The sequence below is a fragment of the Anarhichas minor genome, unplaced genomic scaffold (genome assembly GCF_050575085.1).
Source record: "Anarhichas minor isolate MPS153535 unplaced genomic scaffold, ASM5057508v1 ptg000027l, whole genome shotgun sequence".
NCBI classification, from domain to species: Eukaryota; Metazoa; Chordata; class Actinopteri; order Perciformes; family Anarhichadidae; genus Anarhichas; species Anarhichas minor.
The window spans coordinates 19,629,383-19,773,561 of NW_027466473.1; the positions used below are offsets into that span (position 1 = coordinate 19,629,383).

At 40.8% G+C, this 144,179-nt stretch overlaps 5 protein-coding genes across 18 annotated transcripts; 1 reads left to right on the forward strand and 4 right to left on the reverse strand.

Moving 5' to 3' along the window:
* Positions 1-5,261: 5,261 nt before the first annotated feature.
* On the reverse strand, positions 5,262-37,137 carry LOC142960391 (uncharacterized). Its single transcript, XM_076102205.1, has 12 exons — positions 37,021-37,137; positions 25,362-25,514; positions 22,343-22,450; positions 18,374-18,641; positions 17,689-17,916; positions 17,077-17,183; positions 16,113-16,260; positions 14,698-14,750; positions 13,686-13,783; positions 13,377-13,569; positions 12,297-12,500; positions 5,262-12,117 (listed from the first exon to the last, which is right to left on the reverse strand). Exons 1-12 carry the CDS (start codon positions 37,039-37,041, stop codon positions 10,879-10,881), a joined length of 2,820 nt encoding a protein of 939 aa, XP_075958320.1. The 5' UTR covers positions 37,042-37,137; the 3' UTR covers positions 5,262-10,878.
* Positions 37,138-41,739: 4,602 nt separating this feature from the next.
* LOC142959967 (hexokinase-4-like) lies at positions 41,740-60,613 on the reverse strand. 2 transcript variants are annotated; one of them, XM_076101504.1, is made up of 12 exons: positions 60,065-60,613; positions 58,456-58,527; positions 55,902-56,003; positions 49,583-49,745; positions 49,325-49,473; positions 48,745-48,864; positions 48,447-48,542; positions 47,065-47,164; positions 44,993-45,176; positions 44,489-44,644; positions 43,960-44,193; positions 41,740-43,499 (listed from the first exon to the last, which is right to left on the reverse strand). In XM_076101504.1, the coding sequence occupies exons 3-12, from the start codon at positions 56,001-56,003 to the stop codon at positions 43,304-43,306; spliced, it is 1,500 nt and encodes a 499-aa protein (XP_075957619.1). In that variant the 5' UTR covers positions 58,456-58,527; positions 60,065-60,613; the 3' UTR covers positions 41,740-43,303. The 2 variants fall into 2 exon arrangements, with proteins under 2 accessions (XP_075957619.1, XP_075957618.1); XM_076101503.1 differs by lacking the exon at positions 60,065-60,613 and adding an exon at positions 59,083-59,380.
* Positions 60,614-60,756: 143 nt separating this feature from the next.
* uimc1 (ubiquitin interaction motif containing 1) lies at positions 60,757-72,717 on the reverse strand. 10 transcript variants are annotated; one of them, XM_076101495.1, is made up of 23 exons: positions 72,674-72,717; positions 72,315-72,405; positions 71,496-71,626; positions 71,313-71,388; positions 70,861-70,979; positions 70,532-70,703; positions 70,195-70,361; positions 69,263-69,988; positions 68,914-68,968; positions 68,685-68,785; positions 68,400-68,512; positions 68,076-68,256; positions 67,336-67,440; positions 66,262-66,317; positions 65,867-66,054; positions 65,479-65,549; positions 65,096-65,216; positions 64,529-64,843; positions 64,296-64,377; positions 64,095-64,197; positions 63,914-63,962; positions 63,519-63,552; positions 60,757-63,265 (listed from the first exon to the last, which is right to left on the reverse strand). In XM_076101495.1, exons 2-23 carry the CDS (start codon positions 72,346-72,348, stop codon positions 63,088-63,090), a joined length of 3,177 nt encoding a protein of 1,058 aa, XP_075957610.1. In that variant the 5' UTR covers positions 72,349-72,405; positions 72,674-72,717; the 3' UTR covers positions 60,757-63,087. The 10 variants fall into 10 exon arrangements, 8 of the variants coding, with proteins under 8 accessions (XP_075957610.1, XP_075957613.1, XP_075957612.1 ...); XM_076101498.1 differs by lacking the exon at positions 63,519-63,552 and adding an exon at positions 71,761-71,819 and having other exon boundaries at positions 72,674-72,716; XR_012956263.1 differs by having other exon boundaries at positions 63,151-63,265; positions 63,519-63,786.
* Positions 72,718-75,797: 3,080 nt separating this feature from the next.
* On the forward strand, positions 75,798-82,122 carry znf346 (zinc finger protein 346). Of its 4 annotated transcripts, XM_076102030.1 has the most exons (8): positions 75,798-75,907; positions 77,396-77,499; positions 77,632-77,727; positions 78,157-78,304; positions 78,469-78,705; positions 78,808-78,907; positions 79,331-79,423; positions 80,947-82,122. In XM_076102030.1, exons 1-8 carry the CDS (start codon positions 75,850-75,852, stop codon positions 81,098-81,100), a joined length of 990 nt encoding a protein of 329 aa, XP_075958145.1. In that variant the 5' UTR covers positions 75,798-75,849; the 3' UTR covers positions 81,101-82,122. The 4 variants fall into 4 exon arrangements, with proteins under 4 accessions (XP_075958145.1, XP_075958146.1, XP_075958142.1 ...); XM_076102031.1 differs by lacking the exon at positions 79,331-79,423; XM_076102027.1 differs by having other exon boundaries at positions 79,331-81,146.
* Positions 82,123-128,732: 46,610 nt separating this feature from the next.
* Positions 128,733-142,263, reverse strand: fgfr4 (fibroblast growth factor receptor 4). The gene is made up of 20 exons (XM_076101598.1): positions 142,167-142,263; positions 139,100-139,272; positions 138,796-138,946; positions 138,579-138,629; positions 137,302-137,571; positions 136,907-136,996; positions 136,634-136,800; positions 136,351-136,474; positions 135,285-135,475; positions 134,880-135,018; positions 134,442-134,635; positions 134,104-134,249; positions 133,705-133,826; positions 133,505-133,615; positions 133,140-133,330; positions 131,141-131,263; positions 130,498-130,568; positions 130,075-130,212; positions 129,391-129,496; positions 128,733-128,909 (listed from the first exon to the last, which is right to left on the reverse strand). The coding sequence occupies exons 1-20, from the start codon at positions 142,261-142,263 to the stop codon at positions 128,733-128,735; spliced, it is 2,832 nt and encodes a 943-aa protein (XP_075957713.1).
* Positions 142,264-144,179: the final 1,916 nt, after the last annotated feature.

The following is a 144,179-nucleotide window of genomic DNA, read 5'->3' on the forward strand; positions in this document are numbered from 1 at the left end:
TCATTCTGAAAGTGATGTGGTTGACATTTGTACTTTTTAATTAAAGTGTTATAATGACAAAAGTTAAAATAGTGAAAGAACAACATTTCAGTGACCTGACGGTTCAAGAATTCCTCTCAAAGCTCCTTTGTAGTGTTTTTTTTAAAAAGTCCTCGTGGACGATGGACTGAAAATGAGTTTCTTTTCTTCCCGTTTCCTGGAAAAGTTGACATTTCGGAGGTTTTCACCCCCCCCTGTCTGGTGGCCGGTTGCTGGGGTAACCTGCCTTGCCTCAGAGCGTTGAACCCCACACACGGGCAGCCTCAGTGTTTTTCTCCCAGGCTCCTCTGGCACTGAGCCCACATACCTTCCCCTCTGCTCTCACAGCTCCAACACTGAGGCCGGAGGATAATAGAGGAGGGGGGGGCAGTGACGCTGGTGGGCGCTTTAATTGGCATAAACAGCGACGTAGTGCAAGGTGGACCTGCTGAAACTCAATCAGTTTGCATATAATTTATCTGAGCGTATCCACCATCATGTATTCACTGCTAGTATCCATCTTCAGTTTGATTTATTTACATGTGAGGTCACTCCTGACCCTTTTTGTTTTTACAAGATATCCTTAATGTTGATCTTTTTTTCTGATAAATAAACAAATAACCAGATGAGGAACTTAAACATTAATAAAAATGACTGGACTTCACTGTGTAATAAAGTGTATTAAAACTATACAACGAAATACCTCAAACAGATCAGACTAAAGTTAAACTTTGGTGTGCTCAAGCAAGGTCTGAATGATGGAGTACTATTTGAACTCTGTTTTGTCTCCATGAACACACACACACACACACACACACACACACACACACACACACACACACACACACACACACTCTAACAAACAGAACAAGCAGCGTCTGCAAGAAACAACGAGGACCTGTAGGGTGAAGAGAATTAATTAATACTAACCCACTTAACAGGAGAGGGAGGGGCTGGTGTGCGCGTGTGTGTGTGTGTGTGTGTGTGTGTGTGTGTGCGCGCATGCGGTGGCCTGCAGTTACCATAACCGTTTCACTGATTATTCTTGTTGAAGACAACCTGGAAAGTTGCTCAGAACTAATATTGATGTCTCCTGTCAGATGGCAGTGAGTAGAAGTGAGTGGAGCTGCGTCGTACCGCGCAGTGGAAGTGCTTCATTAACGAGCTCCAGCGCTGCCTCTTAATGGACCCTCTGACTGGGCAAATTAGGCTGTCAAGGCTGAAGGCTGGAGATTACACCGACTCTGCTACCAGCTTCAGGGAGGAATAAATAACACTTGGAAAATCTGTGACTTCTTAATCCGCCAAACGGCCACGAAGAGGAGCCATAAATCCTTCAGAATTAGGTCAGAGTGTGGGCTGAATGTGAAAAATAAATGACTTTTAATTTGAGGCTTTTCAAAGACACTTTTCTGCCGACGTGTGCGCTGAGAAAAAGGAAGAACTCAATTTAAATGTAATGACTTATAATTACACACCTGAAGACATCTGTAGGCCTACTAACTTTTGTGTTTTTCTCTTATTACTCATAAAAACTACAGGGAACACTTTGTGGAAGCTAAAAGGGATCCAAAGGAAAGATAATGTATATGTATAGTGGCCTAGAGAGCTCAACACTTCCTTCTATCTTGTCAAAACATGACGCCTACATTACCCACAATGCAACTCCACGACAGTTCGGTCTTGAGAGATGAGCAAACTCACATCTTTCTAACTCCACAAATCCAGATTCTTTACGTTCACTTTCAAACTAATAATATCTTTTGACTAACCTTTAATAATAATAATAATAATAATAATAATAATAATAATGAGACGTTAATGTCTGTCTTTACGTTCCTCCTCCACATGAAGGTTAGAGGTTGCTGAAGTACATCAGAAGCTTAACTGTTGAGGAATTAAACATCTGTGCTTTAAGCTTTTATTTTATATTTACATCTTAACTTGTTAATTTGGTAGACTGTCTTTCAGCATCTGTTAACCTTCCACTGATGAAGTCCTCTAGTGGCTGCAGTTGGCTGCAGTATTTGTATTGGGAGCAGATTTGGAGTTATTTGTAGTCAACGTTGGGAAGCAGACAAAGGGCTTTAAACTGGTGTTGGTTTCGTTGCCTGTTACTGCTCGCTCTTTGTTTTACAGATTCATTCTGCTCCTCAGTGGCAGAGGGGTATTGATTGATTTTATTGATCAGCTTCTATACTGGGATGTTTCTAAATGAGGAGGCAGACAGGTGGACAGATGGACAACAAACAAAGGAAAAAGAAAAGGCTCATTTCCCATCTGCCATCTTCCTTTGTCTTATGGCAATCACAGCCCCTTTATTTCAGACTGATTTCACTTCTTGATGCATTCTCAGCAATAAATCGATGGACGGCAGATCAAATAAAAGCTCCAGACATTTAAATTCTCTCTTTCTAAGCTCACCTCCTCAGAGTTAAGCTCGGTTTAACAGCAGAGTCAGATCCACACACACACCGTGGGTCTGATTCTGTCTGAGTGAAAGGAAAAAACAATAACTCGATACGGAAAGTCAAAATTGTATGCAGAGCGGTGGGAGTTGTGGGGGATGTGGTGAGGACACAGAAATAAAAACTCTGTGGGGGTGAAACAAACTGAGGATTAATTCTAAACGCCGTGGATGTCGAGCTGTAAATCTCTCTCAGAGACATCAGTGAATGGTGGAACAGAGCGGCTCTGGTTCGGTTACTGAAGATCTCTGTGGTCCTAAAACCTGCAGCACTGCTGGACCGGAGGCTGCTTTTATATCCTCAATACAGTAAAAAAGTGATGATAATATTTTTGCATTGAGACAAACAGGTTACAAAACCAACAACAATAAAAGCTAATATTTGTATAGTATATTTTACAGTCAGCCGATCGTCTCTCAGACAAAGAGGTGCTCGGCTTCAAAGGAAAATATTTTATTAGTCTCGAAGGGTTAAAAGTCTGTCAGGCTGTGCAGGAAAAACACAACTCACATACCAAAGCAGTGAGACGGCACCCCGTGGTGATTCTGTAATCCACAAAACAGAAACCGGACCAGAGACAGAGAGGGACACTGAATGACATGAAATACTGAACCCAACTAAGACGAACAAGATTAGAAGTCTGTAGTCTCATTAGTGTCCTTCATCTCACTCCAGGAAACTAAACTATTCGACCTTTGAATCTGTTTTTAGACAAGCGTCTTTGTCCTGAGAGAGTGTGTTATTAGTATGCAATAATAAACGATAATAAATCATGACGCCATAATTGATTTTGCAGCAGAACCAAGTAGTGAACACAACATCTACATATCATCACCTGGTGAATGTAAGTCCAATATTATCTCTCTTTGAGCTCCATGTTTGGTCTCCACCCACTCCTGAGGAAAATAACTGTCTCTTTAGCAGCTAAATGCTCCACTGTGTTCACCTGCTGGTCTCTGACTGTGTCTGTCTGCTGTTTGTTGCTGAGCAGATGTATAGTTTCTTTGAAAATGAGGCTGTGAGAGTGAACCAGAACAGTAAAGTCGTAGGCCCGACAGATAAACAACAAAACTCACAATGAAGCTCTGTAAAGCCGAGAGGAGCTGCAGATTCAGCTGATCATTCTCTAGAGGCGCAGACGCACAACATGTTGTCATTTCATGGTGTTAGTAGTAAAAATATATATAGCTACAGCCGCTTGAACTATTTGTTATCTTTGTATTTTATTTGACTCTTGTTAAAAACATATTGACGTTTCCTTTATATCTGGTCCTAATGCATTTCTGTCTTATGTAAGGCAGTGTTGAATGGCCTTATTGGACACTTGGACGGACACACACACACACACACACACACACACACACACACACACACACACACACACACACACACACACACACACACACACACACACACACACACACACACACACACACACACACACACACACAGAGAGAGAGAGAGCAGGTAACAATGTGTTCCTGCTGCTGACTGAGGAATGTGTTCATTTCCTCTTTGGTGTGAATGTTTACACACTGGACATTTTTTTAAAACACACTGAGAATAAAAGACCTGGAGGGAAGGAATGTGTGTGTGTGAAAACATAAAAGCTTGATGCTGATTTTTTTTTTTTTACATTTCTGAGAAGTCTATATCTGCTGATGGAGTTTTTTTTCAATTATTATTATTAGGACTATTTAATTATTCTGTTATAAAAACGGAGCCCCATTAATTAACTTTATTTCAATTCATACATTTTGGAGACTACGAGTGTCTGTTTTCGTTGTTTTAGTTTAAAGTACTTCATTAACTTTATACAATTAGCATTTAATCCAAACCAACCACAGTACTGTAACTGTGTTCCCCCAAAACATAAAAACAAAATGAAACCTCAGAAGCAACCAGAGAAATGAAAGCGTCCAAATCACCTGAAAAGTGCCGATTCAAGACAAAACTTCATGTTTCTTTCTTTCCTGAAACCAATAAGAGTTCAGTATCAAAAAAGTCAATAAAACAGTAAAATTGTAGATTTAAACAAATGAACAGGAAAGTAATTAATCTTTAGGTATAACCGATCAAGAAAAAAGTACACATCACAAGACTAACTGGATTTTTATATCACCTCTTGAAAAAAAAAAATTGAATTTCTTTTATAATCACAACTTTTATTCTCTTAATATTTGGGTTTCCTGCTGTGATAAACGCCCCAAATAAAAGGTCAAAGGTGAGAGGAGTGCATCCATATCTCTTCATTATGAACAGGGCTCTGCCTCCACCTTGTGTTCATTTTAAGGAATCACAGCTTTAGTCCAACAGATCATTTCAGGTATTAATACTAACTATCTAATAATGAACTATGGCTTATTTATATTACAACTTAATTATTGTAATATTACTTTTCACATAATATAACAATTTCTCATAATATTCTGACTTAAAAAAAACTTCAACAGCTATTCATAATATCAGGACTTTTGTCAGAATTACAACAATTTGCATAAAATTATGGCTTTATTATCAGAATATTATAATTTACCATTTATAATTGCACCTCCGAATTACAACTTTAATCTTGCAACAATACAACTTCTTTCAGAAAGAATTTTTTATTTTTGTTTATTTTAAAATCCCAACTTTAATCTCATATTATGATTTATTTACAAATTCAAGGCAAAACTTATTTCTAAAATCAATACTTTATTCTCTTATTACATTATTGTCAAAAAACCTCTAATGAAATTTTGAAAAAATGCGAAAAATACTTATTTCTCATCATTTCGATTTTTTATTTTTTTTATTTTTTTTTACACAATTTAAAATTTTCTATGTGATCCTCAAAATCCCACATGAGAACACACCATGAACATGACAGTAAATGGTCATTCATCATAGAAGAGCAGAAATGAACTCAACTTTGTTCAGAAAGAAACAAAACAAAACCCCACTCAGGCTTTATTAACGGATTACTTTTATTATAAATATACAGTGTTAAAATGGAATGGTACCTGACACTGCCAGCCGTTAACCGCTTATAGAAACTAAAATATGGAACTGGAGTTTGTGCTGCAGATCTGCAATCATCAAATCACACAAATGCAAGAACCTGGATCGAGTGAAACTCCTCGCAGACTGATTATACCAGAAAGAGTCCGCTCTCTTCAAAAGTTCAACACAGTTTATAAAGGAAAAAACAAAAACGTGTGACCGACTTTTTAAAGTTCATCTTTTGTTGAGGAGGAAAAAAATAACCAAAAAATTTGAGGAAATGGTGTCAAGTGCTCAAAATGAGATCACAAGAAGATGTGACTGAAACATTCATTGGTACTTAACATCCAATAGTTTAGGAAAAAGGTGCAACATGCAGCATTTATAACATCGTCGTCTCACTTTTACAGGATGGAAAAGCACTTTTAGTGCCGATAGTTTTCCAAATTCAGACTACATTTCCCATGAACCCTTCCGCTCAATTTAACCGTTGGCTGGACAAAACAAGACATCAATTTGATCTGTGTGAAGGACATCTTCCCTATTTTATCATGTTTTATAGATTAAAGAATTAATGGATAATGCAAATTTGTATTCCCTTTTAAGTCTTTTTTTTTTACGTATAAATGTCAAATTCACTGGTTTGGAGTGTAGAAATCTGCCGGACGTCTAAACTTTTCATAGACTGAATGATTAATTGTTCAATAATGAAAATAATTGTTTGTGCCTCAGTCATTTCACAGCTTGGTTTCATGACAAAGTTCTTCTTCTCTTGTCTGTAATAATTCCCAGATGTTAAAATGTCACATGTAGCACCTTTCATTTGATCATTTATCTTCATGAATGTTGCTCACCGGATGAATCACATCACTAGGTGTCGAGTCCTGTAGGTCCAGTTTGCTCCGGGAGACGCCGCGGAGTCGAGCAAGCGTCCTGCGAGATAATCTCCCCTCTCGCTTTGAAACAAGGGATTGAGAAAACACCACACGACAACAGGAGCCGTTGTTCAAGTCAATGGTATGAAGGCTAACGAGCAAACGGAACTTTCAGTTTCTTACAAATATCAACGCTCAATGTTCACTTTTAAGTATCAGGCACTTCATTTTTAAGTACTTTACATAAATGAGCAGTGCCGTTCAAGACCGATGCCGAAGTAGTGTGCAAAACACTGGATATAACAAATCAGTTTGAACATGCATAACAAAATGTAAACATTTAAATCTTTATCAAAAAGGAAAGGAAAAAAAAAAGAAATTATACCTAAAGAAACCTTTACAAACTTAAATAACCAAAGAAGAAGAAAAACTATTTGACTGTCATACTGGTTTTAGTCCAAACTAGAAGATCTCCACATGTTGTCATTAACATAAAAAATGATCATGCAGGGGGGGGGGGGGTTAACTAAGTAAGGCAACAAAATGTTCAGGAGAGTCAGACTGACATCAAACTGGTCCTGTGGAGCTGTGGTTTGACTGGGAAGCTCCCAGCGTGTAGAATGTTAAACATGAAAGCAAAGGAAAATGTGTAAACGCCACACTCGAGGGGTGAACAGCCTGCCACTACGTAGCGGAGCTGAAGATGCAATAACTCACTTAAGTCAGTTAGTTTAAGGTGTTTCACTCGGTTTTTCACACAAATAAAGTGGCAGAAGTATTTGTATGGAGAACTCGTTTAAAAAGAGAGCTTGAAAGATTAGTTCACGCCAGTTTTTCAGAAAGTTACACATATTGTCGGCGACGGCCCTGTGGTTGTATGAAGGTAGCTGGACACCTCGAAAAAGAATTATCTTAAACTTTTGACAGGACTTAAGTTTTTATATTTGTGAACCTTATCTAATGAAGCTAATACATCTTTATTTTCGCAAAGCGTTAAAAGTTTAAAGCGTTTCCAAAACCAAAATTGCAAGAGCAACTACGTCAGGAATGCAATAAACAGGGTGCTTATCGTAAGCTACAAACGTTAGCATGTCTGGTTAACTAGCGTACTGCTGAACCTACAGAAGTAAGCTAGCCCAGCGTCACTTCCAAGGCCAAGAAGAATTTTATCAGCCAACTAGAATATTTTTGCAGGGTTGAATAAAATAAAAAAGCCCTTTTCACGATTACATCCACTGTGAAGGAGAGTTATAAATTGACAGGCGTAGCAACAGTTTATCAGGGAGTTTGTGAACACTTTCGATGGTGTAAACGTGTCTCACACCTCTCTTTACAGCTGAGGAGGAGTTTGTACGGAGGTGTGAAAGTAGCTGGAGTTTGATCTCAAGCGTCCTTTTTCTAACGTACAACCGAGTGCAGTAAAAGTGTGAGCCGTCCTCCCCATTTTAACGAATTCAGCGCCAAGACACACAAAAGACATTTCTAAAAAAAGGGAAACAAACATGCTGCTGTTCTTCTTCTTCGCTGGTGGTACATTACCGCCACCGAGCGGCTTCTCACCCAACAATCAAGTGCGAAAGCTCAGATACAAACATTTTTATCTTTAGCCGCAAGGTGTACGAACTCTTTTCTTTAAAGCACACGGAGGCCTTTACTGCAGGGCAGCACTGCACAGACTGAGCGCGCTCAGAAACACGTCACCTTAATAAATAAAGGCTTACAGACAGGATGAAGCAGAGCGAGACCCAAAATATACATTAATCCAGCTGTAAGAATATCAGACTTATTGTGAGATATATCCACTCTCACTGCATTGATGATTGTTGTCAAGAAATAACCACAAACGAGAAGTATTTTGTCTTCCTCTCGTTAAAAATAATGACCAATAATATCCTAAAATATGAACCGTCACTGGTGAGGTCTGGTGGAGTTGCATGTGCTTTGGTGCTTCTGCGCAGCTATGATCTACCGAGGATACATTTCTCCACTCATGCATTCATTCACAAACAGTTCCGTCTCACACAGAGCCAACCGCCCGATAAATCAGAATAAAACTGCAAATATTTTCATTACAAGTCATGTTATCTTTTAATTTAGTTCTTTAAAATATTTTCTTAAAACTCTCTGGACAAATAAATCTGCTGTGAGAAATGTTAAACTCGTTTCAAAAGCAGGAAGAAGCTGTTTGAGACTAATGACTTTCTGAGATGAAAAGAATTTGCAGCTTTAACCATTAAAAACAACAACAATATGGCTACATAAAGAATAAACAGCACCAGTTAATTTCGGTGTCGTAGCTGATTCCACTATTAAAATAACAAAAGAAATTGGCAGTAAGATGAAATGAAACATGGCAAATATAAATATGGAAAAACAAATGAAGCACGTGGGTACAGTAGGTGTGCAAATCTGAAACCAACCGAGACGAGTGGAAGGAGAAGGCTGCGGTTAAAGGGATACCTTGACATTTTGATTTTCTTTTCTTAGAGCTACATCGGGTTTTTGTCACAATATGGTGTCGGTGTGTTTGTGTTGGCACTTTAGATGAAGAGGAGGATTGGTTTAAAGTGGGAAACGGCAACACGTTCTTTGGTGAATGCTTAAGGTTCGATTTTCTCATTTTCACTGAGAATGAGAATGTCGGCCGCTCTCTTAAAGCAACGGCTTTTTTGCTTTCTTGCCCGGATTTAGATGAGAAGATCGATACTACTCAAATATAATATAATATATATAATACTACTAAATGTATGATTAGCCTAGCTTAGCACAAAGAATGCAAAGAGGGGGAACGGCTAGCCAGGCTCTGTCCAACAGTCACAAAATACACCGCTGACGCTCACTGATTAAAATGTTTAAATCTTAATCTTAAAGGGGTTATGTGTCAGACTACTTCTTGACTGGTGCTCCTAGCAAACAAATATGGTGGTATACAACCTCCCACAAGGACCACAACGTGTCATTTTTACATTTACTTTTTTGTACAGATTAAACAAAAGTATAAAGTATTAAAGAGTAAGCTTTTAGAGATGTTGGTAACACTCGGCCAGGAAGCAAGTAAGTCTACTTCCCAAGAATGTCAAACTATTCACATAACAAAAAATAAACACCCTGACAAGTTGAAAGGTCAACTACCTCCACCTCTCCTTGATATCAGTTGATTGAACTGAGCGCTCCGTAATATCAGGGGTAAAGCACAACCGTGAAGTATCCAGATTGCAGGTTGAAGGATAATTCTGGTGATATTATATATTTTTCTTATTGTCAACAAATTTAAAGAAAGACACAAACCAATATTTTTCTGGAATTTAAGAAAAAATGTAAATTGTTGGAAAAACAACTGAGGTAGTCTGAATGTTCGGGCTACATGTTTGATCTCTACACACGATTCTTCTGCCTGTGCTGATTCGTTATCGGCTGAACGAGTGGTAGCGATGAAGGCGGGACGACGGCGCCAACGAGTGGCCACAGTGGTGTTAACCAGGAAAACAGCTGGGCTGGGTATCGAAACGTTTACTTTATTTATTAGTGCCGTGTGAAACGTGTCAGCATTTTTAAACCTCTTGATTTAAACCTACATTTTTACCAGTTTTAAGTACAGCTGCTAATATTAAGACATGTAAAATTTGATGACTTTGGCTTCTTTTGTTAAAAGTTGTTTCATTTCTCAACGTAACAGAATCTCAGGCATCGTCTCCACACTAGTAGTTCAGAGACACCCAGCCCTGCTGAGGAGTGAAGGGAAACCTAACAGGTCCAACATCAAGGTATCTCTTTAACTGAATGTATTTGAAGCCAGCGATGAAACAGATCGCCGGCCATTTAAGGCACATATGTGTAAGTTTATATAATTTCTTCTAACGAGCAGGACTACAGAAAGGCTTCACTTAACGAGCTATAACGTGAAGACTGAGGAGCTCCAGATAACATCTAGACACTTTATCAGAAAATAACTATCTCTCTACAGAAGTAGAGTACAATTTAAAAATGAAACTATCAAACTACAGTACACTCTAGATGCTAATTTATGAAGTCTTGATGCATAGCATCACGCATAGATAGAATGATTTATATTTTAAGTAATATGGATCTTTTTCAACATTCCACCGAAACATTGAATAGTAGAGTTAATAGTGTTATGGAGGGTTATGGCAGTGTTTAAGAGTCACAGTCTCACTCCTCTGTTTCTTTGTGTTTTACCTTAAAGAGACAGAAGCGAACAGAGAAAGAAAGAGAAACTGATTTGTGATTGTCATGAGTCTCAGTGTCGTCATTCCTCTGCAAAGTTCAGTCAACGACGTGATCTAAAAAAACGGAAAAAAACAACAAGGAGACAAAAATGGGAAAGAAAGAGAAGTTGTGAGTTCAATTGTTCTTAAATGTGAAGCAAAGAAAACGTCCCTGCTCCAGATGTTCAGGCGTTAACCTGAGCCGGATCAACCGCTGAAACATCCGGCATCCAAAACCAAGCCCCACGGTGGAAACAAATCCCCAATTTATCAGACAAAATGCTAATATCAACAGAGGGAATAATGCTAAAAACAGTGCGTGTCAGTGTTTGAGGGCCCGGCTCTCTTCAGCTCTGCTGGACCAGGACCAGAGAGGTGGGGGGGATCTTTCTCCTCCTGCTCTGACTTCTGTAGTTTGTTGTTTCTCTCAGCTTCACGTCGCTCTATTTCAACCACCACCTCCTCCTTCACTTCCACTCCTCCCTCTCCTGTCTCTGTCTCGGTCCTCGGGGTGTCGGCCATGGATACCGGTGGAAGAAATTTCCCAAACCTCGTCCCGTTCAGATCGTCCTCAAATTTCACCTGGAAGGGTGGCAGCCCGAGCAGGAAGGCCCTGATCCTGCTAGGGGAGCTCAGGTCCGCGGGTTCCTCCTGGTTCTCCATCTCAACATCCTGTTCTCCTCCTCCGTCACTTCCTCCAGAGCTGGACCGGCCTCCCAGGCTGAAGCCCTCAGCTTGCTCCGTGCAGCCAAGTCTGGGTCTCTTGGATGACGGTTGATCCGTGATCCCGTTGATCGTTGCCAGACTCGGCTCCGGTCCCTCCGTGCTGGGTCTCTTAGCCGTTAACCGTTTGCTGAGGTTGAGAGGCAGCGCCTGCTCGGGGGGAGGGGTGATGGGAGAGCAGGGGGGCTTGGTGCTCAGGTCCTGGGACAGAGCCTCCGACAGTCGGCGGGTGAAGGTCTGGAATTGAGATGAGCCCAGACGAGTCCTCATCAGCTGGCACACCTGAACGCTGCAGTCCAGGTTCAAAGGCAGGACCCGGAGAGGGGGCAGAGGAGGCCGGTTCCTGGCGTCCCGGCTGCCTCCTCTCTGGGCTGCCTCGTCCACGTTACACCCCGAGCAGTGGTTGTGCTGCTGCTGCTGGTGCTGGTGGAGCGGGTGGGGCTGAGGCTGGAGCTGGTCCACGCTGGGATGAGGCGTATTCAGGCTTCCACTTTTGGGCTGGAGTGTGTAGATGGTCGGGTGGTGCTGGGTCGGGTCCTGAGGAGTCAGGGCCGGGCTCTCCGGGACTCTCTGGAGGCTGATGCGGTTCCTGAAGACATCCAGAGGACAGACGCCTTTGATGGGACTGAAGCCGCCCAGAGATCCTCCAACAAAGTGGCGAGGCAGAGTGGAGAGGAGCACACCTGGAGCAGGAGCCACGGACTCCCCTCGGTCCGGCATCGGTTCCTTTGGTTTGGGCAGGAAGGGGAGGAAGGGGGCTGACATGGGGGAGAGGTCGGGGGTGAGGGGCATGTTGACAGGGAGGATAGCCGGATAGACGGGCTGCAGGGAGGGAGGAGAGAAGAAGAACAAGGCGGTCATGGATAGGGTTTATTCATATTTATTAATCTGTTATCAGCTTTTGTTGCAGCTCTGTATAGTTTAAATACATATTACGTTAAGGTCCTATCAAGCCTACAGGTGGTGATCATTTCACAGGACAGCAGTGTTGGAGGCGTTACCCTGTGCGTGCTGCTGGGGGCCGGTCCACCGTCCCCTCGGACTGGAAGCAGAGGACTCTGCTGCTGAGACTCAGCTGCTGCTTTGGCTTTGGCCTGCTGCTGAGCCACCAGCTTGGCCTGAGCGATCAGCGTGGCCTTGTTGCGCGTGCCCGGCGGCCGGCCTCTGCCTCTCTTCACCACCAAGGTGCCGCTCGGGTTCACGATCTACTCGGAGAGACGAAGATCAGCGCTCGTGTCTAGTGTCTTTTAAGCCTTCGCTGGGTTTGTTCATGTCTTTAGGATGTTGTTGTTTTTTGTGTGTATTTTTCTCTTGTACTGTAGTTGCACATTCTTGTATTCTGTACATGTTGCTTATTGCTGTGTACATATAATGCGCAGCTCATTGAGTTTACCAGCAATGAAATGTGCAATATCAATGCATTTCCCTTGCCTTGCTTTCTTTATCTGGGCCGTATTCACAAAGGACTTTGGCTTTCCACAAAATAAAACACTCACTTGTTTTTAGCTGGAAATCCAGCGATGGCCATGGAACCAGCTTTATTTATTTAATTGTGCTAACCATCATCTCCACTGTGGATTGTTGTGACTTGTGGGTAAGCCGATTGGATCTTTATTAACTCACCACCATCAAAATATACTTTTAAAAGTTATTAATATGTCATTATTCCAAAAGATTAGACCAAAAACTTAATAAATGGCTAAAGATGGGGCTGACACACCCTACATTTTAAAAATGTCTCATAACTTTTAGTCCTAGGATGTTTTGTGAATACGACCCCTGACCTGTTAGGATGTTTGCAGGTTTTATCAAGACAAACTTATTTAAAAAGGTACATTCCGATATTGCTTCCAAACTTATCAAGAGTCAATGACGTCACAGTGTTTCTTTAAGATGAAGAGCCCACGCTGGCAAAAACACATCTCTGACTGAAAAACGTGTACGGTGCAAATTGGCAGCAGAAGTAAACAGAACAGGAGGCAAATTGAGTTTGAAGGAGTAGCAAAGTCATCCAAGTCATTACATGATTAAAACAAATGATAATAAAATGAACTATTGTGTACATTTGCTTTGTCACTTACAGCATGAGAAGCAGCAGCAGGGGTTGTCATCTTCTTGTCCTTGGATTTGGGTCCTGGTTTTCTGCCTCTCTGAAGTGGTTTCCTTCCTCTTATCCCTCTGGGTTTCAGAGGCATGGGGGATTCTGGGATTTTGAATTCTGCTGCTTCTCTTCCTGCTGCTGCTCCGAGGTGCTCTTCATAAGGAAGCATCAGCCTGAGATAAACACACACACACACAGTTACAGGATGCTAAGTGCATGTACTTTTAGATTTGGACCTTTTGTTTGAGCCTGAAGGATTTCGTAGGAGGGGTTCATGTTCATGTCTGACCTCTCGTAGTGTCTCCTGGTGCAGGTAGCAGCACTGGTGCTGCCGGCACATCCTCCCAGCTCGTTATAGACTATTTTCCAGAGACGGTCCAATGTCACCTGTGACACACACACACACACACACACACACACACACACACACACACACACACAAGCATGAACATGATCAGCTTTGAAATTCTGAAATCCTGCTGAAAAGGAACGCGTGTTTGCTGGGTTCACTTTGAATTGGAAAATTGAACTACCATTCAGAAATAAGACACGTTCAATGGGTAATCATCATGAAAATGGACGAGGAGCTGAATTAAGTGTGACTGCAGCTGGGACGTATTTTAGGATGAGTCTGTGTGGGTTGAATGCAACGTGTTGGTTGGAAATTCATTAATTATAATGATGAATAATTTTTTGTTTTTTGTTTGGCGTGCGAGTTGTTGGGTGTGTGTTGCAACAATTACATACATTATACAGTGTGTCATTAGGGGTGTAACACCATGTTGTATAATGCAGTATTGTTCAGTACAAGGCTCAGCTCAGTACAGAGGGAGAAATGAACGATTGAACAGGCCTTTTGTTGTCAACAGAGCTGCACTGAGCTGAAACTATACCGCCCGTTTCTGTACCTTCTGCCTGTTTACATCGATTGTAAAGCTGGGTTTTCTGTGTGTTTATTTACTGAAAACTGCTTAGAAATGACTGATTGTCACTGAATGCACATACCTATTTTCGAGGTGGCAATCTGAATTACAAAGGCCCGTTTACCACCCAAAACAACACATTGTTGTAGGGCCTGCTCTCTCTATTTGTTTAGGGTGTGGAGTTGGATGTGTCTTTATGCTAAGCTAACTGGCTGCTGATGCTAAGTAAATATTTAGCGTTCAGACATAAGAGTGGTTTCAATCTTCTCATGCAACTCTCCACGAAGAAACAAATAAGAATTTCACAAAATATCAAACTATTCCCCAAGATAAAGGTTAAAAAGGCTAAATAAACTGAAATAACTTGAAGCGACTCACCCTTTTGTGGCCTCCGAGCCGCTTGACCACAGAGTACATGAGGAAGAGGTCAACTAAGGAGAGAGGAGGCGGACATGTTTAAACTCGGCAGCATGGCAAGTGGAAACAGATGAGACATGCAAATATGAAACACGGCAGACAAAAGTTGTACCTCTGAAATAAAAGTACTCAATTTGACTAAACAAATGTGTTCTGATAAAAACCTGTAAAGGACTTCAAATGAGCACAGTTTTATTCTCTCCTGCTTATAAAGATCCAGATAAACAAACCCTCCTGTTTGTATATGATTAGGGTTTGACTGCAGCCTTAATATGATGAAACAGATCAGATGAAATGTTAACGATCCTCAGGGGAAGACAGAGAGCAGAAGCACCGCTTCAGATCAGGACTTCCGCTGCCACATATTTACATAATCAAACACACAAAAGCTTCAGGCAGCTCCACGAGTAAAAACTTTTGTATTCAGTTTATCTCAGATCAAAATGATAGTTAAGATCCCAAAGTTTCCCTAGATATTAAATATAGTATTTTATCAGTATGAATATTTAATTGAACTTGATATAAGTATAAAGTAAATAAAGATATGATAGAAACATTACATTTGTATTTCTAATGAAGAAGTTCACATTTTGAGTTGTGGTATTATTCTGCATGATGTATATTTGTATTGTTATATGTAATAGTTGATGGTGAAGGCAGAAAAAAAGGCTGAACTTGAAATATGATTTTCATTTTATGATTATCATTTTAAAGAAGATGTTCTGCTGCTGGTAAACTGTGAACAGCAGAGATACGATATGAAGCCTGAACACAAACAAGTGTGATCGTTAAACCAGTCGAGCAGGAGTGTTGAGCTGCAGCCGTCCACAGTGCTGTTTTAATCAGCTGTTGTTTCTAAGATGTGATCTTTTATAAGACTTTATTGTTGATATGACTTTATTAATCTGCTATCTTGTGGGATATTTTTAGCGTTTGTGATTTAGGTTGTCGGTCTGTAACTTTTGGCCTCTTGAAAAAGATTTGTAATCTCAACGGGGCAGTTCTGGTTAAATGAAAAGGTGGAACAGAAATGTTTTCTGACAGATTTAGCCAGAAGCATGATGAACTGAACCCGTCAACTTCTCCTTTAATTTCTCTAAGGTCAAGAGCACCTTTCAAAGAGAGAAAGAACAAAATACAGAAGGAGGGGAAAGGATGGAAATATAAAAGAACAGAAACCAAAGAAACCAAAATATAAGTAAGACAGAAAGGAAAGAAATACATGAGAAACAGAAAGACTATCAGAAAGAAAATAATAAAAAACAGAAAGAGAAGAAAGACAAAAAGGCCAGAAAAAAAGAGATAAAAAAAAGAGCGTATAGATAAGAGAGAAAGAAAGAACAGATAGACAAAAAGAAGAAATAGATGAGACTCACTCTTCTTGAAGCCAAGGTTGGGGACTTTGTGGATGGGCGAGCCGAGGCGTTCCATGTAGGCAAAGAGCTGATCCAGGAACAGCTGCTCCTCAGGGTCGGGGAGCCAGCTGCCCTCACAGCCGACCTCCACGCTGCCCATCACGTTCTCCTGAGAGGAGACGAGTGTTACAACACAGACAGGGACAGACTAAACCAGTTTACACAGTAACACATATAATGAAACTAGAAATTGTCGGTCGTTTTGCTTCACGTTTTAGAAGTCTGTAGTCGTGTTGTTTAGTGATCAATCAAGTCTCAGTGTCAGTGAAGAAATGTACTGAACACTGTTCCTCTTTGTTAATACAGCAATTATGAGTTTCCTTTATCATCTTAAATACACGTCCACCTTTTATATCTAAATGAACAAGAATAACAATCTACGACAGCGGCTGTACTTTGACACAGCAGTGCTTTGAGCTACTTGCAAACATCAGCATGCTAACAGCAGTGTCAACACAGTGTCATGTTCACACCGACACTGTGAACATGCTGCATTCAGCAGGTATAATGTTTACCATGTTTAGTTTCATTTTTAGCATGCCAACATTTGCTAATCAGCACTAAACAAAGTACAGCTGTGGCTGACTTTATTGTGTATTATGCATTTCTTTGCTTCTTGTTGAAAGGTGCTTTCCTCACCTTTATTGGTATTTATGTTTTGTTGCAATTTTTTAAACTTTATAACACTGGCTCTAGGACATGTAATTAGCAGATTTAGGGTTGTTGTATCTGGAGTGTTTGTTTTCCCCCCTCACATTATGGCTTGGTGGACAAACCCTGCTGGGCCTCCAAGAAGAGATTCTACAGAGAGGCTTCAAACAAACCTGGTAGTTGGTGCATTTAACTTAATAATAATTAAAGATACTGCTGTGATTGAAAAAACGTAAGCCCCACAGACTTAAAAAATTACATATTAGGAACAAACCTTCATCCTCTCAATCCAGGACTCTGATTGGCTGGAGTTCGGGGAGTCTTTGTCGTCTTGGCCTCTCCTCTTGCGAGGTCGCCCTCGAAGACTGACAGACGGACATCCTGCAGAAAAAACACACAACAGAAACGGCTCGTAATTCTAAGTACTTTCCAATTATTTCAGAGAGCTAGATATATATATATATATATATATATATATATATATATATATATATATATATATATATATATATATATATATATATATATATATATATATATATATATATATATATATATATATATATATATATATATATATATATATATATATATATATATATATATATATATATATAATTAATAAGGGAGTTTGGAGGGACCAACAGAGGCAACATCTAAAGCTTTTTGTTTTATATTCCTAAATAAAGTTGTGTGAAAGCAAACCACAAACTAAATGACACAGAAAACCTAGAAACAGTTTGATCCAGTATCAGAGTATTGCCGGCAAATAACCTTTTTTGTCGCCTGTTATAAAATATATTGTCAAGTATCGGCCTCAGTGATCCAGTATGGGTCCTGCTCTGGTATCGCCCCTCAGTGGACTGGTTTCCCTTAAAACACTCACTGAACTGCCAGGAGAAGCTGGCGCTCTCCAGCGTCGGGTGGTTGAAGGTGTCCCTGCAGTACATCAGCCGCGTGTTGGGCAGCACCTTGACGCCTCCCAGGGCCAGCAGGTGGAGGTCCTGCAGCACCGGCCCCCTCGCTCCGTCCTGGATGCGTCTCTGCAGAGAGCGGAAGCGGCAGTACTGCGGGTAGCTGAGCACTTTGATGCCCTGATGCTCCACCAGGTCATCTGAGAGGAGAAGACATGGGACGCATGAACCAAACGTACTTCTGTTGTTACGTTCAGCATGGTGTCCATCTTCAGCGCACTAATTCCATCAGTACAGCACTCACCACTCTGCGTTTCACTTTTTGAGTCATTATTTTTCATCTTTGTACTCGTTTGCTCTTTTAACAGCTGTTAAGCTACTGTCAATGAAACCTAAAACTTCCTGCAGAGATGTTTTACATTAAAAGCCGTCCAAAGGCTGAAAGGACATAATCCCTCCCTTTTCTGGTCGACTTCTATTGTGAAACGTCTATAAGAAGTGAAAAATAGAAGCTGCTAAAATGAATAATTGACTGAGAACAATATTTCTGTACTCCATGCACCAACTTTAGCTTATTAAGCTGCTGCCACACATATTAGCCAATCACTGTGGGGTCTCAGGGTGCGTTTGATTCGTGGGTTTCAGTCATTTTCTTACTCTCAGTTTTGTCTTTGAGCGGCTCACTGCTGCTGCTGTTGTTGTTGTTGTTGCTGCTGCTGCTGCTGCTGTTGTTGTTGTTGTTGTTGTTGTTGTTGTTGTTGTTGTTGTTGTTCCCGTCGCTGCTCTGTAGAGGCTTGTGGAGGCCGTTGGTCCCGCAGGGCGGTGGCTTCAGGCTGCTGGTCCAACCTGCCGATTCGGCACACGCCCATTGCACCAGGTCCTCCACCCGCACCACCATCTTCCTGGACACCGCCAGAACCTCATCCTAAAAACACACAGAAGAGGTTCATTCCATGATTAGACTTCTGTTCTGGATGAGATGTTGTGGTTTTGTTTTCTTGAAATGTAATAATCTAATACTCTATCATGAATGAAATTCTAAAGATAGTAAAAACACTAAAACATGTGACTACCTAAATTAATACATGCGTTAATAATTAAAGGCTTCACTATCTACTTAACAGCTTAAAATCACTTGTCGGCCCTCATCTTCTGGTAAATAGCATGATTTTAGCCAACATTACCAGCTTGATACTACTTAATGTGTAAAATAACAATGCCTGCTTACATATTTACTTAGAGGAAACTAAACATGATTTAAGTGGTAAGAACATTAACAATACAGATGTTTACATACTTTTTACATTTTCTATTGATGCATTTATTTCACTCGTCACTTCGTAAAGTTTATCTTAAATTAAGATTTCAGCACGTCTTGTCATGAAGGCAGTTTGGCAACACTGCATGGATTGTTGCAACAACTCAACAAAGCATGAGGAAGGAGAACCGGCCACAAAACAAACAATGAGGACTGACAACAATGGACTAACTTTTAACTTGAGCGAGAAAAGTAAATCTGGTTTTGGCTCGTTAGCAAATAGAAGGAAAAGACGATTTATGCGCATGTGAAGGGGTTGGATGTGGGGCAGAAGCGTTTAACAGTTCAACAATAAAAGATTCTTAGATTCTTGTCTGAGGAAGCACTTCGTTACTCTGCTCCTCCCAAACTCCGCCTGTTCGACATTCACCTGCTCATTCATACGCATGTGAAGGAGAACATTCAGAGTTGAACGTGTGCCAACTCTTGATTGGTTTGCTGATGAAGTCTTTGACATTTACGTGAGAACATAAAAAGAACCTGCAGAGTGAGAGAGAGATGAGGCTGAACCTGCCCAAATAAGGATTTATTATGAAACGTAAACAGCTGTGTGACTGAAAGCAGAAAGTGAGCTTCAGCTAAACCTTACATTTTCTCCACCATTCAAAAAAAAAGAAAGTGATTTAACGTTTACACTTTTCACAGCTGACAAATATCTAAACATCAGAGCACTTTTTAAAAGGCGAGACGGTAACTTTAGCCTTTGGTTGTTTATTAGAACTTCACCGAGTATTTGTCTCCAAGTGATTTAATACTGTTTCACATATTAACTCTCAATCTAACTTTTGGGGGATAAAAGCCACTCTGCCCGTCTATGTGACATTAATGTAATTCTCATGTATTTTATATGTTATTATATATTTTAATTATATATTAAATACCCCTGCAGTCTATGAGGTAAAATTAGCTTCAACTCAACCAACCACAACATTAAAGTATCGCTTATGTATACAAATAAACCAATAATAATTATCCAGTAATAGAACACAGACAGGGGCCCATTCTGAGTACTTTTACTTTAGTACTTAAAGTACATTATGTCGCTAATACTTCTATACATAAGTCACATTTCTAACACAGGACTTGTCTATGTAATGGAGTATTTTTATAGTGTTGTATTGTTACTTATACTTCAGTAATATGAGTACTTGTTCCATGACTGCATGTGATGCAGCATTTAAAAATAAAGGAGGAAGTTTATGAGACAGAAATGCATGTTGGACTCAACACTATTTATTCATCTGTAAATAATTGGTCTTTGTAACCCCGGTTTCCTCTCTTCTCTTCTTTCCTCTTTGCTATTTGAATTTAGTCTTTCTTTTTGTTTGTGTAAAATGAAATCTGACCGCTGAATCTGAAGTATAAACCAAACAAGCCGGTGAGAGATATTTACTGAGAATCTAGGAGCTAAACAGTCAAACTGTATTTGTCTTTATTTACTGAAGAACCACACAGAGGGTTTGCCGAGTTAATATGAAGGAAAAATAAGAAATATTACTGGATTATAATCATTGATGCATCACTTTAATGTTGCAGCTGGTAAAAGTGGAGCTCATTTTAATTAGATTAATCAGGTGGTTTTAAGGAGTGAAAATGTTTTACATGTGATTTTAAATAACCCATTACATCTACATTTTATTTCAGCTGACAATGTTCACCTGTTTAGATAATATTGGCACAATGCAGACATATTGCAACTCATTTATGTCTGTGGTCTAAAGTGGAGCTGAAGCAGCTGACGTCTCCTCCCTGAACCACCCACTCCCCCCCACACACACACACACACACGCACACACTCCCAAACAAAACCTCAACTGTTCCAGATGTGAGCTCATTAACATGTGAACAAAGTTAAATGTTTTTACATTAAGTGGCTCAGCAGGAGTCATGAATAAACATTTTTAAAGCTCAAATACTCAAACTCTAAGGCTACATCAACACTATTGTTAACAACACTAGTTTGAGAACTCCAGGGTTGCGCCGTAGTGTGGAAGTTAATGTAGAAGTGACAAAGGTACTTATTTAGAAGTCAGTTAGCTTAGCTTAGCATAAAGACTGGAAAAGAGGGAAACAAAGAAAATCCACCCGTCTGAAAGGGTTTTCAGATATACATTACATTACAGATTATAGGTGTTGTTCCTCTTTTAAAATGCTGTAATGTTGATGAATGCTTTTAATGTTATAAGTATGTAAACACTGATTGATCCGAATAATCTTTCAAGAAGAAAGATGTCTTTCATATAAAACTTTATAACACAAATAAGACAGCTTTCAACTCTCCATATAAAACAAATGATTCCTGTGAAAACACTTTCTGAAGGCTCAATTTTCCACCAGGAAAATAGAACAATCCATAAAGAGACTTCAAGAGTGGAAATATCCAAGTTGGAAATGTGTGTTTCAGACACGCCATTATCAAAGATTTACATTTGGGTAAGACATTAGTCCCAAAGGGGGATTTTCATGTGAAAGCTGAGCTGCAGCCTGCATGTGAACTGTGTTAATCAAAAACATCAGCAGCAATACTTTTTACTCTATTAGTGTTGTGTTTAAAGTCATTTTACTGGTTTTTGTTTAATTCATATAAATCAGATCATTAAATAATATCAGACCACAGAGAGCCGAGATGTTCTTTAGAGCTCAGTAATGCTATTTGCATGAGGACAAAGGGAAAGATCAGTTTCTGATTAACAAGAAATATTTGACTAAACCTGTTTAAGTGCTTTGCCAAAGACGATTGGATAAAAGAAAGGAGGTAGAGTTCCTGTGACACGATAATTAATAGACGCTGTTAAAGCATTCCCCAGATAATATTTGGGAGACGTTCAGTCCCATTAACAGACCGCAGCAATTGCAGAATGACATCACTCCTATTTGTCATGCTTCATATTGTATAAATGCTCATAATGTCGGTGGTACTTATGAATACCAATCCTCTGGTTTTAGTGGTGGACAGTACATTTACATAAGTACTTTATACTTCTACTCCACTTCAAAAGCAAATATTGGACTTTTTACTCATCTACATTTATTTTAAAAGGGGAAATTCACAAGCTTCTTACTTTTTAGTTCACCCTCATTGATATAAATGGGAAGGACAAGTATGTCATATCCTGTGCAGGATATGCCCTTATATAGAAGTTTGTATACGTGCGTGGTTTATTTTTGGTGTAGTTGAAGGAAAATTAATTCAAGCGTGTGTAATAAAAATATAAACAGTGCACTACAGAGTTATTTATATAAATAAACGGAAGAATAAACATGTGCCCGAAATATCCGTCCATGTCGAGACGAACACTTTGACCCACCTCTCCGTGTTCCCTGGTCCGCCCCTTCGGCGTGTCCTCAGGCAGGAAGTAGAGTCTGGCGCTGGCCAGCAGGTGGCGTCGTGTCTGGTCCTCCCACAGTAAGGTCACCTGCACACGAAGAAGAGAAGAAGACCACAACGTCATTTAAAAAACACAGTTGGCTGAAAAGCTTTGATTGCTGGAGTCTTCCGAACCACATTTCTTGTGATTTAAAAAATGCATTTAACTAAAAACAAAATGTATAATTAGTTTTGTTAAAGTTCTTCTGAGGACAGAACATCCTGAAACACATCTGATCTGATTAAGCTCAGAAATGCAAAGCAGTCAAACTGAAAACCAGCCAGTTACACTATGTACCGACAGCTTTTGACAAAAGATAAAAGAGTTTCACAGGAACACATCTATAGTAACCTAAACTTAACCTATACGACTGTTAAAGCTAGGCAACGCTGGGAAAGACTTGTGTACTTTACAAGTTGTGACACCCAGAGATATCCTCATATTATGGGTCCATTACATTATTGTGTTACATTATATCTTGTCACCTTGAAGGAGAGGTCAGGGAGGCAGATATGCTCCGTTTGACATTCACTGCTTTAAGAATTACAGATAAAACCAGACCAAGGGTCTGAGGCTCTACTCCAGTACAGCAGTGCTCTGAGCTTAAAGAAATACAAGGATAGACCTGGTTTAAGGATAGACCTGGATACAGAGATGAGGAAACAGGAGAGCGTCTGACATAAAGATGAATATTCAGCCGACAAAACTACTTCCGATGGTACAGAAGCAAGGACAGGCTTCAGCTGTTGGTCGCCAAAACTGAAAATATGGTTTTGACATTTTCAGTCGCCTTATGTTTTGAGTAGTTGAGATACTTACTTATACTAAGTTAGGAAACAGACTTTTTGCTAAATATTGTTAGAATTTTAAATGTAAGAGAATGAGTTAGATTTACAGATGCAATTATATATTGTGCCGTCTGTGTGTGGTTGTGATTCCCACGTGTCATCTTCTGGCTTGTAACCTCTTTAAAACAGAGCTAGCACTACGGCCCCTGAGCCCTCACCACAGGCAGCATGCAAGCGCGTCTTTGGGTTGAGATCAGACGTTCGTTTCACAGAGCTAGATCGTCGGGTTCGTCAGCTTTATATCTGGGTTTAACTTACATTTCCAGAGTCACACAGCTGGCTCAACAAAACCTGCCGAACAACTACTGATCAATGACATCACTGGAAACACTGAGTCATCATTACTACAGCCTCCTGACAGGGACAAAAATATTAGGTAGAAAAAGATTAAGTACGTTTGAAAAGTAATGAAGAGCAATATATCTGCATTATAGCATCGAAAAAGTATTTTTGATGTTTCTGGCTTTCCATTCTGGTTTTAAAACGGAGCTCCCAACAAACAGTGGATAGTTTACGACACTAAACTGACTACATGACTAGAACAGCTGCGTTTTAACTGCGCACAGTTTGAAACATTATTCGAGTCTGAATTATACTGCTGCGTGTTTTAGTACCAACAGTGGATACGCATTGAACGACAGGACGTCAAGTTGGAGTCTCGTTTCATTCCTATTGGCTCTCACACTGGATGTAAAATATGGTCGTGACGACAGACGATGATCTCTGGGCTCGACTATCGTCAGAGCAATCGCCGACGTCTTTGTGAATGTCAATACCATACGTAGCTTCTTTTCCCATTAATGCATTAATTTATTATTAATAAAACATTAATATGAGGCCAATTTGAATTTGCCACGTCATAGTTTACCCAGCATATAACCGGCATTAACAGCAGGACATTGATTTACATTATTCAGTAAAAATGAGTTTTGGGCGATGGTAAACTGTAACATCATGATGTGTTCAAATGTGATTCAGCTTGAATGAATACAGTTGTTTAAAAGGAGATGTTTTCACGGCAATATAACACATATATCACAGAGGGAATTATGAACTTTTTAACTTCCAAACAAAAAACAATATGCACGCGGTAGAAGTGTATGTTGAAGTACATGGGATTGATTTTGTTTTTTACCATCCCCGTAGCGGGTCTACCTCCACAAATATCATCTAATGGTACCTAGTGTTGCTGCTGTATGTTAATCAGACAGCATTACGTGTTTACAGTCGGACTTTGCTAGACATCAAAGTCAACAAGGTGTTTATTCAGACACAACATGTTGAATTGCAGATTAACATAGCGGGCTCTGAAAGGGACTCCATTTGCTGTTTGTTACTGACCCACATATGTCAAGTGATTCGTATTTATTGATTTGGTAAAGAAGACAAACTTGTTAGTTCCGTTTCGTTGGCTCATTTAAACAGTGTGTTCTAACTGTTGGTTTCTCTCCTTCCAGCGTTTGTCACTTGAACAAATGCGTTAAAGCAAAGACTTCCCATCAGTCATTACGATCATTTACCGTCAATACAAAACTGTCAACCTAAATACAATCTCATTAACGCTTCTTGAGCTCGCAACCTGAATCGACTAAATGTAGCCTTGCCGTGGGACGTAGACTCAACACAACATACTACGAGTCCACTACAGCCCATGTGAGCAGGCAGGAGTGCAGCAGCGTGACCCATTTAGGGCTCAATTTGTACATTTAGTTAGACACAGTCAACAGTTAAAGGGGCACTACAAAACCATTTTACAATTTTGTGGAAACGGTTGAATGTTTTCTGTGGCTCTGCAGGAGCTTTGTGAAAAATCAGACCTGCTGTTTTCAAGTTGCATTGTGGGAACTGTAGTATCCAGTATTCATGCAGCTGCTAGGGACTAACATTTAGAAGATCTCTGCCTCTGCTGCTTAAATGTTATCGTTTTAATGCAAGATAATGCATAACAATAGCTTCCTATTATTCACGATCTGCAGAGTCAGCTGATAATTCTCTGTGGGTTCATTAACAAGAGCAACCCCTTTTGACATTATAGAGTCGTGTGAGCCGTTGCTGTGATAATAACACAGATTAGAGCAGCTTTAATCTAACAGACGAGCAGGTAATCTCACCTCTGCGATGCACACGGGATCCTGTGGTCCACAGCGGATGAAGTAAAACTCCCCGAGCTTCCACACCTGGGCGGGCCCGTCGGGTTGAGCTCTGCTGCCCACCGACTTATAGAAGGCGTAGCTGCCTCGCTGGCAGGAGGGGGCACCCAACCACTGACGGAAAGACAAGACAGCACTGATGAGGAAGAGTTAGTGGCCCCCCGTGTGGCTCGACAGGCTGTGGTATACTCAGGGTATTTAAGAACGATCACAGACCAGAATGTTACTCTCACAAATATCAGAGACAGAAACATCATCTGTAGTTGAGGCAGATCTCAGCGCAGCTTCCTGATGAAGTAACATCAGAGTGAAAAAAGGAAATAAGTTCGTGATGAGGAAATTAATATTCCTAACATGTAGAGCTGCTCAAATCAAGCTACAGAGAGTCAAAGTTATTAAAGAGTTAAGTTATATGGAACAAAGTCTTATTCAAAATCACTTTGACATTTGTAATAACACAAATTATTACAAATCCAGCCCAAAAACATTGAGTTATATTTCTCTGGAACAAATTTAAATTTCATTTAATGAATCAAATGTCAGACTGACAAACTGACTGAAATCTACATCAGAACGTCAATGCTGTTACGCAAGACCAATTCTAAGGTATATTCTCGCTTATTCTTCTTCTAAAGATAGTTTTTTTGCCTTTATTTGATAGTAATCGTCAGGAGAGAGGACGACATGCAGCAAAGGACTGTGGGTCGGATTCCAAACGCTCAGCCGTGGTACATTCTCAATGTTATAAAATTCAGCCTTTTCTACAATTTGACATTTTCCTGCGTTACAAGGGGAAACCGGCAGTTGAAATGGCTGTGTGCTACACGGTGTCTTCCCTACATTCTCTAGGGTGTGTTCAAGCCATAAATTCTGCAGAAAGCAACTCTGACATCAACACCTCCGACAATAAAGTTGCACCATCTTGCAGCGAGGCAGTATATTAGGACGTATAAACAGCAACTCAGAGCAGGATATTGTAATACAGTCTATTAAAGAGACCTGGAGAGGAAATGTTAAAAATTAACTCGTGCGACTGTTGAGACATCTGTAACCCCTGATAGAGACTCAAATTATGTTCAGATATCACTGAAGTGATGCAGCTTTTTATTCAAAATGTAGCAGCAGCTGCTCTTACTAACTGACTGCCAGTGTTACTGCCAATAATCAAAAACATGATAGGAAAAACTGAAAACTAAGACATGTATAAACTTGTGTGAGCTAAATCATCTGTATGTCGCAACTCTTTTCCAGATAACATCTGTTCAACTTCTTAACATGAGAACAAAATAAAATATAAAGATAGCCAACTTCCTGTAATCAGTAGTTCCACTGCAACATGGTGGTCACACTTCCTGTTAAACTGATCTGAGACGCCTGTGCACCCTTGTGTGTGTTCGGTAAATAAACATCGACAGTTAAAGGGTTGAATTAATAGAAATAATTCAGCCTTTTAACTTTTACTTTCGGGCGGATGGTCAGCAAGAAGGCCACGTGATTCCCAGAAAGCATTCAATCATCAGCTGTAGTTAATCATTCAGTATCTGTGATGTATTATAGAGGATCCAACTATAGTACACGTGCTGTTCTCCTTCCTTTGTCTGTCAAGAACTAAACCCAACAGGGCTGAGACCTTTCACAGGTCTGCATTTGGAGCGATTATGCATCTCTGCACTCTCTTTTTAATGATTACATTTTATGTGTGTGTTGTAAACAAAAAGGTTAAATATCAAATTGCTTAGGTATGCTGGGTAATGTGCACACTATGGCAGGAAGTCATGTGACTTCCTCTCAGGTCAGATCTCAGGTGAGGGTCCCGTAGCCCCGTTATTACTCTCACTGCTTTCATTTCACACGCTCCTCATCACTGTACCCGTTGTATATACGTAAATGTATATAAAATATAAACTGGACATCAAACTACCTGCTTTCTGTTTTTTAAGCTATTAAACCTTTAAAGTAAGTGCCGTACCAAGAATAACTATTAGTGAAATGGTACCTGTACAAAGTTAGTTACACTTTACCTAAATCATTCAAACATTACCACCAGCTGTATATGAATGTTTTAACCGCCATCTTTGTCTTGGTATCATTCATTTATCATATTTTAACTATGTACTTCAACAAGTGTGCGTGTCCCTGTAACACAGAATCCTCCTGCAAATGAGAACAAGTATTCAGTGAGGTAACGCTGTATAAATAAAGGTTTCAGCTAACGTGCAGGAATGACACAAACTAACCACTTCCTGCAAGTCCTCCAATGTAAAAGCCGTAATCACCATCCTTTTTTTTTTTTTGGTAGAAGGCTTTTACTTTGAAACAGCTACAGGAAGTTTTGAGTTTGCATCAACGGCATTAACTTTGCAACTACTGTTGTCTGTTTCTCGGTGTGTCATGGTGATGTTTCAGGCAGTTAAAGATGTCGTACATTGATGTTATTTATTCATAACCTATGAGATTTAAAGGTGGGGCTGCATCTATCCATTATTCTCAGAATTTGTTGATCATTTTTTTTTTTATCATTTTGTCAATAAAACACCAGAAAATACTGACAAATGTTCCAAGAGTCCAAGATGACGTCTTCAAGTTCCTTATTTTGTGTGATCAACAGTCCACAACCGAAGGATATTAAATTCATACCAATACAAATGTTTGGTGTTCTTGCGTAATAAATGATTTAAACAGTTTAATAAATTATCTAAATTATCGCAGCTTAATATACTCGCAAGAGACTAATTCAAATTGGCTTATTGTTTCAGCATCGGTCCAGAGGTTGGACTTCTTCTTAAAGATCTCCTTTTAATTAAATTTGATAAAATCTCCTCATTATCATATCACAACAATCAACACCACAGTAAAGCAACGGAGAGTTCAACAAGCTTTAAATTAAACTTCATACATTTACTTCTTTATGAAGTGGGTTTCTTCTTCCACTTTTACAAACCGGACAAAAATGACTAAAACCAAATATTTCCCCCTCAGAGCTGACACTTGTGCAGCTGTTGTATAGAAGTATCTTCACAGATTCTGTAACAGCAGTTTGACTCACTTCATCTGCTAGTCAGTGGGAGTGTTCAGCTGCTGTGACTAAACCTCCATTTTCATTGTACCTTCATTTCATGTGGCTCAGAAAAGGTGGCTGTTTAGCCGCCGTGTGTTATTTCATCATCAGAAAAACAACAAGGGAAAAGCTCAGAGTTGTAAATTGTAAGAATTGAGCTGCATGCCGGTTTATAATGTGTTCTTTAACAAGCACTTAATAAAGCACCTTCATCACGCTTCACTTCAGCAGAGGCTTAAGTGTGGAATCCTAAGTTGGGCGAGGCTCTGTGAACATCATTCATCTAGTTTCCCTCGGGGAAATAGAATGAACTTTCACTTTATGCATTTGGACAGAACACAATACAATCAAGAGCTGAAAACAATCGTTTGGTCGACAGAATGTTAGATGTCGATAGTTCCCAGACCCTCAGTGGGACGACTTCAAATGTCTCGTTTGAAAAATCAGTCCAAACGCCGAAGATGTTCAGTTTCCAGGAATATAAATCAGAAAGAAAAGTTCCGAATCACATCATCTGCGAAGGTTTTGTTTAGCTTTCTTATCTGAAAAATAAGTGATATTTGTTTAGAATTTCAAAAACAACTTTCTCTGGTTCAAGCTTCTTCTCTCCGTTTATAATCATTGTAAACTGAATACGATTTGATGAATGCCATCTTGGACGACTTCTGTAGATTGATCACCGGATACTGAACATTACTGTTAAAGTCAATATTGTTTATATTCCTTTCTTATTTTCCTTTAAAGCAAAAATATATTAGAGCTGAGACGACAAGTCATGTTACTGATTAGTCTACCGACAGAACATTTATTGGCAACCATTTATATAATCAATTAAAGCACAAATACAAAAGGTTCCAGCTTCTTAACTTTGAATATTTCCCGTGTCTTTGTCTTCTATGACAGTAAACTGAATATCTTTGAGTTGTTACTACGGACACATCCACCATTTTGTCTTTCAGAGGCAGACAACTTGTTTATTAATTCAAATTATTAATAAATCTGCTATACGTGACTTACACTTCTAGCTGATAATGAATTAATAGAGAAAATGATTCTCATATCAACGGATGATAAAGTAATTGTAGCCCGCAGCACTAAATTGTAGGAAAATGTCAAACCTGCACACTGAGAATTAGAATGCCGAGATTAAAACAGGCTTATTGATTATTGATAAACTGTAAATAACCTGGAACAGGTTCTCCAGCAGTCACTCTGTGAAGGCAGGTTTCCCCCTTATTGTCCCCAAAATGGCAGATGTGCTATTTGTCTAAAATGAACGTCATGTGGAGTCCGTCTTTGTTTAATCTACAGCTCGGTTTACACGGAGCTTCCTGCAGGTTTACGCTCTGTAAGAGATGAGGAGCACTTGATCCGTCTTACCTCACAGGCAGATAATGCTCGCTTTTTGTGGGTGTTTACCGGCTCCAACAATAAATCGAGCACACCTCGAGTGGGTTCAATAATGACTCTGCTGCTGCTGCTGCTGCTGCTGCTGGCTAGATAAACCTGCAGTTTGGATTTCACTGCTTTGTAAGAGGAAGTGTGAGGAGCCCCGGGTAGTTTGTGGAAAGGAGCTAAAACATAACACCAAACACACCTTAAAAGATGGAGGCAGTTAGTCCTGATTCCAAAGCTGTTCTGAAGCTTAGAGGTCTGATAGAGTGTCATTAAACGGCTCTCCTTTGTTTCACTCATCAGCAGCAGAGCTTTAATCAGAAGATACTTCCTCCTCATTGATAATCTGTGTATCTGACAGGGAGCTACCAGGCTTCAGTCAGCAGTGTGTTTATTCACATGCACTACATCAACAGGCCCAAGATGAAAACAATAACAGAGATGAATCATAATAATAGCCCCCGTTGTTGGCTTGTATACGACAGCAGGTTGGTTTCAATCAAAAGATTTTTACTCTCCAAATAAAAGGTCACATCTGAGCAAAGTTTCAAATCAGTGTTTTTTTACTTTAGGTGAAGGTTGGAGTGTGATTTAGTAAAAACATGGCATTTGTTTTTGTATAAACAAGAACAAATAAAGACAGATAAGTACCAATATCTACAATTGCCTTCTTAATTAATCAAGTGGTCGTTTGATGATCTTTTAAAACCTACGAGTACAGTTTACTATCATAAAAGACAAACACAGCAAAGACATTTGAGAAGCTAGAACCAGATCAGTTGGTATTTTTCCTTAAAAAAATACTTAAAGGAATAAATTCCAGATACATTTTGTGTATTTTCCTTCAGATCAGGCGGAACGTCACAATATCCAAACGATGGTGAAGGACCGGCTGGTGCTTGATGGAGTCAAAGTTTAGTTTAGTGAACCTAAGTGAACATATTATTATAAGATAAGACTTAGTCCATCTAGTCCGTGATGCATTAATCTTTAAAACGTCTCACAAATGTATACTTTCATTTTAAAAAGGTTCAGTAATTGAAGAAACGGTAAGTGTGTTTGTTGGGGACTACTTTCAGCTGCGGATTAACACGCATGTGGTGCTAGTGAGCATTTACGGCAACAGGACGGTGTGTGTGGAAATAATAAATAAACTGTTAATTTTTTCTCATGGTTGTTTGCTTTATGTTGACAATCTGCAATAAAATAGAACAACATTTTTGTGTGTGTGTGTGTGTGTGTGGTAATGAAGGAAAATGTCACCATTATTGATGCGTTTTTAATCATTTCTGGGCACAGAGGGAGACGATATATTAGGCTTTGATACACGCACAATAATGTAAGTAGATTTATTCATTTTTTTCCCCGTTTTGTCCATTGATGGATTCGGTGACAGTGAGAAACATTTAGAATATCACCAGACTCATCGTCTGATGCAATGTGACGATGATCAGATATTAAGGATTTCTCAGGCCTCCTTTCTTTATGAAAATGTTAAAGTGGATTTAAGATGATCAAATCAGACACGAGCAGACGATCTGGTTCGTGTACAACACGGCAGACATGATGCTGCAGCTTTTAACAGCCCTAACAGAAGACATGGCTGCCGTGATGATACTGCCGTGTCTCTGATACCGACTCCACGGTGCAGCCTCTGTAATCCCCTGTTTGGAGTTAGAGGCGAGAAAAGACTGAATTACAGCCGCTTTACATGAAACGTAATATGCGACCCCACAGCTGCAACACACGAGCTACAAATGAGCCCAAATATCAAAGAGATATTTCTCAGTTACGAGCTGAAAACAAGGCAGTAATTGGGCTGCAACCACAGATTATGTTCTATTGAATTAATTGTTTGACTTTTTATTTCCTAAAGCTCAAGATGGCGTCATTCAAATGTCTTGTTTTGTCCTCCGAGCAGTCCAAAATCTAAAGGGATTCCGTTTAGAGTGGCAACGATTAGTCGATATATTTGCTAGTAGATCAAATGGAAAATTAATCGGCAACTATTGTAATAATCGATTTGTCCGTCAAGTCATTTTTTTAGGCAGAAAACGCCCAAACGTTGCTGGTTCTTGCTTCTCAAATGTGAATATTTGCTTCTCTGTCTTCTATGAGAGTAAACTCTTCATGTCATTAGGTTTGGGACATGAAATAACGTCATCTTTGATCACTTAGGCGAGAAAAATGTCTCCAAAATGTCCCATCTTAAGTCCCCCAAATGTCTTGTTCTGTCCAAACGTCTAAAACCGAAAGATACTCAGCGTACGATGATACAAAACAGAGAAAAGCAGAAAGAGAACATTTGGAGTTTCTTCTTCAAACTGATTATCCAAACAGTTGCAGGTTGGTTTTTCTTCCCTCCCACCAATGTATTAACGAATGAATTGCTGCGGCTCTAATGTTTGAGATGAAGCACGGCTGAACAGTTTTACATGTGTGAATGAAATCAAAGCAGGCAGAGGTCACATCCACCATATCTCCACGATATAGAAGGCCCAGCACAGCGCGTGAGCTCCGGGTGTATCCGGCTGTGCAGCTGCTATTCATTTACTTCAGTAGACGGGACATCATGAAGATTCACCAAATAAATGCACAAACTGGATTTCAAAAAAAAAAAAAAAAAAAACAGCCAGTCATCGAGCTCCCCTGCCTTGCTGCCTAAATGCAATTCTCACTCCTGTGTTGATCATCCACAACCTCCACAACCCCCCCCCCCCACACCCAGCACACCCTCCCCCACCCAATACTCATACCCCACCACAGGCACAACCTCCTCCCCCACCCGCTGGAGCTCTGCAGACCAGCTGCAGCAGGCCCACGATCAATTTTTAGAAAGATACTGAATAAATGTCACAGCAGAAAATATACATAAGCCATACACAGGGACATTAATACCCCCCTGCAGTGTGTGTGTGTGTGTATATATATATATATATATATATATATATAAAAAACCCGTCAGCACATAACATAACGCGGTCATGATGTTTGATTGCGTCACTGTAGAGTATAACAGACGCTTTAAACGGGCCTGAGGGAAAACTGTAGGATACCAAACAGACAAGCTCACTATTACTTGGAGACTTTTAGTCTCTATATGAACTTGATATTTGTTTTGAAATTAATATTATGGTGAGACACCTGAAGAGAGACTACGACTGCAACAGACAAGGTCCCCGTTGATCGTCAGACTTACTCGATATCCTGCGATATGAAGTGAAACCAAAAGAACCACGGGAGGGTTAAATAAAACTACTCTAATGATACAACAAGAGCACGTTTAACATCACGGCAGGACTTCTTAGACACAACACAAAGCCCATACAGCAAGATTATAAGACGACGGTGTGAGAGAAAGTCACTGAACGCACTGCAAGTGTCTATAAGAACATCATTAAGACACGATGGGATTAAATAATTGTTAAATATTCTCTGTAAACCCAGCAGTGAGTCTCACAGGTACATTTCAAGTCCATATAAAGATATTAACGATGTGCAATTTAATGATACACGAGTGACGAAATAAAATAAAAAGACACAATTTAAAGCTCTAAAAATTCAATATTGAGTCATCGATACAAAATGCTTTTTAATGTACAAATAAACATTAAATTTGATTATAGAAATCCCTACTGAGTACCCTGGAGGCCGTTTTCGATGCTGTGAGACTATTTAGGGAATATAGTCAGTGGTGTTGCTGTGTGGCTGCAGTAAACTCACTGTCGATGCATCCAGGGGACGCACGTTGTTTTTCCGTATTTATTTGTATGTTTTGTAAATAAACATACATGACCACAATCATAACCATATAACTAAAATAAATACCAGTTAAAATGAGTCAAAAACACTAATGTGACCGGGGAGCCATTGAAATGACCACCTGTGGGTCCTGCAGACGTCACTGTGAATACATTAAGATAGAAGTCTCTGTTATTGTGTTATCAATGTTTTTAAGGATTTCTACACTGGAGACGACACATGAGCTAGTATTATCAAGTAAGACTAAACAGTATCATTATCAATAACGCTATCTTTTCTGTTATTGGTATACAAATTAAAAAGTAGAAATTATATAATAAAAGTACGACAAAATCAACACTGAGCTCTATAGACTCATTGTTATCCACTATGGGAATATTGTAGACATGTATTCAAGGAATATTATTGTAATAAAGGCATTTTATTATGATACAAGGGACAATATAATACAAGACACAACAGAGTACTATCGACAGTACGATCGACAGTACTAGCCTCTGGACGAGTATCACAGGATTATTTGAGGGAACAGAAGACTGTAAGGTAAAATCACGATTATAGCTCCACATGTAGAATATTGGCTCTTATTAGTATTTAATAGATATTTGATGTAATATTACAGTAATACGATTCATACTCCATTAAGTCAGATAAGACGTCCACTGTGAGCCTCCAGAGAGAATTACAGGTTTATTTCTGAGCCATCACACTTGATACAATACGAGGAGGAATATAATCAAGTAGGAATTAGACGGACAAGGTGTTCGACATTACAGGAACAATAAAAAGGAACATTAAACCGTTTTCCTGGACAACGAAGAGGAACGAATGAAATAAAATGATGGACTATCTACATATACAAAATATAAGCCACGAGAGGTAAACTATAGATACATTCAAGGTCCTAAGAACACCATGAAGACAGATAAAGTCTCCTCAGATAAGTGACAAGTAAGTACTATTTATGTACTATTATACTTCATATAACATGGGAATTGGAAAATAAAGGAAAAGAGACTATTGAGTACTACAGACAAAGTACAAGCCAAAGAAGAACTCTAAACAGGACAAAAATAAAATCACTATTGAGACAAAATATTGGCCACTAACATCAGATTAATAAGGATACAGATTATATTTAAATAATATTAAAGTATTACTTTAAGATGAAGAATACCAGTCAGTCAAAGAAATGATTAAGCTGGTTATGGTTATGTTCTTGACTAGGCTGATAATACCGTTGATAAAATCTCAATTCGACATATTTAAATGTCCTTCTTTTGAGTCCAAAACACAAAAATATTAAATGTACTACCACAGAAGACTGAGATAACCAGCAAATATCGATATTTGAGAAGCTGGAACCAGATCATTTTGGGCATTTTTGCTGACAAAAATCAACACAGATGTATTTCCTGTCCATGAACTGATGAATCAATAGTTTGAGATATTAGTTATTATGCGTCGGTATACGAGCAGGACAACCAAAGAGATACACTACAATAAATTCATATTAATCCACAATTTAGATCATATTTGACAAGCTGGTACCAGAGAATTTTGGCATTTTTGCTTAAAAAACGATGTATTATTGCCGTTAATCAACTAATCTATGAATTGCTTTGAGCACTAGTTATAGTACTGTTATATATATATATATATTTATATGTAAACACAGACATATATACCTGTAGATAGAGATAGAAAAGCAGGAAAAACAAAGTGAGATCAAAGACTAGCTGTGAAAGATTAGCTTTGCAGACAGTTTTAGCCCCAGAATGAATATTAAACGTGTATTTAATTTAAATTATAGTGAGACCATATGACAAGTACTACCATCAAGTGAGTATACCGTATCACAAACATACCATTATGTACTATAGGAGTGTTCTATGAATCGGTTTTTTTGTGTGTGGACCAGCTGACACAGTGCTCCAGCCTAGTGGTGGAAACGAGGCAGGGCTGAGCAGGCAGGAAAATAAAAAGCCACATAATATAATATAATCTGAGCACTGAGAGGCAGTCCTCTGTCTACAATAAGAACACACACTCACTCTCTCTCACACACTCACACACACACACACACAGGAATTTAAGATGGAAACCCTTAATCTGCGCCCTGCACACGTCAGTTCTCGTGATATTTCTGTAATAATGCAGTGAGATATTTTTTTTTAAACACAGTTTTCAGTACGGGAAGGAAGAGGGAGGGAGGGGGGGGGGGGGGGGGTATGACGAATATTAATAATAATAAAATGTCTCCTGCTTTAGTAAATAAATAAATAAATAAAATCTCAACACACTGCTGACCTTGGGTGTATCCTGTTATTCAAAACAAGCTCACAAGTTCACCACAGGAAAGAAAAAACTCTCAATACTGCAATAAATTAATATTTTAAAAAAATAAAGATATTATTAAAAATATACACAACCACCGCTGGAATATTAAATATACCCTCCACGCCACACATGAAGGATTCCTGTCAAAATAAAAGACGCCTTTTATTTCGATTAAAACACCACATTGCTCAAGCTGTGTGTCCTCTGGATGTTTCCTGGGTTTTTTAGGCAGCACTGATCTTCGCTATTTCAAGTACACAAACTCCTCATTTCCCTCTTTGCTGACACACAATATTAACATTCCTCCTTAAACTGCTGGTAATTACACTGGAGACAAAATGTCGGGAGGGATTTGATAATAATATCAATATGCTTCCTATTATAACCAACATTGCTTGCTGCTGCTCCACCTAGTCCCTGTCGAAATTTTTTTTTTCAATCTTTAATATCACACCTCAGGGGTGGAAATTTAATTTTTAAGACTCAAACGTTAAAAAATGAAAAAATGTCGACGCAGAGCTTAAAAGTTTCCTGATATGTTCACGCATGCAAAACGGCCAGAAAATGAAATGTTATTTCGCTAATGTGCTGTTAGTGTGAGTGGGGGTTGGTAACGTAGAAAGCGGAGACTGTCGACACGACACACAAAGAAATTAATCATTAACACGGAGAAAATATCAAAAATATTACACCGGAATTTAACGACCGAGTCTCCGATATAAAAACGAGGCGACCGCTCGGTGTCACACACGGTTGTTTCCCCGTAAAAACAGATATCAGCGGTTAATTTTGCTACATCTGGAGGAAGAAGAAAAAAAAAAAGTTGCGCCTGGTTGAATAAAGTTGTAATTGCAAGTCAGACCAACTCTCGGTGAGCTGGGGTTTGGTTGATATGGGAAAACAATCAATACGACATGGTCAAACTAAATGAAATAAAACACGATATCGGACATGCATGCACAGCGACACACGGTTACAATATTCCCCGTGTCGTCAGGTTAAGAAAATCCGCCGGGTGTATGTGAGAAAAAATCGACATTTATTTGTAAATTATATCGGCTTTACCTGTATTGCATTGTGCTCCATTGCAGTCCTGCATTCCCTCTTCTGAGGCCCCTCTCCGGTTACACCGCCGGGACTCGCCGTCACACAAACAAACGCACCAGAAAGAAGAAAAAAAAAAAAAAAAAAAAGCCTGTTTTTTTTGTGTTATTTTTTTTTGTGTGTGTGTGGAAATGGGACAGGATCTAGGTGTGGCCAAAGTTTGCCACAGAGTACATTACAACTTAATGTTAAAGTCACAGGGAAACGGCAGTTGAAGCATCTTTAGCAGTGTGACGTGTTTCCGCGTGACGCGGCACACGTGGGCGGGGTTTAGATTGAGCGAGAGGGGTTTTAAATCAAATCCGACAAAAAAAATCATTAAATTGCGACAAAAGAGACAATCATTTTGTCGTGTAGAGTGTATTGTAACCACGGACAGACATGCAGCTGTTTTCTGGAATAACTTTTATATTTTTATCAACAGCCACATCAAATGAAAATGGTATTCCTCACTGAGATAGTACAAAGTGAGATGCATAGAAAAGACAAGTAAAGATACATACAATACAAGTACCTCAAATGTGTACTTAAGTTTAGTATGTTACCTGATAAAATAGACATTATCCACTTTTCAAACATATAATTTATACTGAAATAACCAGAAAATATTCACAATTGAGAAGCTGGAACCAGAAGTTTTTTTTTTAAGAATTACTAATTGAAAGTCAAAATCTACTAATCAATTAAATCCTTTGAGCTCAAATAAAAGGCAGTTGCCATGTGAAAGAAGCCAGTCACAAAACGCTTCCTTGTTGCTGAATTCAACCAAAGTTTAACCCTAAATGAAACGTTTTTTGATTCATGCTGCAGATTTTAAAATAGATTTTCTCAACAGGCTTATCTTTCCCCTCCGGCTGTTCGCTCCGCCCATGACAGAGTTTTAAGATCACTGATTGGATGTTTCTTGCCAAAATGGACCATGGGAGTTGTAGTTAACTTCTTCCCCTTAATTGCCATGTGCACACATTTCTAGGACGGACTGGGAGAGTTTAAAGTTTGTATTTAGATATTTTACTAAAGTGAAAGTACAAATACTCTGCCACAAGCAATTCTTTTGAGAAATATTGAATAATTTTACCTCTTTGGGCCTCAAACTGTTATTTAAATGAAACCATGTGAGAAGTTTATCGTGAAGTGTCTCTTTAGTGGAAAACAATCATCCCAATTATTGCACAAATAGAAAAAGTATTAATTAAAGTACCTCAAGTGCAGTATTTCAGTTAAGTTACTTTCCAGCACAAAAGCATTTTATTGTTGCAGTAAATATAGTTTGACATTATCAGGCCTTAAAGTGAGTTAATCTGATAATGGAAAATCACACTTATATTGAACTACTCAGATGTTCACAATTCATAAAAATACAGTCTGGGGTCGCAGGCAGAGATAATCAATCACTTTGGGAATTACTCGTCTGGTACGAAGATGAAACTGATTACCACAAAGTCTCAATTTATTTATCTTAACACTAAAGTTAAACATGCAACATATGTAAATATATAGCAAACAGCTTCGTTGGAAGGCAGCTTTGACACAGCTAGGCTAGCAGTTCTCCCCTGCTTCCAGTGTTTGTGCTAAGCTAAGCTAACTACATCCTGGACGCAATGATATTGGCCTTCTCTCCAAAGACCCGGTAAGAAAAAAGCAGAGCTATATTATCATATTATGTGAATATTTTGACTGATGCTTTAAAAGGTGCAATATACGAGATTCACAGCATCATCAATACATAAAGCAGCAAACAGCTATTTGCTCAAACGGCCCATCCTCCGGTTCACCCTCAGGTAAACACTGTTAGCATTGTTAGCTTCGAGCTGCAGGCTCAGCTGTGGCCATGTTGAGAGCCATTTAGAGGCAATAGAAATGCTCAGAATCTCGTGTCTGGCACCTTTAACGCATAAGTATTTCAATGTTACAGATGGTGGAGGTGGAGCTCTTTTACATGTTCTGTCTGCACAGGTTTCCTCCCTAAAGTTTGGACACTTGAACTTCTTTTAGGGTTAAAATATCAGGATTCTGCTCCCTACACCACAGGAGGAAATTATATAAATATAAAATATATATATCCATGATCAGTGTACACACACACACTGTTAAATCAAGCCTTCATGGTGCAAATATTGGAAGTGAAATAAGAGAGCAGCCTCTTTAGCTGACGTGATGAACAGCTCGGTCGGCTGATTTCGTAGAGAAACGTGATCACACTCTCAGGACTCAAGTAGGCCTATCCTGGTGTGAGCATATCAAAACTGCTGTTGCTGGTTCTCTCCAGCAGGGGGAGGAAGCACGTGTCTGATTTAAACCCCCCCCTTCCCTTCCCCTCCCCTCTCCTCTCCATGAGGCTGCAGCATGACATTCATGTAGTGGCAGGCCTCACATAAAACGCTCACATCAGGCTTTGTGCTCACGAAAATGAGCTGTAATTATTGCAGTCTCATGCTCACTCTGCTCTGCTTTGTTTAATACGGATTAATATTAATTGCACTTTTTACGGATTAATTGCACTTTTTACGGATTAATATTTGTTCATGATTGTGTTTAATCCGAAGGTCAAAATAAACAGAGGCTCCTGGCAAACAAAAAGGAGTGAGCTGTTATTAAAGTAGATGTCAGGCTTGTAAATGAATGTTTCCCCTCACACTCTCTATGAAATATGGAGTTAACACAATGGGACTTCTATAGTTTCAGGTTGATTTTCAGTGGAGGGAGAAGTATTCAGGACATTTACACGAAGTAGCATAAAATGTAAATACCACAGGCCTGAATAGCCTTAAGTACTTAAGTACAGTATTTATATGTGCTTAGTTATTTTCTATCCCTGCCATTTCTATGGTAAATAATCAAGTACAGAAACAGTACTTACGTACAGTACTTAAGTAAATGTACTTAGTTGCCTTCCATTTTCTGTGTGAGTTTACTACTTGTGTAAAAAGTATGAATACCACACTTTGAAAATACTCCACTACAAGACAAAATCCTGCATTCAAGTACATATTGTGCAGTAAAATGTGTCTCTGTCAGTGTTTCACAATTATATATGATGTTTCTAGATCAATATTACTGGTGCAATAATCAGAATGTTGCATTTTCATTTGTTAGCTAGCTTAATCTACAGCAATGCATCGTAATGTTGCTGTCCTGTGAGAACCATGGAGGTCTAAAAAGTAACACAGCCCTGTTTTCAACTTTGTGACGATGCCTTTTCCAGCTGATCCAAGATGCTTTATGAATAGTTTGTTTAGCTTAAGAAGTAGGAGGATTTCCTCAACACTTAGAACACTTCATCCTTCAGTTTATCACAAACATTCAACATCAACACATCTGGAGGTACGTGGTTTTCACTGGACAGGAAGGGGATGCAAAAAATGATCTGAAAAGTAACTAAAGCTGCAGAGAAATGGAGTAAAAAGTACAATCTCAGTACAACCTCTGAGATGTAGTGGAGTAGAAGTAAAAAGTAGCTTAAAATGGATAACCGCTATAGTGAAGTACATGGAACACACAATTGTATAGATGGTACAGTTCCTAGTTACTCTCCGCCACTGGAATTACATTTATATATTTTGGACAAAACACTTGAAGTTGAAAGACACAAACTTTTACACACAGCATTACACGGTGTGTGTGCATTAATAAATACCATGCCACATCTCTGACCGTAGTGCTGCAGTACTGAGACGAGCAGCTCAGTGACCCTTTGCTTTCATCCCCATATCAGCAGCCGTGTGGCAGGAACAGGCTGCAGCAGCAGCAGCACATCAGGCTGCAGCAACATTTTGTCCTCTGCAGCAACACAGTTGTAGAGGCTTCACTGCTGATTAAATTAGTCATTCTGCAGTGAAGCATACTGATGACATTTCTCCCAAGAAATAAAATAGCACAGTGAAACACCTTAGATGTTATAAAATGTATAAAATCTGATGAATAATTTTTGTCTTCTTTAGTTTAATATTAGATCAATATTAATGGACTTGCTTCTTGTGCCTTTACAGATTCTACCAGGATTTAAGGATGAAAATGGATTCCAAGCCGAGTTATTTAATCATGCTCGTGGTATTTAATAATGCAGTTGCTGGTGGGACAGGCCATAACTAAGTTGACTTAGAAATCAGAGGACTGGGAAGTCTTAATGTACTAATTGGACTTCATAATTACATGATATGCCTAACGTCTGGCACAGTGCAATACATCTTTTTCACTTAAAAATTATAATTTTATTAATTTTGCAAAATTTACTGCAATTTGCACACTTGTATGCATTTTACTTTCATGTTAGCACTTGTGTTTAACATTTGTTTTTGCAGTGTTTGTGTTGTTTGTTCTTGTAGTGCTGCTGTGAGACATGCGGATATCCCCCCAGGGATAAAGGTAAGTATAAGTAATGATATACGTATGTAATTAATGGAGAAAGTAAGTAAGTAAGTAAGTAAAGAGGTAAGTAAATAAGTAATAAAGTAAGTAAAGAACAAATAATAATACAGTAAGTTTAGTATAGCATATGTTTTTCGACATACTTAATGGCTTTTTTATGACTTTTCTGGACATACTTCCTTCCATCCTTCCATCTTGAGAACTTTTTTATGAACATTCATGTACCGCACTTCGGTTCGTTGAAAACCGACTTTATTAATATTAATCTTAATCATCCTGTGCAAGAACAAACAAACAAAGTAATACCAGCAGTAGCAGTGTTAAAAGGACAGTTCAGTTTCTGGCATTTATTATCTGGAACATTGAGAGGTGAGTGTTGAGGACAGAGATCTGGCACCACTGTTAAAGATACTGTTGGGATAGTTTGCTGCCACCGCACAGCATGCAAGGAAATGTACAGAAAACAACATTTCTTTTTGATTTCCCTTTTTGAACTTGGTTTTGCTGGTTGATGACCGCTTGTCTGTTACTGCTTATCAGCAATCACCAGACTGAACTTCGACACTGATGTAAAAGTGCATTCAGCTGCAGTTCTGCTAACAGCCACTGGAAGGCAACTCCCAAAAAAACATCTCTGGCTGTATTCAGTTTCTTGGATAATCATCTTATTCTCTCAACAAAAACATTGTCAGTCATTGTTCTCCACATGAATTCAAACTCTTAACTGCAAATTAAACACAAATGTACTAACAACAAGATAAAGCATTAAAGCTGCAGAACAGGTTTTAAACAAGGACATTTATTGGCTGTAAACAATGACGTGAACACCATTAACTCTGTCATCACTTCCTCTGTAGTTTGCACTGTTAGCACTGTTATCACCAATTAGCTACGAGCTGCCGGCTAGCTCCCGCCATGTTGAGAGCCGCTGAGAGGCAAATGAAATGCTCCCAATCTCGGATCGTGCACCTTTAAAACCATCCATCAGCATCACTACAGACAAACAAGACTCCAGTTGTGACGAACTGTAATTAAAGCTGCTGTGAATTTACCTACACAAAAAAGTGTCCCTGTGTATCACTGCAACAGGAAGCTGGACGGAGCAGCAGTAACTTCTTAAAGCAGAAGAAAAGAGGAGCAATGGGAAGTAACAGACTTAAAGTCCACAGCCACAACGAGGCTTGTTTTGTTCACTACAGTGCAGAAAACAAAACCACTGAATGGACGTAACAGCACTAAAAAGCTTTGCATTGTGCCGACAGTAAAAAGCGGCTTCCTCTTCCCTCAGAATACAAGAACATTGGTCGACTGCTGCTCTTATGCAGCAATATGTCCATGCTCTGATTGGCCCGTTTGGAATCCATCTTTCTTTACTTTCTTTCTTTCTTTAAAAAGTGCAAATTCCTCAAAGAGTGCAAACCCAAGAAAAACAATAACACATTTCCACTCACCCTAAAATCTATAATTCTTAGCTTATACACATATATTTTCTGTATTTTATGTCCTCTAATGTCTCTGTAGCCGCTTAAAAAAGTTAAAAACTAACTGTGATCTTTTTCTATTTTTAGATTATTTGATTATTTCCTTTTTTTTCTCTCTTTGGCTTAAAGGTGCACTGTGGAGTTTTCTAACAAATGTGTTGAATGCATTTCCTTCCACATCCTGCATCGTTTACATCCATGTTTACTAGTTTACTTTGCTGAGCACCATAGAGATAGAAGATGAGTAGAACGGACATGAACAAAACAGAAAGAAATGAAAAAAGTAACAAGTTTGACTCACTTATGTATAACGTTAACAACTTGGTTTGATGAGATGTGAATACTGGCTTTTAAAAAACTGAAAACAGTTGTGCACCATCTGTATCCCCCTCTCTCTATTGGCCTTCCTCCTCCTCCTCTTCGTCGTCCTCACCGTCGCTCTCCTCCAAAAGGCGGGATTGGTGAGCCAGCCGCTGCGCCACGGCCGTTACCATGGCAGCGCCCTTCCCGCTGCCGTCCTCCGAGACAAGGAAGGTGATGTCACATTCGGGGGCGAGGAGGCGCACCGTCGCCCGGAGCTCCTCGCTGAAACTACGGGAGGGGGGGAGGAGAGAGGAGAGGAGGAAGGAGAGAGGAGGGGAGGAGAGTGAATGGGAAGACAAGAGACTAGAATATAGTGGACACTGTCGTGAGAAAGTGTCTTCTGCAGAAATGTTTTGTTAAAATGATGCTGACGCTAAGGAGTGAATGGGACTTTTAAACAGTGAGATGCTTTGATTTGTGACATTCTCACAAAGACAGGAATTGTAAATACATAAATATATGATTTCATATCTCCACAAAACTGATCGTCCTCCTGGTTAATTTGCTTGGTGGGTGTTTTCCTCTCATCACCTCAACTCAATGATAGTTTGACTTTTTTGGGAAAACCAAAAAAATACTAAAAATGTATGGAAAAAAACATACCTTGCGATGAATTTTTGAACTTTTACATTTTTCTTGCCAATGTTTAATTTCACGGCGTCTGTATTTTTCTCATAGTGCTTCTTACGTGGGGTGTTTTCTGTAGACCGTCCCGTCCACCCCAACAGTGGTCTTCAGACGGTCCAGCCGGCGGTTGACCCGGATACGGTTGGCGAGGGTTGCCAGGGCAGCGCCGCACAGACGAGCGGAGCGCGAGGAGACGGTGTCGCAAACCAGACGCACCACGCAGGAGTCGACCAAATCGCACTTCAATCCCAACTTGGTCAGAATGTTCTGCGTGTTTTCCAGACCGTCGTCCTGCCTGAACCACAGACACAGACGGGAAGTAAAGACGCACAGATTAGTGTTCAACTTTGCCGTCTGTTGTCGTGTAAAATGTTCTGAAATTGGTGTAAATCTATAATATTCTGTCTCAAATAAAAGCCTGGTTGTTTCTTAAAGTGAGGGAAATAAATCGCACCAAAAGATATGAAACAAGTTTAAAATGACTGAATATCTCATTAAAGAAATAACTGAATCCAGATCAGAAGGTTTATGACTCCAGATGACAAAGACAACGTGGATGATTGAATTAAATAGATTTATCGGACACTCACTCCTCAATCTCAGAGATGAACTTTGTCTGAAATGCCTCCGGGGTCAGCAGCGCCTCCGATGTCTGTCCCTTAAACAGCAGCTTGTCCTCCGTCAGCCTCACCAGCAGAAGCCGAACGATTTCTCCCAAATACATGCCGCTGATCATCTTCTCAAAGCTTCACAGGAAAACAAGCACAGAAAGAGACAAAAAAAACATCTATCAGTCATCAGAAAATGGGTAAAAACCACATACAATTAAAAAAGAAGTAAAGATTTGATTTCAAACAGCATGCTCTTTTGCGTTTTCTCCTCATTTGTTGATTTTGCAGTTCAAAACCCAAAGATTTTAAATTGAGAGAAAAAGCAGTGAATCATCACTCATGTGAGAAGCTGGAAGCAGACAATTATTTGGCATCTGTTCTTGACAAATAACGGTTGATGTATATTTAAAACTTCTTCTAAATTTTCTGTTGTTCGACTAATTCTGTTTCAGGACTGAAAACAGTTTGACCCGTCGGACTCACGTGTGGACGCCGGGGTTGATGGACGTCTCGTCCACCACGACGTCAAACTCCGTCAGGATGTCTTTGAGGGAGCCGTCGTCTCCGAAGCCGCCCCACTCTGTGTTGATGCACATCCGCCCGTCCTCGCCCTCCACACGCTTCACGTTCTTCATCTCCTCCATGTAGCAGGCGTTGGTTCCCGTACCTAAAGAGAGAAGAGAAGAGAAGCACCATGCCGGATTGAAAAAAAACCACACAGCCGGCATTCATTACAACACACATAATCTGAGGGTGTGGTCACTCCTGAGACTTAAGTAGTTTGAAGCGTGGAATAATAACACTGGAATTCTGCAACATGTTAATGATTTTCTTTGGTCTCATTATTTTCTGAATAGATTCAATTAAACAATTTTCCTTATCACAAATAAACCCAGATTTTGGATGTTGCAACATCAAATTTGGGTGAGGTTTATTAAAAGTCATCTGCTGTGTTGACTCCTCTGAATTTTAATCCAGCCCCATCCTCAACTCCACTCATCCAGTGGAATATCTCAAGATTAAATGTATTGAAGAGGGCTTAGCTGCCCTTTAGGCCCAACTGGAAAATTAACTATTTAATCAATCAATCTTTACTGTCCCCAAGGAGGCAATTTTTAGTTGTCTTATTATTATTCATTAGAATTCAATTCTTGCATTTTGCAGTCTTGTGAGTACGATGGTTATTAATTTATGTTATTTAATTCAGGAGACGGTGTGCATTGGGATCTGCCGCAGTGATTTAAAGGAACAGTATGTAGAATTTAGTGGCAAATAAAATATTCACAACTATCTCTTCATTAGTGTACAATCACCTGAAACTAAGAACTTTTGTGTTTCTGTCACCATAGAATGAGCCGTTTTATATCTATAAAGAAAAACAAACAAACGCTAGCTCTAGGGAGAGCGTTTCGTGTTTTTCCGTTACCTGAAGGCCACTGTGTTTCTCCAACACGCTTGGAAAGGGAGGAGTGAGCGGAGGAGTATTCAGCTGGATGCAATCTACAACCTCACCACCAGATGCCACTAAATCCTACACACTGCTCCTTTAAGGGATTTGGAGATATTGCGGCTGATTGTACGTTAACGTCAATACACACCACAACCAAACCTTCCTGCTTTGTCTGAGACACACACACACACACACACACACACACACACACACACGGGTTGGTGTAATCATTTCCTGAGGGAAAACCGTTTGCTTCATATTGCAGCGCACAAACTAATTAGAGCGAAGAAAGGAGCTACAACACGACCCTCATTATATCTAATAATGCTGTGGAGGAGCTTCTCCTGTTCACCAGGTGCAACACATTATGTCTCTGAGGTATAAAATAGTGTGTTCTGTAAGGCTCAGTAACATCCTCCTGGGTAATGTGGGTTTCAAACAATACCAGTTACTGCACCACCAGGGCTTATGGGAAATGGTGTTTGTTAATATATACTATACACTGAGTGCTTCCTTGTCATGCTACATTATACTTCTACTTCACTACATTCTGGGGGCCAATATTGTACTTTTTACTCCACTACATTCATATGACAACATTAGTTACTCAGAAAATATGAATACTAAATATAATCAACTAATAAAATAAATCCTGATATTAAAATAAGCTTCACCTGAAGTGATGAACACATTAATGCATCAATAATATCCCAGTACAGTACTTTAGTAAAATCAGCAATACTACAGTGTAGAAATACTCTGTTACAAGCACTAGAAAACTTAAGTATTAGAATCAAAATATACTTAAAGTACCAACATTTTAATGTACAACTTCAAAATTATACTTATACTTGAAATGAACGCATTAAAATGTTGGTACTTTAAGTATATTTTGATGCTTATACTGACATATTTATACTTTGGAAAAGTGTTCTAGTGCTGTACTGTACTGCTTGTATTCATACAATGTAGTATTGATAATTTTAAAATAATATTTAAAATAAAATCCCAAATATTTTTTGAGAAATCCAGTGAAACACTATTTTGCTGTCAGGTTCATCTGAGGACATGGTGACGTTGTTTACTTGTTAAAATAAACGGTTACCTATGATCATGCCGATCTCACAGCTCTGGTCTCTGTAGCCGCAGCTCATCATCGTGCCCACTGTGTCGTTCACCATGGCAACTGAGCCTATATCATAGTCCTGCAGAGAGAGAGAGAGAGAGAGAGAGAGAGAGAGAGAGAGAGAGAGAGAGAGAGAGAGAGAGAGAGAGACAGACAGACAGACAGATAGACAAGAGAGAGAGAGACAGAGAGACAGACAGATAAGAGAGAGAGACAGGTGTGTATGTGCTTCCTATTTATAATCTGTATTCCAAACAACCTGCCTACACACACATTTTGTGCAAAGAGAAACTGCAGAATGTCACATTGGTTCTATTAAGAGTCTGAGACAACAAACAACATGGAACCAGCTTCATGTACATCCATAAGCATCGGTAGAGATAAAGGACCACATGATGCTACTTCACAGCACTGATTAAAGATTTAGAGGAGCATTCTGGGAAACAAAAGCAGGTTGGGCAGCATGACACTTACAACATCCTCCAGCTTCTCATTGGTTCAAGTGCATCTGAACCCCCAAGATTCTTTTGTTCTTTGTGTTTTTCGGCTGGATTTGACAAGAACTGCAACTAACCATTATTTTCAGAATCGACTGATTGTTTTCTTGATTAAGCAACGAAGCATTTAGTATTAAGTCATATTTTGTATTGGACTGCAACTAATGATTATTTCCAATATGGATTAATCTGCTGATTCTGCTCATTAACCGATTGATTGTTTGGTTTGTAATTCTATTACATTGTTGTCTGTTATTTATTTCATCTTTTTCATTTTGTTGTTTTAATGTGGCTCGGTGAAGCACTCTGGGCTGCATGATTGTATAAAAGGTGCTTTATACATAAAGTTGAGTTGCAAAAATAGTGAAAATAGTGAGAATGGGCATCACAATTACCCAGAGCCCAAAGTGACACCTAATGTCCAAACCTCAACATTACTACTAACACATTACAAATATTAATATTATTTAAAGGAAAAGCAGCAAATATTCACATTTTTGAAGCTGCAACCATGAAATGTTTTTGCATGAAAAGATAACTTAATAATAATTTCAGCTGCACTTCATATGTTTTGAATACAAAAACCTAATTTGTAAAATAACTTAGTTGTAAAAAGTACAATATTTTCCTCTGAAATGTAGTGAAAGTACAGCACTTGAGTACATGATTAGATTCCACCAACTCCTCCCATCTGAGAAGCTGAAACCAGACGACGTTTAACTTGATTATAGATCATCAAAATAATTGCCAATCAACTTTCTGATTAATCGACGTATCGTCGCAGCTCTCAACATGACATTTCATCATATTGCGTCACATCTTATTTTAAATATCACCGTGCAAGCCTCAGTATTGTAGACTGACCCCTCTCCTGTGAATGGCCTCCTTCAGTAACTTCACCACGTCTTTGCCCTCCACTCCGGAGCAGTTGAAGCCTTTAGTCCATCTGATCAGGATGCTCTGTGTAGAGAGAACATTTCACATGAAACACAGACACCTTTTGAAAGATTGAGCTGATCTTCTAAAAACACCTGCAGCACAATGGCCCTCAAGCAATTACATTTGTATATTCTTAAATCCTGCAGTTTTTCTGTGAGGTTTGGTTAAAACGTGTAGTGTGTGTGTGTGTGTGTGTGCGCGTGCGCGTGCGTGTGTGTCTGACCTTGTCGATTTCTTTCTGTTCGCAGGGGAAGGAGAAGGTGAAGCCCAGAGGAAGAGTTTGTCCCTTCAGTTTCTGAGAGACGAGGAAGTCATTGAGACAGGCGGCGATGTGGTCGAACAACTGGATAGAAAGAAAGACGGATATTTATCATCTTAATATATATACAGATAGTAGGGATGTCCTTTTGGCTCCAATCCTGATCCAAGTCATTCAATATTGGTAAATATCAGCATCAAAATATATTTAGAGTACCCAAAGAAAGAAATACTCAATTATGCAGAACTGCACTGCTGCATAGCTTGTGAAATTCCCCCTTAATCAATAATAATTGAATTATTAATCTAAATCTGCAAAGCAACTACTGTTTCTGAGATGTAGTAGAAGTGTTCAGTAGCAGAAAATAGAAATACTCAAGTAAAGCACGAGTACCTCAAAACTCTACTTAATTACATTCCATTTTAATATTCTATGTGTGTGTTCTATGTGTGTGATGGAAAAAAGGCTGCTCTCGTGAATATATTAGTTTTCATTTTTCTTATCTTAAAATTGTACATTGTTTTTGATGCTGCATCAGACTCGCCTGTTCTCCAGGTCCCAGCATCATTTCTTTGGGGATGGCACAAATCTGACTGTCCATCTTCAGCACTCTCTGCTGCTCCTCCACCACACGGACATGGAGCACCCGGAAGTTTGTTCCACCGAGATCCAGCGCCAGGAAGTCGCCCTTCTCTGCCGGGAGGAAGGAAACGCATTGGTTTATTGTTACAGTTGAGCGTAAAAATCTGAGATATTAAAAGGTTTATGATGATAAAGTATACACAGTAATGTAAAAAGGTACCCGTCCCGTCCGGTGTGGCCCTGACGAAGGTGGGCAGCATCTTGACGGGCGCCTTGTGGTGAGAGTGTTTCCCCAAACCTCGAATCAGATCCTTCCTCAGCCGAGCAGAAACCTCCTGCAGCTTCTCCAGAGACAGGTGGAAATGCTCCAGGTACTCCTGTACCTGCAGAGAGAGAGAGAGCGAGAGAGCGAGAGAGATAAAAAATTCACTTTTCTGACCTAAATGTATTTGTGCAGACTTGATATACATCAGTAACCAGTTCATGTTATAATCAACTTTGACTTTGTCTTCTGTCCACCAGATCTGTTTTGGTTACACGTTAATATATTTAGACTTCATTATGCCAATAAAAAATAAAAAAGTAAAATGTAAATGAGAGAGAGAGTTCCAGTCTGGAACAGCCTTATTGTTTTTTTTAAATGTTTAAGTTTGCTTCATTTGTCTGTTTGTTTTGTTTATTTCGTTTTATTATGTTTAATCAGTTCTAATTTGTACAATCAATACTAGGCAGCACATTTTTACACACACACACACACACACACACACACACACACACACACACACACACACACACACACACACACACACACACACACACACACACAAAAATGTTGTTCTATTTTATTGCAGATTGTCAACATAAAGCAAACAACCATGAGAAAAAAGCCAAATAGTAAATAATAACAATATTAATTAACTATATTTACACACATAAATCAAAATAATAGAAAAATATAAAGTGAAGGCAGAACACCGTTCACATAATGTATCCACAGGATGGCAGTGTTTCCTCAAACTCTTCACTTTGAAACCACAGAGCCCACTACTGTAGATGTTATTTAAAATTGATAAAACAAGAGTTTCCTCTCCGTTGTTGTTATGCAGCCCTTTGGGTCACTACGCAGCAAAAGCTATTTCAAACAGATCTGAACAATGTCGTCCTACCAGTTAAATAATGCAGCACATGATATGATATATGACAAGGATGTTATCTAATATAACCAGGAGTCTTAAATGTCACTGAGAGTTTCTATAAAACAAAGAGAGATCCTGCGCTCAGAGGAGAGGCGGGGTTTGATCCTGTTGCTGTGGATGACATCATGTTTCATGAAGGAACTTCCTGACTATGTCTACAGTGATTGGTTGACAGGTGAAATAAATATACATCACTTATTTAATGTGAATTTAATGAACTGTCAAAACATGCAAACACCAACATATAGGCCTTTATATGACGACAGAGAATATCAGCGACAGGTGGGGTTTGTAACTCTCTTTTGAGCCCCGTTTTGTTAGCTTTTGTTCAAATTCTGCCTAATTGGCACCATGACAAGTATGCCGAAGTAGTAATTGGATGTTCCTGTTTGCAGAGTACCCATGGACGTACAGACAACTATCACTGGATTACTTTGATACTGAGAAAAACTTAAAAACATGAAGATTCTCAGGCAAGTTCTGAAGCCTCTTTTTTTTCTAATTTCTAAGTGGATTTATGGACGTTTATTCTCGATGGACATCAGAGACAATGTTCTCCTCGGGAAGTCACGCTGAATAATGTTTCATGTTTGTGAGTTCAGAGTTATGACATAAAGAGCAAATGCGATCTTTGACTCACGATCACCTCACCTTTACAGTAAAGCATTCAGTCAAACACCCTTAAATAAATTGAGTAATTTACCTAATCAATGCATAACCTAGATGCGTTTATTCTAATCACAGTATAAATTACTGACACAATCTGTGTTCATTTTAGAAGCAGAGAGGATCAGAGAGTTAGATAAAGGAAGAAGGTCATCATGACCTGTGAGAGCGTGTGAGAGAGAGTCTCCGTATAATGAGATGCCTGGCACCACCGCACTAAAAACAAGCTCGCAAAAGTGATGTGCAGGTTGGGAAGAGTTTCAGTTATATAACGTAGTTTGGTGTATTAGCACCTCCACTTGAGTAAAAGTGTAACGGCGCATGATCCTGTTTTTAATTCATAACCAATCAGAGAACGACAGTGACTTCAGGGTTTTGATTATTGGCCAATCAGGAGGAGCGTTGCATGAAAGTAAAAAAAAAATAAATAAATAAAAAAAAGAGGGTGCGGGGAGAAATGCTCTTTGTCTGCATTCAGAATCCACACCCATACATTTTTCAGATCTGCATTATTTGTCTGCAAATCTGATTGATAGAACACTTTTTACCTAAGAACTAGAGCTCTGTTCTTCTGTGTCTCAGCGTTCGGTTCCTATCTATTAGTTCTTCTTTCATTAAAGATGAAGAAGAAAACGACAAACCCTCTTCTGACGAATTAGACGACAAAAAGAAGCTTTAATCCTGTAATTCAGTTTCAAGTTCAGGTTGTCTGTTGAAGGTGCAGATTAATCAATTCATAGCATGTATGACCTGAAGTTAAATTACAATTTACTGCGGTCTATGTTCAATGGAAATAAAAAGGTAAACAATGAACAGTAAAAAGACGTGCATGTGTCTGCTGTTTATGCTCCAACATTTCTGTGAATGAAATGCTTCAGAGGCACATTGTGCAGGAAGAGGCCTGGCTGGCACGACATGTTATGATCCTCTGGAGATGCCTGGCAACAATTCACACTTCTCTTCCTGTTTTCCACTTCGGTTAAAGCTGGAGTAACATTGTGCAGATTTAAGAAGCTCTAACTTACCAAACTGCATCTATAACACATAGTGCTCTGTGGCGTACAGTACAGAGCACCTTCTTTCACAACTGTTATGTTGCAACCTCTGATTTAGAGACTAAGAACTGGTCCCCACAAGGTTTAGAGATTAAATCGTAGGTTTATGACTTTTTGTTGTTGTTAGGGTTACATTTAGCAGATGTACGTGGGGGACATATGGGACATATCACCCAGAAATGATGTGCAGCTTCCTGTTGTGTGTCTACGGACTGCCTTTGCTGCATTGTCTGTATCGGCCCTCCCAACAAAATTAACTTCCTTTTTGGATAATAAAGGCAACCTTCAACTTCAGCACAAGAGCAGCGTCGTTATTTAAAGGAGGTTTGGAGAAAAATGCTTCACAGAAGGCCACAGAGAGGGGGATTCTGGGTAAAAAACGTCCACAGAGGCTTTCAGAGGAACGAACATTTCTGTTCATTTCATTTCTGGGGTACAACATGTATTCCAAGAGGTCCTCTGCTTTGGTTTTAAAAAGTTTGGGAAGTGGTCTACAGCCATGTTAGTGTGCTTAGGCACAGCAGAGGTTTGAGCTAAATGCTAACATCAGCATGCTAAGAAACTCACAATGACAAAGCTAACATGCTGAGCTGAAGCAGGTAGTTCACCATGTTCACCATCTTAGTTTAGCATGCTAACATTTGCAAGTGAAATTCATGGGAATGTTTTGCAGGTATTTAGTCACAAACCAATTGAACATACTGCAATGTAAACCTGATGATGGCCCTAAAGGACAAGTCAGAGGATCACCATGATTGTCTGTACAAGATGTAATGGTAATCGATCCAACAGTTGGACCAAAATGGTGTACTGACCAACAGGCCATCCATAGGGCCATGCTAGCCACGTGCTAGCACTGCTAAAAGCAGTCTAGAGTACAGCATGCGGTGCAACACCTCAACTACAGACACAGAATGTAGTTTGTGTTTAAAGCTTTCTTTTCCTGTTGCTGATCACTTCGACATCGTGGTAAAGCCTACTTTATTTTTCACGTTAGTTTTTATTTTTGTCTTTGTGTCCTCATCAGTTCAAATAAACCAAACCCTCCTTAATCCAATATTTAAACCCAGACACACCTGGAGTATAAGTCCTAGAAACTGTGTGGGTGAATTTGTGAAATGTGTGTGGGCAGGATTTGTATTTGTGTGTTTCTGTAGATCCAGGTTTCAACATGGAGGCTTGGATTGGTTCACTAACAGGACCAGTTTCACCGAAAGCCAATCTGCGGTGTGATGGTCTTTACTGTCAGTGTCTGAAATATCTCAGACAAGTTACAACAGTCCTGTTGGTCCTGCTATCCACGAATAAAATCATGGAGGAATAGTAGGTATTAAATGCCTAAACCTAGACCCTAAACTCTGACAGAATCCAAGACCGGCTCCCACATGGACCCTCTTCAGTCCTGAACCGGGCCTTTTCTAAGGAAAACTGTGAACCCACAGAATAATGTAGTGAGTTAATGATGTGCTCTTTGGTCTTGGCTTTAACTCTACAGGTAATAATTAAAGTTACAACAAACATATTAATCCATTCATGACACCTTTGCATCTGCAAAAAAAAATAAAGACACAACTCTCCAAACTCTTTTTATAAAAGATATTTCTCTAACTAGAGCTTCAACACAAACTGTTTTAGAGGAGGGCTTTAGCTGACAGACATCTCACAACTTGAGATTAAAGTCAGGATAGCACATTGTTACAGCTGGTATCATCCAATAAAGTATAATAAAACACATCGGTTTTAATACTTTTAGAAAAATAAATGAATCACGTACTTTCATTTCATTCATAATTGTTGTTACATAGTTATTCACTGTTATCTTTATTTTTACAATATGTTTTAAATATCTCGTATTTGACGTCACTTGTCTTTTTTTGATGTTTCTCATTTTTGCATTAATCTTTTTCTGTGTATTTTCACCTACAGAGAAGCACATTATATTGCATTTGTTCATATGAAATGTACTATGTATAAATAAAGTTGTATTATTGTTATTATAGTTCCATAGTCTTTGAGTTAAACCTGTTTCCAGCACCATGGGATCGGGCTCAGGTCTGTACACCATTCCTCTCTTGGTCTCTTCTTCTTCTTCTCCGTCCTGACATAGCGTTGCATGTTTGTTCAGGCCTTGTTTGGCTCTTTCTCTCTGGAGTCATAGATTCTTTCTTCACTTCCGTCCCTCACATAGTTATCTCTTCTCTTTCTCTCGTGCCTCTGCATGCGTAGACATACTTTGTACGTACAGACATACCTTGTATTCACCAGCCTGGGATATATACGGCACAATCACGGTGCACTAGTGGTGAAAGAAGTACCTGTATTTTACCACAGTAGTGAAATAATTTTTAAATTGCAGCTGGTAAATGTAGGGTATGTATTCTACATAATTCCTACTGAAGGTATCTTATGTCTTATTGACATATTAATATCATAATTGATTTGTAAATCATATTTTTTATTATTATCTGGAAAGTAATTACAGTTCTCGAATAAATGTAGTGAAATAAAAATTATAATATTTGCCTCTAAATTGTAGTAAAATAGAAGTATAAAGTAGCACGCAAATCAAAATAGTATATAGTAAATGTACTTCATGGTTGACTGAAAGTAATCAGCAGGGTGCAGGTTTTTTAAAAATAGAGAAGAGAGTTGGGTGTGACTCCATCTGTCTTCCTGAGGTATTTCAAATGAAACCTGCTTAACTTCATTATTATGAGTGTTAACCTTACAATGAATGATCCCGTGACTTATCCTCCTGCATGAATCAGACTAATACACTCTTTGATTTCCTAATCCAAGAATCCTCCCAGCAACAACAACCACTCCCCAAAACAGACAGTTTCTTGCCGCTGTGAGTAACGAGTCTTAAATCACACGAGCAGAAGGTTGTGAATGAGGCTAAAATAAAGGTTTTACAAAATCACACTGAAGCAGTCACTTTGACAGTTTGCCTCATAAATTTGAGACACTGAAAGTTATTGTACTCTTTGTTTTCAAAATAACGTCTTCATATGTTGTTGTGTATTAGTACTGAATGCCAATTGCTCTACTGTCTGCATTCTAATTATTAGCTTTGTTTGTAACCTCTGGTCAGTGTCTAAATCTAGAAACAGTTCAAAAGTATTACAAAAGTGTACTCATCTGGCAGCGGTGATTATATATATACTGTTTAATCTACAGTACAATCTGTGCAGCAATTAATCTATAATACATCATATTTTAAACAATTTTTATATATTATTACATGTAAAACCTTGATCCTCAAAGTAACTAGCTGCCAGATAAATGTATTGGAGTAAAAACTACAATATTTGTCTCAGAAGTGGAGTAGAAGTATAAATAAGCTTAAAATGGAAATACTCAAGTAAAGTACAAGTAGCCAACTTTATCAAGGAGAGTACTTGAGTAAATGTTACTTTCCACCATTGCCTTTAACAGAACTTCTCTTTTTCACTAGTTAATTTATGCATAAGTTGTTTCTTTTGTTTTCAAACAGCCTGGGTGTTTAGATGTTGTTTGAAAAATGATTTTTCGCCTCTGTGTCTGGTATATGTTGCAGAATTTAAAAACTCACATATCATAGGGCTGATTTGCTGACATAAATGACTCCGGTGTCTTGTACCTTACTGAGCGTGTTCGGAGGGATGCCGTCCGTGTGCAGAGTCCAGGTGTCTCCGCTCATCTCGGCCCCGCTGCCCTTGCTTCTTTTCTCTGCGCTGCTCATCTGGACAGAAGAGTTTTAAAAAGGTCAAGTTCATCCAAAATACAAAACATACTTTCGAGACTAAGAGTCTATGTGAGGCTGTACCAAATGAGCTAATTGCTAACGGCAGAACGCTAACAACTATGCTGTTTCTTATCAGGTATAATGTTAATCATGTTCACCACGTTAGGTTAGCATGCTAACATAGACTTGCTAGCACTAAACACAAAGTGCATTTGAGGCCGATGGAAATGTCATAATCGTTGCAGGTATTTGATCATAAACCCGAGATATTAGGCACATAAAGATGTTGACCTGATGCTAGCGCTTAAAAGTCAGAGGATCACTGAAGTGATCTCGTACAGACTTACCAGCTACACAATTATTTGTTATGCTCAGCTGTTTGTGGACTCACCTTCAACCAATATTGGCATTGAAGCCTGAAGCCAATCAGACTTCTTTAGCTTTTCAAGTGTTGAAAACTAGACCAGAACCTGCAGGGCTGGTTCTGCTGTTGGTCATTGTCCTTTAACAGACTGAAAAGCAAGTCAACTTTATTTCTATTAGCTCATAGCAGATAGCAATGTTGATTGGATTTACACTTTGGTCCGGACTGATATTGGAGGGATTGGAGGGATTCTAGGTAAGAAGAGAGGCCCCAGGCCTGCAGACTCACAAGTGAATCCCTGTGCAGTTTAAGTGAATGGGGACGATATTGTTGATTGTCATAGTCTTCAACCAATCAGATCTTTAGTTTGACATGTTGGGCGTATTCGTTGACGTGCCAGAGCCTGCTAGCTGGCCTACAACTACGTCAGCATTAACGGGCAGCTCAGTTTTCAGGTGCAGCGCTGCAGTGAGGTGCAGCGTGCGCTGTGTATTTTCTTTTACCCGACAATGTGTCTGCATGTCTTCCTCACGAGCTGTATGCAGCATGTGAGCGACTGTTTAGTGGCCTATTTGTGAATAATGAAACTGAAACTATTTAAATGCAGTTTAATACATGGATTGTTTGAACAGTCAGATGGTGCATTCACATGCTCCATACTTCCTCATCAGAGGTTATTATGCAGGTTATTGTCAAGGTGTATGTTTCAGGGTTTAAAACACTGCAAATAAATTCTTACTCTGAAGCAAAATCATACTTTCTAAACATGTAAGTGAATCACCCAGAATCATTTTTTCCCCCAAAATCACGCGGCTTTACAGTGTTTAGTCCACAAACAGGAAGGTCAAGTGAAAAACAGAAGTCCTTATTTCACTTCCACCTGTTGTCCATCATCAGACTGGTCCAAACACACTGTGAGTTCTAAATATAAAACTTTAAACATTAATGCATCCAACCAACGTGCTAACAATCCCCCCCACCCAGTGAAACATGAAAAGAGAGCGAGCAGTAACCAGAGAGCATCACCATGTGAGTTTATCTGTTAAAAGGAGGCATCTATCTTGGGAACTGCACTGTCAGAACCGAGAAAAAGTCCCTTAATACTGAGGTCAGGAGTCACACATTGAGAGCCCACATGATGAGGACAGCTGCCTCCAACCTCAGTCATTGAACACATGGAGTTGACCTAACGAACACAGGATCAGTTGATCCTGTGGATAATAAAAATAAAATATATTTAAAACCACCAACTGCTCAGCATGCCTACAGTGATGCCGATCGAGTCGCTCTTTTCGATTTTGTTAGATAAAGTATTTAAACTCTGGCAAGTAGAAAAACATCATCTAAACTCGCCGGATAACTTCAAAGCTGCACTGATTCATATTTTCATGTCAACAATGGATCAAATGTGTCGTAAATTGATGGTAAATATCAAAGGGCCCAGATCTAATGTAGAGTACTGTACTAACTTTGGTATTTACATATTATGATACTAATATTCTACACCACTTAATTTCAGAGCGACATATTAGAGACACATATTTAATATGTTTCTACTTGCACTGATTGTTGTTGATTGTTAAATGTTTGCACCTCCCGTCACGCCAAATTCCTTGTATGTTCAACATACATGGCAATAAACGGTTCTGATTCTGATATTGTACTTTTTACTGAACTATAATCTGAAGTTACTATAAAATATGAAGATGATTGAAGTATTAAATTGTTATAATTAGTCACACCTCAAAAACAAAGGAACACCTAATTAACACATCAATAATAATAATAATCCAATAATTAAATATATAACATTGACAGGAGCCATTCTGCACAATAAGTGCCAACAATTTTAACACTGTTAGCACTCTGTCTAACACATTTATGCTTTATTTAAGTAAAGGGTTAAGTAAGTCAACTTTTATAAATCCACAAAAAGTTAAAGAGCCTCTTTAACATCATATTACAGGAAAAACAGAGTTGCTGCTGAAGTTTAATTCAACCAATGAGATGATTTCTGTTTATATGATTAAAACTGTACTCATGTCACCCTGGCTCTTAGTATGAATGAAAAGGTGTCACACTCACTTTTCTTCCACTTGGATGGATGCAGTGTATTTATGGACGTTGTATTTCGGCCACGGCACTCAAGAGTCTCACCTGAGCAGGAACAGGACAGATGACACGTTAAGCTTCGCCTCACTTCAGCCTCTATCTTTTATTTTATTTCCCACATCTAACAGACAGTCGGTTGTAATTTCGTTTTTAAAACAATTTGAACTGACGGGATTATCACACCTACAGGGGCAGCAACAGAAGGGATTTTATCCACTTTAAGAGGGTTTAAAAGAGCATTCCAGGTTTCTGATGGCGACAGAAAACAGACGTGAGCAGATGAAGAAAGGCCAACATAACTTTTAAATATCTAGCAGGAAATATACAGCTCAAGATTTTAAATCTGGGGTTCAGTGGTCCTTTAGAAGCAGGTCTCGGGGTTAAAGGAAGGATTTGATCAACATTTGAAGGAAAAGGAGGATGAACAAGTTTTCCTTCAAAGCTTCAGTAACATCTTCTCAAACAGGCATCCACAGTTGGGTGGTTTTATGAGCTTTGGCTTCATGAAACATTTTGGGAACCAACTTTTTCTCTCTGAACTTGTAACAGGTAAAAAAATGCAGATCTTTAAACAAGAAAAGGTGAAGTAGAGTAACTCACCTTTACTTTCTGCGCCGCTCAGACTCGCAGGGAATGAACTTCCTCGAAGAATGACAAAAGAGAGTGAGAGCTCAGTTTTGAGTTTACACCCACTTCATCTGCAGCGCTAATGTCGCAACATGAAGAGGCGCGACGACAGATCCTGACAGCTGATTCAGAGGATCAAACCGGCGCTCACATGTCACGAAGGAAGACAAAGGAAGCGCTCGTGTCGCAGGAGTGTCTCTCCGCGCGTAAAGACGCACGAGGAGCGCAGAGTCGTTCTCAGAAATACATCCACTTTAAATTTAGTGTCATTAATGATGCTTTGAAATTTAAATTTAGAGCTGCGAGTTAAAAACTAGAGTAGCCTACATGCAGTGGTGGAAGTACACGTACTCAAGCGCTGTACTTAAGTACTAAAGTATTCATACTTCAACTTCACATTTCAAAAGGAAATATTTTACATTTTACTCCCACTACGTATATTTGAGTTAAGTTATTTTTCAGATTTTAGATGATAAATAAATAATGACGTATTATTATAGATAAAGATCAAACTTTATTGTTCCCCGGGATTATCACAAGCTCCAGTATATAAAGTTATATAAAATGTATAAATAAGCTCCATCTTTACGAGCTGCAACAATAAAGTGATGAACACATCAATAAGTCAATAGTCATAAGAATAGAAATTCTGAAATGGTTCATTCTGCACCATGTTTTGTACTTTTAAATATTAAATGCAGGACTTTTACACGTGACGCAGTATTTCTACATTTATACTATTTGGAACTACATACTAAACACAGTCATTATAAACGTGGTGGTAGTTTCAAGCAGAGTGGTAAACGGTCCCGGACATAGTTGATATCCGTCTGGTGAACACAGTCAACTCCGTGGATTTGAAATCAGCCTGGAACAAACAGGTTGAGGCAGTTTGTCCTGTGCAGGAACACGCGCGTGCACACATGCGCACGCACACACAAACAAAACAAGCTACCTGAAAGCTGGGTCCTCTTTGCTGCATCTCGTGGGAGGCGACGTAACCGCATTCCTCTTGTTGAAAAGTTTCTGGAAGAGAGTCGGAGGCATTTTGTACCAAAAAATCTCTTTTTTCCTTCTTCTTCTTTTCAAATCCGAGAGCAGATCTTGTTCCTTGTAACCGTCTCCAGGCATTAGTCACGCGGAACAATGTCTTATCAGGAATCTTTACTGTAAGAGTTTCTTTCAGAGCAAAATGAAAAAGAGTAAGAAATTTGTTTCCACATCACAAACATCTTATTCTTAACAAAATGATATTACTTGATGGATCAAAGATGGAGTCTTTAAGCCTCAAGGGCTCAAATCTGAACCTAAACTCATCTGCTACAGATGATGTTTTCCATTTATTTTTACACTCCATTTAAATTATTCATATAACTATTATATATAATCTGTTGTATTTTTCTTTTTACTTGTCTGACAAACAGTTCTTTCTATACGTGTCAGGGCTCCACGTACCAAGTTTCAATCCAAATTCAGCCCAACCGTTAAGCAGTTGGTGGAGCAAACTCGTCATTAAAAAAAATCAACAATGAATAGTTTAAAATGAGCTCCACCTCAACCAGCTACAACAGGAACATCCTGTTCACGCATCATCCATTCATGCATGAGTAATAATAACCTATGATATAATACAGGATAGTATAACGGTCACATTTCTCTACTTTTAATACATTCAGTACATTTTCCTTATTATACTATACATACTTTTACTGAGGTTACATTTCCAATGCATGTGTGATATTAGTACTTTTACTTGAAGTAAAGGATCTCAATGCTGCTGTTATGGCCGCACATTAAGGCCCATGGTGTCACATGTTTAACTATCACATACAGGTGGAACGTTTGTGTCCGTGTACTGTTGGTCCTAAAGTGGACACAGACAGTTGTTATTGTAATAGATAAAACAGCTGTTCATCTTTTATTTGAACTCCACTTCATCATTATTCCTCCTAAACTTCGATCCAGTTGGTGCAACTGAACATTGTGACAGAGTCTTACGCAACACACAGTCTGCACGACGCTGCGTTGCAACAGTCTCTCAGGAAATGCAAGTGAAATGTAACGACGGTTAGAGGATTAGACAAACTGTATCTGTGTGAAATCTGTTCTTCCTCTCAAGGACAAAATAAGAACAAAGCACATTGTTTCACCCGCTGAAAACATCATTTCGCATCAAGCTCATCTCTCCCTTCAATGAACCAACACGTGTGATCAGTGTGTGACAGTGAGTTTTAGCAAATTCAACTCTAAAGTGCCGATACAGTATTCAAGGTTGATACAGTGAAAAAAAAACAGGCGAATTTGATCTCCATCAACTTAATATTTCATATGGTCCATGGTGAAGAGAAGGCATTAAAATAAACTCCTCTGAGCTGAGAGAAGATGATTTAACAGGGCAGTGACGACATGTTGAGCTTCTTAAGTGCAAATTTGATCGTCACAAATGGAAATCGACTCCCAAAAAAAATATGTTACGGTTACTTTCAACTCCCTCACCGGGCCGTCTCTGATCTTAACGGGGACATTAAGATCATAGTCAGAGTTCTCAGGCTTCAACTGAATCGCACTTCCTTCCACTAGAGTCACAGTGAAAACAGGTGATGTGGGACCTGACAGGAAGTGGGTTTAAAATCCCATGTTATGGGATAACAAATGTCAACAGTTTACAAAAAAAACATCAGATTTTACATTTTTCTGGTACAATTAAGAGATCTGCATTGAAAAGACTGATTTAATGTTCTCTCAAAGTAATGCTTGCAGAGCTCTTCAGGCTCTCGATCTTTCCACTGTTTGCGTTTGATCTTAAGTGCTCAACAGCCGACTAGAAACTACAAAGGACTGACGTAAAGTGGAGAGACAACGTGGTTATTATTAGCTCTAAAAAAATGTTGTTTGTCCGGAAGGCGGTGCCAGAAAAAAAAAATGCCACGTTGCAATCTAAATAAATGGACATCATCTCTACGGTGGCCCATTTAGGACATTCACACTCATGTGGGCAAACATGTGTATTTGTCAACTGAAGGAATCATTTCTGTGAATTGACTTACATCAACCTGCACAGCTGCGTTCATCTCATCCACATAGAGTTCAAACGATGAGTTGACTGATCGATCAGTTAAATTAATCCGTGATTTTTAAGCCCAAAAAAAAAGACACTTTCACGGGTTCCAGCTTCTCAAATGTGAGAATGTTCTGCTCTTCTTTGTCATGAATTATTGTCATATTAACATCTTTGGGTTTTGGACTTTTGGTCGTCATAGGCTAGGAAATTAAAACGTTTTTAAATTTTATGAATCATTTTAACATTAGCATGATGGACAATTTAGCACATTTACATGCTACTATTAGAAGGCTTCATGTTAGCATCTACACATGCTAACACTTAGCAAGTCAGCATGCCAATATTTGGCATTTCTATTTATAAACTTAAGTGTTTGGACCTCAGTTGGCCTCCAGATGAAACATCAGAGGATCACCATCGTGTGGAGAACATCAACGTCTTTGCAAAGTTTCATGGTAATCCATCCAACGTGTGCGGAGACATTTGAGAGATAAGTGGACGACTGATTATCAGGGCTACAAACAATAACTTCACTTCTCATATTTGAGGGTTGAAGGCCAGTAAAATGTTGTTAGTATGAATTTGATTTACACTCGGAAGGCGAAGACGACACAGAAGTGAACACAAAGGAAATGTTTCAATACACAAAGAGGTAGTCTGAAACACGTCAACATATACGAACGCTAAATTTAGTGGCACACAAAGAGTCTGAATCCGGCTGCTTTGAAATAATTGTGAGATTTTGACCATTCAAGTGTTCGATCTGTCGTTGTTTACCTGCATAAATATGTGACATCAGGAAGGTGTTGGGTTAAAAACAAGTCTTTTTTTTCAATGTAATGTCACGTCCAACCTAATTGGGTCTTTATTTAAGGCTCTGGTTTCCAGTGTTCTCCGTCAGCACCAGGAGGCCGTCCTCATCTTCGTCTCTGACGCAGCGTCTTGGCTCGCTGCTGTGTTTTGAAGTCAATAAGGCAGCCGGTGGCCTCTGAGATGGGAGTGAAGGCTCTGATGGGAGAGTTACTGATCCTGACAGCTGAAACGCTGCCCTCCTCTTCTTCATCATCATCATCATCCCGCAGATCAATGACATCTCTAAAAGTGAACAAAGATACAAGAAATCAGAGCTCGTTGAAGGAGAAAACATTCTTTAAAACTGGAACTAGCTTACTAACGGATTCACACGACACGGTTGAGGATCAGCAGAAACATTTCTACCACGTCTGTCCTCACAATGTTCACTCGGACAGACACCGTCACTGTGAGAGATTCTGGATCAAAATGTCCACAAAGACAGAAGAATATTGTCACTCAAATCATAATGTCAGTGTTTCTCAGACGTCTTTACCCCGAGTGGAGTTTGGATCCAGACGGCCCGGCCTCTGAGAACACAGAACAACAAGTCAGCACAAATGTGAATCAAACGATGAGTTCTACTGCTAATCATTTACTTTTTGAGGCTGTAAAAACATATATTTATTTGCTCAACATTGTTTCATCTGAATGTTGAGCATCAGGTGAGTCCAGTTGTTCACATCTGCTTCTTTCTGTTCACACTGTTATGGAGGAACCCGAGGAACTGAAGGTCCTTTTTGTTAGCGCACCAAACATTATACCTGTTAAACATCAGCATGTTAGCTTTCTGCTGTTAGCATTTAGCTCAAAGCTCCACTGTGTGTCAGCACAGCTTCACAGAGCTGCTGGCATGAAGTGTTGTTACATTTAAAAGACTTCTAGACTCACCTGAATCTCTGCTCTCGGTTTGCTCCAGAGCCGACAGCAGATTTCCCTTCTGGAAGGTCAGAAATATATATATAAATATTAAAAAAAGAATCCAACCTCATCAACAGATCAAATCCAAAACATAAGATTTAAATCTTGTGCACTTCTATCGGTGAATGACCGAGTGTGTGACGAGTCTTACCGGTGTAGTCTTTGATGCCTGCCGTTGGATGCAGAGCTCGGTGTGTCGGTTGTAGTCTCTCAGGGGAACAGCTTTCTGACAGACGTAACATTTCTCTTGATTCCTGAAAACATAAAACTGTGTTTAAAATACGAACAGAAAAAAAGAACCTGTGTGAAACCGCTGAGCTGTTCCTGTTAACGACAGGTGGTACCTACTTACTTGCCAGTGTTGGAGGGTTCATAAGTCACTTCAGCAGCCGCCTCTGCTCTCCTTGTTCTCTTCCTCCGAGTCTTCAAAGACACTATGAAGTGAACAGCAAGGAGTCCTTTTTAAACCAGCAACACAACAACGCTAAACTGTTACGTCCCAACCACTGTGAAAATATAACGTTGCAGCTTACAGCCGTGACTCTAGAGGCCGAACTGTGTTAAATAAAATAACGTTTCGGTCACCTTGCAAGCAGACTTTGTCGGGCCTCCTCTCCCCCACGATGGCCACCTCTCCGTCGCAGTACGCAGCGTGCCTCTCGATCTCCGTCACCGGGTACCAGCCCTGACAGATGGGACAGTCCACTTTGGCTTCAGGGTTCTGAGAGAGGGCGGCTGGCTCCACTTCAGAAGACGTGGACCTCTGAAGCCCTCGATCCGTTATCTCCTCCACATCTGGATCCCCCCCGTCCTCCTCTGTCCTCTCCTCTCTAACATGCTGTCCTCCAGCATCGCTGCAGCTCACAGGGATGCTCCCCTTCGTCTTTCTGTCCACTGCGGCTGAAAAACAGTGACGCAAACGCATGTTTCAGATTATTCCCTAACGATGATTTCTACAACTTCAGCCACCACACGACCAGGTCGGGGAAACTTGTATCAGTACAAACACAAAACTACAAATTAGGTTTTCTGTTCCATTTGTTAAGAGTTCAACATGTAAGATCCTGTTTAAACATTAAAAAATGAACAGAATATGAAATGAAATGTTTTCTTCTGTGTTGTTATTGTCCTTTCCACACAACGTGATCTTACCATCCACCTCCATCTCTTCCTCCTCCCCCTGCAGCTCCTCCCCGGCTGGAGAATCCACTTGGAGAATCATCTCGACCTCCGGCGGCTCCGGACTCTTTTTACCGTCAAACTGAAATCCACGCTGGAGAAAATGTTGTCGACATCAAAGAGGAAGAAGTGATGAAATAGTTGATATTTATGGTAGATTTATGAGATTGTTTTATCTTCTGTTGTACATCTTCTCCCGAAACATGTGTGATAGCAAAGCCACCTGCCGAGTGTGTTATTAATTATTAGTAAACACACTGATACTTAGAACTGAATTTAACGTTCTCAGACTTTCATCCACTTGTAGGACGACCTCATTAACGTCATAATCTAACCGAAGCAGTGTTTAAACTCACCTCTGCTGCTGCGTCGGGCGGCATCATCAGATCTTGCGTCTTGTCGTCATCGTTGTCACTCAGCTGGGTTTCTGTTGAGACGAACCAGAGAGAGACACACCAGCTGTTAGCAGCTGTTTAGTTTTTAAGAAAAAAAGGCCTATTGTGATTAAATTAAAGGTAATCACAGAAGAAGATGGTTTCCTCACCAGGTGAGAATTTAAAACAGCCATCTTCTGCTGTTGGTTGTCAAAAAAATAAATCCTTGCTTTCTAATATTTTAAGCTAAACAACCACATTCAGAAAACTCAAGCTGTTGATGTAGAAAAGGATCGTTGAGAAAACAAAGACATTTCACCACGATGATAAACTTCCTCCTGCACATGAAGAGAAGGTGGAGCTTCAGTACCTGGACAAACCTCACAGTCATCAGCATCCGCCTGTCCTTCTTCTCCCTCCTCCTTCTTCTTCTCTTCTCCTTCTTTGCTCTCTCTTTCCTCCTCTTCATCCTTATCGTCTTCTTCATCCTCCTCTGCCTCAGCAGACAGTGCATCAGCTGCCTCACACACTTTTTTCCTTCTCAGTCTGAGGCCACGCCTGAAAATAAATGAAGGATGGTCGTCAGTTCAGATGCCCTCTCTTGTTCAGTAGTTTTGAGTGTATCAAGTTTATTTCTGGTTTGAGACTGAAGAGCCACCTCGCTGTCTGACTTTCTGCTTCTTTGATCCTGTGTGACCACGAAGGCTAACAGAACGCTAACAAGACACATTCCTACTGTAGTAGAAGAGCAAGTGCGGTTTTTACCTTCGAGGAACGAGCTGCTGAAGGGATTCAGCAGGCGACTCAGGTGAAGGGGATTTCTAGGAGGAACACATGAATGACTCAGAATGAATTGAACTTGTTGAAACATCAGAAACAGCTTTGCTTCATAAATGTTATGCTCATTAGTGTCTTCACATCACAGCAGGGATCAGCAACGTACACTAAGACTAGAACAATAATGATAGTGTATACTAATAAGTGTTCATATCAACATAGCGTTTCTCTTCTTATCAGATGTTTGAATTTTTTGGAACCAAAAGTAACACGAGAGGGTGAGTGGAGTACAAACGAATGCTAAATACGGCATTTTTATGTGACCGAATGTTACAATTAAATGAATGAAAACGCACTGTGAAAGGGTTAAAGTTGTAAGATGAAAACACGAGAACTCCCAGACCGTGGTAAGTGACCTGTCAATCACCATGTAGCCCCGCCCTAAAGCATACTCTGCTTTATGGTCTGTTTGACTCTAAATGGACCATCATTTACTGAATGAACATCATGCTGTGTTGAAGAAGACTTGAAACTAGAGCTTGAGACCATCAACTCATGTTTACTGAGGTAATAAATCAAGAGAGAAGTAGAGTCATTTTCTCAGTGACTTCTATACAATCTGACTTATTTTTGCAAGCGGAGAAGTCGCCTCCTGCTGGTTATTAGAAAGAATACAAGTTTAAGGCTCTGCATTGGCTTCACTTTTCAGAATCAGAGGTATCCGCCTGGTCTGTGTATTATTTTATTTCGTGCATCTGGCTACGCTCAGGGCTCACTTTTCCACTACTTCTGTGAGCAAATAGTGCTTTCAACACTAATTCTATGATTTATTTATCAATTTATATCAATCTATTTCTATTCCTCTTACTATCACTTGTATCACTATCTCTCCTGTAGTGACAGGTTGAGTGGGGCGTTTTCTCACTGCTGTATTGTGAGTAAATGATCTGAATACTTCAGGCCTCAGAGGTTCACTCTGGTTCATTAAACTCTGTATATGAACATCATCTCAAATTAGATATCAGCCTATGAAGTCCATAAAGACACTAGTTATGACGGTACCTCTGGCTGCGGCAGGACGGCCTCCCCCCACTCAGCCTTCCTGAGCAGACACCTCTGAGCCTGCTTCAGACTCTTCTCATACACCTCCATGTGACCCAGGATCACCTGACATGAGGGATGAATGGACAGAGAAACAGAAGAGAAAGTAAAGAATTAGACATCATTTTACTTTACAATTTGATTGCATGTTTATTGTTTGTATTATTGAGTTAATAATATGCTTAATAAAAGAATTTCTAGACAATCTGCAAAAATAAAATGTGAATTAACGTGCGTTTCCATCCACTGGTGTCATGAGAGTATAGATAGTTAAACAGCTGTTGGAGCTTAAATCTCCTGTAGGTGAGATTAAATTATTCCAGAAGAGGATATAACAAGATGAGGTCATTAAAGAGCTCCGGTCAGAGCTCAAACGATGGAAAACATGATGGAAATATGACTATGATTTGTGACTGTTTCATGTATGAAGGTTACGTTCTCGTCAAAGCACACAGATCTGACGTTTAAGTGAAGATCATTGGAGCTGTTAAGAGTGTCAAAGCCAGCAGCGCCATCATGAATGAGATGAAAGGGATTATGAGGAGCCTCGTACCTCTCATATCATCTGCTCAAATACAGGTGACCTCAGTCTGAGCACTTTCATTGACCATCACAGCAGAAATCATCGCATTTGAGAAGAAGCGATATGAGGCGATTACCCAGAAATCTTTTATTTATAACAAGATGAAACAGATCTTCACCTGTGTGTATTCGTCCGGGTCCACCCCTCGAGGACAGAAGGGAACCCCCCAGTAGTAGTGCACCGTCGGCCCGCCTGCAGGCGCCCCGCTGACCGCTCCCTGGCTGCTGATTGGCTGTGGTCCTCTCTCTGCGGTGGAAGGCTGCTGTCTGCTGGTGGATGTGGAGGCGGAGGTAGAAGGTCTCATTGTGGAAACATACAGAGAATTACAGTGAGCAAAGAGATGTCCTTCAACTCTTTGATGAGACAAGTCAGACTCACTGTTTGAGGCAGTTAACTTGACACAGAGACTCTGATCTCGTGGTGTTGTCGGTGTTTTCTCTACCTGCAGTTCATCCCCGGAGAAGCTGCCGTCACGTGGTTCAAGGATGCATCCTCACCGTCTGCCCGATGAACAGGTCTCTCCTCTGGGAAGACCGGGCTGGGTGAGCCCACCGGCTGCAGCGGATGAGAGGGAGGAACAGTGAAGACAGACAAACGCTCTGTTATTCCTGATAGAAATCATACTTCTAATGCTGACACAGTGAATTAACTAGACGTGTAACTGATGACACAAAGTGGATATGTGGGAAAATACTGGAGGTCATCAACAGCGAGGAAGCCTCTGTACCGTGACGTCGTCGTCAGACCAGAGTAGCGTCATATCGCTGGTCAGCTCCGTCTCGGCCGAGCAGTCTTTGGATGTTTCCTTGAGCTCCTCCTCCACATCATCTAAAACCAGAAAACATCAGCAGAACCACTGACCAACAGGTTCTACTCACACTATTGCTCACATTGTTAGTGAAGATTAAGGACAAGAGACTTCCAGAGAGCAGTGTGTGTGTGATGTTTCACTGTACCCGACGTAGACGACTTAGTAAACCCGGCGTCTTGATTGTGATCAGTCTTGCTGTCCTGAATTCAAAAAGCAGGAAAAACAGTTAAAAATGAGCAGTAAGTTACAAAATCTGTCAGGATGCTATGAGTGAAACTGCCATTTCTACTGCCATCATGCTGAAAATGAGGTAAGAAGACTTTTCATCCTTGCGGCGGTTAAATTCATTACAGTATAATAAACATGTTGCAGAACAGCGTTGCTTTAAAAAATACACTTATTACTCTCAAATAACGATATCACACTCAAAGATCCAGTCGTTTCAGACGTTCCCGACTATCAGAGAAGCCCTTTTGTTTGACACCTGGACTCACCTGCCTCAGACTCTGAGCCGGAGCCTCGGTGGTGGTTAAATTCCCGTCACTGTCTGAACCCATGAGCTCAGCAGCTGAAGGGCTCGCGGCGTGTTTCTGCTCAACCAGTTTAATCTTTCGTCGTCTTCCGATCCTGCCGAACACTGGGCTTGTATATCCTCCTCCGACAGTCTCGGAGAACACAGGACTTCTGCAGGTTGCTGGTTTTTCAGGGGGAGGGAGGTTCTTGGGAAGGCCGGGGCTTTTGAGGAATACTGGACTCTTAAGCAGACCGGGCGTGGACTTCACAGAGGAGGTCGAGCTCTCCTGAGAACTGAACATGAACCCTGAGTTACAGACACCGTCTTGGGGTTTGCAGGCACTTGGAGACGTCTCGTGCTGAGCATTCCTGCCAAATACTGGACTTTTGAAATACTCGGGACTCGGATCCGTCTCTACATCATCTCCCTGATCAGCCTCTAAGGAGACAGGACTCTCGGACAAAGTGAGGTTGTTGGAGCGTTTGGGGCTTTTGGGAAACGTGGGACTGCTGGCTTGAGCGGGCTGAGACTTTCGAGGCGAGGCCCAACTGTCCCGAGAGGAGCAGAACACGAACCCTGAGGTTCTGCAGGTCTCCAGGAGGTCCTGGCTCAGCCGGGGGACGTGAACCTTGGCTCTGCAGTCAGCGGAGGGGAAGACGGGGGATTTAAGAAGCTGACAGTCGTCGATCTGGGTCGAGTCACAGCTCTGGTTTATTGTTGAGAGAAGACAAAAACAAACATCATTTATTTAGAGTTGTGTTTGTACTCAGCTGATGACTGACAGTCCAATATTCTCTCTCTTTTAGTTCTGTAAAAATCACATTGGGCTTTTGGAAACTGTGACCAGCAGCCTTTTCTAGACTAAATAATGAATTGAATCAGACGAATCAAAAGGAAAGAGAAGACAGAAACCTGCGGTGAGTCCAGAGGCACTGAGAGACCCTCTGAGCTGCAGGGTGAAGCCTGAGAGGAGATCTTCTGAGCCTGCGACAAGTCCGGCATCTCCAGCAGAGGACTTCCTTCTTTCCTTTTCCGCTTTCTCAGCCTGTTATTACTTTCATCTCCTGTTCCTTTTGCTCCTGGGAATACAGTACAGCACGTGTTCACACTCATGGGCACTTCAGCAGCAGCTGGTCTGATTTAACGCTAACATTATTATTTTTGATTTATTCTTCCCTTTCTGTCTCGTCAGTGTTGGTGCAGGAGGACACTAGAAGTTGCAGGGTATTGAACAACAACAGTGACTCACCTGGGTTCAGGTCGGCCTCTGGTGTGCAGACGTCCTCTGCTGCTCCCTGATTGACGGCCGACGTCTTCTTCCCATTTGCATACCAGAGTTTCCTGGGAGAGAAGATCCTGAGTGAAGCTTCAGCATCGGTAGGCAGCCTCCGACTTTGGGCCGGTTGAGTCTGATTGAACATCTACGAGACACAAAAAAACACGGATATTTAGAAACCGGTCGGTCATCTACACTAGGTGACTGTGAGCGTGCAACAAAAAGAAGTGGTTGTACATTTACTGCAGTATGCAATCGGTTCTGTATCCTCCAAAAATGACCGTACAACTTTAACAACTCACGCTCTCTTGAATGGCTTTCATCATGGCCTCGTCCTCTTGCTGGACTCTGAGCGCAGTGACGCTGGCTTCCTGTTCGCTCAGACGCAGAGCCATGTCCATCATCTCCTCCTCGGTCATCTCTGAGAACAACGGGGACAAGGTTACTATGTCAGAAAGTCAGCGTTGTATATATTACAGACATCGGCTTTAAATGTGACGAACACAGTGACTTAGTTAGGGTAGATTAAGCTTTGGATGGCTACGTTTAGACTGTACTTTAGTCAATAAACGACGCTTTTGATGGCGTCAATAAATCAGCATCTCAAAACGAGGTACAGTAACTTCAATCGAGAATGTTATCACACAATAACGTCACGTTTTTATTGAACATAGTACTGGTTGTGGTATTCTCTTCATACTGGTATTTTTCTGAATGATTTCTAGTTAAATGAAATGAAAGCTCTGTTATGTACCTTTGGATTTGTTCTCCGTCTCTCTTTTCCGTTTTTCTCTCGATGCCGATGACAGAAGTGATGATGAGAGCTCGTCCTGGAAGAACAAACAAACTAAGGTGTTGTTGTTTTTTTTGAGCCTGTACTTCTGGAGTTCAACATATAAACCTGTATTTATCTAGCTCATCTTAACATTTTCTTTACATTGTCGTCTCCGTCGTCGAGAGCTTCGTCCTCCTGCGTGTTTTCGTCAACCTGTTGGCTTCCGGAGGGAACGTCGCTGACATCCTGGAGTAGTTGCTTCCTCAGAGCCATTCTGGTCTGCTCCTGAGAAACTATGACACACAAATAAATAAAGCTTCAACAGTTACATCTCGAAAACCACATAATCCAGCTCCACTCAAATTCCTGCTGGTTTCTTCTTTCTTGCCAGAATCTAAGGTGAGGGAAGAATTCACATGCAGCTCACCCGTCTACTTTCTGCTGGATTTGTGACGTATTGGCCAATTCATGGCTGTAAACCAGCCTCTTCAGTTTGAAAAAGAAGAAACACAAATCTCTCTTATGAGCCGTTTCAGTTCGTCCACACATTCATAGATTCAACCAGCGTCTTGAACCAACCACTCAGGCCTTTAAGGTTAAAGTTACTACATTTCAACATTTCAACATGAGTGGCAGTTAAGCTAAAGTATGCAGTGTTTATATTCTCAATAAACATTACCTGTATCCATTTTGGGGCATAATACACTTGACGGCGTGTATGAGTGAAATTAAATGAAGACATCATCTGCAGCTCTTTCTAACATTATAACATAATTGTTATTGTTGTGTTATTCTCATTGTTATACACAACTCCTGCATGAGGTTTTGTAAAAAGGTGGAGTGTGTGTTGGTTGGTCTACTCGTTTGTAATACTGGTATTACTCCTCCTCATCCCCCTCTTCCATGTTACTACACAACGGTTTCAAAATAACCAATAATAACAGCGCACCCTCCTCGCGCACTCTCAGCAGCAGTTATCACCTGATGATGAAGACTGTCCTCTTCTACCTCTCATCTGTCCGGCTGGTCGGTGTGACGTGATGGCACGAGCGTTGACCCCAAACTAACTAGCCTGCGTGTTGAAGTTGAAACAAAAGAGCTGAGTGAGAAGCAGGAAATCGTCAGTTAAAGTTAGCTTCCATAGCGCGAGAACATCGGTTGACAGGGAAACAAATTGACTAAACGGGACCCTAAAAACATCAAATACAATTCATTTTCTCGATGTTGTGTTTAATTTACCGTATAGTTAAAACAAAGTCGCTGTTCATGTGTGTTATTTTTGTTCCACGGCTACTTAAAATAACGATAAACCAAACAGTATTCAGTATAGAAAGACTCACATCAAGAGTTTTCCTCACTTTCGCGGCGCCATGTTTGTTTGAGTCACGTGACTACTACGTCAGGCGCGACCTTCACGCTGCCTTCAGCCAGAGCCGTATAAAGTCGCGTCAACGGAAGTTTAACATACTTGATTTTCAAGTGGCGGGCAATTTGCGTGCATAGTTATTGGTAGAAACGATGCAAACATAGAGGCAGAATTGCGACATGCATATTTAAATTATTACATATTGTGTTTTTTTTAAGTATAATTAGCTAATATTTGAGGATTAGTAAGATTAGGGAAGGATTGGAGAAGTTTTCAAGAACAAACTAAGACAAACAGACAGACTTTTGGTGCCTGATGATGTCTGCCTGTTACACTTACTAATCCTCAAATATGAGCACATTTTACTTTTAAAAACACAGATTATTTCTCTCTGTTTCTACAGATTTCTATGGAAGCCCATTTCTGCCAGTATCTACACGTGCAAATTGCCCACCAAGTACTTCCTGGAACCCTCTGAAGTCTACGTGAATCATGTGACAATAAAGCAATGATTCTTAACCATGAACGCCACCTAGAGGGCCGCAAAAAAACTTTCAGTTTTGCAGCTGTGGGCCGCGGGACCGCATAGGTTATCAATTGAAGACACCAGAGATATTACTGTTCTCCATGAGACGCTCAGTTACAATATAGCTTCCCACCACCTGGTGGCGGTAATGCGTCAGTCAGTTGTTTAACAAGCTACAATAAGCAGAAGAAGACACTCAGCTAGCCGCTAGCCCAGGCATGGGCAAACTACGGCCGTTGGGCTTTTTAATCCGGCCCGTCAAATATTGGTACAAAATTGTCCAAACTATAATAAAGACTAGAGCTGAGCAGTATACCGGTTTTAATTTCCCGTATGATATGAATTCTTCACACACCATTATACCGGTGCATAGCCAAAACAACTGCTGTCTGCTTTCAACAGGCAGCTAAATGTATTCTTTGCTGCTAATGCACAGCGGTCAGCGCTAGTTGTCTTATATGTATTGAGAGGGAACCCTAGTCATGGTCATAACTTTATAACACAACAATTAACAACCCACAACTAATGCTCTTTAACAGAGAAAAACACAACAGCACACAACAGTCTGTGACACACAAACAATTTGTAACACTAATTTTAACCACTAGAGGGCAGCAGTGTTAAATCATTTAATGAATCATAAACATTACACGATTTAACCACTAGAGGGCAGCAGTGTTACATCATTTAATGAGTAATAAACATTACACGATTTAACCACTAGAGGGCAGCAGTGTTACATCATTTAATGAGTAATAAGCATTACACGATTTAACCACTAGAGGGCAGCAGTGTTAAATAATTTAATGAATCATAAACATTACACGATTTAACCACTAGAGGGCAGCAGTGTTAAATCATTTAATGAATCATAAACATTACACGATTTAACCACTAGAGGGCAGCAGTGTTACATCATTTAATGAATCATAAACATTACACAATTTAACCACTAGAGGGCAGCAGTGTTAAATCATTTAATGAATCATAAACATTACATGATTTAACCACTAGAGGGCAGCAGTGTTACATCATTTAATGAATCATAAACATTACACAATTTAACCACTACACTGTAGTGGTAGAAAAAATGAAGACGACAGTGGTGCCATACCCCCCCCCCCCCCAAAGTCTAAATGTGTGCGCAAGTACAATCCTGACTTTCTTAACACTTTCAGTGTGTGGAATGTGGGCTAATGCTGTCAAACGAAGCACTGAAGCCTTCAAAAATAAAGCGACACCTAGCGACGAAACATCCAACGCTCGTGGGAAAGCCTGTTGGGCTTCTTGTTGTGTATGCAGGTTTATATACACATGATAAATAAATGTCTTTGTGATCATCACATTGTATCATCTCATTTATTTGACAAGGGTTTTTCCTGTTCATCTCCGCGAGGACGCCGGCGTCCTCGATCCCCTCGCCTTCCGTTCCGTTCCTACGGCTTGCTTGCGCAAAACGTCACAAAACATGGCCGTGTTTGGTATCCCAGCATGCCCAAAACCCTCATATTTGCAAAGAAATCATCGATTTTCTTTCATTTCTCATGGAGTTTTCACAAAAGGAGCCCAAACACACACACTGTCCAAAGTCGCCATAACCGCTGCAAGTCGGATCTTGCAGCATTTCGATGGAAAAAGACACATTACAGACCCAACAATGTGCTAGCGGATGTTACCATGGAGCTAGTAGCTTCAGAAAACGCTAGTACTTAAAGTACAAACCTTATCTTCCTCTTCTATAAGCCGTCAACCAACGTATAACCTTGCGTAACTGAGCTACCCTCATACTCGATCGTGCACTCAGTTGCAGCCATTACGCACAGTAAGTCCGTTACTTATATACCACGTATTCGACCATATATATATATAGTTTTTGAAATTTGCAAATGCTAAAAATAAAAGGAAGATAATATAATATCAAAATATAAAGGGAGAAACACCTTCAGTGTGTCAGAATATCATTTGGTTACCATGTGTCCATTTGGGTCTCCAAATATCCTTTTAGAGCTCCTCCTGGATCTCTTCATGGAAGAAACACTGTAGAATCGTCATACTTTGTCCAATCTTCTTCAAATTTGAGGCAGTTGTTCACTGATAGTGTAGTTACAGCCCTAACCCTACCTGTACAGATACAGCCACAGGCAGTTATTTATACTGAAAGATACTTTTTTATTTTATGCGGACAAAAATCTTCAATTTTTACTGACTCCAAAGGCCCACTGCTCTGTTTCTATATGACCTACAGGTTTTCTGACACTTTTGATGCATATAGTCACAGTGGTTCAGAAGCTACAGCCATTTTAATTTGGGTATGTCATTTTAGGCGGTTTTGCTCCAAAATAGGGGTGGAGTTGAACAGGTAACAATATAGTTATTGAATACAAATCAAACCAAGAGTGAGATCAATTAGTTAAACTAATAGTGTTAATATTTGAATGGGCCCCGGGACACTTTGTACTTGAAAAGTTGGGCCCCGAGGTCAAAAAGGTTAAGAACCCCTGCAATAAAGCATGTTGAACTTCCATTGACGCGACTCTCTCTTTTTACGGCTCTATGTTTACCCGTTTGGCTGCCTGAAAGCGCCGCATGCGCAGTAGGACGCCGCTGGCTTTTGAGTTGAAATTATGGCCGACGCGATGCAGACAGAGGATTTTCCTTATTTACCTTCGGGGCCGGCGGAAGGTATGACCCGTTTCCACACGCATGCATTAAAATAAGATTGCGTGTCAGTGCAAGTCACAGTCGCGGTTAAAATACCAGTGTTGCTGTTAGCTTAACGCGAGCTAACGTTAGCCGTCCCGGGCGGCAATGCAGGCTGAGCGGAGCGTGTTTGCTAAGCTAAGCTAACGGTAGCCGTTTCAGCTCCAAGGTCGATTAGAGCATATCTGCATCCGATGTTGCTTCAGACTGCTCGTGAAGTAATAACCCTGCACGTGCACCAGCGGAGACTGAAGGAGGCATCCTTAAATTTGGGTCAATAGCGGGTCATTGACAGACGTTCATTTTTGTTTAGGCCATGTGCGGTTAGCTATAATCCTCAGGTCTTAAACAATGTCAACGGAGATGTAAACATCTGTCTATGTGGTGAAGACACTGTGTCCATACAGAAGTTTGTCACGTGTGTTTTTTATTAATATTGTATTTCTGACATTAAGCACATTTGATTTATACAGCGCATTTAAAAAGCAGCTGTTCACCAAAGCTTTGCAGAGAAATTAAAAATGCAATTTATTTAAGAGATGTGATGGAGAAGTGCGTCACTGATGTAGTAGCCTGTGTGATAACTTTGTACCTCTCCCTCTAATGCACCATGAGCGTTGTTGTACTTCTACCTGAACTGCCTCCTGTGTTCATATTGATATCTGATTCTTTACATACTGTTCATACTGCTCACACAGGATCTTGGCACACATCCCCTTTACTGTTTATTCTATATTTTGTTCTGCACTTTGCAGCTTTTTGCACTCCTGGTTATAGATGCCAAACTGCTTTTCGTTGTCTCTGTACTCTGTGCAAAGACAATATTAAATTAATCTAATCTAATAGACAAACACCTTTTGTCTGAGTGACAAAATGCCTTTAACAGACGGATGAAGCCGGTGATGTATTCCACATCTGAATTAAATACATCTCATCCAAACCAACTCGGTCAGTGGAAGTGCTCCTTAAATGTCGCATCCAACCAAGTTTTAATCCCCTGATTTAATACTTGGATTAATCATATCTGTCCAGTATATTTGCCGTTGTTTTTGTCCCGTCTTTGCATCGAGGTGAATACTTTGTTTGAGCAAAGAGCAAAGACTCAAACTCAGAATTAGGACCAAAACGTGCGTCTGTCTGTCTGGTGTTTACAGATCTGTGCACAGGCGTTTGCCATTGACTTGCATGTACTGTTAACATGTGCACAAGGTGAGCATCTTATATTTAAGCAATAACTACTACTTTATAAAAAGAAAGAAATAACTCTTAATACAGAGGATTTTGATGCCACTGGAGGTGGACACCACAGAGCTGTCTTGATAAATAAAAAGCATCATGAGCAAAATTGTTGTTTGAACTTTTGCCACAGATGTTTTTTGGTTTTACGTTGTGTGTTTATAATTACATTATATCCCAGGAGATGTGACCTGATTTTGAAATCTCCTGTTTCTCTCTGTCTCCCCCCTGCAGTAAATAAGATGATAAAGGAGCACGGCGACCTGTTTTCTGACTCCCAGTGTAAAGTCTGCAGCGCTGTTCTCATTTCAGAGTCTCAGAAGTTGACTCATTATCAGGTCAGTGAGCCCACAGTCTGCTGCTGCGCTTTCAGCTGACTTTACCTATTTTTAACGGTATGATTATTAGCCGTCCTGAGTGTTTGTTGTCCACTTTGTGATGAAACGTTTGTGCTCGTCGTGTCTTTTCAGAGCAAGAAACACGGCAACAAAGTGCGCCGTTATCTTTCCATGCAGAACGAGAAGGAGCCGGAGCTCAAGAAGTTCAAGTCGTCATCGTCTGACAGTGTGAGTGAAAAGAGCTCAGTTCAACAGCTCAAATCCCCCAAAACAACAGAAACCATTAAATGTATTAAATGTACATCACTGTGAAGATAAACAGGTGTAGCCGTTAATTGCATCTCTTAATTGATGCCATTTTAAAGCTTCGAAAAAACACCTTTTATCCTCCAGATGAAGCCTTTGTGTGGACCTTTGTTCACACAACAGATGTGCAAACAAATCGTCCTTTTTTCCCCCCACCGGGACAAGTGATGCCTCTTGTATCCAGAAATGATGTGTGTGTGTGTGTGTGTGTGTGTGTGTGTGTGTGTGTGTGTGTGTGTGTGTGTGTGTGTGTGTGTGTGTGTGTGTGTGTGTGTGTGTGTGTGTGTGTGTGTGTGTGTGTGTGTGTGTGTGTGTGTGTGTGTGTGTGTGTGTGTGTGTGTGTGTGTGTAGGACTGTAACAACGGAGATACCGACCGGTCGAAGGTGTGTCATGTTTGTAACATGACCTTCTCCTCTATTGTGATGGCCGAGTCTCACTACCAGGGAAAAGTTCACGCCAAGAACCTGCGGCTGAAATCCGTCGGCCCCCAGGCCCCAGGTATGGACGTGCTTTTGTATGATTTTATTCATAACCTGCGGCTCTGTTACCTTCCATTTTCTTTTCCCCCCCGATTCTGCGTATAGTTTTTTATCTGGTTCCCTATAAGTATGATTGACATTGTAAGTGTTGCTTACTGTCTTTTTATTGCATCTCCTCTGCAGCAGTAGCCTCCCAAACGCCACTGACGGTCCTGCCGAAGAAGAAACCTGCAGACGATTCGAGCGGCGTGCCGGCGACGGGCGGCGACAGCAACAGCGACCCGGACCGCTTCTGCTCCATCTGCCAGGCCTCCTTCAACAACCCGCTCATGGCCCAGCAGCACTACGTGGGCAAGAAGCACAGGAAACAGATGACCAAGCAGAAACTGATGGAGACATACGGCCCCTCCACTGCACCAGGTCAGACCACAGACCCCGTCTGAGGATAAATCATTCATTAAGTCTTTCTTTTTACTGTGTGGACACGAAAACACCCCTCTCTCCTTTCCTGTGTGCCTCCAGCTTCCACACTGAAGGGCTACCCGTGCACCGTCTGCAGCATCGAACTGAACTCTGTGGAGCAGTACCAGTCTCATATTAGTGGCGCCAAACATAAGAACCAGTAAGTACACACTTTTTATTTCTCCCTGATAATCACATTTCCGTCAGTACTCCACGTGTACACAGGTATTTTTTTTTAAGCTAGCTTTTTCTCTGCGTTTTGGCCTTTCGTCTCCGTGCAAAACTTTGTGCCGGCTCTAACCTTGCAAACAGGACTTTTTACACAACATCTTTTTTTTCTTGTTTTTTTTGCACGATTGGCCAACATGACGTTGGGGTTATATCGCTTCCTGTTGGTTTTTCATGAGCTTAAAAACACTTCAATTGCGCTCTTTCATTTCTATCTGGACAGATGTTTATTTATAATCTGTCTGCTTGTGGATTTCTGATTTCTGTTTTGTTTTGAACTAACCAATCAGTCTTGTTGAAAAAAAGAAAAACGCTCCTCTGACAAAACAATCTTAAAATGTGTCTTTTGATGTAGAGTGAAGAAGTCCGGCCTGAACACTGCAGAGAACCAAGACGCAGCAGAACAGTCGTACGAGGGCGACGTGCAGTACGCTGCCGAAAATAAAGAGTACGCTGCCGAAAATAACGAGTACGCTGCCGAAAATAACGAGTACGCTGCCGAAAATAACGAGTACGCTGCCGAAAATAACGAGTACGCTGCCGAAAATAACGAGTACGCTGCCGAAAATAACGAGTACGCTGCCGAAAATAACGAGTACGCTCCAGAGGACACGGAGTACTCGGAGGAGAACCAGTTTACTTGAGGCTGGGCTGGAAGAGACTGCAGAGGATTCAGTCAGGACTTGGAATGACACAAAAACAACCAGCCCCCTTTAACACACTAACATCAACCTCCTGCCAGAGTCTCTTCTCAGTCACCTGGACCCTCAAATACCCCAACGTGGTATTTTATCATTTTGAGTACTCAACTGAAACGCTTCAAGTCTTCTCCTCTAAAAAAAGGACCCAAACGCACTGAACGCGTCCATTGATGCTCCTGTGACGTATTGCAGATTTGAAATGTCAACCGCACAGAACCAGCAGTATTTTAAGAAATGGTTGCTATTTAGACATTTCTGTACATAACAGATACCCTTTAACACCTTTATCTTTTAACATATTGATACATAAATGAAAGTTTAACTAGATGATGGCAAATTGATTTTTCCTTATCGCCCTGTTCGAGTGTTTGGGACTGTTGTACAGTGGTGTTAGTGGGAAGCTGAGCACACTAACCCAACAACGTTTTATTTTAGTCAGACATCAAGTTACAGATGAAATTTATGTTAGCGACAGCTGCTGCGACTACGTTTGTCATTTTAACCAGTGAAGGCAACAGTATTGTTATTATTAATACTTCATTTCTTTTAATAAGAGAACGTCCTCTTGGGGAAAATCCTTTTCTTCCTTTTAGCTCTCCAAGCAGGCGTTCCAGCTGCAGAACAAAAACAGATGTTTCCTCATGCGATGCTCCAAAATCTAAACCAAACGCGTGAGTCGGATGCTTTCAGTGCGTTTGGGCCGCGATGAAACGACCCTCTGATGTGGATTTGATATTTGGTATCTCCGGTACTTGTCTTTACCTAAATGTTGATTAGATAAGTATAAGACTTATTAATGTTACTGTTCACAAGCTACTTCAGCCGAATACTCAAGGCCCCGATTAATAGCATCATAAACTGTTCATAAACTTAAATGATCGATTTTAATTTGAACGAGAATGTGACAGCTTGAAATTGATGAGATGTGATCAGCTGACTCATTTAACGAGAAGATGTCTCACTCTGTTGGAGTTCTGAAGAAAGGATCGGATCGGCCATTATTTAGCCAGTACTGATCTATTATCGGGACATTATTATATACATCAATGAAGTAACAGGAGGAGAGTTTAAAGTTTGGAGACAGCAGGGTATCGTAATCGTTCCCCCCCCCCCCCCCCCCCCCACTAATATCTAACTAATAGTAACATCTACCAGATCAGAGCAAAGCTGCTTCCTGTCTCTAGATCTTCTCCTCGCCTCGATATAGTTGGTTTGCATCTCCAGTGAATATATTTATTGAAACGTCTCCTCTTCCTCTGCTTTCTGCAAGTTTGAGTATTTCTGAACCCGGCGTTGAAGACGATGGCGAAGCGGTGAAATCGAACTTTTGCACGACCAGACGAGTCACTGCAGCCAGTTTTGACATCACTGTCCAGACAGATGGAAGGAGAGCTCTCTGTCCAGATACTGGATATGGTTTGTAAAAACTGAAATTATGAGTTGAATTTTATGAGAACATTTTTTCTTTTATCGATTGTTTTGATATTTCTTTTTGTTAAATTCAAAGCCAGAATATCTCCAGAACTTTTCCATGGAAATGTTACTTGTTCAGAGTAACTTATTGAGTACCAGGTCGTGAATTCACTAGATTTCCTTTAAATGTTTAGTCTGGACAGAGCTGATGTTTCTCTTCAGGTGGCCCAGGATTCTACATTTACTTCTTCTTGTTTTTACTGTAAACAAACGAGCCAATTTGACTAAGATTCATTTAATCGTGCGTTCCTGTGAGACATTACATATACATATCTTCTGTCGGTTGCATAAAGGACTGCTGCTAAAAGGCTTATTGTGATCTCAGAGAGCCTAAATTAGATCCTCTTCTGCTTGTAAACGTACCAGAATCTGTCAACAACAACAACAACAAGCATTTTGTAGAGATTGATGTCATTTTATAAAGTTTCAGGAGTCTGGACAGTGTTGATAACTAAAATGGAGAGATGAGAGGGATTACGATGATTTCTAATGCAGCGGATCTGTAACAGCTGTGAGCTTTTTTTTGTACCGTTGAGTTTTGGTTTACTGAAAGATTTTGAAGTACTTTTCTTCTGAGTTCTGGGCTTTGTAACCTCTAGAAGAGACCGATAGATGCTTTCTGAGCTCTGTAATAATTACTGTCAATAGCAGAGATTTTCAACAGTGATGTCAAATTAGAAAGTGATGTCAATATTATGTTGTTTTTTTAGTCCATTTGTCCTCGTACAAGACGATCGGTTGAATATTTCAGGATTGAATGTTCTTCCACCATGTTTTAGTTTTTCAAAGAGGGCTCATACATACTGTATAGTTCATGGTGTATAGAAGACAAATGGCCTTTTTTTGTTTTCACCCTCAGCCTTTGTGTGTTTGGCGTTTTGTGATTTAAGATTTATTTTCAATATGTTGTGTATAACTGAGGGGGGTAAAAAGCAGCAAAGATGTGCATAAAGTGCAGAAATGTTTTAAGAGAGTTTGTTTGATTGTTTGCCTTCAACACACACACACACACGGCTCTGCTCTTTTATCAGTTTCTACATCCTCAATTCCTTTCCTCGCCTCCTCTCCTCTTAGTCCAACCAACCTAAGAAGCGAGCGGAGGAGGCGAGGAAGAGACACGAGGAGGCAACATACATTTAACAAAATGAGACGTCCTTGCTTTGGAGCGGTCGTTAATTAAAAATGACGTGTAGCACAGCTGCATCATCTGTCTTTTATGATCTCTGTCAGATGAGCATGACAACATATATATTCAATTTTAAATCCAATCACAACGTGGCATAATGTGACAAGCCTCTGATATACGTCTCGGGACGAGGATACACCTGTGCATCCTCGCTCATAGCCGCTCGGTTAAGCCTCCTCTCTCCTCAAGATGCGTTTCAGGAATTGTGACATCCTTCCACATGACGCATTGAGATCGATTTCTGAGTCTCAGGCAGGACGACGGAGGCACAAATGAGAAGAGTGCGTAGTATCAGGTCGACCCTGACTCGCTGCTTCGTGAGTGCAAAGGTTAATAATTTCCTGCAACAGAAGCTCGATAGGGTCCAATCAGATGTCTGAGAGGACTACTCTTTATTTCTGAGTGGTCTTACATGCTTTTAGGATAAAGAAAGTCCTCTTCTAATACATGTTTTGTGTGAAGGGTTTGCTTTGTACAGAACAAAATGCTGTACGGTGGTTCAACACGACTGATATAAAAGGGCAGAAAGAGACAAAGATCCCTCTGAGCAACAGTGGAATAATAGAAGAAATCACCAGTCATTGGTAAAAGAAACTGGAAGCTTCGCATCAAAATGTGTGCAGATTTAACGAGGAACAGGTTTTTGTTTCATTGTCGAGTGCAAAATAATGTCTATAACAAGCTGGAATAAACCGGCAATGTGTTTTAAACTTCACAATGGATGTTAGTTTAAGGTTAGCACTACTGGAATACCAGCTGAACACACTGGACAGACAAAGCACAGTTTAAACCTCTTCAATCTAACCACTGAGTAGACCGAGCACAATGGCCCCGTTGTGGTTTAACAATGATCGAGAGCCACAGACGCTTTCCTGGACTGGAAAACAAATTCAAAATCCAAGTTCCAACAGTATTCTCTTTAGTCATGCAACACCGAGGGTAGAAGCGTCTCGAGATTCTTTGCTCATAAAGACAATATCGTAGAAGAAGAAACAGACGTATTAACCAACCACAGAGCAAAGTGAGATCACACACTGAAGAGACCAGAAAACCACGCTTGAGCTTCACCACACGGTGGTGCACTTACTCTTTGCTGGTGCTGGATCAGCTCGTGACAAAAGCTTGTTCAGGGTTCAGACTCAAGTGACATTTTCCTCAAATGAGCCGTCAACAGTGAGCTCAGCACGCAGACAAAACAATGTAATATTATTATTGATAACGGTGCTACTAATATCAAACGACATGGGGAGACTCTGACCTCTTCTTCTTCTGATTTTCTGCTGATGCATTGATATTGTTTTTTTTTCTGTTGAGAGCTGGGTCCCATTAAAAGGCTGCCTTGTCCCAAGTGAGCAGCGTAGCAGTAGTAGAAGTACTCAGAGTAGTATATCTCTGGATCATATATAAGCGTAGCATGTTTATTTATGTCAACATTTACTAAAAGTCAAATAAATGTCGTGCAGTCAAAGTACAAAAGCTAGCATGAAATGGAAATACTCATGTTCAAGTATATCAAAATTGTACTGAAGTACAGTACTTAGTAAATGTTTTAGTTACTTTGCAACATTGCAGTCTGGTATTACTACTTTCACTTAAAAGGTGCTTTATACGAGATTGGATTCATTTTAATTGACTCTCAACGGTTCTCAACATGGTGAGCGCTGAGCCGGAGGTTCGCAGCTAACAGTGACAACTATGGAGCTGAGATGTTGTGTTCATGTAAGAGCTCACTGCTCACAGCCACAAGCTGATTGAGGAAAAGAGGGCGTCTAAAGCCTCCGTGTGTGGAGGTGGAGACTCTAGAACAAGCACTTCTTTTGAAACACACTGAGGCCTTTTAACAGCGTCTCTCTCCCTGCAGTCGAGAGTTGACAGTGTGCTAATACAAAGATGAATGCTTGTTAAGACACATGCAGACTGTTCTGAACTCAACACGGCGTCGAGTCAGTCGCCGGGAATTTTCCTGGCTGAGGTTTCACTAGCGTTGATCCCCCGACAGCCTTAAATCTTTCAGGTTAACCCCCAGAACTGATGCTTTGGGGTACATTTTCATCCCCCCCCCGTGTGTAATATATAGAAAGTAATTTGTCAGATATACAGACGGCTTGTTCCCTCTTTATCTTCACAGTGAAGGTCAGTGAGCCCAGTCTGACATTAATATGTGTGTACAGTTATGTTCCGTACCTGAAAGAAACGTGTGTGTGTAAGTCAAGTGTGTTTCATGTTTGTGGATCTGTGTAAAGTTTATACTTACGTCTGTTTAAGAAAGAAGCACAGCAGCTTCAACACATATATATATATATATATATGTACACATATATATTTGTTTCACTCATGAGGCGAGGCCACTGAGCTTCATAAACACTGCTGTTAAGATCAAAAACCTGCTGGTGAAATTGGGGGAGAGTTTGGGTTAATTACGTTTTCAGATATTCATTTTAAAATGTACTAAATGAAAAATAGATTTTCACACATCTGTTTGCTGCAGAGGTGTAAAAATAAGTAAATAAAAAAACGTGATGTATAGAATTAATAAAGCTTGTAATTTTTTGTAGTATTTTCTTAACATCGTAAAAAGAAAAAGCTTGGTTGTCAAAAACGATGATGCACGTTGGATTTAATTGACCAAGCTTTGACCATGAAGACAAACATGTCTTTGCTTCTGTTTTATTTCTCCTTTGTCACTTTCACTCCTTCAGTCATGTGGTGTTTGAACAGAGGGTTGTCTAATCGGACTCATTAGGACCTAAAAGTCTTGATCTTAGTAGATAGCAGTATGACTTTCCACCAGGAGATTAATGAGGGAATAATTTTCTTAAGAGTTCATTCAGAAACCATATGCTATTTTCCTCATCGATCTTTTTTTTTTGTCAGACCGTATATGGACGTCCTGTCCAATCAGTTGAATTGACCACATGTGGACTCCAATCAAGGTGTAACAACATCTCAAAGATGATCAAGATAAATGGGAGACACCTGAGCGTGTCATAGCAAAGAGTCTAAATACTTTTAAAAAGCTAAGAATAAATGACATATGTGATATTTCAGTTTTAATACATTTCTAGAATTGAAGAAATAGTAGATTTATGAGGGAAAGGGGGAATTTAGGAGATTTTGCATGAAGCAAAGTAAAGGGGTTTCACAATGCACAGTATACATAAAAAAAGATGAATAAATCCCATTAACAGAGTTGTGGCAGGAGATGCTGTTTTTGGAAGTATTTTCTGCAGTAGTGGAAGAAGTACTCAGGTCTTTGAGAAAAGGAACAGGACTTTTCCTCTCTAGGACCTACATGGCTGAAACAACTCTCTTGTTTTTATCGACACCAGTGTGAATAAAGTTTAGCAGTGCAGCTGTCTATATGTGTGTATATATCTGTGTGTCCAGTATTACTGTATACAGTGTTTGGAGCATGCTGGGGGACATCAGGATACTCCGTGAGAGCAGCCAGACAAGACAATTAGTCTTGGTCCCCTGTAGGCTGAATGGGCTCCACCGTTATTGTGATTCAATTAGAAGAGAAATGTCAGTATCAAAATGCAGTAACTGCATCAGTTTATAGTTTACACTAACGGACGAGCCTGAATAAATTGTTCATTGTCAGTTAAATTTGCCTGGAAAAAGGCTGTGGTTGCCACAGTGTGTTTGTGAGACACTTGAACTGTCATGGATCTCTTGGTTTCTCATTGTCTGTATGCTGATTTGTAATGATATGCATTATAAATGCAGATGTTGTATCCAGGTGTTCTTTTTCTGGAAAAGGAAAAGGGACGCGCTGGATCGACAGCTGGTAAAGGCATCAGTACGCTATAAAAGAAGTGTCGAACTTAACTGTGTCCTGCCTGTAATTGAGATGGCGATCCACAGCGTCACCTACTTGTTGCTTTAATCAGAAACGGTTTCAGCGTTCAGTGGCTACAGTTATAAACATTTACATAAGTGAACAGTTAAGCACAGATTTGAGTTACTTTATTTGAGTCTTTTCATTTCATGTTACTTTCCACCTCCACTCCACAACATTTATCAGACAATATTTGTGCAGGTTAACATGTGATGAGCTTCTTATTTGATATAAATGAAACTAGCCAACAGGTTTAACATGTACAACTAAAACCACTTGGTCGATTAATCGATTAATCGATTGACAGAACATTAATATAACTATTCTGATGGTTGAAGGTTGTTTTTTTTGCAAGGTGATCTCACTGAAATACACAAAATGACTACGACCCATAGACTGTATGTGGACGTAGTCACCATCACGTCACGCATTGGTTTGTGGACTGCCATTTTGAAGCCTTGACCTCAGCATTTTGGCCGTCGCCATCTTGGTTTTGTGGAAGCAGAAGTGATACGAGAGAGTGGAGCTAAGTACAACCGAATGCTGAATAAGACATTTTTAGTCGACCAAAATGTTACAATTAACTTTCATGAACTGAAAACACACTGTATGTCCCAGACTGAACAACGCTGTGGTCATGACCTGTCAATCACAACTTATGGTCTATGTGACTCTAAATGGACCATCATTTACTAAATGAACATCATGCAGTATTGAGGACCTGAAACTAGCAATTGAGACCATAAACTCATGTTTACAATGTTTACTGAGGTAATAAATCAAATAAGAGGTAGGGCCATTATCTCATTGACGTCTATACAATCGGGTCGCCCTCTGACGGCCATTAGAAAGAATGCAAGTTTAATGCACATTCGCATTTGCTGCACTTTTCAGATTAAGAGGTTGCCACCTGCCAAGACCTCTGAACATCGTATTTTGTGGTCGTACATAATGTGTTAAATTATATGCAGCCACTTTGCAATCAATTTAACGTTAAGATTTAGGCAACAAAACTAAACTACTTACTTAGATTTTGAAAATAAATCATGCTTGGGCTTAAAATAAGTATGAAAACTAAGTAAAATACGTTAGCATGTCAGGAATGTAACGTCACAATAATTCAACAAAACGTTGCGAGGCAAACACCGGTCTCCTGCTTGAAAGTCCTGTGTTTGTTTGACCAAACCTGCTGTTTCCGTGGTGCTGGGGTATCATTTTGAACGCAGATCGTTTCCTAAATCACCAGTTAGAGTCAGCTTCCATAAAAATGTTGTGGCTGCGGGTCACAGGGAGGAAACATGGTACAGTACACGGCTTTTCTTTCCTCTGGTGTCTTGTTCCATTTCCTCGACCATGTAAGTCATGTGCTCAAAAGATCTAAAGAAAAATCAACCCCAAGAAGTCGCTGACGGTTTTATGGCGTCTGATCTTCGCCTCTTCTGTCTGCAGGAAAGGGTTCACATCTCGAATCTAAAAGAAAACATCACAGCGTCCGACTCCGCTTTATTTAATCACACCGAACAAAAGGAAAGTTATAAACCTTCAGTGTAACTGAAGATGCTTGAAACAACAGTAAAGCTGGAAAATGAAAATGTGAGGCCCCAGAGAGCTGCTCACTGTGGAGTCGTTTAGGAAGAAGCAGTTCTCTTCCAGAGATCGTTTGTTTTAATTATGTTACCTCATTTACATAAAGAGATCATTAAACTTGCATTTAATCAACCAGTTTTAGTCTTGTTCCATCAAACCTGTCTACATTTGGATATAATTAGAAAACAGTACATCACTGTATCACGCTTGTGTCATCAGCTGATGTGTTAACATAATGAAGTGGGCCGTCATGTTGCTCATTTTGCATGTTACATGCTGAGAAGTGAGGAGGGATGCGTGTAGGTGTCCTGTTGTAATCTGCAGGGTCTTCTATTTTTCGGCTGGTTTCAATTTTATATACTTAATAATCGGTTTGGTATTATTATGTCTTTGTTTGTTTTGTCGGTAAAAATCGGAGATTTAAGTTGTTTGAATCAACAACAGAAAGAAGGGGGATAAAAACAACACAGCGAACAGAAAGGGAGAGTGTGGTGTCTTCTGTCTGTGACAGCTCTCAGATCACTCTCTTGAAATGGAGACATCCGGAGGCCCAGGCATCAACCTCCCTCCCCCCCCCCCCCCTTCACCTTCCACTACTCTCACCCCCTCCTCTCACGGAGGCACAGGTGGCTGAGCCGCACACTGCAAAAAATATCTATACATGCAGTGCATAGAAGGCTCGGCTTCTGACTGGTTTTAACAGATCACATCACATCACCCCAATCCTGGCTTCTCATTCATTGGCTACTTGTTCATTGATTTTACGATTTTACTGATCACATTTAAAGCACGTATTGCTCTGGCCCCAAAATATATAGAAGACATGTTGACCCTTAATCAGCCTTAGATCCTCGGGTGGGGCTCTTCTGGCTGTTCCAAAGTCGAGGCTGAAAACTAGAGGTGAGCGTGCTTTTGCCATCAGGGCCCCTCGGCTTTGGAACGACCTGCCTGAGGAGACAAGGTGTGCAGAATCACTAATCTCTTTTAAGTCACTTCTTAAAACTTATTTTTACAGACTGGCTTTTATGTGATGTTGTTGCTTTACTGCTTTATTTTTAAATTATTTTTCATTATTTTTACCGTATCGGTTGTTTGTTTGTTTGTTTCATCTATTGTACTGTTTTATCCGGTTTAACTCTTACCTTAGTTGTCGTGCTTTGTTGGGCGTCACTGTTGTTGTTATTGCCTTGCTTTTGCTGCTTTGTCTCTCAAAAACTCTGTTTTTACAGGTTTTTAAGGTGCTTATTGTAGAGAAACGAAACTGCGTTGAAGAATGAAAACATGAGATGCAAACAACAAGATATAAAAACAGGTACAGTACAAGATACAAGATAAGGTACAAATATCTAGTGCAGTAATAGAAAAATATAAATACTTTGCACGACCAGTTTACTGAGTGTAAGCAGCCGTTTTTACTCTTCTGAGACAAGTTAACGCTGCACTGATAAACATGGTTCTAATATGATGTGTGATCTGAAAGGTGTCTCTTGTATTGATAAAACCCACATCAAGGTTTTAAGGTTTTCTGAAGTTTTAATCATTTCCTCAGCTACTTCAGCTGACGTTTTCCTCAGCTAGCTGACTGGACGGAGAATGTAGACGTCAAGGACAATTTTGGCACAATAAAAATATAGGTTGGAGGTGAGCAGGTGCGAGAAACTTTGCAAAAATAGAGCCAGGGTAAGTGTTTTGTTCAAACAAGCGACACTTCACTGAGCCTTTTCGCTGATGTATGGAACAGATTACAACATCTTCAACGGGGGAAACTGAAACAATCTGATGTCCAGTTAGGAAGAGTTCTTATACACGACTGTAGTAGCTGACCGGGAACCCGCAGTGTCAGCTTGTGGTGCTAACCTCAACACATGTTGCTAACGGCGTGCGGCTGAAGGTTTCTGGGCGGAACTCCCGCTCGTGAACTTTGGTTCCGCAGTCTTCATAACGTGTGACCCCTGTACGGTGAAAGTTTGGCACGAATAAACAAACCTCAGCCCGAGTGCATAAGCAACCATTTGAAAACTCCATATGAGCCTTATAAGGAAATAATATGTCAGTGTTGCGTTTACAGCTTGTTCCCAATTATCTAAAAGAAATACTGCTTTAATCAACACAGAAGTCATCTTGATGTCAATGAGCCACTATGACCCATTGATAAATCTGTGTTTTACTTTCTTTTTTTTCTTTTCTATTGCAGTTCTATTGTGGGCTTAAGGGGCCCGAACACGGCAGAGTGCAGGTGAAGAAACAGCCAATCAAAGCAGGCGGGCAGGTCAGGCTGTCATCAGCTAGTTCCCCCAGCATGCACCAGGCCCATTTCCCATCAGCCATCAGTCAGCAAGCCACTCTGTTACTGACAGGCGGCCAGGTGGGAAACACCAACATCTGCCACCTGTGCTACCTGATGGCTGTAAGTGTGTGTTGTGTGTGTGTGTGTGTGTGTGTAGCTCTGTTCGCTGATAGTTTCATCACTTTGTCTCATCAGTCGTGTCTCTGTGTGTGTGTGTTTGTGCTTTTATGATGACAGTGTGGTCTTGATGTTTAAACTGTTATTTGTAAAGATCTAAACAATAATGAGGTAACTGCACACTGAGCAAAAATACAACCTGGGTGATGTATTAAGGTAGACGGAACAGGAATGTGAGGAATGTCCACCACCGTCCAAAGACGTAAACATCGTCACACTGGGAGAAAAAAAAAGGCAAAATAATTTGGACATTTCACTCGTTGTGTCAGGACCTGGAGAGGACGACCATAGACAGAATGGTCATCATCTTCTAAGACAGTAAAGTGAATGTCTTTGTGTTTTGTGTTGGTCGGACAAAATAAATCATTTGAACACGTCCCCTTGGGCTTTGAGGAACTGTGATTGTTTTTCCCACCATTTTCTATTATTTTGTGGACCAAATGATAAATTTAGCCAATTAATGTTCATATAATACTCATATAAGTTCATATAAGTACATTTTCCTGATTATACTTATGTACTTTTTCACGTTTTCATTCAGGACTTTTACTTGTAATTTCAATATGAGTATTTTTTCACAGTGTGCTTTAGCAAAGCTCTTCACTAAAGAAACAGAATGTTACTTTAGGGTTAGCAGGAATATCAGCTGAACATAGTTTAGACCTCTTCAATCTAATCACTGAGTAAAATAAATTCAAGTCCCAACGGTATTCTTCAGTCATGCAATTCAGTCATGTAACACTGTGGGAACATCGATTAAATGGACGTATGAATAATTTAATTATTTTTCTTTTGGGGCCAAAACTATTTCAATAATACATTTGGTGTCTGAATTATACAGTTTTTTGTATCTCGGTTAAAATAGTTATTATTGAAAGAACGAATAGAAACACCAACACAACAGCTTATTGCTAATGTTTCAACATCAGTGCATTTATCTGACGAGAAGTTATGTCAGTGTAAGTCTTTTCCCATGAGGCGTTTACATTATTTTGTCCAACCGCTGATCATTCTGTACATTGCTTTGGTAGACATGTCAATAACACAGAGAGAGAGAAAGTGCGTGTCCTCTTTTTCTTTGGGCTTCTCAGCCGTCTGCTGCAGGTGGCCAGGCGGTCGGGTTACAACCCCATGTGAAAGTGTACAAACACACACACACACACAGACACGCACGCACACACCACACACACACCTCTCCTTCCATGACATCTGAAAATTCCTATGGATTACTTCTAATTCTTGTGACAGATGGACATGGTGGTATTGGGGTGTGTGTGTGTGTGTGTGTGTGTGTGTGTGTGAGAGAGAGCAGCTGGGAGCACGAGGTAAAACCTGCAGCAGACCAACCAACAGACTTCTGGGACAGTCAGACACCTGTTTGAACCCCTTCCTCCTCCTCCTCCTCCTCCTCCTCCCCCCTCTCTACTCCCCCGGACACTTGATATGTGGGAGAGGGAGAGAGAGAAAGGGGGACAGGCACAGATAGAGTAGGAAGGGGAGAAAGGGAGAAAACAGCTGGATCAACTGAATGTTTCCGTTTTCTGTTTCCTGTCGCAGATTTGTTTCGAGCAGAGACCCAGGAGTCTTAAATGGCCAATCTGTAACACTTTAACACAAATTGTAGATGATTAACTCTGACTGTGCAGTGATTAATTTTCATTTCACAGCCACTAAAATGGTAGTTTGGTTTGGTTGGCACAACAGAAGAAAAGATTAGAGATGTATTATATCGAGCCGGCACGATGTCATTAAATTAATTTTAAGGGAAAAGTCCAGAAAATAATGTTATAGTGACATATTACAGTTTATCTAACTGCTGTTGAATATTTCAAAGATTATTAGGCTGAATAATGGGACAAATGGGAGCAAAAGTTTTCACCCAATTTTTAACCAACTATAGCTTGGTTAAAACTAACACGTGATGTTTTGTGACGGTAAAGGGTTCTGAGTGCTCTCTGCATCTGGTAATGTATAAATATATACAGAGATAAATAAACAAAATAATACATAAATGCTGAAATACATAATTAAATACATAAATATAAATTAGACTGAGGTAAGGACCACCTACCTCGTGAACATAGACACAGAAATCTAAAAATGTAAATTATAAATGCAGGTGAACAAAATTAGAGAAATAACTTTAATTTATTTGTTAATGTCTTGTTAAATTATCAGAATTTATTTTATTATTCAGCATTTATTTGTTCATTGCTCTATTTCTGTATTTACTTCAGCATTTGTTTCTTAATTTATTCCCGCATTTAATTATACATTTATTCAGTATAAAAAAAACAACGCAGAGCAGTAAACTGCAGATTTTCTCACTTTTTCTGTCATAGACATGAATGTCTTTGTGTTTATAACAAAACTAACTTTGTGAAGGTGTCACTTTGGGCGCTGGGTAATTGTGACGGGTTTCCTCATTTTTATCCTCCTGCCTCCTGCTTTTACACGAATGCATGAGTAACAATAATATAATGATAGAATATATAATAGCATAACAGTCACAGCAGACACATTTATACTTTTAATGCTTTAAGCACATTTGAATGCTTGTACTTAAACATACTTTTAATGAAGTATTTTCACAGTACTTTTACCGCAGTAAAGGATCTGAATACTTCCTCCGGCGCTACCTAAATGTGAAACAGTGATGACAACGTGTCTGAGCTTTCTTACAGCCGTCCTGCCTGCAGACTTGCTGTACTGTACTGTTGTCTTGATTTATTCGGTGTCAAAATGTTTGCTGGGAAACAGAGGAAGCCGAGGCAGCCTCCTCATCGCACAGAGCCAGAGCTAGAGCTAGAGCCACAGTCAGACAACAGGTGAGCGGTTACGCTCTCAGGCACGTCTCATTGATATTCTAACCTATTGCACTTTCCCAGGGAGAGGACTCCCCTGTGGAAACACATTACTGCCTCACAGCCCAGCCTCCAGGCTTTGATCCTCTCAATGTGAAGCAGAGCGGCAGTTAATACGACCAGCGAGGCTCACAGGAGACAGCAGGAGAGAGGGAGAGTTTATGAGAGTTTATGAGTGTCTTTGGATGGGTGGAGCGGAGGTGCTGACTTCATCAACAGTACATTTACTCTACGTGCTACAGGTACTTTACTTGAGTATTTCCATGTTCACTCAATTATACTTCTGCTCAGATTATTGTAGTTTTTACTCCACTATATAGTGTATATGGCAGCTGTACTTAGCAGATTCAGAGTCATTCTGCATAATGAGTACTTTTACTTTTGGAACTTAAAAGCAGCTCAATATTTCTCGAATAACATTGTGACAATGTGTTGTGTGTCTCTGGTGGTGATGAACCTCCAGAGGAACGATCAGCTGAATCTGCAGCTTTATAGCGAGTTTCAGCTCATTGTTTATCTGTCTGGCCCACAAGTTTGCATTTGTGGTTCACTCTCACTGCTCTCATAGTGTCGTTTTCTAAAAGAAGGTGTAAAAAAATCAGCAGCAAACAGCAGACAGACACAGGGAGAGACTAGCTGGTGAAGAAAGTGCAGCATTTAGCAGCTAAAGAGTCGGATATTTCTCTCAGGGGTTGGTGGAGACCAAAAACAGAGCTAAGAGAGAGAGAATATCGGACTGACATTCATCAGGTGGACACAAACACAAATTAAGATGAATCATCATGTTGCTCTGTAACTGCCGTATATGAAAATAGGCAGCTGTTTGATCACAAGTTCGACATATCAACTTAAAAAGTGTCAGTGTTGTGTTCACAACTTGTTTCTGCTGCGAACAAGTCAACAAGAAATGAGTTATTGTAAGTTTAAGTCATAGACTGTAGGTAATATATAAGTATACAACGTCATTCATTGGTTTATGGACTACGGGTTTGAAGCCTCAAGTTCGCCCCATAAACTGTATATACAAAGGTTTACGTACATTTAGTTGTGAATTTTGTACTTTTGCTAGGACTTGTAATGTAGTACTTTTACATTGTGATACTGCTACATCTACTGCACTGCTCCTCTCATGTATGTCAGTTTGCAGGGTTGAAAGTTAATTTGTCAGCTGCAGCACATTTGACACCATAAAAACGAACTTTTTGATGCCGGCCTTTCTTCAATACACTGGAAATAAAACACTACACGTTGCTTGCAAGTCTCTCTTAAACTGTCAAAACCTTAAACTGAACAAAAAAACAAAACACACAATAAATACATTTATTCTAAAATGTACGTTTCAGCCTTTGCTCAATCTGCAGTATAAATTGACAGCTTTTTTTCCTTCAAGACAATTAGCCTGGAGTGAAAGTGAAAACGATGGAGATGGAGGGAGGTTTCCAGAGACATACAGCACAATGACTTCCTTTCAGGAGGCTGCAGGTTGACGCTCCGTCTGAATCCAACAGCTCTGTTTTTGGCTGACCTCTATGTGTTTAAGGAGCCACGGGTCAGTGCCCCCCCCCCCCCCACACACACACACACACCTCTCGCAGGATGACAGTCTGCGGATGTCCGCTCGCTGTGGCGGGCATCTCTTCCACAGCTGGGGGGGGGGGGGGGGGGGGGGGGGGGAGTGTACCAAGATGCAGCATTACACAGTTTGATGAATGCCTTGAGAAAACACAAGCAAAACCTGCAATTATTTAGGATAAAGAAAAGTCAGCTTTTACTAACTGTAACATGTTTTACCTGGCAACAGTCATTTTCAATGTGCTTGTTTGGGGGCCCCCTGGTGGTCTCTAGCAGCCACACATAGCCCTCTTACACTGCAACTGTAACGTGGGGCTTCTCGTTAGCTGAACTTTGAAGAAGGTTTTGGTACACATTTATCCTCGTGTTTTCATTGCATCTTACAAAGCAGAACGTTTGAGTTGTAGGCCATTATAAAGGTAAGCAGTCATGGGACAGATAGAAGATAGAAGAATATTGAATAAGAAGTGTTGCTGGTATTGTGAAAATGAGATGCAAGTTCATTCGCTGGAAAATCCAGGAATGAAAAAAAGGGGTTGCCTTTATCTTCTTTGACAGATATTGAATATCTTGTTTAATTATCTTGTGTTTAGACTTGAAAATCAAGTCTCTGTGAATGTAGCAAACAAAGAAGGTTTCACGTCCTGCGTCTTTATCTCAGTTTTTCAGGAAGAATGAAATTCTTCTAAGCTAATGATGGTTTGTGTTGTTGGTACTGCTTTTGTGAAAGTATTTGACAGCATTAGTTGGAACAATTTAGTTTTTGTTCTTTGAGCAAATTAGAGACAGATTTAAGATTGTCTCCACCTCTTCCTCAGAGTCACACTCATGAGGATCTTTTGTGTTTCAAATCAGGAGCGACAAAAGAGCATGTTCGGCTTCAGAGCCTTGCTCGGGGGAGTTTTAACAATGAAGGGATCTTTTTGCCTTTGGTGCTGATAATCGTCGACTTCTCTCGTTTCCCTTCGGCACAAAAACCTCCTCTGTCTGCCTCCATTACTCTCCGAGGGAGAGTTTTCCCCTTCCTGGGGTGAGATTGAGATTTATGCTTTCCTTTCAACTTCACCAGCATTGATGGTCAGCTGTCCTTGAGGTTCCTTTGATATGATCTGAGGTAATGTGAAAAGAAAAGTGTAGTTTTCAAGGATCCTCTTGTTCTTAGTGATCTGAAGTCAGGTTGCACTGTAGCTATGATTCTCAACATTTGAGGGAAAGATTTCACACATTCCTACGAAGACCATTGTAAAAGCAATGCATTTCAAACAGTTTGTGAGCCACTCAGCTTCCCTGAAGCCTGCCGATAAGAGGCTTATGTGCCCCTGCAAAGAGGAGGAGGAAGTAAAGGATGATGGGACGAAGAGAGGAAGGGAGGGCAGGAAGGATGAGGGAATCCCTGATGCTCTGCTCCTCAGGAGATCACAGGACTCAGAGTGGGTTTACAGGAAATCAAAGGTGGGTGCAATGGTGACTTTTTGTATTATATGTCACAGTTTAATGAATAATGTATATAGAGCAGCACTTGAATAGGTGTCGCAGACATTAAGAAAAACACACACAAACTCCACTTACTAAGAAAAAGTATGTTTCAGCCACGCAAGCAGCTCCATGTCGGCTGGTTCACAACTTTGGACTGAAATACCTCCACTACTATTGGATGGATTGCCATGATATTTAGTTCACACATTCATGGTGCACAGAGGATGAATCCTACTGACTTTTTCCTCTAGCGCAACGAGTTCGATATTTATGGTTTTCAGTGAAATGTCTCAACAACTATTGGATGGATTGTCATGAAATTTGATACAGATTCATGTTCCCCTGAGGATAAATTGTAATAACTTTGGTGATCCTCTGGCTTTTCTTCGAGCGCCATCATCATGTCAACATTTTAATGTGCCCAATACTTTGGTTTAGGACCAAATTCCTGCAAAACTAATGACATTCCCGTCAGCCTCCGCTGTACTTTGTGTTGGATGCTATTTATGTTCGCATGCTAACACTCTTAGAGAACATTCACACCGAGATCAGTAGTTACAGGTGAGGCCACTTCCAAAAACGTGCTTTGGGCAAAACAGCGTGGTGCACCTGTGATGCATAATAATATCAACCTTTCATCTGCAATAGCGACTCTTTAAGTGTTCTCTGCCGAGACACAATAACAATGCCAATGCACAGTGTCCGACAAAGGTTTGTGTTGACAAACCGTACGATGACAAGTGCTTTACTATTAGCCTATTATGTATTTCAGGAAGCTACATAAACAGGAAAATAAACATTCATGCAGAAAAAATGGTGTCACCGAAAAGGAGGATATTTTAGAGCTCTCCTTAAATATCTAAATTGAGGCTTTCTGGGGAGCTCATGTCCCTTTCAATGGAGCCGAACTCCACGTAAACCCTTGAGCCAACATTTATGCCCTCTTTGCCCCACTCCTTCAAAACCTAGGGGACAAACAGACGAAAAGAAAGCCGGCGACACACAGTCAGACAGAGGGTTGAGATGTCAGACGGAAAGCTGTACAGACCAGCCGACTGTCAGACGGTCGGACGGTTGGGACGGCAGACAGGCTGGCGGTGGGCGTCTCTCCGCTAACGAGGCCTGACAGCTTCCATGCAGGCTCATGCGACAGTGAAAGGGAGGATCGGGTCAGTCTCAGAGTGTTTGATGTCGGGGTGGTGCTCCCGTTTGAAGGCACCGCTCATTTTGTCTCTGTTTGCTTTTTTAAGCTGTGTTGTGTCCTACAGGCCGAGCTGCCCAGCAGGCGGACCCTGCCGGTAACTCACACTGACAGCCAAAGACAAACCACCTGATATCCGTCCACCAACTGATACGAACACCACTTGTCTGGATGGTGAGATTACCCAACATGCTCTTTTTTTTGGGGGTACATACAAGACTTTCATTCTTTATTGTGCAGCCGGAAGGGTCTGACATTTTTTTTTTTTTTGTGGTGTAAGCCAGGAAATCCTGGGTTGGCGTGCCGGCCTGGACGCCGTGTCCATTGTCTGGCCGCTCGCTCACTGCTCCTATTGATGCTCTTCATCCAGCTGTAAAATCTGGTGTGGTGCTGAAATGTGTGTGTGTGTGTGTGTGTGTGTGTTTGTGTGGGTGTGTGCGGGTGGAGGTGGATTCAGTACACTCTGAAAACAAGATGTCAAGAGTGGAGGGAAAGTGAAGCAGCGTTGGCATTGGAGGGATAAAAAAACCCTGCCGTGTTTGCTTCCTGTGTCCTTCCTTTGCACTGTATCCTCCCGCCCGCTCTCCCTCCCTCTCTCCCCCACTCGGCAGGCCAGAGCTGTAGCTTTTCATCGTGTATTCCCACTCTTCCACTGCTGACGTTCTAGGGGGGCAGATTAGCATAAAAGCCTCCACAGGAACGCTGTCAGCATTAAAACACACTTCCGCTGGAAGTGGTTTTCTGCAGAATCTGTTCCTCCTCCCTCCACCACCACCACCACCAACCCCAGTGCAGAAAACAGTAACACCACTCCCTCTCCAGCCCTCTCTGTACGTCCAAATATCATGGCTCTTGATTGAGCATTTCCAACTTATCACTAAAGACTCATCATATGCACATCTTATACAGCATCTTTACAGTCGACTACCTGGTTGGATAATGAGGATCATTCGGGTTTACTGTCCGTTATGAAACCGTTGTATTCACCAAAGTAACTGTTAAGATCTAGGAACAACAAGCCAGAGAGGCCAGGTGATCAGACAAGTTGTAAAGAAGACAGCAGTTTATCCAGATTTTTTAAAACCACTTTATTTGCAGGTAGTCTGTTGAGTCTAGACCTTTTTAGCATGGTAGCAGTTGGTCCAAAGCAAACTCCTGCTCCTGCTGGGTCGCCTTCAGAGCAGTCTTTACAGAGTTGAGCTTTTGATTCTCCATCTTCTGCTGTTCAAGTTCAGCCACACAGGAGGCTTTCTCCTGCTCCCACTGGTCACGTTCAGTCGGTTGCCATAAGAGCAGTCTGGAGCTTTTCATTCTTCATCTTTTGCTGTTCAAGTTCAGCCACACAGGAGGCTCTGGTCTCCTTCAGCAAGGAGGCTTTCTCCTGGTCCCACTGGAGACGGTCAGCTGCAAACTTCTTGTTCTCCTTTTTCTGCATCTCCAGGTGGGTCGACCTGGCTTTCGGCCACTGGTCACGTTCAGTGTTCAGCTCCTGCTGGGTCGCCTTCAGAGCAGTCTTTACAGAGCTGAGCTTTTGATTCTCCATCTTCTCCTTTTGAACTTGTATTCATATTATAATTTTGTACGACATAAATGTATCTCAATTGCTTTAGCAAACGTGATGTTGCTATTGTACATATTCTGCATTTGCACCTTACTCTAATTGTTATCTTAGACTTTTATTTTTGCACTCTTCCCACTTTATATTGCAACTGCTGCACAGCAATTGTCCTCGGGATGAATAAAGTTTGATCTTATCTTATTTCACTTATTTTATAGATCCATTTAATTCATCATTGGAAGGTTTCCATGTAGCTTTACAAACAATTTGCTCAACAACAGCCTGCTTGGTTTGTGTTTTCCGCCATTGAAAACACTGAATGAGGCCACTTCTGTAACATTAACCGACCACAGCCCTAACAATGGTGCAACAGCAGAGGAAAGGAATGCTTCTTCTTCTGTTTTCTTTTTGTCTTAGTTTGCGCGCCCACCAAGCTCGAAGACCCTTAACCACATTTAAACAGCAAAACACCAGAAAATGAAGCCAACAAAAACACGGAAAGTGAGCACATCCTTTGTTCCGGGATATTTCAGCTCTGCCACATTCCACCACGAAACCCATCCAGAGGATAATGAGGCCGACTCTTCCAATACGAAAAAAAAAAAAAAGAAACTTGACTTGTTTTCCTTGCAGAGTCATCCATATTCTCACGTTCCCACATCCGGATCAGGAAGCAGCTCTGAGCACAAGGAACAGGTGAATCCACAACACAGTCAGCTGGAGGCTGTGATACAGTCTGAATGCATGGGAATAGAGAAGAGTAGAGCAGTGTACTGTACTCTATTTTACTCTGGTATTCTCATCTCTACTTTGTTTTACTGTTCTTTTTACTTCTACATTTTGGAAGCCAATATTGCACATTATACTGCACTACATGTATCTGACAGATTTAGTTACTTTGTAGATTCACGTTATTAAAACAAAATACAAAATAATTAAAGTAAGCTCCACCTTGACAAGCTGCAAACTTAAGGTGATACGCACAGGTAATGCATAAATCATTATAATACAATAATAATAATTATTCTGCAATGCGACATTCTGCATCTACTTACTTGTTCTGCATTGCTATGCTACTTTTAGTTAAGTAAAAGATCCGAGTACTTCCTCCACCACTGCCTTCTCTATTCAACTCTACTCTGCTTCCCTCTTCTTTACTTTTCTCACTGAGCTCTCGCTCTACTCTGTTCTGTTGTTTTGGAAAATAACAATAAATAAATAAATATTTCTGTTAGGCTTATTTCTACTTGAAAAAGTGTTCTCTACTACCCACCTATATCAGAGTAGAGTAGTAGCGTAAGGCTTAGTAGAGTAGACTAGAGGAGAATGAAAGTGACTAAAGCCAAGCAGACCAGAAAAGTAGCTTATAAATGAATTTAGTGGCACTTTTAGTAAAATAGAGCAGTGTATAAGAACAAATTAGAGCAGAGTGAAACTGAGTGGTTAGAGTTCAGCTGTGAGGTATATAGTAGAATAGAACACAGTAGGAGGTGCACAGACCCATAGGCCCACAATAATAAATACACATGTACACTACATACACACACACACACACACACACACACACTCTTGGTGCACAGACAGCGCAGCGTGCCAGGACTTGAGAGGAACCAGATTGCATATTTTGGATTTCAGATCAGGTTTCAGCCTCTCGGCCTGCAGCACCGGATAGATTTGATTATGGCAAAAACCACAGGCTAAATCTAATTAGCACATTATTCACAGCAGGATGTCAGCCTTGTGTTTGAGCGTGAGCCACGTCTATACTGGTTTCATGGTCATCAGCAAGAAGCTGACGTGCCTCAAGAGTGTTTGTACGGCCGGAAAAAAATGAGGTGAAAGTATATCGGATATACTGAGAAAACCACAGGATTCAAGATGTGAAACCATTACACTACCGGTCCAAAGGTAGGAATCAGCTTTTATTTTGATGTTTTTCTTCTTGCCTTCAATAATAACTTTTTTAACAGAGATACAATAAATGGTATAATCCTCCAAATGGCTGGGGTGGGTGTTGTCTTTTAGTATCCTTTGGGCTCTGCGCAGGCACCTCACCTCACTGATAATTGTGTCGTATTGCTGACCATATCCTCTACAGGCTCTACTTTAAAGGGAATATTCGCTGATTTCCAACATTTTCTCTGTCCATTGAGTTAAGAATATAGTGTGAAAATCACCTGTGGTTGTTGCATGTGTTTTTGGGAAGTTATTCCTGGCTCTGGTGATGTAGTTGGTGGTAGTAAGAACAACAAGCTGCTATTTCACTTCAAAGTTCTCTGGATAGCCAGTGAGTGGCTCTAGATGCCGCTCGAAAATGAAACTTCCTTGTTCTATTTGCTTGTATTGAAAACTAGTTACGTTTCCAACAGCGACCCCAAATTTGATGCTTAAGGCAATGTTAGCTGTATTTGGTTGGCCCCGTTTCATGACCAACATGCATATATTGTCATATATCGTCCTTTGTTTGGTTGTTAAGGTCGTCATTTCGGTGTTTGTCGTACATTATTGAGTGTTGACAATGGGACTGCCCATTGTTCTGAAAGAAGAATACCCATTCTGTGTGCAACAAACAGAAACACATGTCTTTTTATAATGCAGAGAGATGGTGATATTTTTCATGACATACGTTGGAACAAAGGATGTCATTGGTCAAACATATTAGCGCAGGTCGATGTGCAAGCATTCGTTACATCCCGCAAAATCAGTTTTTTTAGACCAAAATCTGTGCTTGGTGAGAAGCAGCTTTAACTCTTTTAGTACACAGTTGCAAAGAGAGACGAAGTTTCTATCTCAGACTTTTGTGCCTACAGACTGAGAGTTCCTCAATGGGGCTTAGACTTAACTCACTGGGCACAGTGGTGTGACTTTGCTGCTTGACTTGGCCATATCCTGACTGAAAGGCCAATAGGAAAGGAAAGGTTACATCACAGAAGTGAAACATTATGAGGATCTGTGAGGGATTTTGCTTTGTTCATTGTTCACTTAGAGCCCCGTGGCTCGACTTAACTGCTTGAGTTGAACTTTGTCGCTGAGCTGCTGGTCACTTCGTACCTGTGATGCCTCGACCACCCAGACATCAGATCTGTTGTGTTGTGTCATTTCTGCTCCAAGCAGGCCTCAAAACTCAAAGGTTTTTGCGCAACTGATAAAGTTAATGTTAACGTTCCGTTGAGCATTCCTGGCTATTTACATGACAAACAGTGAGACCAACAAGTCCTCATTCCATAACAACAAAGTTTAGCTAAATTTGGCTTTTAAAAACGACGGGGTTAAGAGAAAGCAGCGCTGACAATTTGTTGGAAAACGTTCAATGTAACGTCTGCCTTCGCTACTAAGAGAGGACACCGACTATCCACACAACTGCAAGAGGCCGCTTGGCATGTAACCATACAAAGGACAATCTCAGTGGGCAGCTCTGGGTGTAAATCTGTCAAATTGAGTCTCTTTAATAACTAAAGAGGAAAAAAAATCTGTTGTTTTTTATGCGAAAGAATGACTGAAGTAACAGGTCTTATAAGTTAAAATGAAGAAATTAAATCACACTAGTTAGAATGTGTAGGATGTCTCAATTACAAGAGTATGAAATTAGCACCAGCTCAGAGGTGAAACCCCTTCGGCTCTCCATTTAAGTTATTTTTTCTAAGTGAACATGAATTCAAACAAATTTTTCCAGATGCAGGCACGAGTAAATCTTTTTGGGCAGACATTAGCTTATGAATACAAGTGAGTTCTGTCTAAGATAAGAGTTAAAAGTCAAGGTTTAGCTCTGACTGACGGGCAGTGGTCATCATATATAATAGTAAAACTGGAGAACATTATAATCCACGATGAGTACTGTTACTTTAAGTACTTTAAATACATTTAGCTGACTTTTACTTCAGCAAGGTTTTGAATGCAGGACTTTTACTCGAGACAGTAGTATTTACCTACACTATTGCACCAGAGCAAATAGACAAAATGAAGGCCGGATTTGTTGAAGCCAGTTCACTTCCGAAGCAAGACTCGGGTAAACAAACACATGCGACACATGAATCAAATCTCAAAGAATATAGGTTGTTCGAGTTTGTATTATTTACAACCCTAGCAGTTGTAAATAATACAGACATGCAGTCTGTATGTACACTTTCCACACTGGTTTTGTATGTCAGAAGACTCGGCTCACGCCCTCAACTGCACAAACCTGCAGTTGACTGCTCATTTCGACTTGATGTGTGACACCTGTTCATGAGCAGCGGAGCGTTTGACTATTAACATAATTAGCCCCCAAATTAAGGCAGCCTCTTCCGCTTTGTTTGTGGGCAAAGTGAATAAAAAAAAAAAAACTGTTGGGATGGAACCTCTTTCTCCAAAGCCATTCAGATTAAAGCATTATATGTTATATCTCCTGCGGAGAGAGACAGACCATCTGTGGTTTTCATTCCTGCCTAAGAGAAAATTCTAATCATGAGACCAAACCGTGGTGCTTAAGAACAAGTCTGTTTGTACGATCGGTTCATGCATGGGACCTATTGTTTTGTTTTTTCCAAAAGTCAGACAATCACATGGATGCACATATCATGCTTCAATGGATGATACAACATCTAATGTTCACATACAGAAAAGATGAGGGGACCAAATATATCTTTATCTGTTGTACAAAAACCTGATCCTGAGTCAGGTCCCTTCACTTGCACTGCTCAGCTCTGGGCCTCTGGGGACATATGACCTCTGTGTATGTCAAAGGTCAAACACACCAAACTCACCTTTCTCTGCTCAGCGGGGACACAAGCTTCCACAGCAAGAAGAGGAGAGGCAACACTGGTAAAACTTAAAGATTTCTACTTTTGATAAATTTGATGTTCTTCTACTTTCCTTCACTTAACATACTTTAACAGAGATAAAATATAGTTCAGCCACCAAATGTTTTATTTACTTCTGAAATCACCAAGTTATTAGGATTCATCATCTGTCATGAATGTCTGTGCAAAATGTTCCAATCCATGCAGTGGATGTGAAGATATTTAATTTAGATGAAGTCTTCAAAAAATAAATGGAAAAACCACCATTTTACATTAAAATCTTGCATTTCTGGTGGTGTATTTTTGTATTGCCACGGTCTCATCAGTAAAAAGAAAGAAGACTAAAACATGGAGCAGAGGATCGATGGACGGGAATTTTTGGACCATGAAAAACTAAAACATTGAGCTGTTGTAACAATTCTGTACTTTCTGTTTGAGATGGAGACCTCCCGGCTGCCCTGTGGAGTTGTGGGAAATATCTTCCAGGGACATGTGACCTCCAGGTTCAAAAGTCAAAGTTCAGACAGCCCAGACTCACCTTCCCCTCCCTGATGCTGAGGACAAAGCTCACATTGAGTCAAGGCCCTTTAAGCTGAATGCGTCTCTCCAGGATTTAGTGATAGTCTGTCAGGGCAACTCTGCTTCGGCTTAAGAAAACAAACCGTATGTTTTTAGAACGGACAGAGAACTGCTGCTCTTACCACTGCTATGCTGATGATACCCCTATCTGTCCTTCCCGCCAGACGACCAGAATGTTTCAGCTGGCCTCGGTCATATCTCAAAAACGAAGATGGAACGTCACCTTCAACTCGATCTCTCTAAAGGCCCCTTTTAGCGCTGTAACAGATTGTGGATTTGCACCAAAACGTCACAGTCCGGTGCACACAGCTGCATGGTACATACACAGTATGTACTTTGACACCCAAAGTTCACAAGCGTGAGTTTCACCTGGAAACTTTAACCCGTACGCCGTTAGCAACATGTGCTGAGGTAGCTGATTGGTGAACAAGTTAGTCACTCTTTGGCTAGTGCAAAATAAATACAAAGAGTTGTGTTCATGATGGTGACAAGGAACAAGGAATTTCTGTCACTTGATGCAACGTGGAATGGTCGGTCGTGCACACCCAAAAAAAAAAAAAAACGTTGAAGGCAGGTGCTGGACCAAAAACAAGAGGTACAAGAACGTCAGATACACCATCAATGATAAAGAGGCAACATTTTAATGTGGCGACCATCTTTTCTTTACTGAACCTCCAAATCTTATCGAACTGAAGCAGAACAACAACAAAAAATTTAGCATAAACTGGAGCTGAAGACGTGCATTTCTTTCTTCTTTAGTTCTCTAGTTCTTCCAGTCCCTCTTAACAGAGCGCCAAAAATTAATAAACCAGAAACACTGTGGAAATATCAGCATATAATAATAATAATAATATGAAACACAAATGATCTTTCTCCTCACTTCACAATGCCTGCATTTATCTGGGCTGAGGACTGTAGAGGTCCTGCCAGTGTCTTGACCTGCAGACCCTTCAAAACAACAGCTGGTATGGAGGAAGGGTGGGAGATAAGGGAGGGCAGGATGGGAGGAGGAGAGGAAGGGAGTGTGAAGAAGTGAAGGAGGGAAGTAGATAGGAGAGGCAGAGTGGTGGGATGGAGGTGCAGATGAAGCCAGTGAGATCTCTAATTGCAAAGATTTTTGCATAAATATTCCCCACCAGTCGTGCTGACATGAATGTTCATGGTAGTGTTTGTCTTATTACCCCAGGACATTTACTATTGCAACACCATCAGGCCAAAGTGCCCAAAAACAAGAAGTCTGTCATGACATTTGCTTTGACGCATTCATGCTCCCCAGAGGATTTCCATTTTGGGCACTTTATGAGTTTTCCTTCAGCACCATCAGGTCAAACTGCACACAAGATATTTTATATCATAACAGGAAGATTGTCATTAAAACTTTCTGAGCAAGCTCTCGCTCCCGGCAGGATGAAACATTTCTAAATATAATATAATTATTTTGAAACATTTACAACTTGATTCAAGACAAAATAAAAATCGGATTTTCAGACGAATAATCACATTCAATGGTGCAAAAATATGTATGTTTCATAGACACATATTACATTTCTGTGTATTTGACAAATTAATAAAAAAAAGTGCATGACCAGTAAAGAGAGAGACACACACACACACACACACACACACACACACACACACACACAGAAGAACACTAAACTCTCAGCCAACCAGCTTAAAGATGTTTTCAGCTGTTGCTGCTGGTTGTATAAGTGCCTCTTTGTTCCGAACTTTGGGCTTCTCCCCCTTCCCTTTTTATTCCCCTATTACCTCCCCTCTACCACTTCTCTATCTCGCCTTCTATCCCCCTCTCTACCTCCACCCTAACCTTCAATGTACCTCACCCGTTCCCTCCCCTTCTCCCTAACCCCTCCTTCCGTGTGTCTAGCTTCCCCTCTGTCAAAATAAAATGTCTTTGCTAAGTGATCATTCGATTTCCGGTCTTGGCGTCACCGGTCCTCCATCTGGGTTGTGTTTCACGGTACTTTAGAGTATATCACAAGATGATGCAACCGGTAAAAATGTGACCTTGTTCTGACCCGGGTTCACTTGGCATTATCACACTCATGAAAATGTTGGAGTGGTGAGGTTTTTTATTTCTCAAGACCACACATCAGTGGATATTATACTTAAAAAAATATCAGTTTCTCTTTGAGAATTTCATTTGTCAAAAAGAAGACAAGGGGTGTTAGAGAAATCATCACAAATTGAGGCAGACAATCAACTTTATTACTGTCAACAAATCCCAAAAAAATATCAGAGCTGTCTCTTCCAACCTACGTCTATATAACTTTCAGTCCAAAGCCTATTAGATCCTCCTGAAGAGCTAAGTCTTGAACAACGGCCAACAAATAATAGCTTCCTTGAATAAAAAAAGAAAGCTCAGTAAACAGCTGGACACACAACAGGAGTAAACAGTGCATTTGTTGGAGGCTATTTTCACAGGTGGATGAATATACTTTTGGTGGTCTAGTAAGTATTTACAGCATTAAAACACTGACTTGGTGTTTCAATGCATATGGGAAAAACAGAGCTCAGAGCTTTTAACGGAACTCAGCCCAAAATACAGTGTGGAAGCAATGCAAAGAAGTCTTTCTGTCATATCTAACCCTCCAATGTGATCACTAATAAATGTCAATGCACATCTGTTGTTGTATTGACCTGGATTTAGGTGCTAATTTTAACTCCATTTACTCTTGGGTAATTTTATCTACAGCAATGCATCATACTATATAAAAGCATCACATGTTTGTAGCATAGCTGCCCTGTGTGAACCACGTATCTCTAAAAAGTCTACTTTTCATGAGCTCATATCAGCTGATCCAAGAAGCTTTTTAAATAGTTTATTTATCTCAAGAAGTAGGAGAATTTTCTCCGTACTTAAAGGAACGCTTCATCCTTCAGTTTATCACAAACATTCAACATCAACATATCTGGAGATACGTGGTTTTCACTGGACAGGAAGAGGATGAAAAACTAACTACAGCTGTCAGACAAGTGAAAAGTACAATATTTACGTCTGAGATGTAGTGGAGGAGAAGTAGAAAGAAACAAAAAACTGAAATAATCAAGTAGTAGTGGTTTTGGTGGTTTCATTGGATTTGTTGATGATAACAAAAATATTGAATATTACCTTTAGTTATCCCCCATGTCCCCCCCATATCCCCCATGTGACATGTGTGTGTGAGTTTCTGTGCATGGATATCAAATTATGAATCATTTCAGATTTAAAAGTGTATAACTTTCACTCTAGCACAAGACCTAACTCCATTCATTCCTCCTTTGACTTCTCATTTGGAAGAAAATCAAACCACGCTTCCTCATAAAAGTGAAAATGCTCTCACTGCGGTGACATTCCAGCAGGCATATTTAAAGAAACCTCAGGCGCACTTGCACATTGGCAAAACTCCAAACTCTTTGTATGACCGTCCATCTTTCCCTCCAAACCCTCATTGTAGCCCGAGCAGAGTAGGGGGCTTGAGGCGGTGCAATCAGATCCTTGGATCCCTCCTGGCGTTTGTTCCCCCGGCTTGTTTTCACTGTCAACACACCACTTGAGAGAATTAAGGGGAGCCAAGTACCTGGAGCTCAGGAGGTAATAAAGCAGTCAAAGCACAATTAAACCTTCAGAGACAAGTTGAGTCAAGCTTATTTCAGTCCAACCCGCAACACAGAGATTCAGATATAAAGGATGCATGTGTGCACTCATAATTAAACTGCATTTATAAAGATTCTCATCGGCTGAGAAAGCAATTGATTCAACAGTTAATCTCTGAAATGAGGGACATCTGTTCTTATTCACACACACACACACACACACACACACACACACACACACACACACACACACACACACAGTGGTGGAATGTAAATAAGTACATTTAATCAAGTTCTGTGCATTTACAAATGTAAGGTACTTGTACTTTATGGAGTTTTTCCATTTTCTGCTACTTTTTCTTTCTACTCCAGGACATCTCAGAGGTCTGACAGCTTTAGTTACATTTTAGATTACAGTTTTTCATCCCCTTCCAGTCCTGTGATTATCACATGTCTCCAGATGTGTAGCTGTTGACTGTTTGTGATAAACTGAAGGATGAAGTCGTCCTTTATGTGTTGATAAAAGTCTCCTACTTCTTAACATAAACTTAGACTTTTTAGAGATACGTGGTTCTCACAAAACAGAGACGCCAAAAACATATGCTGATTTTATAGAATATGATGCATTGCTATTGACACACACACACACACACACGCACACACACACACACACACACACACACACACACACACACACACACACAGCATCAATTAATCCATTGAGTAGTCGTTGGTCTTAAAAATGTCAGTGGAGTCCAAACTGATGTCTTAAAATAGCTTATTAGAAAGAAAACTGAGAAGCAAATGTTTGCTCTTTTCTAACAAAACACACACACACACACACTTGACACACACTGTGTGTTTCAGTGCTTATTTAATTCTTTCCCCCTGAGTAATCTTCTTCATCCGACGTTAAACCTCACACTGCCACTTTCACGCTCCCGTCAGATTCCTTCTGCGTAGCTGAAAGGCCGACTGTATCTGTGTGAATCAGTTTACAGCACCAGACGATTCTGCCATGAAAGATGGTGTCTGTGTGTGTGTATGTGTGTGTGTGTCTCTGCATGCAGAAAAAACTGACTAAAAAAGATTTGATATAGATGTATTTACTGAAATGCAAGATACTGTGTGTATGTGTATGTGTGTGTGTGTGTGTGTGTGTGTGTGTGTCTCTGCATGCAGAAAAAACTGAGTAAAAAAGATTTGATATAGATGTATTTACTGAAATGCAAGATACTGTGTGTATGTGTATGTGTGTATGTGTGTATGTGTATGTGTGTGTGTGTGTGTGTGTGTGTGTGTGCATTCATTGCAACAATTTTCTCTGTACAAAACTCTCGAGTGGTCCAGTCCAACCAGTCACGAACAGACTTTAACACTTTTTTTGATTTAAGGATTATAAATCTGAATATATAAAGAGTTAAATTATGATGCCAGAGATGGTTGACAACATTGTTTTTATTGTATTTATTACATTACTTTATATTTTTGTGAATTTGAGAGTTTGGTGGCTCGTGGACTTGTACTTAAATATGTACTTTGAATTCTATTTGCGCCGATGTGCTTTCATGTTTTTGCCCGCTCTGCTCTCCTTAACGCCATTCAATAAAAAACGTATTATTGGGACCATAGGTGAGTACAATCTATATTTCTTTTTGGTTGAATCAAATGTTCTCCAACTCTGTGTCTCGCTTTCTGTCTCACTCCACATCCGTCTGTCTGTCTCTCTCTTATTATTGCCGCTTGTGTTCATTGTGGTCCTGGGATGGCATGAAAACCACACATAAACTCACACATTGCATACATTCCACATTTAGCCCTCACAAGGCAAATTAAATTGTGCTTTTTAGTTCCGCAGGAAATGAGCAACGAGAGTCGTGTTGTTGGGGAGTAAATGAGATTGTGAGAGACGAAGCCAAGACGGATTTATAACCCTCAGAGATTTGAGGAGACGGAGACGGTCAGTTTATATTGTTTGGGCTGCAACGTAATAAAACTAGAGCCTAACCGCACACTGTTGGCTGAGATCCCGCGGCTCTGCTGCTACAACCTGGAAGTTTATATTAAGGTTAAAAAAATTCAGAAACAAATCAGCCGTGTGTCTGAAACACTAAACAGGAAAACTAAAAAGGGCTGACAACTCCGGCTTAGTTTGTTATTTATGATACAAAGCTGACATTCCCATCATGTTGCTGTAAAGTTCTTATAAGTGTTGTAGCACTCGGAGTTGGTTGTTGGTCTCAAGACTGCTTTTTGAAGGTCTCTGCCTCGTCTCAGAATCTGACCCATTTTTATCAGGTTTTGTCTCGGTCTGAGACAAAGAGGACAAAGGATTTATTTCAAGACTACAACTGCTAGAATATAACTAAACTGCCTGTGCATCGTCTGATTTATTTATTAACATAATTACTGTGATTGCTCAAAGAAAACAAACAAAATACTTAGACACAAAACTCATTTCTGCACTGCCTTTTGATTAATGTATCAAGGCATTTCTCATGGTACACTTATACACACACAGTATAGAAATGGTAATAAAGGAGGTGAATGAAGAGTCATCTTTTTTTTCTGTGGGGATCAGTCCGATCAATTTGAGAAGTGCCTCAGTGGGCTGATGGAGAAGGTGGGAACAGGGTAAGCAGGCGGAGTGAGTCCTAAAACATGAAAATTAGTCGGCATTTTTGCACCTCCGGTTCCCTGGTCTCAAAGTCAATAGGTTTTTTAAATGGGTTTTTGTGAGATGCCTGAAATAAGAGACTGTAGTTAACAGAAGCTTAAGAGATTTTAATGATTTTTTCTACGACATAAAATACGTCAGCCACCTTCAGCTTTGTGGTGGTGACGTGAAGTCATGTGACCATGGTGTTGTTCGATTGTGGCCTAGCTTTTTATCTCTGGCGATTACAACTCTGATTACTGATTGATAGAATGTGACACACTGATGAAGCAGCACACAAACAAGCTATGTGGCGTCTCTCTCGGGTCAATCAGTGTCATCTGAAATATTTTGCAACAATGTGACACTTTCAGACCTAAACGGGAGTCAGAGGAAAGAGTCACGGCCCCCGGGGGACGCTGGGTAAACCGTAAGTGCTGACTAACACAAAATCGTTGACAGTCAATGTCAGAGGCGAGGAAGTTTATTCATTACTGAAATATCTGATGGATGGGAGGGGAGGGGGTCTGACCACGGAGAACATTCAGCGGTTAGTCAGAGACACTGGATGTTTGTCCTGTTGCTGGTTTGTGCAGAGCTGATACGAGTCCTGCTGCCAGAATGTCAAATCACAAGCTAGAATAAAAGGCTGAAAAATACAGACCTCTGACAAAAACTGCAGAGAATAAAAACTTGTAGAAATATGACAAGATCAACATTGATCAGGTCAGAAAGCGCAAGCCTCCTACAGCTTCCCAAAAAATCATTAAAGAGGTAGTGCACACTGAAAAAAGTTTTTGAGCTGTAAACTAAATGACACTGTGATGAAACACATCGATGCTAATGTTCATATTGACGTTTTTTTACAGTAGACAATTCGTCTACTGTTTTAAATCAGCCCTGAACCCTGCAAGGTCACTGCTGACTCAGAGTTGACCGGTTGGGACTTATCCAGGTCAGGAAACGTTGTGTTGCCACTCAGAGACTACAAAATTATGCAGTGGGTGGAGTTAAGCTTAGATTTGGTGGCGAAGTTACACTTAAACAAAGATTTACGTATGCAAATATTAAGGAAGAATGGGGTGAAGAGGTGGGATGAAATGGGGGTCAAGGATGGGCCAGGAGGGGCGTAGTGAGGAACCCAGAAAGTGAAACTCAGGTTGGGGGCACATCCCAATGAGAGGAATAGTGCTGGAAACCGTAAATGTTATCTTACGTTGAACTACCGGGTCTGGACCGGTAAATATATCAATCTTTCTCCCCTGGTCAATATTTAATACATCAAAGAGGGCACAGGGCTGGTCTATGCTGTATTATCTTCCAAAATATTATTTAGCTGAAGGATAATTAAGATGATAATTTATGAAATCATGCAGCAGTTTACTTATTGTGATAATTGCGTTGATACTACTTGAAAATGATTTTTCCAGTAAATATACAAAAATGTGGTTCACTCATAGTTGAAGGTTTTGTCTCCTTCAATATTTAGAACACGGTCATTTGCCCGAAGCATTTAAAACTTGACTTTTATTTTGACGAACCACGACTCCTGGACGAAGCAATGCGAAGAGAAAATCAGCATAGCATTAAATGAGAGATGTTGATCGACTGGAGAATACGTATTTGAAAGCAATACAGAATGCTTGAGAGCCTTACTGCATTATATTTCATCATCAGCTGCCTGACTTTTATGTTTTCCTATCCATAAACAAAGACATTTCCACCATAAATTGGCTGTAGTAAGGTTAGATTTGTTTGTGTTTTTGCAGAGTACAGGGTGCGTTGTTCGTGAATTTGGAATCACTTGGTTCAGCGTGCAGGAATGAATTGATCTGTTATCTTTAGTTTGCACTAATCTGAAGCTTCACTCTGCAGTTGCTGTAAAAAGAAAAGAAAAATGGCACAGAAACCACCTGCACTGGGATGAGGTCATGTGAATTTATTATTGGCCCTGTGGATGGTGGTGGTTGTAGCTTTGAATGGTAACAATGGCGACAAGCGTCATGGAGCGGGGGCCCCCAGCAAAGTAGGTAGTAGGCTTAAGTGGGGCCCTTGTGACCTATTTATAGGCTGCTTATTTATCAGATGTGTTGTCGTAGAATAAATCATACAGAAATAAGCAAATTTAGGACATTGTGTTCGATTGTCTGCCTGCAGAGAAATGAAAAAAATATGAAAACTGTAACAAAACAAATAATATAAAAGAACAAAAATAATAAAACACAACAAAAAAATACAGCTTTCGCTGTAATGAATGCACATAATAAGGAGGAAGTACGCTACAGTTATTATTGTGTGGGGTTGTGTTATTGTGTGAGTGGATCCCACCACCCTCAGTAATGTCTTTTGACGCGCAGTTTTTCCATAATTTGCCGATTAATGCGAGGCAGATGCACGTAATGCTTCTGTGTGCGGAGCTGGCCGGCCTCAGAGGCAGCGGGAGTGCTCAGGCTATGAGATAATGCCAGAGAGAGGCCAGCCTGGGACTAACACTGCTGCCACTGCTGCTGCTGCTGCTGCTGCTGCTGCTGCTGCTGTGTGTGTGTGTGTGTGTGTGTGTGTGTGTGTGTGTGTGTGTGTGTGTGTGTGTGTGTGTGTGTGTGTGTGTGTGTGTGTGTGTGTGTGTGTGTGTGTGTGTGTGTGTACACAGTCACAGTAAACCCCACCAGCGGATGTTTTACATCCCCTTTCCGCTCAATTACTGCCTCTCAAGGTCACAGATATCTGTCCAAGATACTTTTTGCAGGTTTTCTCGGCTAACTGCAGCCATGATTTCCTCTATGAATGTATATATATATATATATATATATGTGTATTTTTTTTAACACTTTGTTTTGCATCTTTGCATTTACACTAAAATGTGAGTCACAGGAGACTTATTTGTTTCCTCCCATAAAAGGCTATAATGAGCACCTCTTCCTCACGATGCAGGTCGTAAACGTTGCTGCAGTCTGAGGCCCTCATTGTTTCTTGGCTCTCTCCTTGCCGTCCTCGCCCCGTGACTTTTTATTAGATACTCAATCCGAGAAGTTTTCCCCGAGCTGTTTGTTTGCTCATGATCACTTAATGGATTTAATGGGGATGTGTGGTAGATATTCAGAGAATGTGTGGTTGTGTGTGTGTGTGTGTGTGTGTGTGTGTGTGTGTGTGTGTGTGTGTGCATTCCACCCTGCGACTCACCCGGCCTCTCCGGATCTCAGCGCAGCGCGTCGCTCTAATCCTGCCTTCCTGTTTTCCTACAGGAGAAGAAGTGAGGCGGAGAGGAAGAGCCCATCTGATAATTAGCCCGATAACAGTCGCACTCAGTTTACCTGCAAGGGAGCGAGGAAAAAGTAAAAGAACATGTCGCACTGGGAAACCTTTTCATTTTTTACTAACCCTATTCACAGAGTAGGAGTGCTGTTGATTTTGACACATGGAACACTTCCAATTTAAGATAAGATTTATTAATCCAGAGGGAAATATAAAGGAACACAAAACAATTACAAAGAGTCACAAAACAACAACTACAAAAAGAGGCTAAACACTATAAAGTCTGTGTGTCTTGCTCCTCTGAAAGAATTGTCTGTGCCCTTGGGACCATCGTCTTATAATCCACCCATGCCTGAAATCAGACAGAATTGTTAACTTGTTTAACTCGGTCGAGTGGGATTCAAATGTCTGGACCCAGGCAATGCTCATGGCATGGCAGCTGGATTCTCGCAATATCACAACATCACACGAAAATCCATCTTGTCAGGCTTCAAGTAATGCGTTTGCGTCCGGCCAGACAGTGACCGGACCAATCCGTCCGGTGAGGAGCTGCTGGCAGCTTCGGCCGTGGTTTTTGTTGTATGTGACGCAATGACACGGAGAGGCGACTGTTTGTTCTAAACAACAATTCCCCAAAAGAGATCATCGTAGATGCTGAAATTTCAAATGAACTGTAAAAAAACACTACAGTTAAAGATCTTTTATTCTCTTTTATCTTTCTTCCTCCAAGTCGCTAGCTAATCTTGTGCTGTCAAAGCTCTACAGCTGTTTGTGTTTTTATTGACTGTGAACACAATCTTTCTCTAACTTTAACCATGTTGTGCTTGCCATACACAGATATAGTGGAAAGTGAGAATTTACTTTAAAACGTCCTATTAGACGTCTCATATCGACGTCTCATATCGACGCTCTTGTCTGGTAATAGGGTTGCCAATTACCGGACAGAGGTGGTGGAAGTACTCAGATAGACTTAGTAATAACACAGTGTAGAAATACTAAAAGTCCTGCATTGAAAATCTTACCTAAGTAAACTTACAAAAGTATCAAAATATACTGAAAATACCCAAAGTATTCATTATGCAGAATGGCTTATTTACTTTGATATATAATCTAAATGAATACATCATAATTTAGTTGATTTATATTTTGTATTAATAATCTCAATCTGCAAAGTAACATGTATCTAAATCTGATAGTGTTGTTGGAAATAATGACTTTTATACAGCGAAACCTTGTGTGATTAAATGCGGCAAAGGTTATAAACCTCGAGGTAACCTAAGAGCATTGTCTTATTTCTTCCCTTGAAATCCAGAAAGTATTTTGGCACAATGCAGCAGCAACTCTAAATGTTATTGATCTATCTGTCTATTGAGTTAGAAACGATGAAAGGAAATACCAGCAATCAGATCGGTTTCCTCAATAACTAAAAATGCTCGTGAGGGATTGAAGTATGTATGAAATAAGTCACAGAAACATATTTATTGCATAAATGACTTGGACCTTGCGTGATCCGACTGACGAGCAAATCACTTGCGGTTTTGGATTTCCCGAATGCTAAAATATCCGTCCACCACAACCTCCTCACCCGCTGTGCTTCCCATGAAGACGGTTGTGTGATTGTGAGTTGATGCATTCAAATATTGGCAAGATCGTATCTTTGTTTTCACTTTTGGCAGAAAGTAGGAGATATGGTCAACACACACACACAGCGATACAGAAAAACAATAACTGGAACTAAACTGATCAGTTCATGACAGATCTCAGTCTTTGATTTATTTTTCAGAGATTTAGTAAACTCGCTGAGGTTGGATGTCGTTATAAAGACGCTAATGAAAGTATTTCTGTACTTAATTTCAACATTACATTACATGTGCTCTGTGATACAAGTATATTTAGTCAACTACTGTAGTTAAGTACAATTTAAGATACTAGACCTACTAATTTTATGTTCTTTGCTTTTTTCTTTTTATGCTACTTTCTACTTCACCTCATCTCGGGTACAGCTGAAACGATTAGTCGATTGACAGAAAATGTATTGGCAAATATTTTTTAAATGGTTCAAGTCATATTTAATGCACGAGTCATAAGAATTTGAATGATATACCAAATAATAGTATAACAATCAGAAGGGACATTTTTCTACTTCTAATACTTTAAGTACATGGTCCTGATTCTACTTACATACTATTACTGAAGTTGTAAACAATATAAATAATGCTAATTCATAATTATTGACTGGGTGGATAGGTACAGTATGTGCACGTGAACATGTCTATATACAGAATATACAGCATGTATTAATGTAGATGATACGTGCGTGTTAAAGTAGATGTTTTGATCTGTGATCGCGTTTGCGTCGACAGTGACCACACAGGATGCCTTCCTCCCAATGATGTCTTCATGAAACTACAATCCCACTAAAGATGTCCACTTGTGAGGGAAGGAGAGAAAGAGAGAGAGAGGGAAGGTAAAAGGCGAGTGCTGGATGGTTTGTTTCTGCTTGACAGTAATGAAGTGTCTAATGGTGAACTGTCAGCAGCTTAGACAGACCAGAGAGCTCGAGACTCTGTGGAGACACAGTAGACACACACACACACACACACACACACACACACACACACAAATCTTATATACATACAAACACGCCCGCTTGGTGACGCCTGGCCAATTACCACCCACCACCAATTATTGCAGCTCACACATGGCCGCTGCTCTAAAACCTCTCCGCCATGTGTGGATCGACCTGTGATGTGGTCGCTGAAGCACTAACACAGAGCGAGGGCGTCGCGATGGTGCAGCAGACCAAAGGGCCATGTGTGAATCAACCAATTTATTACCACAAGTCTCCTCTTTAGTCTCTTCGTATATTGAGAACAAAACGCTGTACAATAGTTCAACCTGACTGGCTATTGGAAGGGCAGAAAGAGACAAAGATCCATCTGAGCAACAGTTGAATAGAAGAAACCAGCAGTCACTGGTAAAAGCATGTCATACACAAATATAGAATTAACTGTCAAGAGTTATTCAACAACCATTAAACGGAAGCATTCAATGTCAGATTATTAATTATATGTTTTGGGTTGAAAAATTCAAAATTCAAAACCTGTCACGGCAACTTTGAGGTAACAACGGAAAAATATATTTTCCTCTTATTATTTGCAGTGATAATAAAAGGCAGTCTAGTGCATTTATATGAAAACCCTGGTGCTTTCTTCACTAAAAAAACTGTGGATCAGTGTCGGCTGCACCACACAGGTATGGGTGACACAATGTATTAAAGAAAACCTTTGACCCATAATAATAATAATACCAGAGGAACTAGGATGGCCCAAACAGACCCGAATAAAGCAACAACACCAGCAGCATGATGATATGTGTCATGTTTCCAGTTCAAATTCTCCACCTGCTTCATAAGCCACATATTTCTCCTGTGATGATTATGATGCACTGGGACATCGGTGACGACGACAGGACTTGAGTGACGATGCAACAGGAACTACGTGACGACGACGGGACCTAGCTGATGACTACGTGACATAGGTGATGACTATGGCACGTAGTTGACGAGGACGAGACAGAGGCCATGGCGACAGGACGTTGGTGACGACGACAGACTTAGGCAACGACTAGTGACGAGGCGATGACGAGGCAATGACGATTGGACATAGTAAACGTCAACGGGACCTTGTCGATGACGACAGGATGTTTGTGACAAAGACAGGATGTAGACCGATTTGACAGAATTTACTTTGGAGCCTAAATCCTATCTGATCTCTAAACACCTGGTTTTTCTTGGCTTTTTTTGGTGAAAACGAAATAAAAACACCAGAAGCTTCCATGTGATCCACAACTTGTAGTGGACACAGTCAGCATGAGGAAAGAGACCGACACAGTGAGAGGTAATGAGTCATCTGGATGGGGAGGGATGAGACGGACCCCCTGCCTGGATGACATCTGCCATCTGTTTTTCTTTCACACCTTTGAGAAAGGGCATCGCTGCTGTCTTCCTCTCCGTCTACTCCGTCTCTGCCACTACTTTACACATGGCTGTCAGCTGAAAAACCTCCCGAACAGGATTTTACTTCACTCAGTTAAAAGGCTACTTAACCAAAAGGGGAGGTGGAAGTTTCTCAAACAACACAAGACGATCTGATCATGCAACTCCCTTTGGAGTTGACCAGATCTGGGGTCACAGTGTTGACACGTGATGATTTCTTGATAAAGATGTTTGCCTTTCTTTGGTAGTGCACTGCATGTTTTACCCACTTCTTGAAAATAAGAGTTTTTGGGGGTCAAAAGACTCGGCCCCCACCACATAGAGCCGTGTTACAAAGCGTCGTCCAACCAAGTCGAAAGGCAAAGGTGTTTATAGCTGTTTTATATGGCTCCTGTTGAAAGCGGGTGAAATAAGTGCTAGTGAGGGGCGAGATGCAGTAATTATTGAAATCATTAGAGTTACACACTTTTGCACAGTCCCCATGTGAAGAAAGCTAAAACTGGGCCTTCTTTCATACCTCCGCATAGCTGGCCAGTCACTGCATGAAGTAGGTGTGATTGTTGTTTTGTTGGTTTCAGAAAGTTAGAGAAATTGTCACATACCGATGCCTTGTACGAGAAAAGTGTTTCATGTGACGAGTTGTTGGATTAAAAAGAAATCAAAAGTATTTATACCTGAACCGAACGGCCACATATCGTTTTAAATATGTGTCTCAGAGCAGCTCTCTTGCGAGGCATTCAGAGCATTGCACTCGGTTATTTACATGAAAAGAAGCAGAAACATTTGTGTAAAGACAGAAAAAAAGAAAGCTGAAGAGAGAAGTTGAAACCCTGGCTAGTCCCTCACCTTCTAAGACGATTACGACTTGAATGACAGATTGTCGGTTTTAGAAAGTTAGAGAAACAGAGTGAGGCCCCTGAACTCAGGCATGGTTGTGCAATCCAATGAATAGAATTGGCTGTATTATTGGTTGGGAAGCCAGTGGGGGATCATGCCCTTGCTACTGCTTCAGTAACTCCTATTGTTTTGTCTGGAAGCAAAGTAGTTTATGTTTAAAAAAAACAACATATTATGTTATTTCCCATGAAAAATAATGATTTTGATTTCCACACAGCTCTTCAAATCATAACCATGTAGTAGTTTCACGGCTCCAGAGTCAGAGCTTTCATTCACAAAACACATTACTTAGCCAAGCGGTTCTCACTTATGCTGTTAAATCCTTATTTTTTTTTTTTTTACCTAAAGAGACGTTGGCTCGACTGTTGGAGAAGTCTGGCCAGCACCAGCGTGTCCGGGGTTCAGATCCAGAAATCTCTCCCCATTAAAAAGAGGCAGCCGTGTAGTTTTGGGTTGGATTGGATTATTCACACATTTTTCTGCCTCCTTCTCAGAGACTTTTTTTCCCTCCTCTCTCCCCTCTGTTATAAATGGCCTCCCTCACTTTCTCTTCATGCACGTCGTCCCGACATCTGTAACACGACACACACACGCAACAGTTGCTGAGACTCTTGACTCAGTTTTAGAAAGGTTTTGCGTGACCTCTTCGCCGACACTTGACAACGTAGCATCAGCGACTTCTCTCATTAGGAAATACATGTCAAAGCTCCTGGGACACATAAAGCTTAGAAGCTTTGCTTTTTAAATCAAATCCAGCTCCGCAACAGCTCAAAGGTAAACAGTTTCACTCCCGTGGGATGTTTGCAGAGAGATTTGTTATGTAAAAGAAACATTTAAACATTTTTTTGGGAAATATGCCGATTTGCTTTCTTGCTGGGAGTTAGATTAAAAAATGAAGCTCATATCGGACCATTAAATATGTAGCTGAGATGGTTAGCCAAACTTAGTACTCGAAACGGAGAAAAGGCCAGCCTGGCTCTGTCCAAATGTACAGAGAAATCAACCTAAAATCTTCTATCTGTCTTGTTTGTTTAATCCGTACATACATCCAAGTGTAAAAACAACAGATTGCAGTTTTATAGGAAGGTTAGGAAACCAGTCTTGACCACTCCTGTCCTCTTCCACCTGCCGTCCATCGAGGCTCTAAAATGAGGCCTGGGGGGACATTTAAGGCTGCAGGGCGCGAGTGTCCCGTGAAAGCCTTCTGTTGAGAGAACAGCTGGACAGCAGTTCATTGGTGCTCTTTACATTGAGCAGGCTGATCTCAGCGAGCTGCTGACCTTCACTAAGTGTTGTCTTGGGGGGATAATCTAATTGAACCCTAATTTGGGGACCTGAAACCTCTTAGCATGGGGCCATAAATAGTAGAAATCTAATGCTGACTGATTGCCACAGCTAAAATGCTGCTTGGTTTGGCTTAAAGGACCATACTTGTGTCTTTGTATGTTTCACCCCATTTACTACTAATTACATATACTTAATGTTTAATTTGAATTCCTGCTCACCATTTTCTAAAGCAGACTGTGGTGCTTTGGGGTTGTTTTGAATGTGTATTCAGATTGCTGTTGTTTTCATTTCATTTCATTACATGATAAAGATCAGTTTGCAGACTGAATCGTGCTTGAGTTCAGGTAATACTACCACTTGGTTACAGAACTGCAGTTAATTACATCTGGGATCTGGCATGTTGGTATAGTTTTGTCCATCAGAAACTCATTTTAAAGGGTTCATGAAATGGTTTTCAAAATCTGATTAACTAGGAATTCTCTAATAATCAACGTTTCTACGTATGAAAATGTTTGTAAGAATTTGTCAAATGGATTTTGCTAAATTTCCGAGGACAGCCATGTTATGCGCTGTTGTGGTGGAACATAACTATACTGAAGTACAAATTCAAGGTACTTGTACTTTGCTTGAGTGTGTCATTTATAATAACAAGCCTGTTTTTCTGAACTCGTGAAAAGATGACTTTTGAAAGATACGTGGTTTTGACAAACGCTACAAACATATGATGATCTCATAGAATACGATGCATTGCTCTAGATGAAACTAGCCAACAGTAAATAAAGGAGTTTAAATTAGTACGACCGTAAACTACTACAGCAGTAAAATGCAACTGACACATTAATGCAGCAGTAAAATTCATTCCAAAACATCATATACACTGACGGGGAACATTTATTGCACAATGAATACTTTTACTTTTCATACTTTAAGTACATTTTACTGATGATACTTTTACTTAAGTACGGTTTTGAATGCATGACTTTCCACCGCTGATAAGCAGGATCGGTATCGATATTCTATAGAATACTAAATACCTCCATCCCTACTTTATATCTCCCAAAAATATTGACAAAAAGTTTATATTCACAGCAGCACGCGTGCAGACATTTGAGGTGTGAGATCTAAATAAATGTTTTGCTTTATTTGCCAGTAGACGAACACAAACCAGCATGTGAAACACACACACAGAGAAACACACTTTCCTCCCTCTTAACCCCTCGGTTGCCTGACTTCCTGTCTCCCTGCTGCCTGAAAGCCGAGCCAAATCAATTAGTCTGCAGGAATTACAGAGCAATAAATAACGAGGGCCAGTCGGCAGCAGCGGAGACGGGCGAAGAGGAAGCCAGAGTTATGGGGCCCCTCCTGTCTGCATGTGCAGCGTAGGATGCCGGGGCCTCCGACCTCCAACAATATCACAATATCTCCTTTTTACGTGCTTCACTGCATGATGTTTACAGAATGAAGTATTTGGTGTAAGGAGAGAAAGATGAGCGACTAATGACCGTTTAACTTGTGCACTGTTTTCAGCGATGGAATGATGATTTACAGTAAGAGAAGAAGAAACAGATTTCCTCAATAAATGTATAGATATTACCATGAGCTCCATTCTGTCTTCTGGCCCTGTGGGTAACTGTGGGTAACCATAGACGCCAGGCGGGGGGGGGGGGGGGGGGGGGGGGGGGGGGGGGGTTTGCTGCATCACCTGTGACCTTGGGTTGTCTTCTGATGTTACCTGATCCGTCCTGTTGCAGACTGTCCCAGTCAAAGCATCATGCTGTCTCTATTACACACACAGACACGGAGATACGTTTTCAATTATGATGTGTTCATCTACAAAAGCAAAACCAGTATTTCTCTATGTGACGTGTGAATGATTTGAACCTTTATATAATACTGTTACAGGTCTGACACATTTTAAGGGTTCTGCGTGTCATTTCTTTTACATGTATTAATTGTTGTTTTATTGCCAACGGGCGAACGGATTGTGACGTAACTTAAAAAATGAGACCTTCCCTAACTGCGATAAAAAAAATCAGTAAAGTAACTGTAGTCAACACTGAATGAACATGGAGGGCCAAGACTAGAGTTGAGACAGACGGCATGACAGTTTAATGTTGCATCAACACGCTCCTCGGATGGTCCTCTTTCCAGAGTTGAGAAGTCGTTCTTCCTACTTCGGTGGGTTCATGAGCGAAGTCATACTGCGGAAAGACAATGTGGACGCTACAAAGAAGGTGTGTTGTATTTCATTGCTCAGTGTTTAAACAACGCGCTGATAGCCGTTTCCAGTATTAGCATGACAGCAAAGAGCAAAGGAAAAGAATCAGGTGACCCATGAAATATGATTGGGACTCATTTTTTCTGATTATTCTGACACCCCATGAATGCAGCACAAATGATCGTTGGTCAGTGACATTTCTGTAACATCGTATGAGCTTATATAACCTACCTACATTCAAGTGGGATACTGAATCAATGCAGTAAAATTCATATTTTTATCCTTATTTACATTGCGTCGCGGAAGCGCAACATCGACTCTCTGATTTCCTGTTGTCAGCACTGTTGCCACTGTTAGCGCTGTTGGCAAAATTTGCTGTTAGCCACCGGCTCAGACTGGCTCTCCATGTGCTGGCAGGTAATTTTAATATTTTACGACTCTCTGATGTTACTGGTTTCCTCTCTCCAGCAGCAGGCCGTGTCAGCAGACACCCGTATGGATCCACGTGGCTGCCAGTTGTGTTATGGCTGGTCCTCTGTGTGATAAGCTGCTCTCATGTTGTCCCAGTGTTAACTCAACATCCTGTGTCCACACTCTCTTCCTGGCCTTATCACGCACTGTGTGCAGACAGAATCACAAATACTTCCGGAGGTCAGTAGATAAAGTAGACCAACAAACATTACACTAAACCTGACACACACACACACACACACACACACACACACACACACACACACACACACACACACACACACACACACAGTACAGGGCTGTAAACAGTGTTTGTGCTTATGGTCCAGGGTTCAGTGTGCTGCAGCAAAGTGGTTAAACTTTAAACAGGGATAAACAGAGTTGCTACATGTCCGAGTCCATCTCCTCATTCTGTTTACTGGCTGATTAGATTGTAAAAAGACAAAATGTCCCATAAAGCAGTCCAAGTTTTGTCCTACATAGAGCTGAGTCTTCAGGAGTGTGACGACATTAGAGAGAGAAGACTACAAAGGACCACAAAGTACTACAAACTATATACAAAACTACAAAAACTAGCATTATGCAATAGCTGTCGCCTCTAACCCTGTTGGCTGAACAGCACAGGGACCAGTGGTCAAATTACACCGTGGCTTTTGGAGGAGCCCTATTTTTCCAATCTTACAGAGAATATTCAGCCTGGTACCACAAAGAAACAAAAACATTCCATTTCAAGGCAATGGTTTATGTTTCTTTGGTAAACAGACCAGACCGGGGCTGTATCCTATGACAATTATGAACCCACAGCCTTAAATGTGACATTTAGGCCATACGTGGCGCCAACAATGATGATATTTCATTTACTGTTACAAGAGAAAAAGATTTGAATATGAGGACTAACCGATGTGTTCGGAAAATGTCACTGTACCCACTATATTGTAACAAGAAGTGTGTGCTGATAGCAAACTGACTCCGCTCCGAATCCGCCGATTTGGCCCCGTTCATTAAGCGGCTCATTTGGCCCAGACTCGTTCCGGATCCCTTATTCAAAACTAACTACAGAAATATCTAAAATCAAGCTGACCAACATCTTGATTGCTCTATAAAAGTGTGAATACTCTTATTAATAAAACCAAAACACAGACTTTTCAGTACACATAAAATAGTCGGTGTTGAATGCATGAAGATCTTTTTCTAGTTTTTATTTTATTTATTTCTGTCTTTGTCTCATGAGTCTGCTTTCTTTCATTCTATCTCCCAAACTAAACTCTTTATCCCATTATGAGTTTCTAGCCTCCAGGTAACCGGGGACTTTGAGAACTGGGAGGCTGTTTGGAGTTGATACGATACAATATTTGGCACAGCAAACCTTAAATATTTAGGCTGCTGGAGATGTTGGAGTTTCTATGATGTTATAAGGATGACGAGTCAAGAAAGAAGCCACAGATATTGTCAGCAGTGCAGTTTAATTTGCCTCTGAGAGACATTTTTATTGCCTTTTTAAGGATGCAAAAGTCTTGTCTCAGTGCCTTCAAAACAAATATGATCCTTTGATTGTTGAAACTTGCCAAGTGATGATAACTGCAGTTGATTAAACAAATACAGGCCGGAATTTACTGAGCATGGATCTGGAATATGTCTGGCTCTCTCTGATCAAAGCTGGCAGTCTGTGTGGCTGAGGATGTGGATTCAAACCTTCCAGCAGTCAGTTACCATGACCTGTAGTTCACTCAAACTCTGGACTTTTGCCTCTTTGTTTGGCATATTTTTTTGCAGGTGGAAGAAAAATGCCACGTGAACTCACATGGCACCAAATAACGGCAACAGGATGCCTTGAACAGAAGATTTCTGATGTTCAAGCCAGTAATCACACTCTGGTGCGGACTAACAACCAGTCCAATTCCGCTTTCGAGACATCTCGGACCTGTGTTGGACTTCTGCAGATGTCCAATGTTTGTTTGACATCTAGGCCGAGAAGAACACGCAGAATATGTTGAATCAAGTCCACAAAAATAGAGACGTTTAAAAAGTATTTCACAAGGAATTGGAGGAGAAGGGGTTTGTTAGCACAGTAGATCAGTGCTGAGCTACTTCAAATCTCTTCTTTCCACCGGACATGCCTTGACCTCAACATGCACGTCTAAAATAGCACTTTAAAATAATTAATAATACTGGTTGTAATTAATGTTACACACACGCACACACACACACACACACCCGCACACACACACACACACATACACGCCTCCAAACACCCAGACTGAGACTTTTATCAGCTCATGCAGGAGGGGAGCTCAGAGAGAGAGAGAGAGAGAGACGCTCTGGGTGAGAAAGATTTATTGTACATGGGAGATAAGAGACACACTCACATATGTATAGACCACACACCGTGTACACAGGAGATAACACACACACACTGACACATCATCATGCACACACACACACTTCAAAAGCCTGTGCTGGCTGGGATCACTGCTGCCCTCTCCTCCCTCCTCTTGACCCCTAACCTCCATCTCTTGATTCTCTCGTCTCGCTGTCTCTGTCTTTCATCTTACTCACATTTTTCTCTCTGTCTGTCGCTGGCTCTTTGTCTTTTCTAGTGCAGATTTTGTGGGAAGTTCTAGTTTCCTCATTTTGGTCATAAAAGGCATTTATCTAAGTTAAATGCTGAGCTACGGACTAAGTCTGATTAAGGTAAATAAATAAAGTAAAGTCAAATTAAAGTAAATTTAATTAAACTCATATTAAGCATGATATTGAGAGATATTTTCAATGATATTGAAAGAATTGTCGAAAGTTATATTGCACAGATTAATGAAAATAATATTGCACATGAAATTGAAATGTAATAACGTACGATGTTTAAAAAAGTGCTATCGCACCTGATGTGGATATTATTGTTGTGTGTTCCTGCAGAAGAGGGAGGAGTTATATAGTTTGATGGCCACAGGTAGAGAAGATATAGAAAATATAAGTTTGGAAACTAACCATCAGGTGAACTAATCTTCTGTGGAGGACAAAACAAAGACAAACCTCTAAATAAAGTGGTTTATATCATCTAGATAAGCTGGAGGCTCGTTTACAACCTGATTATCTGAACTCCCCCTCTGAACATCGCTGTAGCAATGTCATCATAATACCAGATCTCAGCTGTTCATTTGTTCATCATGACTGATAAGAATGATCGACAAAACTACAAAAATAAGGCTCAGGATGTAATAACCTGCAAGTTTCCTTTCCATTGGGAACAAATTGGCTCAGGAAGGCAACTTTACACGGATACTAGTTGAGGATTCTAATACACTGAATCCCCTAAAAAAGCAACCAGGTAAGTGTTCCTTTGAATTAGAGACAATATTCATATTCATATTCATTAAGACTAATATTTAAAGACTATTAACAATGGAATCCCCTTCTTAATCATGTTAATATTAACTATCTATAATTATTCACTGAATACATCCTTCAGTATCGTACCACTCAAAAATCACAATTAAGAAAAACAAAAAAAGAAAATTGGAGGGTCACTGCAATGCATGCGTCTGCAGGGAGCTGCAGCCAAATGAGCTAGATGAGCCAACGAGCTCATTACACACAGCTGGAGGGGCGACGCGTTAAAATCACGTCTGGGTTTGTAGGTTTCCAGTGAAAGCATCCGTTTAGCCAATATTTCCATTGTTTTAATGCAAAGACAGAGAAAAAGACACAGATCTGCTTTATTTTAAATTATACTTTATTTCATATAAAAACAAAACAATAAACAAATAAATTAGATATTTCTAAAATAATTATCTGGAGGAAATGTTTAAGAACGCGGTGATTGTTTACAGTTTGTATCTGGGAGAAGAGCAGATAACTGGAATGTAAAGATGCATATGTATCCGGACACTTTGCCTACGTTTGCATTTAAATGTGAAGAGCTTCATTCTAAAATGAGACACCAACTGTCACCAGATGATTGACAGCGTGGAAAGCAAACAAATGAGGGAGAGAAGACATGCGAATCCTTCATTGACTAAACGGTTGGCTGGTTACACTTCATTTTGAAATCAAACCCTTCATTTTTCACTTGAAACAAAAAAGACCAGAGAGCAATCTAGCAACACAGCTGGTGATGCAGGTATCAGCCAAGACAGACACATATGTTTCAAACCTAAATCAATTAAGTTCCATGGAGTCAGTTTGGTGAACTTTGGTGAATTTTGACAAGCGTATTTCCATACAACTGTCAAAATGGTTGCTTTGTTTGCGTCTGCGGTCTGATTCAGGAGGTGGGCCGAGGACACGGGGGAGTTCTCTGCAGCTGGTCCCGGTGGACAATCTGAATTAAGATTTGTAAATTTAAAAGATGGCGGCTGTGGGGATAAAGATAGGGGCGTATGGGAGAGAAGAGGACACATCAACATAATAAGAGCCTCTTCATTTGCACACAAGGCCAAGCTATCCCCACACCACCACCCCCACCCCCGCAGAACTCCCTCTGGTCCGTAGTCACACCCATTAAGCCTGCAAAGCCTTCATTGTCCGGCCGGGCTGCGGACCTGAAGACCCCTCGGCAACAGATTGGGCTGGGTGAAGGGTTACAGCCAGACAAAGGAGGCTCCCTCCCCCCCTCTCCTCTATTTGAAATCAATCACACTGGCTTTCACATGCAGTGCCCCCCTCCCTTGTCAACAGTGACAGTGGGCTTGGGCCAGCTCCCCAGCATAGTCCCCAGTGCTGAATCGTCAGTACTCCTTTCAGAGTCGAGTCCCACCCTGGACACACACTGTCTCTGACAATGTAGACTGAAATACTGAAGCTGTTGTTGGAGGAAGACCATGTACCGTTGTCTCAAACTATACACGCTTGTTTGTACATGTAAATGAGTCTCATGACCGTTTCAAAACTCGTTTTATAACTTAAGAAATGCATCCGAGCGAAAAAATTGGTGGGTTTTCATCCAACAACAGCAACAAGAACTGGAACTCCTTCTGGTATTCAACCACAAATTGTTTGATTGGGCTGGAGGTCGAAGCAGCTTACTACAAAATGACAAATGGCGGGTTTCAGGCGTCGGATTTTGTTTTTCTCGGTTAGTCAAAATACTGGTTGGTTTTTTACATTTTTTTTGCAAAAGCTGCTGATGTAAACCAATTTTTAACAGCATCTACTGTTTGTTTATGATTTGGGGGTGATTTCAATGTTTTGTGTTTCATTTTGGGGGATCATTGGGTTCAAACGTTCCCTCGAAATGTAATATTTTGGAATAAAACCCGAACATGAATACAATGTGACAGCTGCGACAGGTTTGGCACTTGAAACACTTGATTAAATTCCTCTCTCCTTTCGCCTCCAATAACCTTCATTTTTGTGTCATTCAGAATAATTTATAAAGGCAATCGTCTTTCTGCTGTTGATATGTACATACAATATTTTAATATTCTAATATATTCACAGGAAATCGCAAATTCAGGCACTTTGCTGCCACTACAGCCACTTCTTAGCACACGAGATCCTGAGATTTAAGACCGTTTTTTCTTTTTTAAATAAGCAACACAAAAGTAAAATAATCTTATATAGAGAGATTTCTATTTAACTATCAGTTTCTTCTTTTTTTATCATAGCAAAATAAATCTTTTTGTTTTTGTTAAAATTGTCTTTATCACCGAGGTTTCTCGCCCTGGTTCTGGGTTGTGTGAGGAGATCATTGTCCTTCAAAGAAAGCATTTGGAGGCCTTTATGTGTACCAGGATCTTCTCCTGTTCTGTTTAGTGCCGCAGTTTTCCAACGTTTCCAACTGTTCTTGGACACAGCACCAGAGCTGATAGTCCAAAGTACCGCATTTGTGTTTGTCCTCTTTTCCGATGCCCACGGTGAAATGTTTTTCCTCAAACCTTCACCATGTGATGAAGCCCACTGGCCTCAGTGCTCCATGTGCATACATGTGTTTATATGTGTGTGTGTGTACTGTGAATGCCCACCTATATCTAAGGGCTTCGTCTGGTGCCATAATGGAGGTCCAACTTTAACTTGACGAAATGCTTCTGCGGACCACCAATATGGCCGCCAGTGGATGTGTTACATGTGTTCATGTCTGTAAACGTGTGGGTGCCGTCCGTTGTGAGTCTATCGGAGCGCCGTCTTCATGTCTACCCTGGAGCGCACGTCCTGGTAGCCCAGGAGGCAGGGGTCGGTGGACAAGGCATCGTGGGTAAAAACAGAGTCGTTGTCAGAGGAGCAGGAGCTGGACGTGTCCTCGCACGACGGGGAGTACTGCTCGAAGGGCGTCGACAGGTCCAAGTACTGAGGGATGAGAGGGAGTTCAGACATTAGAGAAATGTTGGCGTCTCAAGAAACATCAAGATGTTTGTTAAAAAAAAAGGCTTTCGGACTGCGAGTGAATTCGCTTTTAGTTGTTTCAGGACCACCGAAACCATTACCGAGACAAATTAAAAGCTAGAAATATGTCTTTTGATGCATGTAAGAACCAAAAAATCCTTCACATGAAATATTGACCAATCTGCAGGCTGCTCTGACGTTTCCGCTCTTTGGACGCTGCAGCCGAACATTACATTTTTGTTGTTTGGAGCCTCTAAGCCCCGGATTCTGCTCGCTGTGCATTAACTCTCGGGAACTAAATACATCTGGACTGCAGATTGTGAAAGAGAGGATGTTTGTGTTCATTTCCACGAGTGCATACGTTAGGCTGTGTGCATGTGTATGTGCAGTTTCATTGGGGGAGGGGGGGGGGGAGTAGGTGCATGGATGTGTGTTTGAAACCCACCTCGTCAGAGATTGACAGCAGCACTTTGTCCAGCTCCTCCACCAGCTGCTTGAACGTCGGCCTCTGGGTGGGAACAGCGTGCCAGCACTCACGCATCATCATGTAGCTACAGAGGAGAGAAAAAACCCACAGCAAAAATTATTTCGACCATTTAGAAAATCTATGAGAACATTATCAGCTTTGCAAAGTTTAAGTTTAGTTGATGGATGCAATGCTTATGTTATATATATATATATATATATATATATATATATATACTACATACAGGGTTCATACACATCTGTAAAGACTTTTCAATATCTCTGAAGCACATTTTCATGATCATACAAACTTCTTTGTTTGAATAAAAAAAAAGGATAAATGATCCGAGTCTGACGTTATCCCACACAGAGAACAATGTAACGCGACAAAACTGATCTGCCGAACATTAAAGTATTGTTCAAATAATACAGATTCTGTCAGTTGATCTTAATTGAGCCACATTTGTTCTTTTACACAGGTATTTGGGAAGCCTATTTCATGACTCTTCCTATATTTATAATATATTGTATATTTATTTTTCCAAAACTTCTCCAGGCTGTACAAACCCTGTGTATATATATATATATATATATATACATATAGGGAGGGGTGTTACAGCCAAAAACATACTAAAAGCATCATGAGTAAGACACTCTGGCTTACAGTTCATGTGTGCAGTTGGAGGGTTTGTCCATGCGGTGTCCTTCCTTCAGCAGCTTGAAGAGCTCCTCGACGGGGATACCAGGGTACGGGGAGCCGCCCAGCGTGAAGATCTCCCACATCAGTACACCAAACGACCACCTGAGCAGAGACGAGGGGATCAGGACACGTCTACTTTTGTTTACAGTGGTGTACAACGATGTTCGACAAAGACAGAGCGCTTGAAGATACGATACAATTGACCCTTCGCTACGCTCCTGACCCTGGTCGGTGTTGACCAATGCGAAAGGTCAATTAAGTTTTTTGGTCGTTCAGAGTTGATGAGTACAGTTACGTGATGCTTTGACAAGACAGGTAATGGAAAAATAATTGTCTTTGTTATAAAGAACTAGGTTTTTCACTGCAGGTACGAGAAGTTGGACTTACACGTCGCTCTGGTGCGTGTAGACTCTGTCAAACAAAGCCTCTGGTGCCATCCACTTCACCGGCAGCCGTCCCTGCAGAGCGAACACGGACAAGTTAGAGACTCATATTCATTTATCACAACAACTCACACGTTCTTCTGTTTCTAAAATGTTTTTCTCTTTTCTTCGTTCACAATCCTCCCTCTCCTCCCTCCTCGTCTACCCTCTTTTCTAATTAAGTCCCATTAAGCCTGCTGCCAATCAGTGGGAAACATCAGACATCTGTCTTGAGGAGTATTAAAGCCGTGAAAGGAACCTGGCTGAGGGGCAGACATGTTTACAAGCAGCCTTTCTTTTCTTTTTCTTTTTTACAAACAACCAGCTTCCGCTTTCACCTCTTAACAATTTAAATATCTTGACCTGAAGATATTTAATTTGTATTATTGGATGATCTCAACATGGTACTTTTTAGGGGAAATATTCCTGTTACTTTACAGGGTCAGAGGTCAAATAGAAGCACATTTTAGCTTCTCAGCTGTGTAACATTAAAAGGAGAGCAGCAATTTAGATGTACTCTTACTCTCCCTACTGGAAAGCAAGTTTCCTCACTGCAAAGCTATACAGGAGTGATTTCTAAATACATTCCACGACAAACTGTCACTCACATTTGTGGTTTTCTTGTAGTAGTCGATCTGGTGGACTCCTCTAGCCAGGCCGAAGTCAGCGATCTTCATCACGTTGTCCTCCGTCACCAGAACGTTTCTGGCTGCCAGATCTCTGTGGATGCACTGCGGAGAGAGAAGAGAGAGAATTAAAGACCGACACAAAACTCTAAAGTGAGCTTAAGGCCAACAGCTGGGTCTCCAGATTAGAAGATTAGCATAAAGTTTAAATGGCCCTGGTTGATATGCTAAGAGATTGAATGTTGAATTTGGAAAGTGGGCTGAATGCATCAGGGATTTTTATGAGTATGTTGCCAGTATTTTTAAAGCGCTCCCCCTTTGTCAAAAGTATAAATTTACAGTCCTGGCCCAACAAGAGGGTCGAACAAAACTTTATTATCAAGTTTATACATTCATGAAATGCACTTTTTGAAGTGAGACTTGTGGCGCGACACTTTCTCTTCTGTTCCAAGTCGCGGTTAGGAGTATTCATGTAAAAACATGGAGTTACAGGAGGTAGAAATGATTCACTGCACATTTTCTCCAAAAATGAAAAGACTCAGGAGTCTAAAGTCAACACACAGCGGCTCATTTTAGTGAACGCATCAAATTTAAAATGTCTTTATATAGAAACCTGGGAGTTTGAAGAAAAAACAAACCCCTTGTCAGGGAAAAAAAGAAAGGCACTGTTTGCCCACATTGAATGGATATCATTAAGTTTATTTTGGTTTTCATTCGAAATAGATGTGGGATTTGTGGGGACGTGCAAAATGAACCAGGGTTGGTTTGTGGGTGTCCCCATAATGGAGGGTTAGTTTCAGGCTCCTGCATTCTTAGGAGGCCGTAGAGCCAGAAACCTGATGCCTGCACCCAGACGACGGCTCTGCTGCCTATTTGCTAACAGATTTATGGCAGCGCTAAAAGGGACAAAGCCCTGCGATGGAGGGGACGGACAGATGGATGGAGAAGAGTAAACAGGACTGAAGCTGCGGCAGCTTTCTGCTTAGGAATGCCTGTCTGAGACACCGGCTGGCAGACAAAGAGACGTGTTGATAAGAAGCACACAGACAGAGTGCATGCTGGGAAAATGAAAGGAATAGAAACATGAGGGGGTTGGGATGGGAAGAAAGAAAGAAAGAAAGAAAGAAAGAAAGAAAGAAAGGGGCAGACAGATGCAAAGACAGATCTATCTGAAGGCCAAGTGCCCCAATCCCAAAACACAGAATTACACGAGAACTCAATCCTAATCCTAATTCCAAACTTCTGATACTACAAAGCATTTTACTATCCTGCTTTCCTTTTGTGGCTCCATTTCCCGCCCAGGGATGTGGATACATTTTACTGAATTGTTGTCTGATTCCTAAACATCCCTCTTAAGTCCCTTAAGATCACCTAAAACCATAATCAATCGTCTGGCTCACACCAAAAGTACTACGTATTAGAAGTCTCAAGTTACATTTGAGTGCTGAATATATCTGTTGGGGCTACCTAAGCATATGGATAGTGTCTACTAAAATTAGCAAAGAAAACTACATGGTTTTAGTTCATATTGAAACAACAGCAATGTATAACACGCTTAGTCGCCTCTGGGTTCTTTTTTCAATAAAGTTTTGTCCATTAAGGGGAAAGAAAACATCATAAATTCCCAGAATCTAAGATGATGTCTTCAAATATCTTTGGCTTTTTTTTTTATTTGTCAAGCTGCTTATATGATTAAACAAATATTAATATAGTCAATTAATTACCAGTCAGTCTGTTGGTCGAATAATATAATCTTTTCTGCACTTAAGTTTCCTGACAAGCTTCTTAACTGCCGGTGAAAATTACAAAAACTCACACAAAAAAAACAAAGTGCCCAAAAAAAGAAATGTACATCAAATGTATTATCATATATAAGTGTTGAAAAAATGGCCTCTTGCTTCCATGAAACATATGAAGAAAATATTTACAGCCAACACAGACTCTTTTTCTTCTACTACAAGACTCTTTAAAGTGAGCGTACCCTTTTGGAGGCCAGGTACTCCATCCCTCGGGCCACCTGGTAGGCGCAGGACAGCAGGTCTTTGAAGGTGAGCTGCTCTTCAGGCACCTTGGTCACATCAAAGGTGTAGTCCATGCCTGGGGGTCTCCGGGCCCGCAGATACTCCCTCAGACTGCCTTTGGAGGCGTACTCCACCAGCACATACAGAGGCCCTGAGGGGGGAACACAAACAGGATGAAGGACGGAGCTGTTTCTATTGTTGTTTTAGCCTTGAGGCTTGGGATCACCATCGTTGAAAAACTAACTAAATTAGTTGTTTCTTGAGATTTACAATAATAAGCACCTTCAGTTGAAGCAGAAATGAACCAGTTTAGTTAGATACTCACCATCCTGTGTGCAAACCCCAAGCAGGTTTATGATGTTCTTGTGTTTGTCCATGACCTTCATCAGCTCCATCTCCGAGATGAGGTCTGCCAGATCTTTGTCTGTGGCGTCATCTTTAGGGAAAAATACATTTTGTTTAGAAGACAGAAGACTTAGGCTGATATCGAGAGGCATTTTTGTGTTTGTATTATTTCTTTCCTACCTTTGAGCATCTTAACCGCCACAGTGGAGGCCGGATCTGGAGAGTCCTTGTTGATGCTGTAGGCATCGGCTCTGACCACCTGACCAAAGCAGCCTTCTCCTAGAGGTTTGCCCAACGTTAAACTAGAGAGAGAAAGAGCGAAAGTTAGCGAAAATAAGCATGCACAAATGACAACTGTACAAATCCATAATTTGGGGCTCTGGCTTCCTAAAGCAAAGGCTGGGTAGGGCCAAAAGCTGGCTGCAGGCTCGTTTCTTTTTTGGTCCCACAAATGAGTCCCAAAAGCCAAACTAAACTTAGCGAAGAAACTCTGAAGACACATTTCTTTCAAACGTGACAGCAGAGTGTAATTTCTTTGCAGATGATGGCGGAAGCGATTCTAACTTGCAGATAACTTACTTCTCTCTGGGGAACTCCCAGTCCGGGTCGTAGGGCAATTCAAACTCCATGACTCCAGCCAGCATGGGAGAGCAGCTGGACGAGAGGCGAGCCACCCTCATAAGCGACGCACTGGACTTCCCTGACGAGTTGGACTCCACCGAGTACTGAAGGAAGAGGTACAGAAAATGTTGTTAACATGAACATACAGGAAGGTCTCAAGTGTGGGCGGCTCGAAAGCACTATAAACATGCTTCCTGCAAACTCAAGCATACCCTGGGGCTTTAGTCATTGTCGACTACTTTTTAAAGTTAGAGAAGACAGACTTGGAAGTTCCCATAATGCATAGCGCCCTGTACCTGTCTGCGAAGAGGAAACTTGGAGAGCTTCTGGACTGGCAGGGCGTCAAACGGCTCCCTTCTGGGGTGGACCTGCATTCGACACAACACCACGATGACGATGGCCATGATCAGAGCCAGGAAACCACAGGCGTAGATGATGATGTCAGTATACTTTGTCTCCAAGGTCTCAATAGCGTCTGCTGCTTCCTCCTCTATAGGAATAAAGGGACAATTAAAAAAAAGAAGATATCACTCGCTGAATCTTTTGCTGCCACACATTGTTTTTTATGCGGTGCAGCTTTATATTTATTAAAATATCTATTTTAGTTTGTCAGCTTGGTGCAGTATTTGGCAGCAATGCAAGCATTTTTGGAAGAATTAAAATTTTAAATAATTCTAGCAATTAAGTAAATTCTTTTCAGCTCTGATTCATGTCGCCTTCGGTTCGTTCTTTACCTGAGAGGACGGAGAGCCAGGCGGACTGGTGCGCAAATCCAATTGAATTTCCAGCCAGACAGGTGTACTCTCCTGCATCCTCCATGGTCACTTTGGACAAGTAGAGCACCTCCACCTCTGACATGTTCAGACTGCCGGTCTGCACAACACGATTGCAGAAAAAGTGACATTAACAGATATTCAACAATCATCACGATACAACTTCTTTTAAAAGTTCCACTCGAGGCTTTAACTATTGTTGAGCAAACTAATGCTACTTGTTTTTGGCACTTGTACGTCAAGAAATCATAACCGTAGTAAAGCAAATTGGAGGAGATAAAGGTAAAAGATAAAGCAGGTTCCAGTCTTTTGGATATCAGAACAGCGATAAGAACTTGAGCATACTTTGGCTAAAGTTTGACTAACCTTGAGGACCCGAACGTAGGGCGTCCCATCAGAGCCGTAGCGGCTGCCGTTCCTTTCTATGTGTTTGAGCCACTGAATGTGAGGCTGGGCGTCGCTGTAGACCTTACAGTGGAACTGGACGTCGCTGCCCACCACTGCTGTGATGTTGGCTGGTAGACCGGCCTGCAGGATGGGCCTGTGTGGGGAACGCTCTGTGTTGGGAAGAAATCAAAGAAGAGATGAGCAAAGTGGGCAAAGATGAAAGAGAAACCAGTCAAAGCTTAAAGGATATCTGTCTATTCGGGGCAGCAGTTCAAAGATAATTTGGGGACATGGAGAAGGAAATTTAACTGATCTGCCAAGCTTGGTCTCAGAAGGCAGGGAAGACGCATACAGGAAACTGGAATCATAGGGAGCTGGGGCTAAAGAAATCCCGATATTTAGCCGTTTCACAGCCGCCAAAGATGTCTGCTTTCTAAACAAATGTCTGCAATTGCCAAGCAGTTGTCACAGTCACATATAATGTGTTTCCATGCTGGCATACCAGAGCAGGAAATGTCATTTTTTGGATGGAAATTGGTTCCACTAGCATGGCTCTTTTTCAGCTGGTCGCCGGGGCTCTCTTTGATCTGTGGTTACTCTCGCTCTCTGATCTCGTTAGTTGTCTCGTTAGTCTTCTCCCCCCGTCGGCGAGGACAGAAACTGACCCCGCGGTGGACGGGCAGCGAACAAATGAACAAACAAACCGCAGCCCTCCTCGATCTCCTGTCACAGGTCAGGTAGAAAACTGGTGTGGACGCCTGATCGTCCACATCCTGCCCAGGCGCCCCTTTCCCCTTCTGCTCACCCCACCGGCTTATCCCCTCCCTCAGACTGGAGGCATGCTTTTTCCACAAGTGCTGACTAATGACTGTTGCTATCGCTGCCGTAAATACTGTCAGCCAGATCACAAAGTGTTGAAACTGAGATTTAAAGAATAATCTCTTACGTCTGTTTACCTGAATTCTGAAAATTAAACCAAAACCTTTTTAATTTTCACACACTCTTGAAAATGTGTCCAGACAGCACTGGATCATCCGTTTCTTACCCAGGACATCGAGGACGTAGCTGTGAGCGATTGAGCCATATTTGTTCTCCACCAGGCAGGTGTAGTTTCCTCTGTCTGAAGGCACGACGCTCTCCATCACCAGGCTCCAGTGCTGGTGTCTCAGCTAGCCAAAGAAACACGCACAAAAAATACATCAGCATGGATAGACACTCACTGAGCTTTATAAAACTCATATATCACTGTAAACTCTGCCGGATCATCTGAGTGAAACCAGCTGTGATTCAGCTTTATTTAGAATTCAGGAGATGGAACCCATCCTCACCTTGATGCCCCCGATGCGGTGCTCTCCTCTGAATTCACGTCCATTTTTTAGCCAGCGGATGCTCGGCATGGGGCTGCCCATGGCCGGGCAACGGAACTTCACCGTGTTGCCTGCAGGAACAGCATACAGCTTCTTCTCCATACGCTGAGTGTGGGTCCAGTAAGGACCTGTATGGACAGAGACCAACCAATGACACGTTAGTCAGAGAGGGCTCTGATGAAGCCTGGAGGTTGAGTTGTACTAGTTCCCAAAGGAACAACAGCATCGACGTACCTCTGGAGAAGTAAACCTGGTCGTTTTCGATCTCAGCCGATGAGTCCTCCAAGCCGTTGTCCTCATCATCGTCCCCCGACCCCAATGAGTCTGGAAACAAATACAGGTAACATGAAATAACACTTTTCTCGATCTTTGTTTGGTTTATAAAATGTCAGAGGTCAAAATGCTCATTGCAATCCAATAGCACCGGCAAATTTTGTCGACCGATTAATCTACTTGTGTCATCTCAAATGTAATGTAACATAATGTGCGCAGCAAGAGTGTCTGTGAACAGGTGGTTGTTTTGTACAAGTAAATAATGTTAACTTGGCAACATTAGGTACAACCGTGAAATGCAACACCAATTTTAAATCCCTAAAACAACTGTTAGTTAACAGTGTTGGTGTCCTTACCTGCCACAGTGATGGTGAAGTTCCTCACAGGCTCTTTGGTTCCCCGCAGAACACACACATAAACGCCAGAGTCCTCGTATGTCACATCTGTGATCTCCATGATGGCGCCGCGGATCTGGATGCGGGGCGTGGGCAGAACCCGGTGCCCCTCCTTGTACCAGTTCACCGCCATGCCGGGCCGGGTGCTCGGGTCGCAGCGCAGTTTCAGGACGTTGCCCGGCTCCAGCAGAAGACGCTCCGTGGTGTCCTCACTCAGGTCGTCAATAACATCTGTTGAAAGAAATTGAAAATCGGCACAAAATTGAGTCTGTGCCCCTCGTTTCGTTTCTTTCCCTCATTTTCTATATTCTACTCTTTCTCGCACATGTCAGCAGGTTATTTCTTCTTCTCCTCTCTGAAGTAAGTGGCCGTCCCCTCAACTCTGACCTTCAACACTTCAACTCCATTATCTCCTCTACCAACAAACACACAATGAAATTGCCATGGAGACCAGGAGGCCAACCCTCCTCCACACACCCCCTTCTCCTCCTCTTCATCTTTTTGTTCTCCTGTGGATTATTGTGGGACTGAGAGCAATCTAGCTAACACTGCAAACTCCCCCCCAAAACAGAAAGAAAAAGAGAAGGAAGAAGAGAAGCTGAAGCTAATGAACGTGTTGCAGCGTGACAGTGGACGGAGAGTAAATCTGAGGGGCGGTGAAGGTTCACTGGAGATCTAAGTGAGCGACGGGAGGAGAGAAGTTCATTCCAGCCTGGGGAAGACGAGCCCGCACAGATGGCCGCCATACTATCTTCAAGAGTCTGTGCTGTCTTTTCTGGGTTTTACAAACTTATTCTGAACAGCTTAAACTCGCGCATTGTTAATATTTAAAGAAATTGCAATGTCAGAAAAGGATTCAAACTATAACACTTTGGGATTTGACAATGTTTATTTTGGATTTAACATTTTCCAGCATGAGAACTAGGTTACCTGATGTGATTATTGCAGCAGTCAGGTCCACGTTTCGAGAAATGATGGGACCTGTTGGGAGTAAAAAGTTGAGGTTAGAATATAACGTAATACTTGGTCTTGACAGATGCTAAATTGTCAAGACCAATGTAGCACTTACTGTGCTGTCTTTTTGGGGTTTTACAAACTTATTCTTAACAGCTTAAACTCCCGCATCATCAATATTTAAAGGGACTGCATCGTAATAAAAGGATTCAAACTAAAACACTTTGGGATTTGACAGTGTATATTGTTGGATTGAACATTTTCCAGCATGATAATTAGTTTACCTGATGGGATCTCTGCAGCAGTCAGGTCCACATCTCGAGAAATGATGGGACCTGTTGGGAGTAAAAAGTTGAGGTTAGAATATAACGTAATACATCGTCTTGACAGATGCTACATTGAAGTATAATTTGGCTAAAAGTCTGGACTCATTGTATGAAGTTGACACCAAAACTAGCAAAATTTGCCCAAAATGTTGGTGTGATGATAAGAGTGTCTTACCAGGCAGGACCTCCAGCCACGCCGACTGTATGGCCTGAACTGCCTGTCCTTCGTGGGTGCTCTCGGCCATGCAGATGTACTCTCCACCATCCTCCAGACTAATGTTGGACAGATGCAAAGTGTTCACCTTGGACGCGTTGCTCTGCAGGGCCTGCGTGGAGGAGTGATCATTTAAACCTCTAATATTTATATATTATAATATTATAATCTATAATCTATATAATCTAATAATCATCTAATATGATGAGGACTGAATCAAAACATAAAATTGTTTGTTTGTATCTGTCGGCGGATCTGTTCTCACCGTCAGAGCCCTGAGGCGAGGCGGTCCTCCCTGGCTGACCTCCGTCTTCAGCCACTGCACCTTGGTGGACGCCGACCGGTGGACTTTACACACCAGCTTTGCCTGACCACCCACCAACCCCGTGGTGTTTTCTGGGTAACCTGGCACGATCAGAGGCCTGGAGACCCGAAGATCTGGATAACAAAAAGGAGATACATATAGAAAATGAGTCTTAATTTTAGATATTGGGGAGGCATTTCACCTCCACTTGCATTTCTAGCTTGAACAATTTTGAACAATCTGAACAATTTTATTTACTCCTAAAATACCAGATTCCAGGTATCATGTTATGGTGAAGTCACAGGATAAAAGAGTCCAGTGTTTTGAACAAACTGCCTCAAACCTCCTTGGTCTGAACAAGTTCTCGAGTGAACAAGACAAAAAACAGACCCTAGAGGTTTCAGTTTACCTCTGAAAGGTCCGGCAACAGAAGTACACCATGTACCTTAACAGCCGCTGTCATTTAATGCTACCAGGAACCGGTGATAGAGTGCCCTGATAACCCAGCTACCATCGTGTAACCATCAGCCACAGTGCCCTCCATTCACCGGGTCACTCGCCCATTCGTGTGCTCGCCCACTCACTTGTTGGAGCATATGTGCTGGCTGGGGACCTCGCTCGCTGCTCAGTCACTCAGAACGAGCAATTTTCCAGGGCAATTTTCTGTCTGATTGCTTCCTGCGAGCGCTTAGTGAAAAGGCAATCTGTTCCCTTGTCGGAGTGAAGTGCTTTCAGGAACACACACACACGGCTACAACCTTTGTGAGTGGGAAATCAGACACGCTGATTGGTCAAAGCAGCCATAAGGAAAACAAATTAAAAGAGCTGTGGTGATGGATAGTTTTAATGTGAACACATTACACACACACTAACTGGGTCAAAATATTAAGAATAAGAGATCCCAACAAGCATCTTCATCTAATGGAGCAAACACAGTAAAACACTCACAGAGATGAACACACACACACACACACACACACACACACACACACACACACACTTACAGCCGTGGTAATGAACTTGCAGAGAAGGGGACGGTGCCCTGGAGTTGAACTCGCAGGAGAGTGTGAATTGTCACCCAGAGGCGAGGGGGCAAACAAAACACAACACAACACAAACAAACCGCTCGGCCGGTGCAAGCAAGCCATCAGCCAGCCGGCCGGTCGGCTGGGCTGGCAGCGCAGAGCTCTCTGTGGAAACCAGTTGGGACAATGAGGAGTCTCATGCCCTGACCCGGGAGTAGAGCAGCAGAGCTATGGGTCCGTTTTATCTCTGCAAAGCTACAGAACACCTCAAAACCCTTTCGTTTTGTTCTAGAGGAGAAATGCTGAAGTTTGATCCAATCAGCTTTAATTCTAAGGAGTTAACTCTTTATTTTAACATCATAAATACTATCTATAGGAAGTGACTATGAGCACTTTTTAAAGTGTTTATTGATGTATATATAAACAGATATTGCATGGTTGACAATATCATATAACACAGTTGCTATAATATGAATCGATCTACTTATACTCATAAATATGATCTTCCTGGGAACAGTTCTTCTCCACTCTCCGAACAATACAATTCTCCCAACAGATGCAACGGACAGCTCCTGAAGAATTCTAGTAAGTGGACCTTGAGTCCCACTATTGTTTCTGAGGTCATAAATGAACCTGCGACTTCAACATCTCAGATTTGTATGAAAAGCTAATGAAAGCATCTGCTCTTTTGCGTCATCGTATAGCATTAGATATGATTACATACTTCGCTAACAATCGTTCATTACCTGTTTTTGACGCAGTCACAGGTGCCTGATGTATGAGAAGTTATAATAAACACTTCCTCAGGCAGCTCTGGCCTGTTCAGCAGATGCCCTCCTAAAACAAATAAATGCCAACCAACTTATGCAGAGAACAAAGCAAAAGAGGACGTTCTTTGGGACAATCTGTTCTCCTTAATGTTGTGTAGTTAAACAATTACAATATGCTACACATCCATTTGAGGAAAAACTTTTTTTCTTTCTCTTAAAAAAACAGGATTAAACCAAGCAAGGATTTTAGCTGCCAGCCAAATTTTGACATCATCTCTGTATATTTCCTGTTTTTATGTTGGCGTTGATGTTTGAATAGAGAGCAGCCAAAATCTATTTAAGCTTGGCAGATATGTACAGACAAAGGCTATACTCAGACTTTTCTATAATCTGTAATGATGTGGCAGAAAACACCACTGAAAATAAGTTTTTCGGCGGGGGGGGGGGGGGGACATTGGACAAGTCAGATCCCTGCATTTAGCAGCATGTGGTCAGTAACATTAGATGTGTAATTATATTTAGCAACATGACAGAAAACGCCCGGTGGCTTGTTTCTGTGCAGAAAAGAAGCAATCTTCCACTTTGATTTGAGTCTCTTCTAAAATCACAGAAACTCCAAAAGGACCAAGATAAAAGTTGCAACGCTGCCTTCAAAGCTGCAACCTGCATGTTTTACGACCTGAAGATCTCTGTATGATCCCGGTTCAACTCTTAACTCATCCTTCTTAAATAAACCACAGAGTTTTTTCTTTTGCATGTTGTCCTCTGAGCCAGCAAGCCTCGGCTGGCCTCGCGGGGGCCCAGAAGTACAAAGATGCAGAGGAGACAGCTTCTGTGCTCGATGGCTCCGGGGCAACAACCCACTTTGTCTTTCATCAATCTACACACAAAAATGTCCCCTAGTCCTTTAATTTGACGTAACAACATCATCTACTTCACGGCAAAGGAGAAGCAACTGATTCGACTGATTGTATTGGACAAGTTTACTGATTGCACCGTAACCCAGTGGAAACAATCTGACAATTGCTGACATTTTGCATTGGCTTCTGTTTGTAAAGCATCCATGACCTTTCAATCACACACCTATCTTACTTTTATGCAGCACAAAGCCCCAATAGTGAGGAAAGAAACCATCTGTGAAGCCTCTTAAAATTATGTGGTTTCAGTTTTGACAACATTTGATAGTTTCAGGCATCATCACCTGCAGGGTAAAAAAAGCAGTTCAGGTCTTACCTTTAGTCCTGCCTTCGTTGATGGCCCTGGCCGAGACTCTGTCCATCAAGCAGAGCAGGAGAACGCAGAACGTGCAGATCTTCTCCATCTTCTTCATGCTTGTCTTCTGGTTAAAAAGGCAGAAATATACGCTGGAAGCCTGGAGTTGGCCTCACACTCCGGTCCCTGGCATTGGAAACTTCAGAAACCCACAAAGCCTCTTAATCCGGATCCTGCAGATGCAAACAATGGGAGACGGTTATCAGCTGATCAGAGATCTATCTGGAGAGCAGCTAAAGACACAAACTTCTCTGTTCCGTTTTAGACCAGGTGGCAAAAAAAAAACACAAACAATTGTTCAGACAAATAGTAAAAAACGCTGTTTTGACTGTGAGCAGCTGTATTCTTAACCAGACGTCCTGCTAACTGTCCGCTCGTCGGCCTTACATTGTCCAGGCTCTTCTGCGTCATGAATAAGGAGCAGGGCTGTTACCGCCTGTTGTTTGTCAATGGATGGCCCGGCTCAGTCTGCCCCGGGATAATGGGCCCTTACTGGGAAAACACTTGAAACTTGCCAGGAAGCTACAGAATCTGAAGGAGCAGCAGAGAGACTCGACTGGCAGCTGGCATGAAACTTCAGGTGGAAACAGGTGACTGCTCACTGGAGCATCAATCTGACTGCAGAGGGCTCATGTGATACCTCAAATTTGAGCATTTTACATCACAAAATAACTCATAATTTCACTTCCTGGCGATGATATTCTCATTTAATCGAGTAAACGTTTGGTCCAAACTTTGTCAGAGAACAGTAGAATAAATCAAAGTGTGCAAAAGCCCAAAGTTTTAATTATTATCACACATTAGACAGAGAAGCAACAACATACTCACAATTGTGAAGTTGCCACTAAGTTTAGGATGAATATATATTTTGCATTCTTGTCTGAAAATGACTGAATTAATTTCTCAAAATACTTAAACCTGTTTTACAAAAATGTGCTTAACTACTGAATGCATCAATGGTATTCAAATATTTAAGCCCTCTAATAGAATTAGGAGCAAAGTTAATAAGAAAACTTCCACAAATGTGCATCTCTGTATAAATTATACATGGTACAACAAATACCTCAATTCCATGCGAAAATACAATTATTAATACTTAACTAATATTCATAAAAACCTTTAAAAAAACAACTAATTTAAGTACAACGCTGTCACCATGAACTCATACTGCAGACAAACTATAAACACTAACAGCCTACAACAAGAACACGAAAGGAATAATGCAGTGATTTTTTCTGCTGCGAGTCGGACCAACTGCGCATAGGCGCCAGACCCTGGTGTGTGCGCCCCATGCACGCAGGCCGCGCCCACACACACACACACACACACCGTGTAAAGAACCAGCCTGCTGAATGAAACGTATTCTTTCTCAATTAAGTACTGGAAAAAAAGCTTTTTTCTCCTGCTGCTGCTAATTCCGCTGGCACGCTGCCTCGCCGCTGCAGCCAAAATACTTCTACTGCATTCTACTGTTTCTACTCAGAGAGAGAGAGACGTCACTTTGTAGGTTTTTATTCTGAATGTACTGCATCTTTCTGCCACACAAATCACACTTAATAAATCAGTCATATGCACTGTTAGTATTAACAGAGTCAATCGTGTAATGCTGTCAGTCAATCAATTTGATCAAGTGTCTGCAAATCCGGGATCAATCAAAGAAATCAAAGAAAAATAATCGCTTTATAAATAAAATCTTGATTTCAAATGACCCCTGAAGGATTTTCCTGCAGAAGTGTCTGATCATGACTGTCACCGTGCACGGTGTCAATTTATCCACTTCATGAGGGTGAAATAGCATTCAATTTAATGTGCGGGATTTTTTTTTCTGTAGTCTTTCCTCCAAACAAATAGTCCGTTTGGAAGGTTCAATGTCTAACAGGCAAAGTGACTTGTTTGGATCTGTGCGCGTTGCAAAACACAACACACTTCTTCGCCTCATATAAAAGCCACAAATGATTTCCCCAAATCCATATT

What these genes read in the sequence shown, in the direction of transcription:
- LOC142960391 (XM_076102205.1), bottom strand. Translation starts at nt 37,041, where the DNA reads ATGGAGCACAATGCAATACAG. An exon ending in ATCCCGTGTGCATCGCAGAG is followed by an intron (nt 22,451 to 25,361) that starts GTGAGATTACCT and finishes CTTCGTGTGCAG; the next exon opens with GTGACCTTACTGTGGGAGGA. An exon ending in GGACCAGGGAACACGGAGAG is followed by an intron (nt 18,642 to 22,342) that starts GTGGGTCAAAGT and finishes GTGTGTTTTTAG; the next exon opens with GATGAGGTTCTGGCGGTGTC.
- LOC142959967 (XM_076101504.1), bottom strand. Translation starts at nt 56,003, where the DNA reads ATGAGCAGCGCAGAGAAAAGAAGCAAGGGCAGCGGGGCCGAGATGAGC. An exon ending in TTCATCTCTGAGATTGAGGA is followed by an intron (nt 44,194 to 44,488) that starts GTGAGTGTCCGA and finishes TCTGTGGTTCAG; the next exon opens with GCAGGACGACGGTCTGGAAA. An exon ending in GTCTACAGAAAACACCCCAC is followed by an intron (nt 43,500 to 43,959) that starts GTAAGAAGCACT and finishes CCCCTCCCGTAG; the next exon opens with TTTCAGCGAGGAGCTCCGGG.
- uimc1 (XM_076101494.1), bottom strand. Translation starts at nt 72,348, where the DNA reads ATGAGAGGTAGAAGAGGACAGTCTTCATCATCAG. An exon ending in CAGCAGCTCGTTCCTCGAAG is followed by an intron (nt 66,055 to 66,261) that starts GTAAAAACCGCA and finishes ATTTATTTTCAG; the next exon opens with GCGTGGCCTCAGACTGAGAA. An exon ending in TGACTGTGAGGTTTGTCCAG is followed by an intron (nt 65,550 to 65,866) that starts GTACTGAAGCTC and finishes TCGTCTCAACAG; the next exon opens with AAACCCAGCTGAGTGACAAC.
- znf346 (XM_076102027.1), top strand. Translation starts at nt 75,850, where the DNA reads ATGGCCGACGCGATGCAGACAGAGGATTTTCCTTATTTACCTTCGGGG. An exon ending in AGAAGTTGACTCATTATCAG is followed by an intron (nt 77,500 to 77,631) that starts GTCAGTGAGCCC and finishes GTGTCTTTTCAG; the next exon opens with AGCAAGAAACACGGCAACAA. An exon ending in GGCGCCAAACATAAGAACCA is followed by an intron (nt 78,908 to 79,330) that starts GTAAGTACACAC and finishes CTTTTGATGTAG; the next exon opens with AGTGAAGAAGTCCGGCCTGA.
- fgfr4 (XM_076101598.1), bottom strand. Translation starts at nt 142,263, where the DNA reads ATGAAGAAGATGGAGAAGATCTGCACGTTCTGCGTTCTCCTGCTCTGC. An exon ending in GTGGCTGGAGGTCCTGCCTG is followed by an intron (nt 138,630 to 138,795) that starts GTAAGACACTCT and finishes TACTCCCAACAG; the next exon opens with GTCCCATCATTTCTCGAGAT. An exon ending in CCAGGTTTACTTCTCCAGAG is followed by an intron (nt 136,801 to 136,906) that starts GTACGTCGATGC and finishes CTGTCCATACAG; the next exon opens with GTCCTTACTGGACCCACACT.